The sequence below is a fragment of the Phocoena sinus genome, chromosome 3 (assembly GCF_008692025.1).
Source record: "Phocoena sinus isolate mPhoSin1 chromosome 3, mPhoSin1.pri, whole genome shotgun sequence".
NCBI classification, from domain to species: domain Eukaryota; kingdom Metazoa; phylum Chordata; class Mammalia; order Artiodactyla; family Phocoenidae; genus Phocoena; species Phocoena sinus.
Window position 1 is genome coordinate 1,854,862 of NC_045765.1, and position 136,108 is coordinate 1,990,969.

Here is a 136,108-nt window from a genome sequence, read left to right on the forward strand (position 1 = left end):
GATTTCCATGGTCCCAGCAGCCAAAAACGGGGGAGGAGAATTAAACTGGAGGGGGGCGGCGGAATGACAACGGTTTAGGGCTTGTCCTGCCCCAGTCCTCCTTCAGCCCCACTTGCAGTGTCACCGCCTCCGGGAAACCCAAGCCACGTTCCCCTGTTGTCCTTTCTCACTGCATCCTCACCCTCTCCAACCTGAGCCTTAACTTTGTTTCAAATCAAAGGCTTCCACCAGCTGTGCAAGAACATGGACTGAATCTGTTTTGCTCACTGCTGTGCCTGTAGGCACCTACTCTTGACGTTCAAAAAAAATCTGCCCACAGGTGCTCAACTCCCAGGGGAGCAGGAGGCATGGTGGCCTCTCCTCCAGATGTATTTGAGCCTTAAACCCGAGATCCAGCCTTGTCCCTGTAAAAGGCAGCGGGGCTTGTGCAAAGGAAAGAATGCAGAAAGGCCACGGGACTGGGGTTGTGCCAGCCAAAGGCTCTGTGACTATGAGTAGGTCACTAACCCCCTCGGGTCCTCTGCATCTTCGTTTGTAAGTTGTAACTAACGATAGCCCCCTCGGGTACATCATGAGAATCCATGAATTAGTGAATAAAGACCTGCCAGCATAGGACCTTCTGCCTCAAATGGACATATTTCTCTCTAACCACTTGGGATCTTTGAAAAAGCAAACAGCCTTTCATGCTCCCTCTTTTTTAACCCACTTCAAAGGTGCGCCACATGTTCCTGCTTCGTTTTGGCTTTGATCATGGGGACACCATTTGGGGAAGCTGGGGTAGGAAAGAGCCCATTTGGGGCTCTCGATAAAATAATAAGAACATTGCAAAGAGGATGAGCTAGTGTCCACATTGCCCCCTCCCCCCACCCCTACCCATCTACCAGGGAAAGTCGAACAACATCCCAGCCTCCCAATAAATCCCAAACAGCTGTAGATTTCGGGGAAGAGACAAGCAGGAAGCACCCCTTTCTGTTCCTTTACCCTTGTAAGAGGCAGGTGCATGGAGAGACCCCAGGACAGAATCAGGGCTGCGTCCTGGTGTCCAGCACCAGCCCACAGACACAAGCGGGTGCCCCGGTTAGCTTTTGTTGAATTGAATGGAATTAGCCCTCCCTGCAGCCAGGCCTCTGCTCTAGTGGGGCAGGAACTTGGACACATACATTTCCATTTTCGAGCTGTGGAAACTGAGGATTACAGAGGCCAAGTGACGTGCCCAGTGTCTCCCAGCTTCAAACCTCCAATGCTGCTGCCTTCCACCAGTGGGTAGAGGGTGGGCCCAGCACCACCCCCCCTCAATCCCAGTGGCTGCAGGCGAGGCCTGGCGCCATAAGCTCACCAGTGATTGGGACAAATCAGATTTCTCTCTTTGGTCATTGTGAGCTGTGGAGGGAAAACTGAGGCCAGAAGACACATAAAGGGCAGTGAGGGGCAGCCAGGAAGAAACCAAGGCCTTGAGGATGCAGAAGCTCCTTGGAGCAAACTGTTCACCCCAGGGGCCTCCCCATCCTCTGAGAACAGCCCCCAGCAACCAGGTCTGTACCATGTGACTTCCCAGCCATCTCTGATTGGCCCAGCATGAGCCAATCAGATCCTCCTCTAGGACTGCTCAGCAGATGGAGGCCAAGGTACATGACTTGTGTGAGATGTGACCCAGATGGTGGCCTTCTGCCATTGTGTGGTTTCTCTGGCATCCACCAGCCCCCATTGTTGAGACACAGTGTAGGGTGACCAAGCACCCCAATATACCCGGGTCTCCTGGGACCCGGACCTTTCATTGCTAAAATCCCGAAAATCCCACCAAACCAGGAAGGCTTAGTCACCCGAGCATCCGGTATATAATGTCCTACCTGTCCCCAAGGAGCCCCCATGAGGAGCTCCTTTGCCCCACTACCGGGGGCCAAGGCCTGGGCAAGGTAGAGAGTTGGATAGCATCCACCCAAATTCACATCCACCTGGAACCTCAGAATGTGACCCTTCTTGGAAATAGGGTGTTTGCTGATGTAATTAGTTAAGATGAGGTCATGCTGAATTAGGGTGGCCCTAAATCCAATGCCTTGCGTCCTTATAAGAAGAGGGACACATAGAGAAAACAGCCACATGAAAACGGAGGCAGAGACTGGAGGGATATGTCCACAAACCAAGGATACCTGGAGCCCCCAGAAGCTGGAAGAGGCAGGAAGGACCCTCAGAGGATAAATAGCTGATTTGAGCCACCCAGTTTGTGGTACTTTGTTACGGCCACCCCAGGAAACGCATACAGATGTGCACCCGGATTTAGCCACTGTTAGGAATTGTGGTTCCCAAAAGGTATGTTGAAGTCCTGAGCCCTGGGACCTGGGATGCAGTCTTATTTGGAAATTGGGTCTTTGCAGTCGTGATCAAGTTAAGATGAGATCGCACTGGATTAGGGCGGCCCTGATGCAATGGCTGGTGTCCTTGTAAGAAGAGGGACATTTGGACACAGACACACAGGGAGAGGCCACATAACCACAGAGGCAGAGATTGGAGTGATGTGTCTACAAGCCAAGGAATGACAAGGATTTCTGGACCCACTAGAAGCCGGGAAAGACATGGAAAAGATTCTCCCTGGTGGCTTCAGAAGAAACCAGCCCAGCTGACACCCTGATTTCAGACTTCCAGCCTCTAGAAACAGGAGGGAATATATTTCTGCTCTTTTCTTTTTTCTTTTTTTAGGCCGCGCCACATGACTTGCAGGATCTTAGTTCCCCAACCAGGGATCAAACCCAGGCCCCCAGCAGTGGAAGCGCAGAGTCCTAACCACTGGACTGCCAGGGAATCCCCAAATGTCTGCTCTTTAAAAAAAAAAATTATTTATGTGGTTGCACTGGGTCTTAGTTGTGGCAGCACATGGGCTCCTTACTTGCAGCACACTGGCTCAGTTGCTACACGGCATGTGGGATCTTCGCGGACCAGGGATCAAACCCATGTCCCCTGCATTGGCAGGCAGATTCTTTATCCACTGTGCCACCAGGGAAGCCCAAGATCTGCTCTTTTAAACCACAGTGTTTGTGTTAATTTGTTACAGCAGCCCCTAAAACAGCCACTGAACAGTCCTGTTCAGGATTTGGAGCCTGGAGCCAGCTCCCACCAGCTCACTCCAGGGGCGAGGCCGTCGTCCTACCCTCTCACCATGCAGGATGCTTTAAAAGATGATGTTCTATTAGCATCTCTTGGTCCTCACAGCCACCTTCACTCCTGGTCTGGGGTCTGATTCAGGGTCTCCAGCCTCTCACCAATTCCTTGGGTATCTGCTAAGTTCCTATAAATCAATTTACTCTGAAAAATCAATTCCAATGAATTCCTGGGCCGTCTCGAGACAGCCGGAGTTGGTTTCTGATGCTTGAGGCGAGATGCCCGGCTTACCCGATGGGTGAACAGAAGCCATGAGGCAGTGGGGAGACATTCTGGGTTGTGGGTGAAGGACGTGGTTGGTGACGGCTGGGGTCACAGGAGCAGAGATGAAGACTGGCCAGGCAACAGGACAACTCATCTGTGTGTGTGTCTGGGGATGGCTGTAACAAAGCACCCAGACTGGGTGGCTTCAACAACAGAGATTTATTCTCTCCTGGTTCTGGAGACTGGAAGTCCAAGGTTGAGGTGTCCCTCTGAAGGGGAGAGGGGAGGCCCTTCTCTGAGCTTCTGGTGGTTCCTTGGCTGTGGCAGCATCACTTCAACCACCTCCGGTGTTCTCTCTGCCTATGTGTCTTGTCTGTGTCCAAACTCCCCCTTGGATAAGGACACCAGCCATACTGCGTTTGGACCACCCCATTCCACTATAGTCTCATTTTAACTAATCCCACATGCAATGACCCTATTTCCAAATATGCTCCCAGTGAGGTCCTAGGGTTTAGGACTTAAACATACAAACTTGGGTGGGGGCTGACAAGGAGAAACAATTCAACTCATAACAAGACACAAACACATTCCCCACAAACACACACACACACGCACGTCCGCACACACAGACGCAGGCACACAGACCAGCGCACTCCACCTGAGGGCAGAGTCAAGGCCCCCCGGCCCCCAGCCCAGGTGTGTGAGCTGGAGGATGAACGCCCCCAGCGCACCCCCTGTGGGCAGACAACCTGAGGCAGGGTCCTCGAGGGACTGAGCCCTCCTGACTGCCCACGGCTGTGACCTGCTCATTTATGCCTTCCGCCTCCAGGGTAAACCTTTCACCCTCAATCTGTGTCTCGGGTCCAAATCATCCTGCTGCAAAGGAGCCCACGGGAGAATCCAGCTCCTCTTCTCTGAAGCCACAAGTCAGAGATTCGAAAAATGAAAGCAATGTTACCCATCCTTTTATTTTTATTTTTATTTTTGGAAAATGTGGTTTTTAAAAACGTTAAAATGCAGGCATAGAAAACAAACTTATGGTTACCAAAGGGGGAAGGGGGGGTAAATTAGGAATTTGGGATTAACATATACACACTACAGTATATAAAATAAACAACAAGGGGGCTTCCCTGGTGGTGCAGTGGTTGAGAGTCTGCCTGCCAATGCAGGGGACACGGGTTCGAGCACTGGTCTGGGAAGATCCCACATGCTGCAGAGCGACTAAGCCCGTGTGCCACAACTACTGAGCCTGCGCGTCTGGAGCCTGTGCTCCGCAACAAGAGAGGCCACAATAGTGAGAAGCCCACGCACCACAATGAAGAGTGGCCCCCGCTTGCCGCAACTAGAGAAAGCCCTCGCACAGAAACGAAGACCCAACACAGCCAAAAATAAATAAATTAATTAATAAAAAAAAAAAAAACAACAAGGACCTACTGTATAGCACAGGGAACTATATTCAATAGCTTTTAATAACCTATAATGGAACACACCACCGTAAAGCAATTCTACTCCAATAAAGATGTTAAAAAAAAAAACCTATAATGGAAAAGAATCTGAAAAAGAATAGATATATATGTATGTATACCTGAATCACTCTGCTGTACACCTGAAACTAACATAACATTGTAAATCAACTATACTTCAAAAAAAAAAGTTCAAATGTAATGAGTTTATTTTTTAAATGACATTAACAAATGTTTCAAAATTTTCTGTCTTCAATCCTAATATAGTAAATAACAGTACTGAGCTGGGAGAGGCAGGAAGGGTCCCCCCAAAGGTCTCAGAGGGAGCAGGGCCCTGTGACACCTCAGCCTTGCGCTCAGGCCTCCAGAATGTGGGCGTCAGTTCCTGCCCGCGTTAAGCCACCCAGTCTGTGGTCGTCTGTTACATGGACCTTTCCACCTGCCCCCTGGCCCCTGGGTCTTTGTTGATGAAAGACAGCATCTAAACCCAGATTCCCCGCCCCCCAACTGATGAGTTTCTTTGAGAGCAGGTTCGGAGTAAACTCTACGAATAGCAAAGTTAAATCGCTTCCAGTTACCTTTTTTTTTGGCCACTCTGTGCAGCATGTGGGATCTGGTTCCCTGACCAGGGATCAAACCTGGGCCCCCTGCATCGGGAGCGTGGAGTCTCAACCACTGGACGCCCAGGCAAGTCCCCTTCTAAAAACTTTCTGTTTTTTTTTGTTTCATGTTCTTACTCCTGGAAGTGACTTCCATCAGCATCGATGCCTTGGGATGAAACTGAGGGTAACTGATTCCTCAATCAGATTAAAAAAACAAACAAAAAACCTTCATCATGTTTTCTAGTTCAGTTGCTGCTCTTGACTTCCACTGAGAACAGATTTGCCAGGTCAAATCTTGCAGCTAAAGCAGGGATCTCACCCGGGTGGTCCTGCCCCCAGGGGACATGGGGCCATGTCTGGGGACGTCTGTGGTCATCACGACTGGGGGGCTACTGGCATCAAGGGGGTGGGGCCAGCAAGGCTGCTCCACACCCCGCAGCACCCCAGACGGTCCTCAGAAGATGCTCCAACCCCAGTGCTCACAGTGCCCAGGGGACCCCGAGCTGGAGGACAGCTGGTGAGAAGCTGTCAGCTATCAACTACTCACAATTTGCAGGACCTGCCTGGTCCGCCGGCCTCCTGTCACCAGAGGTGACCTGTCGCTGCTCCTGACCAAGGTCAGCCCCTCCCCTCGGATCCCACTGATGATGCCCTCAGCCCAGCCTCCCCTGCAGGAAGGCTCCCACGGGCATCTGCAGGTGCCGTGCCCCCACCCTCACCTGCACCCCTTCCCCCGTGAATGATGTTCTCGTCCATCCCAGGGACCCATCCCCAAAGCCAAGCCCCTCGGTGCAGCCTCGGTTCTCTTTCCCTGGATGGGCTGAGCGGTGGCCCGGAACTTGTGACCTTACTTGGAAACAGGGTCTTTTCAGATGTATTAAAGGTAAGGATCCAGCTGAGATCATGCCGGATGTGGGGTGGGCCCCAAATCCAAGGATGGTTTCCTCGTAAGAGACAGAAGAGAAGGCTGTGAGGACAGAGGCAGAGCCTGGAGCGCCCTGAGGGTTGGAGAAGCAGGAAGGACCCTCCCCTGGAGTCTGGAGGGAGTGCAGTCCGGCCACACCTGGATCCAGAACCGGGAGGGATAAATCCTTCGTTTAGGTCCCAGGTCAGTGGTCCCGTCACGGCCACCCCAGCAGACGGTCCCCTTCTCGACCTGGCCTTGGTCCCCTCACCTCCACCCTGTCCTGTGTCCCCGTCACCTCTGAGCCAAGGACGCAGATGCCCTTCCCCAGACCCACGTCCCCCACACCGACAGGTGAGCCCTACACCGCCCGCGACCCAGCACCGCAGACAGCGCGGCTCACACACGTGTATCCCCTCAGCTCGGCAGGGCAGAGCCCGAGATCCGGGGTCCCAGGCTGGCTCCTGCCCAGGGACCACCTGCCTTCCTCCGCCCCCACTCTCCCCTGGCTTCCGGGGTTCCCCAGAAGCTCAGAGCGGCCTCACCCCATCTCTGCCTCTGCCTTCACATGGCCCCTCCCCGTGTGTGTCCAAACGGCCCCCTCTTAAGGACACCAGTCCTACTGCGTTAGGACCACCTGCTTCTGTGTGACCTCCCCTTAACTATTCCCGCAAAGACCCCGTTCCCACACAGGTCCCACTCTGAGGTGCTGGGTCAGGACTTCACGTGAACTTGGGGGGACGCAAGGAAACCCACGCCACTTGCTCTGGTTTCCGTCTGCCTCCTCTCTGCTGACTTCGTTTCCTTCCCCGGGTGTCCGTGAGGTAACAGACCCGCCGCCGCTCTCCTGTGTCCACTCCACCACCAGGGCTCCCCGTGAGCCGGGCTGGGGCCTCTGCAGACCCACACCGCTCCTATCTCAGCCACTTCAGCCCTCGTGTCTCCTTCACGGCAAGTGGCGCTGGTGTCTCACTTCCTGCAAATTTTCTTTTTCAGATGAAAGCGGTTGAGCATGAAGAAAATGTGACAGAAAGCAAGAACACGAAGGGACATGGCTTGCGGGTGAGGTTCCGCGGTGGGTGGGGCAGGGTAGCGGGCAGGGGCGGCCGGCAGCGTGGACGGCACTCTGCCCAGTGCACAGCCTGGTCCTGGTTTATCCCACCTGAGGCCGTGGGCGCTGGGATCCAGGGGAGGAAGGCCCCGGAGGTGATACCACATGGCGCCAAAAACAGCCCCCACGGAGGCTCCTCTGATGCAGAAAGGATGTCTTTATTTCCTGGATATTCTCACGTAACAAAAACCACAACGCACACAGCGAGGAACGGGGTGGGGGTGGGTGCTGTGGGCGATCCCGGGCTGGCTGACGCCTGCTCATCGCCCGTCACTGGTGGCGCCCCGCTCACGCGAGACTCGGCCCCACGGGGAGAGCGGCGCACGCCTCCGTCACGGGAGGTGGCCTTGAGGACGCCATCTCAGGGGCCCATTAGGGTCCCAGACCCAGGCGCTTTCTCGCAGCCACCTTCGGGCACCGCGGGGTGGTCAGCACGAGTAGCCAAGCAAGCAGGCAGAGGCGTGGGGGGCGGCCCAGCTGGTGCGACAGGAAGGGCGTCCTGCCCCGAGGGCTGGGCGGCTAGGAGCCGAGGGGCAGCGTCCGGGGCGCCCGGGAGCCTGGACGGGGGCCCATCCACTCACACAGGTGCAGGCTGCTTGTCTGGGAAGGAGCTGGAAGGACCGGAGGGCAGAGCGAAGGGGCGGGTTCAGATTCCTAATAAGGCACAGACTTGTCACTCTCCTCTGTCCCCTCAGGGACTCCAACTCCTGGTCCCGCGGCCCCGGGAGGGCTGCGTGGACGGCAGCCCACGAGCCTCGGGCCCAGCACTCGGCCTGGCGCGTGCGCTCTGCGGAGATGCGTCTGGTTTCCCGTCCGCTTCCATCGGGGACAGACCGGCGGCTCCCCTTCCCCGCAGAGCGAGTTGGTCCCAGGTGTCAGATCTGACGAGGTCCTGCCTGAGGGTCCCAGCTCTAAGACCCCTCCGGGGGAGATGAGAGCGTCTCGGAATGAGCGTGGCCACGGGCAGGGGGACTGGAGGTAAGCTGCCAATGGACAGATGGACAGCCAGCCAGACGGGGTGAAGCTCAGATCATGGCACTGAGGCGGCAAGTCCACAAGAGGGCAAACGCATGGAGGATCCGGCTACCGTCAAGCCCCTCCGTCTCCCACCAGGGACCGGAACCTGGTGCTGGGAAGGCCTCCCTCTTTCCCTCTTACTGGAAGCTGGGCCGAGATGGAGGCCGGATGGAGGCCGGGAAGGGTGGACACAAGGCCGGGGCCCTTCTCCGCGTCAGCATCTCTGGAAAGGGGGCAGCCGCCCCACCTCTGACCTGCAAGGCCCGGGTCAGCCCCCCAAGACCCCGAGGGGAGAGGGTGTGGCTGCAGCACAGTGGACATCACGGGGACTAAACGCATTCAGGACCACAGGGGGTGGCCTTCTGCTGGACAGTGGCGGCCGGACAGCTTCTGGGCAGAGCTCGCAGGGAGCCCTGCTCTCAGGAGTGAGGTGAACGCGGGGGAGGGTTCCCGAGAGCCCCCGGGTCTGCCGTCCCGGCTGGTGGTGGGGCCTCACCAAACCCAGGGCAGTGGGAGTGGATGGCGAGGGGCAGGTGGGCCGGTGGAGGGCGGGCAGCGGTGCCGCCGGACTCCCCCTAAGGCCACTGGCTGCCGCTGGCCGGGTAGCTGGGCACGGTGGGGTACTCAGGCAGGCTGTTCCCCGAGAAGTTGTTGTACTGGGCCTCCCGGGACGGTGGATTCCGCCAGGCGCCTGTGCTCCACTCTGTCTGCGCCTTCTGGAAGCTCCCGCCAGCCCCGCGGTAGATGCTGTGCACCTGCGGGGGGTGGAAGAAAGGACGGTGGAGAGACCCACTTGGGTTCGAGGCGGGGCTTTTCTTAAACAGATGACAAACTGCAGGAACTTTAGGAAAAGCGCAGAAGCTGAGACGGGGTGGGGGTGGGGGGCTCTGAAGGGCACGCCTGCGCTGTGACCACTGCCTGCCCGTCCGAGGGTCTCTGCCGCCCCAGCAGAAAGGGGCTCGTCCAGGACAGGTCTGCAGCCTGGCGACCACCCAGTGACTCAACCCCCGGGGCACATCAGGCCCTGGGCCCCCGTGTTGCCAAGCGCATCTCTGCAATGACTTCCTCAGCAGAGACCTCTGGGGACGGACCACTGCCTCCTCCCCACCATGCAGGAAGGCTGGGCCCCTCGGACACGGGGCTGGGCTATTTCTGGAAGTCCCAGCAAATCCACTAACTGAGAAGATGGCATTTGTTTTAACTTGAGGCTACTGAGCAGTGAAGCTGACGCTTTTGTCCTTTATCTTTCTCCTGTGCAATGGCCTCCCGGCGAACCCCCAAACCGGGGCAGTGCTGGGGACCCCGATGGGGCAGCTCTGCTCTGGAGGACTCGCTCAGCTCGGAACCCCTCCCGTCTGCTGCTGAGACGTTCCTGGTGGAACCGCAGCTGTCCCTGCACGGCCTTCGTCCCAGCATCTCCCCAAGCTTCCCGGGGTCTGCTTTCTGCTGGTTCCTCCTGCCCCCTTCGGGTCATCCATAGAGCCAGGGGACTTCAGGGGCAAACACGGAGGAGCAGGCACCCCTCTGTCCTTCCAGATGACCCAGGGCTCCGGAACAGTGCAGGCCTCAAAACCTGACAAAACAGTTGAGATCCCACGGCACAGAGGCTGGAAGGGACTCAAAACCCAGCTTTCAGGGACTTCCCCAGCGGTCCAGTGCTCAGGACTCTGCATTTTCACTGCCGAGGGTGCAGGTTCGATCCCCGGTCAGGGAGCTAAGATCCCACAAGCCCCACAGCATGGGGAAAAAAAAAAAGAAAAAAAAAAGTTGTGGGTAGGGCTGGCTTCCCTGAGCAGCGGAACTGGGCGCACAGGAGGGGCACGGCCGAGAGGGTCACCACCGGGAAGGCCAGGTGGATACACCATCAGCCTCATCACCCATCAGTTTCCACGTGGCCCCAGGACAACCCTCGTGCAGCCGTTCCCACTGGAAGCCTCCAAACGCCTGGAGTGGGGCTGTCCAAGGAGAGCCCGTGATGGTGGAGCTGGTCGGCGCCAGACCCTCACAGCCTGAGCGCTCGGGAGGAGGTGGGTGCAATGGACGCAAGGAATTTTTAGTTTTAGTTAACTTTACTCAATTTGGATTTAACCGTAAACAGCGATTAGTGGCCGGCGGTGGCTGAACTGGCAGTGTGGACCACCCTCTGGGACACGCGTGCTAGGGGCTCTGGCAGGCAGTGGTCACCATCGGCCACAGGGCACTGTCTCCCCAAGTCCCTCCTCCCTGGAAGGCCATGTGGGCAGGACGGCAGGGCCCTGGCCTGAGCAGTCGAGGGTCCGGACCACAGAGGGTGTGCCCTGCTGACAGGGCTCACTTCACTTCCCAATGCTCAGTCTCCTGCTCCCAAAACAGGGTAAGACGAGCCCCCGGGGCTGGGAGGTCAGGACACAGGATGCGAGAGAGGAAGTGGGATGTCTCGGGACTCAGAGGAGTTACCTTCATGATCGTGATGGCCATCATGGCGGCCGACATGGAGAACATGATGGCCGGAAGCAGCATGACCACGGCGGCCCCAACACTGGTCTGGAAGAACCCAATCGCGGCCAGCCAACCACTGCAAGGGGCGAGAGAGCGTGTGGGAGCCGGCATGACCGTCAGACAAGGGCCCACCATCCCTCATATGTAAAGAGCTCCAATAAATCAACAAGAAAAAGGTAAATGACCGGCAGAGAAAATGGGCAATTCACAAGGAGCAACAATCTTAGGAAGCGATGCTCGAACCCACCAACAAAGATGTGCAAGATAGAAAAAGTCTCGTTCTCACACCATCGTCCCGCCAAACATCGTGAGGGAATGGAGAAACAAACACTACTTTGTCAGTGTGGGGTGCACCCTTCCTGGAGGGCAATGGGGTGTGACCTACAACAAGACTTAAGTGCTCATTCCTTTTTCTTTTTTTTTTCGCGGTACGCGGGCCTCTCACTGTTGTGGCCTCTCCCGTCGTGGAGCACAGGCTCCGGACGCACAGGCTCAGCGGCCATGGCTCACGGGCCCAGCCGCCCGGCAGCATGTGGGATCTTCCCAGACCGGGGCACGAACCTGTGTCCCCTGCATCGGCAGGCGGACTCTCAACCACTGCGCCACCAGGGAAGCCCCAGCGCTCATTCCTTTTCCCCCAGCTATTTCACTTGTAAAAATTTATGCCACGGCCATTGTTTGTAAGAAGGAAAAGCTGAGGGTAACCTGTAAACGCCCACTGGCTGGGAATGACTGGAACATCAGTTTGCTAAGGAGACAGCAAAACAAGAGAAAAGCTGGTGGTCTCTGGGTACGTCCCTAGTCCACATGCGGAAGAACACCCATCTGGTCTCTGGGAGGGAGAGGCAGGAAATAGGGTGTTTTTGACAATGTTTCTTCTTAGCAAGTAATGACACCGCACTGTTCAAGATTCAGGAAATTAAAAAAAAAAAAACACAATAGACAGTCTCTCTCCTGCCGACCCCCTCCCCAGCCCACAGGGAACTGGTGTAGCTCATCTACTATGTATCCATCCTGAGAGAGTTTATAAGATGTATGCAACCCGCTGCAGGCACACACGAACAGGCCTCGCCCCTCTGTGAAACCAGGAGAGACGTCCTTGTGTACAAACAAGGACAGCAGAACACGCTGCTTTGCACTTTGAGGGGTATGAGCACAGCCGGGCGGCTGCGGGACTCAGGTAGGTAGACAGGCAGATGGGGCTGGGCCAGTGGGGGGCTGGATGCTGTCCTGTGGGCTCCCGGGAGGGGAGGAAGGGCTGGCTCTGCTGGGGGAGGGGCCCCTCTGGGGACCAATGATCTCGCATCGGATCTGGGGCCATGGATCCTGGCCACTTGGGAGGGTGGGGCTGTAGGATGCGGACCTGCTCCATGGCCCAGACTCCCAGAGGGACCAGCAGCCGGAGCTTCCAGAGAGCAGTATCACCAACAGCCCAGGGTGACCCACTCAGGACAGTGGGTGATAAACCGGCCTCGACCAGCTACGGACAGATGTGCAGAGCCTGCTGTACCCACCAGGTGGGTCAGCCAAGGCAAGCGGCAGTGGGGGGAGGGCAGGGAGGATGACAGGCCTGGAGACAAGGCGGCAGGGACACGAGGGTGCCAGGCCAGGTGCCCCCCCAAGGCCACTCGGCCAGGAGCTCGAGGGGATAGAGCCAGGGATATGGGGACAGAAGGTGCAAAAGGACAGCACAGGGGTGCAGCCTGCAAAGGCTATGGGAGGGCCTGGCAGCTCCTCAGACAGCTAAACGGTTACTGTGTTGCCCAGCAATTCCACAACCAGGTGGAAGAGGAATGAGAACACACATTCACACGGATACCTGTAGAAACCGCACAGCAGAACGGCTAGCAATAACAGACAGGCACACACAACCCGAACGTCCACCATGTGTCCGTGAATGGACACACATACCGTGTCCCTCCACACACGGGAGCATCACTCAGCCACGAAAAGGGGTGAAGCCCCGACACTCGCTACCACGTGGACGGACCCTGAGAACACGACGCTCAGTGAGAGAAGCAAGACACAGAAGGACACACAGAGTGTGATTCCACTGATGGGAAACGTTCAGTATAGGCAAGTCCACAGACACAGAGAGGGGATGCGTGGTTGTCAGGGGCTGGGGAGGGGGTGTGGGTGACTGATGATGGGGACGGGCTTCTTTTTGGGGTGACGGAATGTTCTGGAATTGGATAGAGGTGATGAACCTCTATCCTTGTAAATACACTGAAAACCACTGAATCATGCGCTTAAGAGGTTGCTTTTCTGGCTGTGAAGGCACCTAGATAAAGCCCCTACCATGGAGACTACAGACCGTCGAGCTCCCAGATCAGAGAGGCGTTCACACTTCACCTGGAGTCTGATGTGAACCAACCGCAAAGGCCAAACGTTAACAACCCACAGGGATCCCAGAGGGGAAAGACCTGTCACGGAAACACTGCGGAAACCTGTGACACCTGCAGGTGGGGAAGAGCACTGCACCCGCCATGTGTGGTCGAGGCAAGGACGTCAGATGTGGGCGGGGAGTTGGCTGAGTGGTGGGCGGCGGGCTCTGCCCCGGGTCCGTGAATCTCTAAGGAGCCCCACATGAGGTCACGAGAGAGCAGGAAGGACACGTCTGAGCACCTGAGGTGCTGGGGTCACTGTTGGTTTCCTGGCGCAAAGCAGCATCGCGGCCTTTTACGTATAAGACCTCTCAGAGGTTTTAAAAGTCCGCCTCCTGCACGGACTCACAGAGAAGCGTCTGGGGTGAGCAGGGAGGGACAGACCTGCGGGCCCGGGACTGGCTGGGAGCCGGTGCCCCCGGAAGGCATCCCCGAGGCTCCACACGCTGACCCCCGAGTGGTCCCCTCGCTCCCTGGAGGTGACCTGCGGGACTGTGGCCACCTGGGCAGGAGGGTGAGACCCCGGGAACAGGGAGACCCCAGCCAGCCAGAAGGAGACCCCAGGAATGGGCAGACCCCGGGAGGGGAGGCTCAGCAGCGGGGCAGACCCCAGGCGGGGGAAGCCCAGGCTGGCCCGTCAGGGTGAATGCAGACAGGCAGAGCTGCAGCTCCTCGGCCCCAGCCCCAGCACTGAGCCCTGAGGCGGCCCCCGGGCCAGGCGCCATCTACTCCCCCACATCTGTGGAGCCCGGGGGTCCCCGTACGGGACCAGAGCCAGGACAGCTGCCCACACCAGCAGGAAGGGGAGGGCCTTGGGTACCAGGTACGGAGCCTAACCCTGACCCTAACCCTTGCCCCCATCCATGCCTGTCCCCCTGTCTGCAGACTAGGAAGTCAGGAGACCCCTTCAAGGGGAGCAAATGAGCCAGCCCTTGGGAGGTGCCCAAGCCTCCCTGCACACCCAGGAGCACTGTCACCGTCACTGTCACCGTTGTTATTACTACCCCCCTCCCCCTCCCCACGACTTCCCAGACAAGGGCAACGTCTCGGGGCAGCCCCTGCGCGAGGTGAGGTCACCAGCTGGGGAGGCCCCCACAGGAGGTGGGAAGGTCGGCTCCAATGTTCCCTTTCTGCAGGCTGGGCCCCAAGGAAGGTGTGCGCCCTGCCCGTCCGCGCAGAAACCACGGCGATGGGGGGCCAGGCAGAAGGCGGCTGGGTGCCAGCATGAGGCCACGTCTGGAACCAGACCTCGGGGGCTCCCCGTCCCAACACCGCCTATGCAAACGTGGAGTCCACCCGGGCACCTACTCTCCCGCTGGATCTGGGGTCTCGGCCATGCCTGGGGGTCGCCAGTGAATCCCTGCACTTGGGGTGGTCCTGAGGACCCCACACCCGCATCTGGGAAGGCATCGGCGGAGAGGAGGCCCAGCATTCAGGGTCTGCTCACCATGCGGGGAGGGAGCAATGTCAGGAACCCGGAGAGACGCACCCTGGAGATGACCCTGGGTGACAGGCTCCATCCTGGGGAGGGGTGAAGGCCCGGCAGCAAATGGACACCGAGAGGCCGTGCAACCTCAGCGGGGCCTCAAGAAAAAGAGCGCGCGCAGCTCACCACTGCCAAGGGCACATGGCGGCCATCCCCGCGGACACGGCAGAGTGACGGGGACGGACACCTAGAAGGCAATGGCAACAGGCGCCCCCCACCCAGGAGCCAGAAGATCCACCAGAGGGCGTGACCCAGAAGACTCCCCGCCGCTCACACGGGCAAGGTCCCGACACGCCGAGATATTCTACCAAGAGATGCGGGGACACGCCAGGCGGCACATGAGGCAGGAAGAGCAACCGCCCAGCGCCACCTCTGGGCACTGCCTGCCGCAGACGGACCCACTGCCCCGACACTGCCACGTCCTTCCCCAGGGGCCCGCAGATGTGGCACCTTAGGTGGCAAAAGGGACTTTCCAGGTGGGATTAAGTTAAAGCCCCTGAGACAGGGATGACCCTGGATTCCCCGGGGGGCCTAGCATCATCCTAGGGTCCCTATAAGAGGGAGGCGGGAGGGTCAGAGGCAGAGAGAGACGGGAGATGCTGCGCTGCTGGCTGTGAGGATGCAGGAGGGGCCGGGAGCCAGGGAGGCGGCGCCTCTAGAAGCTGGAAAAGGCGGGAACAGATGCTGCCCTGGAGCGTCCGGAAGGACCAGCCCTGCCCACTCACAGGTTAAAGTGAGTTCTGACCTCCAGAATGTGACATAAGTTTCTTTCATTTCAAGTCACTAAATCTGGAGTAATTTGTTACAGTAGCCACAGAAACCTCGTATGATACCCCAAAAGCAAACAAATGGAAAACGGCTCACGCCCTAGATGGTAGGCCTAGGCACAGGTGGCCGCTCAGGGCAGGCCCTCGAGCTGCTCTCCCACCCCCCAGACACACCATGGACCACGCTTCCCAGATCCTCCTGGGGCCGGGTGACCACGCATGAGGCGGCAGAAGGTGGGCGGATCTGCCGCACCCGGCCCCCGGAGCCGGCAGCTCCCTGGAGGGTTGACGAGAGCAAGGAGCAAACGTCAGCCCTGTGTCAGCTGTCGGAGTTTTGGGGTACTCGTCACAGAGCTCAGCCTGCACTAACAGTACGAGCAAGTGACTCGTGGTCCCAGAGCTGACCCCGCTCGTTGCGGGCTCTCGGGGGCCCTGCTCACCATGCGCCCCATCCCGAGAAGCCAATAGCCTGGATGACGGTCAGGACGAACTGAGCTCCGAAGATGAAGAAAAACGCCATGAAATTGAAGGAGCTGTCAGATCTGGAGGAAAGGAAAACAGCCATTACTGAGGCCGAGAAGGAAGAGGCAGAGGCTGCAGGAGTGGGACGGCCCCTCCCCTGCAGTTCCCGTCAGGAGGGGCCCAGCACTGCCCTTCCCAGAGGACGTCACCCAGACACACTCCTCCTGGGAAGTTTAAGAGCCTCCTGCGTCCTAAGGACATGCCCGCACCCGCGTGGCCCAAGGGAGATTCATCGTGGATTTGAGGTGCTCTGCATGCTGGACCCATGCCTGCTGCCCCGGACAAGGGAGGCTGCACGGGGCTCACCCAGGCCGCTTCCGGCTCATGAAAGGAGGGCAGGCGCCGGGGAACCCAAAGCAGAGGAAGGGCGGGGGAGGCAGGGATGCTCGCGTAGCTCAGGGCTGCTCCCAGGCAGTCCCCGAAGCCCTCGGGGGTCCCCGTTCCTGCGCATGGTCACACCAGCCAGCCTGGGGCCTCAAGCAACAGGCCCCTTTTGCTTCAGCACATGTGAGCAGGTTTCTGATTCTTGCCCCCAAGAGGGCACCAGGGGCCCTGTATGACTCCCACTGAGTCTTGGATTCAGGGACCTTCCAGGGGCAAACATGGCACACACCTGAGTAGCAGGGGGCTGGCTGGGGTTGAACTCACAGAGCAAGATTCACAGCACCCAAAAGGTGGCAACAACTCAAACGCCCATCAACGGATGATGGATAAACAGCTGTGGGGGGACTTCCCTGGTGGCGCAGTGGTTAAGAATCCGCCTGCCAATGCAGGGGACGCGGGTTTGAGCCCCGATCCAGGAAGATCCCACATGCCGCGGAGCAGCTAAGCCCACGCGCCACAACTACTGAGCCTGTGCTCTGGAGCCTCTGAGCCACAACTACTGAGCCCTTGTGCGGCAACTACTGAAGCCCGTGCGCCTAGAGCCCGTGCTCGGCAACAAGAGAAGCCACCGCAATAAGAAGCCCGCGCACCGCAACGAAGAGTAGCCCCTGCTCTCTGTAACTAAGGAAAGCCTGAGCACAGCAACGAAGACCCAACACAGCCAAAAAAAAACCCCACGATATTATTAAACAAAACAAAACAAAACAAAACCTGCTGTCCCTCCACACACGGGGGCACCACTCAGCCACGAAAAGGGGTGAAGCCCCGACACTCACTACAGCGTGGATGGACCCTGAGAACACGATGCTCAGTGAGAGAAGCCAGACACAGAAGAACATGCAGTGTGTGATTCCACAGACAGGAAACGTCTAGAACAGGCAGATCCACAGACACAGAGAGCAGGTTCATGGTTGTCGGGGGCTAGGGAGCGGAATGGGGGGATGCTAATGGGCACGAGGTTTCTCTTTGGGGTTTTAGACAGTGGTGGTTGTGCAACCTTGTGAAGATACTAGAAACACTGAACGGTTAAGCAGGTGAGCTGGATAATATGTAAAAATATTATCTCAATAAAATTATTAGAAGTGAACAAAACAGGCAGCAGCTGGTTTTGGCCCGTGGGCCGTTGCCTGCAGACCCGATATAAAGTGCCATCCAAACTGGACAAGAGGAGGGGGCGGAGCTCACGCCTGGGCCCGGCGGCAGATGCAGACCAGGATGCAGCCCACGCAGGGCTGGGCACGGAGGGGAGCGCACGCGGTGAGGTAGCCTGTTCCCCTCAGTTTGGGGCTGTCAGCACCAGACACTCCCCGAGGGCCCCTGGAGGGTGCAGGCCGCCCGCCCCACTCACCGGAAGGCCTTGTATGCGGGCCGGAACCAGCACACGTAGCCGCAGGGGGAGAAGAGCAGCAGCCAGACCAGGGCCAGACCGAAGTTGGCTCCCGAGCCGCCGGCGATCCACCAGGCCAGGCAGGCGATGAGGTTGACGCCCAGGGTGGCGCAGTAGACTGTGGGGAGGGGCGAAGTGGGAGAGAGGAGCTGAGCCGGGACACCCCCCCACCCCTGGACGGCAGCTCCCATGACTGCAGGGACCCCGAGGCCAGAGAAGGGTCCAGAGGGCCCAGCCCCGCCACCTGCTCCATCCACACCGGACAGGAGCTCAGCAGAAAGGAGCTTTAGCACCAAACCCTCAGGCTCTCACCACCCGGGTGCAGGGCGGCCTCCTAGCCTGCCCCTGTCCCAGGCTTGGGTCCCTGGGTGGTGCAGGTGGCCCCCCATTCCTGCCCTGTCCACTCACACAGCCACAGGCGGTAGATCCTCTTCACCAGGACCTGGTGCTCGATAGGGATCTCATCAGAGAAGTTCTGGTAGAAGCAGGGCTTCAGGGGGATGAACTTGGGCAGCGGGGGGAAGTTGTTCTCCTTTTCTGCAGGGACACAGGGGCCAGAACAAAACCCACACTGCAATCAGCTTGTAGCGGCCCCAAAGATGCGCCCATCTGGTCCCAGGACCTGTGGACATGTCACCTCACGGGGCAGAGGGGACTTTGCAGGTGGGACTAAGTTAAGGCCCCTGGGATGGGGAGGACCCTGGATTCCCCGAGGGGCCCAGCGTCATCACAGGGTCCTTGTAAGAGGGAGGCGGGAGGAGCAGATGCAGAGAGAGATGGGAGATGCTGCACTGCTGGCTGTGAGGATGCAGGAGGGGCTGCGAGCCAGGGATGCGGCACCTCTAGAAGCTGGAAAAGGCGGGAACCACTGCTCCCCTGGAGCCTCCGGCAGGACCAGCCCTGCCCACACCTGGATTCAGCCCCGTGAGACCCCAGTCGGGCTCCTGACCTCAGGACTGTCAGAGAACAAATTTTATTTTAAATCACTGAGTTTGTGGTGATTTCTCAGAAGTCACAGGAACACACACAGACTCCATGACAGGGCCCACGTGCCATTCACACCTTTGACTCCAGGGAAGGTTCTGGCACTCGGGACATATGAACTTCCCGGGGCGGCTGTAACAAAATGACCACAGACTGGGGGGCTTAACACAAGAGAGATTTATCCATCTCCATTCTGGACACCAGATGACTGAGATCCAGGTGTGACAGGGCCACGCTCGCTCCACACGCTCCAGGGGAGGGTCCTTCCTGCCCTTTCCAGCTTCTGGGGGCTCCAGGCGTCCTGCGCTTGTGGACCCGTCCCTCCAGTGTCCGCCCCCATCTTCCCTGGCTTCTGTGTGTCTGTGCCCACATTGCCTCCTTCTTAGGACGTCTGCCATGAGACATCAGGGCCACCCTATTCCATTGGGACCTCAAATTAAGTTACATCTGCAATAGGGTCCTTCCTGTTCCAGGGTCCCGGGGTCCAGACTTCATGGTTTTCAACACGAAACTTTTCTGGTCTCGCGTGTCCCCTGGCACAGGGGCCGTGCTCATCTCTGTATGGCTCCATTTTAGCGCACGCGCTGCCATGGCAGGCACTGCACGGGCCTCAATAGGGACGTGATCCTGCCCGCAGCACAGCGTCCAGCGCCCGAGCGCTTCCCAGAGAGATGGAGAAGCCGGAACCCTCGCTGTGCGACGCGGCCAGGACTCACCTGACATTTCCGCTGTGAAGACAGGGCAGGGGCAGAAGCCTGCAGCCACCTGGAGGGGAGACAGTCACAGTCAGGGGGTCCCCATGTCTGCTGGGTGACCCCAACGCTAGCTGCAGACCCAGAGGGCTACCGCGGGCACCGTCCTAACCACCAAACTGTCCACAGGGGTATCTGGGCTCTTGGCCCAAAGGCTGGCCCAGACCTGAACATGCGATCCCAGTCACCACCTCACCTCAGAGCCCCCCAGGCAGCCTGGCACTTATGCAAGGGGAGGCATCAGGCCAGAGGATCCCGGCAACCCACCCCCACTGCCCTCCTGCCTCATCTCCCCCACCCCCCGAACTTCCCCTTTATCCACGGATGGCTCTGAGCACCTCCTGTGGCCACAAAGAATCTCTGAATCACCGATAAATGGGTCCATGCTCATTGCTGTGTGACCTCAGGCAAACCACACAACCTCTCTGGTCTGCGGTTTTGCCCTTGTGAGTCTTGCAAGGCCAAGGACCCCACTGCAATCCAAGTAAAACGCCAGGGGACAGACCCGGCACCCAGCGGCCCTGCCCAGAAGGAGCCCAGGAGCCCATGTCACAGAGCAGCCCCTCACAGGAGACACCACCGAGGCGTGTAACTGAGCTGAATTCACCTGTTCCACGAGGGCCCTGTGGGCAGATGGTGCCATCTTCAGGAAACGGGCCAGGCAATGTGGCCATGCCTAGTGCCCACCTGGCCGTCACGGTACAGCTGGCCCTGCACTGCCCCCTGTGCCTGGCACCAGAGTGGGTGGGGGAGCCCTGCCTGGAGGTGGTCCAGGTGGGAAGGATCCAGTGACCGAGAGTTCCCTGGGTCCACCCCCCGGCCCCCTGCTCAGTGAGGGCCCCACCGGGACCCTCAGCCCGGCCTGGCCCTGCCCTCCTGCCTGCAGGCCCCACTGTCTGCCCACTGCTCCAGCTCTGGCCGAGCCCCCCTGCCCTGTCCCCACGGGCTGGGAGCATCCCTGGGCTGGGGGCTGGAGCGGGGGCTCAGGGCAGGGATGTCTCAGGGCCCTGTGGCACTGTGTGGTCAGTCAACGTGTATCTGCTGGATGGACAAACAGGCTGCTCCAAGCCCCTCGCACACGGGTCCTAGTGCTAACCCGCCTTGGAAGAGCCCAAGGGCCCCTCTGGGGACCCCGTGGGCACCTGCGAAGGACGGGAAATTGATGTGGTCAGCTGAGTCCAGGCTGGCCGGGCTCCTCCCCAGAGTCCAGCCACAGCCTTCCAGACTCCAGGGGCCCCGCTCTGCCCACACGTGGCTCAGAAGCTCACCATCCGCGCCCCCTCCAGTACAAGCCCAGGTGTCGGCGGAAGCAGCCACCCCGATCCAGGGACCCTCGCTCCTCTGTCAACAGACGACGACCTGGTTTTTTTTTCTCTTGGCCGCACCGCTTGATACGTGGGATCTTATCGAACCTGTGCCCCCTGCACTGGAAGCACAGAGCCCTAACTACTGGACCGCCAGGGAAGTCCCAGACACCGACCTGGTTTTCAGTTGTTTATTTTCACACGTCAGATTTGTTTCCTGACACCTGAGAAAAGGAGACACAATCCTGGTGGCCCCAGAGGCCCAGGTCTGAAGCTGCCCGGCTACTCGGCCTGGCTGAAGCCCTGCTACGCCCAAGCCCGGAGAAGAGCTCACCCAGACAGGCATGCACCCCACGCGCCGGCAGCAACAGCGCGAGTGTCCCCAAGCCGAGACGGGCCGGCAGCCCCTGGCAACATGAGGGAGGCTGAGGAAGGTCCGGGCCGGGCCGGGCCTATGCGTCGGGGTCCAGCCGGCGGCACTGGGCCTCCAGCACGCCACAGAAGGCCTGGAAGCGGTGGTTGAGGTCCGGCTGGGCATGGAGGCGGAAGCGGGTGCCCAGCGCGCCGTCAGGCGAGGGCGCCCCGTAGAAGACGCGCCGCACGCGGGAGTGGACCAGGGCCATGGCGCACATGGCGCAGGGCTCGCGGGTGACGTACAGGTCGTAGCCGGTGCACACGTAGGGCAGGCCATCGGCGTCCTCATCCAGCTTGTGCACGGAGCCCACGCGGACGCCTGGGGGGGCGGCGGCTGGGGCAAAGGAGCAGGCGGGGTGGGGTGCAAGGTCATAGGCGCCGCGGCCCTGGCCCCGGGCCACCAGGTCGATGCACACCATGGTGGCGTGCAGCAGGGGTCCGGCCGCGCTGCTGCAGTCGTGGCCTGTGGCCAGCACGCGGCCCGAGGCCGGCTCCACCACCACTGCCCCCACGGCCCGCAGGCCCCGCGAGGCCGCCTGCTGCGCGGCCCACACGGCCCGCTCCATGTGGCCCTGCATCGCCACCCGCTCCTGCGCCGAGAAGAGCTGCCCGGCCAGGGCTCGGGTAACCTGCCGGTCCTCGTGGAAGGTGGTGGGCCAGTGGGCGCGCGCCTCCTCAAACTGGCCCCTGGTCAGGGGCGGCCGCGCGGGCACAGGCACCAGGAAGGGCTGGCCCAGGCCACGGGGGTCCACGGCCGGCGGCGGGAGGAGCTCGGCCAGCGATCGCATGCCCGCGGCCGGACCTGCCAGGCACAGCAGCATCTCCAGCGCGTGTGGGCAGCCGGGGCGGGGGCTGGGTCGCACCCTCTTCAGGTGAGGCTGTGCGGGCAGCGGGTGGACGGCTGACACCTCCTTGAGGAGGCGTGAGGTCTGGCGCTTGTCCAGGACCGGCGCGGCATAGGCCAGCACCAGCTCCACAGCGCCGGACTGCTGCTCAGACAGGATCGGGAGGGCCTGCCACGCCGGCTCTCGCTCGGGGCTCCCGGCCTTCGCGTCTCTGTGTGGCTCCACGTCGCCCGGGGTGGGGTCCATCCTCGGCAGGGCTCCGACTGCGGGGACAGACACCGGAGCAGGGCATCATCCTGAGCTGCGGGAAGCCTGCTGGGCCGGACGAAGGGTCGGTCCCAGGAGCGTGCCGAATCTGGAGGCTCGTCCAACCGAGCGAGACGCATCAGCGGTCGTGCTCTCACTCACGGCCTACTAACGCTTGCTTTGCACAGAGTTTAAACCGCCCTCGTTACGGTGTCTCTTTCCCCCTTTTGCTTTGAGATGTCTCACGTTGGGAGAATGCACACCGGACCTCAGAGACTTAATACAAAAGAAAGAACATAAACTGTCTCAGTTTTTTCTGTGTTCCACGGATACCGAGGACCGTCTGCACTACACCGTTTTACATAAGGGTCTTGAGCATCCTCGGATTTTGTTATCCTTGGGGGTCCTGGAACCAGTTCCCCATGGATACCGGGGAGCGACCGTGTTGCCTACGTGCTGAAGTGGGAATACCCTGCCTGTCTCAGGTTAAAGAAACGTATTACTAACGTTAAGTTCACCTGTTTCTTCATACTTTTCAAAAACATGGCTTCTAAACGCTTCATCTCACATACATACCCCGCATTATACTCCTACTGGTCAGGGCTGCCTTGGATGACGTTAGAGATGCACTACAGATGACCTTCGCGGGACCCCAGAGGATCTCGGTGCCATGCCCGCTGCGCCCTGCACCCCGGCGGCGTCTCGGAGTGGGCCAGCCCCTTCCGCCTCTCCCCTCGGACGAGGCTTTTGCTCCTGTGATGCGCCCCAGCTCACAGGCCCCCCAGAGGACACGGTAGGTCCTCGCCCACCACCGCCTGTCCGAAGCTCACGATACGAGCTCGGCAAACGCACAGGACCAGGGGTGCAGGTGGCAGCTCTGAGAAGCAGCCAGCATGGACGGGCCCCTCGGGCGCCCATGACGCCCGTGCCAGGCGGGGCCCTCAGGAGGGTCCGGGGCACTGGCTCTGAATCTGCTCCCGGCACACACCGTGCCCAGGATGCCAGGGCCTGCACAGCCTGCCCCAGGCCACAAAAGCTCCCATTGTCTCCCGGGCAAGATAAAATTGTCTCCTGGGCAAGACAGACACAGTCCCGTTTGTATCTCCAAGAATGCAAGCTCTGTCTGATCAAAATAAAACAAATGACAAATACAGGGGGCTGCCATTGGGACACTGCTGGCCGGGCTGCTGGCTCCCAGGGAGCATGCCGAAATACAGCAGGCCACCATCCGCTCCTAGGTGTGTCCAGGAGAACTGGAACACACATCCACGCAGGCACCCGCACACGCATGTCTGCAGCGGCAGGATTCCAGCAGCAAAAGGTGGACACAACCCAGATGTCCACAGAAAGATGGACAGATAAACACAACGTGGTCCCTCCACACACAGGGGTATCACTCAGTCATGAAGAGGGGTGAAGTCCCGACACTCGCTACAACGTGGACGGACCCTGAGAACACGATGCTCAGTGAGAGAAGCCAGACACAGAAGGACACACAGGGTGTGATTCCACTGATGAGAAACGTCCAGAACAGGCCGATCCACAGACACAGAGAGTGGATTCGTGGCTGTCAGGGGCTGGTGGAGGGGATGGGGAATGACTGCTGATGGGGACAGAGTTCCTGTTGGGGGGATGGAATGTTCTGTAATTAGACGTGATGATCACACGACATAGTGAATACACTCAAACATACACTTTAAGTGGGTGAACCACACAGTGTGTGAATCATATCTCAGGAAAGCTGCTGCTCCTTGCGGGTGGTGGGGGACATGTGGTGGCCAGGGCAGCCGGCCCCAAACGAGGCCCAGCACCTTGTGACCACTGCTGGCGCTGGAACCACTGCACGTCCTCACACTACCGTGAACAGGCTCCCCGACTCCTTCCCATGACCCAGGACAGAGACTGTGGGGCTGTTCCCTTTCTAGAGGCCAAGGAACTTGCCTGGGGCCAAGTGGCTGGGAGGACAGAGCCAGGACCTGACGCTGAGGCCAGGTGGCCAGCAGCTCCCCGACTCTGCCTTCTGAGCCCCGGACCATGGGGGTCCTGAGCCCCTTCTACAAATGAGAAACAGGGTCCGCAGAGGGTGACCCACCCAGCGACTTGCTTCATCGTCCGCGGGGACCTAAACGCGCGCGCTCGGAGGCTGACCTGGTCCTCTTTTTGTCCTTGAAGCCCCGCATCCACCCCCAGCTCTGGGCACCCCACTGCGCGCCACCCTCCCTGCTGTGTTCTTTGCTGCTCCCGCCAAGCTCAGGCCCTTCCCTGGGTGCATCCACCTCCCTCTGCCTACAGTGAGGGCACCTCATAAAGGTGCCTGTGCTCCAATGGGGGGGGCAGCCCCTTTCACAACTGTTTACATTTACGGTTGTAGCCTCTGCGGTGGGCACCGGCTGCCAGGCTCAGGGAGGGATCAACTGCGTGGGGCAGGCCCTGGAGGGTCTGCAGAACCAGGGAGTCAGGACACCTAACAGCCAGTCCCCTCACTGGGTGCCCTGGAACTCCTGGGCTGTGGGTCTGGGGTCCGAGGAGGCAACGGGGCTTATTCAGCAAGCTGAGTCAGGCTCTGAAGGTGACACCCAACCAGAGGAAGGGGCCTTATCTCACCCCTGGGTGTGTCCCAGCCCTGCCCGAAGCCCTCACCCAGCCCACGTTTTCCTGGCTGAGACCTGGTATTACCTGTCCTAACCCCACCCTCAGCTTCCCCCTCTGTGAAATGGGATCCATGGCCACCGCCATGCATGGCTGCCTGGGGCAGAAAGTGACAAAATCCACAGGCGGCTCTGGGGCCCAGTGCCCTGCAACGGGCAGACTCCAGGAGGGCTCCTCAGAGGCGATGACCCAGAGCTGGGCCTGGAGGGAGGGTGGGGAGCCCTGGGCAGAAGGAACAGCCAGGGCTGGAGTCTCCAACACTCACACAGTCCGGGTGGGCGCTGGTTTCAAATACGGTTTCCAGGACTCGGCCCCATAGAAGGGGGAGGGCCCCAAAATCTGCATTTCTGACAAGCTCCCCAACAAAGTGTGGTCCGCAGATAACATGCAGGACGCTTCGCTAAATTCGAATTCCAGATGATCAGATAAATTTTTAGCATAATTGTTGTGTCCCATGCAATCACTGGGACATACGTATTCTAAAATATGTATGTGTGTGTGTTGTTTACACTAAATTCCAATTTAAGGGGGCAACCTGCGTGTTTATTTGCAAAACCTGGCCACCCTATAAGTGGGCCTTCGTGCATGAAAATTCGAGAACCTCGTGCATGTGGGGTGTGGGAGAGACCCGAGGTCACAATTTTAAAAGGTCTTGAAAACTCACACTTTCCTTAAGTATCAGGAAAGATTATCAAACTTCAGGACGTACAGAAAGATTGGGGCATTTCCCCCAAAGTGGGCGAGAAGCTGCTAAGTGGACAGTCCAGTGGACAGCCCGGAGGTAGAGGGCTGGCCGCGATGACCCCTGGGCAAGGCACGCCGGAAACAGCTGGGGCACAGGGTCTCCACCACGGACGGCAGGGGCGCGCGCACGCGCAGAAGGGCGATGGCGCGGAGAGCGGGGTCCCGCGGCCCGGCAGCCCCACGCGCACGCGCACGCGCACACGCACACGCGCCGCTCCCCTCGCCCGCCCGAGCCCGGCCCAGTTTGCTCCCTAGCTCCCCGCGCGGCCGGCGTCCACCGCAGCCGCGACCCCCGCCCCAGCTCCCGCTCGCCCTCCGCGGGAGTCTGGGACGCAAGAGCCCGAGACCCCGGGGCCGTGCGCTTACCTGACGAGACGAGCGGAAGCGCTGCGCTTCGCCAAGTCTTAGCAGCCGGCCCGCCTGCCCCGCCTCTTCACCGCCTGGCGCCGCGGGGCACGACGGGAGCGTAGTTCCAGGGGCGGAGTCAGCGTGAGGCGGAGGCGGAGCCTGAACTACAATCCCCACAAGCGCGCGCGCTCCGCCACGCTCCGCCCCTTTCTTGAGCGCTGCTCCCGTGACCGGCAGGAGAGAGGGGCGAGCTCTGAGTTGAGGGTTCGAGACCCATCAGGGCGGCGGGAAAAGTCCGACCCTGAGGGCCCTTTGGGAAATCAGCAGAGTGAAGAGACTGAGGCGGAGAGGCACACGCCACCCGTCGCAGTCACTCCCCGAGTCCAGTTTGCTGCTGCCACGTGGCACCGGAGAGCCTGTTCCCAGAGACCAGGATGCGGTCTGGTTCCAGTTCTGCTCTGGGGCCCCAGCCGACTCCGGCCTCACTTTCCCATCTCTACAGTAAGCGAAAGGGACCTCTTGACTCTCCCAGGCGAAACATGCTAATTTTTTAAACATGCTAATGAGCAAATCCAGTTATTCATTCTGGTTAAAGAGGTTAAACCCAGAGGGTCTCAACCAGGGGCAATTTGTCCCCCCACTCCCAGGGGACACTGGGCGATCTCTGGGGACATTTGTGGTTGTTACGCCTGGGGTTCCTTCTGGCATCAAAACCTGGGATGCTGCCAAACACCCCACAATGCATAGGACGCCCCCAAAGCAGCCTCCCAAATTGTCCACAGTGCGGGGGGGGGGGGGGGGGCGGGGGTTGGAAGACCGTGGTTTAACCCCACTGCTAAGCAAGGAGAAAGATTTAGGTCTAGAAGGACCCTGAAGGGGGAAAATTTTCAATCTTTCCATTTTCTCCCTGCTCCACTCCTGCGAGAACCAAGGTATCCCCTGCCAAGATCTGTTCAATGTCTACCCTTGGAAGGCAGTGGGTGGAGGGTAGAACCCACCTCCTAGAGTCCCCCCCGCAGCCCAGCTCCTCAGCCTTGCAGGACCCTGAGAGTCCAACCCCCTGTGTTTCTCCTCTTAATTTGCAAAGCATCTCTTGGTGTCCCAATCTATTCCTATGTGAAACAGCACTCCGGGAAACCATCCTGCTGGAAGCTAATCACTCTTTTCTTTTCTAAATACTCTGATTAATGTATGCTTTAGTTTAACTTTTTTTTTTTTTTTAGAGACGTCTTTCCATCCCTGCATGTCCCACTCAAGCTAGCCAAGCTAGCCAAGAGTCCCTGTTTTGCTGATTTTTTTTTTTTTTTGGCCCTGCCACACAGCTTGTGGGATCTTGTTCCCCAACCAGGGATTGAACCTGGGCCCTTGGCAGTAGTGAAAGCATGGAGTCCTAACCACTGAACCGCCGGGGAATTCCCTGCTGATTTTTTTAAATGCTCTTTAACTGGTATGTTATTAAAAGCAATGCCTAGATTATTTGCATCTAAAAAATGAATCTCTTCAATGTATCTTTCTGCTTATCTTTAATTTCTCAAAATGCAAAAACACAGGTACGGATGTAAAATGGTGCAGCTGCTGTGCAAAACATTGTGGTGGTTCTTCAAAAACTTAAACAAAAAATTACCCAAAAATCCAGCAATTCCACTTCTGGGTATATACAGAAGAGAGTGGAAAGCAGGGACTTGAATGGATACTTGTACACCCACGTTCATAGCAGCATTATTCACAATAGACAAAGGGTGGAAACAACTCAAATATCTGTCATCAGATGAATGGATGAACACAGTGTGGTCCATCCATACAGTGGAATATTACTCAGCCACGAAAAGGAAGGAGATTCTGACACCTGCTATGACATGGATGAACCTTGAGGACGAGACGCTCAGTGAGAGAAGCCAGACACAGAAGGACAAATACTGTCTGATTCTGCTCACAGGGCGTCCCTGGAGGAGTCACAGCCACAGAGACAGGAAGTAGATGGTGGGGTCAGGGGCTGGGGGAGAGGATGGGGAGTGCCTGCTAATGGGCATGGAGTTTCCTTTGGGGTGATGAATATGTTCCACAGTTAGACAGGACTGATGGTTATACAACATCGTGGATGTACTCTCTATCCCACCAAATTGTACTGTCGAAACAGTTAATTTTGTGTTGTGTGAAATTCTCCTGAAAACAAGAAAGACATAAAAGAGAGAAAAGAAATGATCCCTGTCTCTCTGCCTCTTGTTTGCATACTGCCTTCATTTCCTTACCGGCCAGGGACAGACAGGATTTCGGCAATCCTCTGGCTGCAACCTGACAGCTGCTGGCTGGCCTCCAACCCACCTGTCTACCAGTGGGTTCCCCTTGTCCAGGGACCCTGCTGTCAGGCTGTCCATGCAGACAAATGTCCACCTACAACATGCATCCTCTGTGTCAACACAAAGAACTCCACTTTGGGGAGAAAAACCAACAAAGGCCCACTGAATCTTTCTAATGGAAGTCACGCACCAAGTCTGTGCATCCACAGGGTAGCGCTAAGGCGGGGAGGGAGAGGCAGTGTGGCGGGTGGGCAGAACAGGGCGCACACACATAACAGCTTGGTCCAGGGGTGTCTCTTTCACTCGGGTACTGCCTGGTCATCGGCATGGATACAGCAGAGGGGGTGAGAGAGGGGGTGAGACTGGAGTCAGGGTATTGACTCCCAGGTGCACACCCCAGAGAATTAAAAACAGGGACTCAAATACTTGTACATGAGTGCTCCTAGCAGCTCTACTCGCAATAGCCCAGACCTGGAAGCAACCCAAGTGTCCATCAATGGACGCGAGTGGATAACCAGAACAGGGGCCTTCCATACACTAGCGTATTATTCGACATTGGTCCTGGATCAGGAAGATGGGGGAGCTGCCTGTGCTTATGTTTCCAGGACTGGGATGAGGTGGCAATGGAAATGGGTTGGCATCTCCTTACTGGAAACCCCATCAAAGCCGGGCAATTGTAAGTGGTGTCTGTGTTCTATTCTCTTAGGATCCAGCATACCCTTCTGGACATGGCACGCCAATGTTTGTGGGGGACTGTCCTTCTCACATGCTCATGTGGCTCTACAGATCCATTATCAACTTAGCCCCGTCAATCAGAGAATTTCCATCCACAGAGCTTGGTTCGGGGAATGAACATGTAACTCAAGTGGGACCAATGAGAGTCATCCCAGGCACTTTGTCTGAAATATAAGCAGTGTTGCTCATGGTGCCATACAGTGGAAGCCTGGAGCTTCCATGAGTCATTTTTTGCCACCCAACAACTCTGAGATCTGGAGGGCGTGACCATGTCGCACATAGACTCTGACCCTAGATACTAGCCACTCTGCTGTTCCTCGTTTGTGCATTCACCCCCACCTATCAGCTGGACTTAAGCCTTCTGGGAGCATCATTGTGGTTGTTTTGCATTTGTATGTCTGGACCATGAGCCTCAGTTAAAAAAAAAAAAAAATGGGGGCTTCCCTGGTGGCGCAGTGGTTGAGAGTCCGTCTGCCGATGCAGGGGACACGGGTTCGTGCCCCGGTCCGGGAAGATCCCACGTGCCGCGGAGCCGCTGGGCCCGTGAGCCATGGCCGCTGAGCCTGCGCGTCCGGAGCCTGTGCTCCGCAACGGGAGAGACCACAACAGTGAGAGGCCCGCGTACCGCAAAAAAAAAAAAAAAAAAAAAAAAAAAAATGTAATGAGAATGAAGACAAAACAGAAGAGGGTTGATCTTAGAAAGAAAGAGAAGTTGAGGAGTCCATGCCTTCACAACATTGTTTAAGCACCTTTTTTTTTTTTTTTTACCTGTGCCACACAGCATGTGGGATCTTAGTTCCCAGAGCAGGGATCAAACACGTGCCCCCTGCATTGTAAGCATGGAGTCTTAACCTCTTGACTACCAGGAAAGTCCCTGTGTAGGCACCTAGATCCAGCCATACCTGAAGCAGGTAGCCCTTAGCCCTTCCTGTGTATCTTGTTTTGGTTTTTTGGTTTAAGCTAATTTGAGTCATGACTTCAGTCTTTTGTAAACCGAGAGTTTCGACTGATAGTGTCCCTTTTGTTTTTTGGGTTTTTTAAATTTTGCATTTATTTATTTATATGTTTTGGCTGAGTCAGGTCTTAGTTGCAGCACTCATGCGGGCTTTCTAGTTGTGGCGTGCTGGCTCAGTAGTTGTGGCATGTGGGCTTAGTTGCCCTGCGGCATGTGGGATCTTAGTTCCCCGACCAGGGATCGAACCGGCGTCCCCTGCATTGCAAGACAGATTCTCAACCAGTGGACCACCACAGATGTCCCATGTCCCTTTTGTTTTGATGTGATTCATCATCCAGCACCTCTCACAAGTAACGTGATCCTCAAAACTCACGGTGGTAGGTTAGTGTCTGCCACCAAAATGTGGCAAAACCATGGAATCGGTTCCCCAATTGGAAGCTCAACAGCAGCAGAAAGCACCCTGGAGTCAGTCAGAAGCCTGTGTCAGCTGCAGAGGTAAGACTTCCACCTCTGCAGGGCAGTCCGTCAACAAATGAGTCCAGGGGGAAGAGAGGCTTCCCCCCAAGCCGCCCCTATCTCCATGCGGCTGGGGCCAAAGTCAACATTTCTTCAGCCAAGTTGTGTGGCTTGTGTTTATCTGGCTTTTCATCCTGTTGACTTTCTGAGGTTGCTATGGGCAGCTGTATAGGCCCCAGGTGTTTCCCGCCTCTCTGGGGATCCTCCTGGAAATGGGTTGCAGGGGGCTTCCTTCAACTGCCCAAGAAAGGCAGATTAAAGGCTGTGAGAGCCTCACAAGGAGGGGAAGGTTGCCATCTCCTGTTTCCCGGAGGTTACAGGACACTTTCAATAAATGAATCCCTGCCTACCTACCCAGACTCTAACACACACACACACACACACACACACACACACACACACCTCATCTGGCCATTCCCCCAGGCCGGAAAACATTAGTTTCCAAGAGCAAATTCAAGTGTTGTAAAATTCTAAAACACAACCTCTTTTCTCACAGCCCTTTAACACTTAGTTTACACACAATTAAAACCTACAGCGTTCTCTGCGTTCCCAGGTCTCAGATGCTGAAAGTAATGATAATAATTAATAGAGGTTAGAGACTTCCCTGGTGGCGGAGTGGTTAAGAATCTGCCTGCCAATGCAGGGGACATGGGTTCGATCCCTGGTCTGGGAAGATCCCACATGCCGCGGGGCAACAAAGCCCGTGCGCCACAACTACTGAGCCTGCATGCCACAACTACTGAAGGCCGCATGCCACAACTACTGAGCCCATGTGCTGCAACTACTGAAGCCTGTGCTCCTGGAGGCTGTGCTCTGCAACAAGAGAAGCCACCGCAATGAGAAGCCCGTGCACCGCAACGAAGAGTAGCCCCCACCTGCCACAACTACAGAAAGCCTGTGTGCAGCAACAAAGACCCAATGCAGCCAAAAACTAAATAACATTTTTTTTAAAAATAGTGGTTAATATTGAGACTTCCCTGGCGGTCCAGCGGTTAGGGCTCCATGCTTCTGCTGCAGGGGGCTTGGGTTTGATCCCTGGTGGAGGAACCAAGATTCTGCAAACTGTGTGATGCAGAAAAAAAAAAGTGGCTAATATTTACTAAATGCTTATTTGGAAACAGACACCATTCTCAACACTTTATATCATCTCATTTAGTCTTTTCAACAACTCTGTAAGACAGCAGTGTAACCTGTTTTAAAGATGAGGAAACAGAGATGCAATCTCCTAACCACCCAGCTATCTTTCATTGAATCTGTGTCCTTTTGATTATTTTATATTTATGCTTACATTTATGTGTGCACCTCCCCAACTAACATCCCAAGGTCTGCCTAGCTGTCCACTGTGGTTCTAGCTTAGCCAAAAACAGGGGCTGGCACAGCTAGGAAGACCACAAATCTTCGTCTCTGAGTTTTGCGGCCGCGGAATGACCCACCCCTCGCCACGTGGGAGTGGGGTGTCAGAGAGGAACCCTCATCTCTAGTACTCCCTATTCTTTCCCGGCCAGCTCTTTATTGTATTGTCTTTCCAGCATTTATATTAGCTGGTGATATTTACCTAGAATGTCTGCTCCAGGATGACTGGACATGTTGTCTACGGAGGTATCCCCATTGTTCAGAGTGAGAGCGCTATTCGTGCGAAGGGACCACGTTATTATTGTTATTATGCTGACGAGTCAGTCGCTCACGCATCCCGCCCCGCCCCCACCCCCCACCCCCACCCCCACCCCCGCCGCATCCCTGCGCCCCTTCCCCGACCTCCAGGATCAAGCGGGCACTGTCGCCACCTAGCGACGAAAGGCACCATGGTCCGAATCCCTGGCTTCAGGCCAGATCTGGAGATGCAGTCATTTGAGCACTTCCCCCCCAAACATCTACCCCCCTCCCCCGCCACCCCGGTCCCCCCACCCCGCCTCTGGCTCCTCCCGGTCAGAAGGAGGCAGCACCTGGCTCCAGTGGCTCTCAGTCTGGCAGGGGCGGCGTTACAGAAGTGGGTCTCCGAGAGGGATTCCCCACCACCAGCAACACCTGCATCACCTGAGGTCCTTTAGAAATGCAGCTCCTTGGGCCCCACCTCAAACCTGCGGAATCAGAGGCTTGGAGCGAGGCCAGGCCTTCTGTGCTTCAGCGGGGTCCCCGGGGAATACCCCTCCAGCCCTGAGCAGCAGTCTTCAATCACGTTTGCTCCCCAACATTTTCCACAATTGGGGAGTCCTCCAGGCATCGTGCAGGTGGGGACCAGGGATGCTGCTCAACACCCTACAGTGCCTAGAAGGGCCCCAACTCAGAGAACGATTTGGCTCCAAGTATCAGCAGTGCCGAGGTTAAAAAGCCTCACACTAAAAAAAAAAAAAAAAAAAAAAAAAAAAGCCTCACACTATTTGGGGGGAAAAATGGAATCTGACTCAATTGAGTCCCTGCTCACACTACGCACCAGGACAAATCCCCGATGGTCAGACAGGGTAAACCAGGGTGACCCTCAGTGTCTGTGTCTCCTCCTCTCCCTCCCACTCAGGTGTGTATTTAAATGTGTGCAGCATTCCAGGACCTCGGAGGTCAGATGGTCATGGAGTACATTGTCCTGGGGGGGGGGTCCATGAAATCCCCTAATCCAGTGAATCTCACCTATGGTAATCCTGCCAACCCCCCAGGGGACACTGGGAGATGTCTGGGGACATTTGTTACTGTCATGACCGGGGGACGGGGGTCCTGACATCCAGTCGGTGGGGGGCCAAGGATGCTCTCCACACCCCGAAGAGCCCAGGATGCCCCCCCGCAAGAATCATCCACCCAGTCTACTGTCTAGACTGAAATTCTTGCCCCAGAGCCAAGCAGATACGCTAATCATAGTGGGGGACCTTGGGCAAGGGTCTTGGGGCTCCGAGCCTCCAAGCCCCAACTTTTGTAAGTTGGGAATGATGACAAGACCTATCCGCCTAAGGATGTTGCAAAGACAGCGACGAGCATGGACAAGGAAAGACCCAGTCCCTGGGTCTGGGAGGAATCTATGGGGCGGCAGACCCCTCCCCTTTAAAACGGAGGCCCGTATGGGACTTGAGGAAATGGGGGCCCTTCTGCAGAAGCCACTGTGCCACTGTGCCAGGGACTGGGGGAGCCCCTTGTCCTTCCGCCTTCTGCTCTATCCTGCAGGTACAAACACCTGGCCGCGTCTCTTCCGCGAGAAATGCGGAGACATACTAGCTGCCCGTCCCGCCTCCGCCTGGAAAGGCTGCTTTCTATTGGTCTCGAGCAGCAGTGGCGAGGACCGATTGGCCTAGAGGCGGGCCGTGGCGAGTGATGGACAGACCTGGGGGCGGGGCCTCGGGGCCCTGAGAGCTTTCAGCGCGCATAAGGCCGGTCCTGGCCGCTGGAATGGGGGGCGAGGAGGGGGCGGACAGAGCGCCCCAGACCCCGCGGAATTGCCCAGGGGCCGATTCGTAGGGGTGGAACCGCAGCCGCCGGGAGATTGCCTGTCTTGCTCCCACCCTCTCTTTTCCTTTCTCAGATAAGGAAACTGAGTGTTTATTCAAAATTTTATTTCCTCCACCATGGCTTTTTTGCATTAATCTTTTTTTTAATTAAAAAAATTTTTTAAATTGAAGTATTTGATTTACAATGTTGTGTTAATTTCTGGTATACAGCAAAGTGATTCAGTTATACATATATATACATATCCTTTTTCATATTTGTTTCCATTATGATTTATTACAGGATATTGAATATAGTTCCTTGTGCTATACAGTAGGACCTTGTTGTTTACTTATTTTATATAAAGTAGTTTGTAACTACTAATCCCAAACTCCTACTCCCCCACCCCCTTTTCCCCTTTGGTAACCATAAGTTTGTTTTCTGCATTAATTATGATTTTTAAAATATATTGCAATACAATGGTATTTACCTCTATGACTGAGTTTTTCTGGCGTGACCCAAACCCACCTCTGCAGAGAAGGATCCAGGCAAGTGACCCCAGGGGATCTGCTGCTGCTTCTTGGGCCTCCAGCTGCTGGGGTCAAATCATCACTCCCAGATCTGACCTTTGGGGGGCAGAGGGAGGGGCCCTGGCTCCTTTGGCCTTACTTTTTTTTTTTTTTTTCTTTTTGCGGTACGCGGGCCTCTTCCTGCTGTGGCCTCTCCCGTTGCGGAGCACAGGCTCCGGACGCGCAGGCTCAGCGGCCATGGCTTACGGGCCTAGCCGCTCCGCGGCATGTGGGATCTTCCCGGACCGGGGCACGAACCTGTGTCCCCTGCATCGGCAGGCGGACTCTCCACCACTGCGCCACCAGGGAAGCCCCGGCCTTACATTTTAAAATTGATTAATTAATTAGGTACAATGACTAAGTTTTGTAACATGTGTATTGAGACATAATTTTCATGCCTTACAATTCACTCATTTAAATTGTACAATTCAGTGGTTTTCACAAGGTTGTGCAACCAGCACCAGGATCTATTTTAGAGATTTTCATCACCCCAAAAGGAACCCTGCCCCCCTCATTAGCAGTCACTCCCCACTCCCTTCCCCAGCCCCTGGCAACCACTAATCCACTTTCTGTCTCCGTGGATTTGCCTGTTCTGGAATGTTATATAAATGGATCAGACAGCATTTGTCCTTTGGTAACTGGCTTCTTTCTCTGAGCATCATGTTCTCAAGTTTCATCCACATTCTAGTGAAAGTGCTTCATTACTTTTTACTGCTGAGTAATAGTGTGTGGACAGACCACACTAGTTTATTCACTCGTCAAGTTATGGACATTTGGGTTGTGTCCACTTCTTGGGGGTTATGAATCATGCTGCTGTGGGAAACCAGGAAGATTCCCTGGGATTTGAGTTTGGGGAAAACAGGGGCAGGTGGAGGAGATGAAGCCAGGGAGCCAGAGAGCCCGGCTACTCTGAAAAACCATTTGGCATTTTGGACAAAATCTAAACTCATGGGTATTCCGTGACCCAGCAAATAAGCTCCTGAAGGCGTAGGTATCTGTTAGGGACTAAATTTTGTCTGCCTAGATGCATACATTGAAGCCCTAATTGCCTGGACCTCAGAATGTGGCTGTATTTGCAGACAGGGTCTTTACAGAGTTAATTAGGGTAAAATGGGTCTAGACCCTAATCCCATCTGACCGGTGCCCTTGTAAGAAGAGGAGATTAGGACACAGGATTGAACAGAGGGATGACATGGGGAGAAGATGGCTGTCAAGGAGAGAGAACTCAGAGGGAACCAGCCCTGCCCACACATCAATCTTTGGAGCTTCCAGAACTGGGAGAGAATCAATGTCTGTTGTTTAAGCCCCCAGACTGTGGTACTGTGTTATGGCGGCCCAGGCAAACGAATACAGTGCCCAATAAAATATGAGTGCGGGCTTCCCTCGTGGCTCAGTGGTTAAGAATCCGCCTGCCAATGCAAGGGACATGAGTTCGAGCCCTGGTTGGGGAAGATCCCACATGCCGCGGGGCAACTAAGCCCGCGCGCCACAACTACTGATCCTGCACTCTAGAGCCCACGAGCCACAACTACAGAAGCCCGCACACCTAGAGCCCGTGCTCCACAGCAAGACAAGCCACTGCAATGAGAAACCCGTGCACTGCAACGAAGAGTAGCCCCCGCTCACTGCAACTAAAGAAAGCCCGGGCACAGCAGCGAGAACCCAACTCAGCCAAAAGTAAAAAAAATATATATATATATACACACAACCAGGAAAAGACTCATAGTAGCTGTGTTCATAATAGCCCCAAAGTGGAAACCACCCAAGTGTCCATTTGCAAGAGATGGGTCATGAAATGGTGGTGCGTAATAAACAATGATAAACCATAGTGAAAAAGAATATATATTTAAGAGAAAAGAACGTAAGTACTTCCCTGGCAGTCCAGTGGTTAAGACTCCATGCTTCCACTGAAGGGGGCACAGGTTTGATCCCTGGTCAGGGAACTAAAATCCCACATGCTACACAGTGTGGCCGGAAAAAAAAAAAAAGTATATATATGTATAACTGAATCACTTTGCTGTACAGCAGTAAGTAACACAATATTGTAAATCAAGTATACTTCAAAAAAAAAAGAGAAATCATAATTCTTAGGTCAGTGCATCAGAAGAACAAGAATGCTTCTGAATTCTTGAAATCTGTATTTTGACTTAGGATCATGCAGTGCATTGTGAAAGACTTCATTTAGACTATTTGTGAATTTAATATATGTCAATTAATAAAATTGAACGGTTTTTTAAAATAAATTCATTTATTTATGTATTTATTTATTTTTGGCTGGGTGTGGGCTTTCTCTAGTTGCGGCGAGAAGGGGCTACTCTTCATTGCAGTGCAGGGGCTTCTCATTGCGGTGGCTTCTCTTGTTGTGGAGCATGGGCTCTAGGTGCGCGAGCTTCTGTAGTTGTGGCACTCGGGCTCAGTAGTTCTGGCACGTGGGCTCTAGAGTGCAGGCTCAGCAGTTGTGGTGCACGGGCTTAGCTGATCCGCGGCATGTGGGATCTTCCCAGACCAGGGCTCAAACCCGTGTCCCCTGCATTGGCGGGTGATTCTTTTTTTTTTTTTTTTTTATGCGTTACGCGGGCCTCTCACTGCTGTGGCCTCTCCCGTTGCGGAGCACAGGCTCCGGACGCGCAGGCTCAGCGGCCATGGCTCACGGGCCCAGCCGCTCCGCGGCATGTGGGATCCTCCCAGACCGGGGCACGAACCCGTGTCCCCTGCATCGGCAGGCGGACTCCCAACCACTGCGCCACCAGGGAAGCCCTGGCGGGTGATTCTTAACCACTGTGCCACCAGGGAAGTCCCTTGTGTGCAGGATTTTTTTTTAATTTATTTATTTTTGGCTGCTTTGGGTCTTTGTTGCTGTGCGGGGGCTTTCTCTAGTTGCGGCGAGCAGGGGCTACTCTTCGTTGCGGTGCACGGGCTTCTCATTGCGGTGGTTTCTCTTGTTGCGGAGCACGGGCTCTAGGTGCATGGGCTTCAGTAGTTGTGGCTCGCGGGCTCAGTAGTTGTGGCGCACGGGCTTAGTTCCTCTGCTGCATGTGGGATCTTCCCGGACCAGGGCTCGAACCCACGTCCCGTGCATTGGCAGGCAGATTCTTAACCACTGCACCACCGAGGAAGTCCCCCTTGTGTGCAGTTTCTAAAGACAATTTCTCAGAGCAGTTTTAGGTTCCCAGAAAAATTGATCAGAAGGTACAGAGATTTCCCACTTCCCCTCCCCCCCACACACATAGCCTCGCCCACTATCAACATCCCCCACCAGATGGGACGTTTGTGACAAGGATGAACCTACACTGACACGTCATTATCAGCCATTGTCTGCAGTTGACACTCGGTTTCACTGTTCCTGGTGAACGTTCTACGGGTTTGGACAAATGCATAATGAGAGGCATCTATCATTATGGCATCACACAGAGTATTTTCACTTCCCTGAAACCCCTCCGTGCTCCACCTGTCATCCCCCCCATGCCCCGACCCGTGGCCACCGTGGATCTTTTTACCGTCGTGACATTTGCCTGTATGTGTGTAATTTCATTAAGTCGTGCAACATTACGCTCTGTAAGATACATCTCTTTTTTTTTTTCTTTTTTGTCCTCACCATGGTGGCTTGCAGAATCTTAGTGCCCCAACCAGCGATTGAACCCGCGCCCTCTGCAGTGGAAGCTTCGAGTCCTAACCACTGGACCGCCAGGGAATTCCCAATATATCTTCATTTTTTAAACTTGATTTCTGGGTGTGTCGGTGCAGGGCTTTCCGGATGAGGTGGTCCTTTGAATTGGTGGACCCTGTAAAGCAGATGGCCCTCGCCTAAGTGGGCATCAACCAGTCCATTGTGGACATGAATGAAAAGCAAGGCAAAAAAGGGAGAATCTGTCCCTTCTGCCTGACAGCTGGCAGGACCATCCATCACCTCCTGCCTTTGGCCTTACAGCACCAGGTCTCCTGGGTGTCCAGCTTGTAGACGGTAGATCCAGATAGAGGGACTTCTCAGCCTCCACAATACTGATTATACATCTCTTTCTGGGTAGCAATATATCTATATCTATATATTAATAAATTTTCTTTCTTTATTTTTTTGTCCATGCGACATGTGGGATCTTAGTTTCCTGACCAGGGATCGAACCCACCCCCTGCATTGGAAGCGCAGAGTCTTAACCACTGGACTGCCAGGGAAGTCTCCACAATATATCTATATTTGTATCCTTATATATTCTGTTGGTTCTGCTTCTCTTGAGGACCCTCATCCAAGCTCTTAGGGTGGTCCTCCGGCACCTCTTTGCTTTGAAACCCAACTCCTGAGGCTGGGCTGGTAGGGCCATGGTGCAAGGTCTGGCTGAGTCCAGGGAAGGAGCAGGGCTGGGTTCCGGGGAGGGGGCTTCCTCAGAAAAGTCCCATCCAAGCCCCTCTCCCCGTCCCCACCCACAATCAGCTGGGTGAGAAATGCTATTTTCAGACCCTCCTCCCCCCACTTCCTTCCGTGCCCTGTCAGAAGCCCACTTCCTGACTGGGTCTCATCCTCTCCCCTCAGGGTGGGGCAAAGACAAACTTGCATATTGTGGCGTTTCTCCACTGACTTCAGGGTCCCAGACCCCGACCTCGAGTCCTTTCCCCGAACCAAGACTGGCCACATAATGTACAGACCCCAGTGCAGAATGAAAATGAAGATGCCCTTGCTCAAATACTATGAGGAATTTCAAGACACAATCCACAGAGCCGTAAATCATGGGTGCAGCTCTTCTGAGCGTGAGGTCCTGGGTGACTCCATGGGTCTCAGCCCAGAACCCTAGCACTGCCCCCAACCACCTGCAGCCCTCCCTCCACCTCCTGGTTTCATAAAGTTTTATTTATTTTATTGTGTTAAAATACACATAGTATAAATTTTCCATCTTAACCATTTTTAAGCACACAGCTCAGTGGCATTAAGCACATTCACATTGTCGGGCAACCGTCCCCGCCATCATCTCCAGAACTTTCTCATCTTCCCAAACTGAAACTCTGTCCCCAAGAAACACTGACTCCCCGGCCCCTCCCCCAGCCCCTGGCCCCCACCATCTACTTCCTGTCTCTGTGGATGTGACTTCTCTTGGGACCTCACATGACTGGACTCAGACAATATTTGTCCTTCTGTGTCTGGTTTCTCTCACTGAGCATCATGTCCTCAAGGTTCATTCATATGGTAGCAGGTGTCAGAATCTCCTTCCTTTATAAGGCTGAATAACGTTCAGCTGTGTGGATGGACCGCGTTTTGTTCATCCATCGATCCACGCATGTTGCTTCTACCTTTGGCTGCTGAGAACCATGCTGCTGTGAACATTCCTGTACAGGTATCTGTTTGAGTACCTGTTTTCAGTTCTTTTGGGTCTGTACCCAGAAGCACAAACATTAATTTAAAAAAATTAATCAATTACTTAATTTTTGGCTACGTTGGGTCTTCATTGTTGCACGCGGGTTTTTTTCTTTCTTTCTTTCTTTTTTTTTTTGCGGTACGCGGGCCTACTCACTGCTGTGGCCTCTCCCGTTGCAGAGCACAGGCTCCGGAAGCGCAGGCTCAGTGACCATTGCTCACGGGCCCAGCCGGTCCGCAGCATGGGGGATCCTCCCGGACCGGGGCACGAACCCGCGTCCCCTGCATCGGCAGGCAGACTCTCAACCACTGCGCCACCAGGGAAGCCTCGCGGGCTTTCTTCAGTTGCGGGGAGTGGGTGCTACCCTTCGTTACGGTGCACAGGCTTCTCACTGCGGTGGCTTCTTTTGCTGCAGAGCACAGGCTCTACGCGCGCGGGCTTCAGTAGTTGTGTCTCGTGGGCTCTAGAGCGCAGGCTCAGTAGCTGTGACGCACCGGCTTAGTTGCTCCATGGCATGTGGGATCTTCCCAGAACAGGGCTTGAACCCGTGTCGCCTGCATTGGCAGGTGGATTCTTAGCCACTGAGCCACCAGGGAAGTCCCACAAACATTAATTTTTAATAGCCAGCCTTCCCTTAGGCATCTAGTTTTATCTCAGCTTCTGGCTGATCCTAACAGTGAAACACTCCCTTTGCCTGGCAAAACCAACGAAAACTCAGAAGACACATCAAAGAGTGAAGAAGAGAGAAAAAAAAAAATCTCCTGTAACCTCATGCCCCAGCGTCCCCCTCGTTCCCACTGTGGCGTGTGTTTGGGGGCGGGGGTGTCGGCTACAGTTGCGCTGGTTGCGCTGTTTGCTGGATGTGGCCCGTGAATCTTCTCATTAGAATCCTCTGCTTCCAGGAATCTTCCCCTCAAGTCCCGCCCACAAGTGGTAAATGCCCCAAGTGTTGTTTTTGTCCCGCCCACAGCGGAAACAACCTAAGTGTCCAGCAAGAGCGGACTGTGTACACAAACAGTGGGCCAGCCCTAGGAGTTGCATGAGAGGATCGCAAGTGCAGTGTTGCTGAAAGCTACTATATGTGTCAAAAAATAATAATAATAATGGGGATTGTGTCTTTACACCTGCTCACAGGTGAACACAGATGCCTGGGTTTCTCAGCACTGAATCGGTTGCAACTGAGAATATTGGCCGCCTTAAGATGGGGTCATTTGTTTCCTGCGCAACAGGATTGGGGGAGAGAAGTTTTCTGCACAGCCTTTTAAACCCTTTGAATTTTTAACCATGTAAATATATTTCCCATAAAAACATAAATCAAAGTAAAACTTTTTTTAAAAAAATTGTTTATTTTTGACTGTGTTGGGTCTTCGTTGCTGCGCGCGGGCTTTCTCTACTTGTGGCAAGCGGGGGCTACTCTTCGTTATGGTGCGTGGGCTTTTCATTGCGGTGGCTTCTCTTGTTGCAGAGCATGGGCTCTAGGCGCGCGGGCTTCAGTAGTTGCAGCATGTGGGCTCAGTAGTTATGGCTCATGGGCTCTAGAGCACAGGCTCAGGAGTTGTGGCACTCGGGCTTAGTTGCTCTGCGGCATGTGCGATCTTCCGGGACCAGGGCTCAAACCTGTGTCCCCTGCATTGGCAGGCGGATTCTTAACCACTGCACCACTAAGGAAGTCCCCACAAACTGTTTTTTTTTTTAAAAAGACCGACAGCCTAGTATAGGTCCGCATACCTCAGGGCTGCAGTTTTTTTCATCAAAGGTTGACCATAATCTTTTTACTTAATTTCTTCTCTTCACTTTGAGGATGTTTTTCTGTTTTCTTTTATATTTTATTTTATTTTTTTATTGGAGTATAGTTGCTTTACAATGTTGTGTTAGTTTCTGCTGCACAGAAAAGTGAATCAGTCATACGTGTACACACATCCCCTCTTCTTTAGATTTCCTTCCCATTTAGGTCACCACAGAGCACTGAGTAGAGTTCCCTGTGCCAGCAGTCCCCAAACTTTTTGGCACCAGAGACTGGTTTCACCAAAGAAATTTTTTCCACGGACCGGGGGCAGGGGGCGGGGGCTGGGGGTGAGGGGGTGGGGGTGATGATTCAGGCGGTAATGCGAGCGATGGGGAGAGGCAGATGAAGCTTCCCTCGCTTGCCCACCGCTAACTTCGTGCTGTGCAGCTGGTTCCTAACAGGTCAGGGATGGGTACCTGTCCGCGGCCTTAGGGTTGGGGACCCCTGCCCTGTGCTATAAAGTAGGTTCTCATTAGTTACCTATTTTATACATTGTAGTGTATATATGTCAATCCCAACCTCCCAGTTCGTCCCACCCCCGCTTCCCTTCTTGGTAACCATAAGTTTGTTCTCTACATTTGTGACTCTATTTCTGCTTTGCCAATAAGTTCATCTGTACCATTTTTCTAGATTCCACATATAAGCGATATTATATGACATTTGTTTTTCTCTTTCTGACTTACTTCACTCTCTGTGACAATCTCTAGGTCCATCCACGTCTCAGCAAATGGCATTATTTTGTTCTTTTTTATGGCCGAGTAATATTCCATTGCATATAGGTACCACATCTTCTTTATGCATTCCTCTATTGATGGACACTTTTCACTATTGTAAATAATGCAGGGATGGACATCTATGGATAGAACTTGCTATCTTCATCAGATTATTTACTTTGATTCCTACAAGGAGAATTCCTTCTTTCCTCTCTCCCTCCTTCAAACATTCATTGAGCACTGACTGAATGCTAAGCCCCAAGCTAGGCACCAGAGATGCAACAGGAAACCAAAAGGATACCAACGCTGATGCCTTTACTCTTGGAGCTCAGGGGCTAGACCGGTGCTTCTAGAACTTTCTGGGTGATGGACTTGTTCTCCATCTGTGCCATCCAAACTGGGAGCCCCCAGCGCTAGGTTGCTCTTGAACACTTGAAAATGAGCCCGTAGCAACTGGAGAAGTGAAATTTAATTTACTTCTAATCAAGTAATTTCAATTTATTACTTTTTTTTTTTTTTCCAGTACGCAGGCTTCTCACTGCTGTGGCCTCTCCCGTTGCGGAGCACAGGTTCCGGATGCGCAGGCTCAACGGCCATGGCTCACGGGCCCAGCCACTCTGCGGCATGTGGGATCTTCCCGGACTGGGGTATGAACCCGCGTCCCCCGCATCAGCAGGCGGACTCTCAACTACTGCGCCACCGGGGAAACCCAAGTCATTTCAATTTAAATAGTGGCTTGGGGCTGACGGCCTCCATATTGAATAGTGCGGGGCTGGAACTTATGGCTCCAGGTGGGATTGATCTCGGAGAGAGACAGAAGTGAGCGGGGGCTTGAAGTGTGATCTTAGTTCCCCACCCAGGAATTGGACCTGGGTAGCCTGGATGAAAACCAAGAATCCTAGCCGCTAGTCCACCAAGGACTAGAGGCTAGAAGCAAGGTTCCCCTGGCTCTTGCCCCCATTGAAAAATGCATTTCTCAAGGAGGCAAAAACTGTAAAAAACAGGTACAAAGTCTGTTGTTAGAGACACAGCACAACAAGCGGGAGAGCACACGGAAAAACAATTTGTTTAGTTAAGACAGAAGCAAGGCAGAGATGCACCCCTGGACAGAAAGATATGGGCGTCCCCACTAAAGAGGAGGAGCGCAGTAAAGGGGCGGTTAAGTCATTCATATAGGGCAGTTCTTCCGGGTCTTTGTTTACCTTTGGCCAATTATCTGGCTTATTTTTCCACACCTGAACTGCCCTAGGACCTTCCGCAGCACGCGTGCGCAACTTTTTTCCAAGATGGATTCCAGCCCAGAGGCCTATGGGGGTCCTTGGCATCACCTATTATGGGGTGACGCCCCCTTCTTTTTGTCCCCAAAGGAAGGTTTCTGCGCATGTGCGGTGTCTCCCTTGCCCCAAGGATGGGAAATATGTGACCTCTTGATCTTTTCCTCAAACAGGATTGCTTTTAAGACCATTGATTCCCGTGGTCACGTTATTTTGCCAATGGGTTGAGTGTCTCGGGAGAGAAGGAAAAGCACAGCATCCCGCCAGCCTGAGGTCTGTGCCGGTAGCACCGAAAAGCTCATGGAGCCTCCCTCCACCCTCCCGAAAGCCTTCCTCTGGGCTGGGAACTACCTTCCTCCTGTGCATCCATTGATTCATCAGACAGCATGGGAGACAGCTGGGGACCTGGTGGGTAAGAGCCTGGGTGTCTGCCCCGGGGGGCTCATGGAATGGGGGGGCTCATGGAATGGGGGGAAGACAGATGACAAGCAAACAACTCAATAAAATTATGTCAAGTTCTATGATGGAAATGAATAGGGTGTGGTAGGGATTTTGACTGGGGGTGGTCAGGGAGGGCTTTCTGAGGAGGTTATATTTGAGCAGGTGCTTGAAGAGGAGGAGAAGCCGGCCATGTGTCTATCTGGGGGCACTCCAGGCAGTAGACACTACTTGTGCAAAGGCCCTGAGGTAGGAACAAACTTGGCAAGGATGGTTTGGCTGGGACAGAGAGAGCAGGGGCAAAAGAGGTGGGGAAGGGACTTCTCTGGTGGCCCAGTGGTTAAGACTCCACATTTCCAATGCAGGAGGCATGGGTTCGATTCCTGGTTGGGGAACTAGGACCCCACACACCTCGTGGTGCAACCAAAAAAAAAAAAAGAGATGGGGAAAATGGGCCAGCAGCTGCATGGCAACACCAAGCAGGGGCTTTGGGGAGGGAAGGAGAGAGGGGTGACTGACCTTCTGAGACCTTGGCGCATTCACAGCAGCGCCTTCATCCTTTCAGAGTGTTCTCTGGTTGATGGGGGAACTCCGTGGGAGCGGGTCAGGCCACATTTGGGTGGGGACTAAGCCTATCCCCACATCCTGGCCACCCCCTTCAGAAGTGTTCCTCTTGGGGCATTTCAGTCCTGGTTGAGCTGGGCTTTCTGGAGGCGCCACTGCTCTGGCCCTTTCTAGCCCAGGGGAAGACGGCCTGGAGGGGAAGATGGGCAGGGGAAGGAAGCTGCGGACAGGCCTCTTCCTGTTCTGGCACAAGGAAACTGGAAGGAGCCTGGCCCAGGTGTGACCTTTGGACCTCAGGAGAACAGCTGATGCCAGGAGCCCTGAGGGGGGCAGCCAAGGCAGGAGGACTCCGGGGCACCCCTCAACAGCCCCCTGGCACATGGCTGTGGAAGGTGGCAGCTGATCCCGGGGCTGGGGGCCAGAGGAAACCGGCTGGAAACTACCTCTGGACAGTGTCCTCTCCTGAGCCTAAGCCTCTCCGGGAATGGGGCCCTGGGGGAGGGCTGGCCAGGGAGGCTTATCTCTGCAAATGAAGCTGAAGGTTAGGCTTCCCTAGGGAGGAGAGGGGCCTGGGGTTGCCTGCAGCTGGTGGGGCGGATTTTGAGCTGGAGTAGGCTGGCCGGCCCAGGGAAAGGAACACGCAAAGGGCGGAGGCCTGGGATGACGAGGCTGTCCCACTAACTCATCTCCCTGACTCAGGCTGGGCCCTGTTGGCCTCTGCAGCCTTCCTGCCCCTGTCCCTGTCACTCCTCAGGAAGGCCTGCCCTGAATACCCTCTAAGAGATTCCCTGGTCACCTTCAGCCACACCGCCACTTTGCTTTCAACTGACATCCTTTTTCATCTCCCCTACCTTCAGCTCGGTAACCATCCGCCTCCCTGCCCGCGGGGTGAGCTGAGTGGGAGGGGCTCGCGATCCATAATATTTTACTATATTATTTATTTATTTGGCTGCCCCGCGCGGCATGCAGGATCTTAGTTCCCTGACCAGGCATGGAACCCGTGCCCGCTGCAGTGGAAGTGCAGAGTCTTACCCACTGGACCTACTGGACCCCCAGGGAAGTCCCCGATCCATAATATTTTAATTGCACTAGTAAAAAAGCCAAAACCAAGGCAAAAGAACCCATGATGAACAAAATAAAGGCAGGATCACTTGCCTTACCCCAGTCAGGGGCCTCGTTCCAACAAAACTTTGTGGGGTTTTTAGTAGTGCATTAAAATATATTTTTTTATGTTGACTACTGAGTTTTTTGGCACGCTGTAAGCTTATTTTCTAGGAGAGTGCCTCACTTGCCTCACCCGAGTCCTGGCGCTGGAATGAGTGAAGGATCGAATGAATGAATGGTTTTGAGTCTCCACTGCCTGAAACCTAAGGGGAACCCAAAGCCCGGGCCCGCCCACCCACTCTTGCCCCGCCCACCACGACGTGGTCCCGCCCCTCCAGGGAGCCAGCTCCACCCCCAAACCCTGCCCAGCGCCCAGCGCCCGGCGCCCGGCGCCCGGCGCCTGGCCCCCGGCCCCTCCGGCCCTCGCGCACACCTGCGCGTCACTTCCGGGGAGGCGGTGGGAGTGAGGTTCACTTCCGCCAGCGGGGGAGCGGCGGCGGTGGCGGCGCAGGAGACCGGGCCGGGGCCCCGGGGGATCGACGGACGCACGGGCGGGCGGCCGGGAGCCATGGAGCGCGGCCCCGGGGCCGGGGGGCGCGGGCCGCGGCGGTGAGTGTCCTGCAGGGGCTGGCGTGGCTGCGCGGAGCGGTCTCAGTGCTTCTCGCGGCCGTCTGGAGAGCCGGGCCGGGCCGCGAGGCCGGGGCAGTCCGGCCGGACGCCCCCGAGACCCCGCACTCCCGGGGCGGCCGAGGTCGCAGCCGGAGGACCCCAGGATCAGGGCCAGACACCGCGGGACGGCGTCTCAGACGCCGGCATAGCCCCGTCCGCAGTCCATTCAGCCCTCCGACTTGGGGTGTGTTCCCACCTTTCCGGGTACGCGGCCCCGCCTTCGGGGAATGCGCTGTCCGAGCCGCATACTCTATCCCCGTCCCCGAACCAGTGCCCCAGCCTGACCCCCGGACCCGCCGAAGCAGCCGGAGCCCTGCTTCCTAAACGTCTCCAAGACACCTCTGCCCTTTCGCGGGCGTCCTCTGGCGGGCTGGGACACCTGGACAGGCTTCCCAGCCTTTGCTCCAGTCCCATCTCCAGGCTACAGCTAGGGCATATCCACAGCTTCTAACCCACGGGCTCCATTCCCAGCCCGGGACTCCTCCAGGGCTCCTCCTTTTCCCCCAGGATGAAGTCCAAACTGCAGCAGGGCTTACAGGCGCGGCCCGACCCAGCTCTGGCTCTCTCCAGGATCCCTCTGCTCTCCTCTTCCTCCCAGTGTCCCTCTAGCCTGGGACCCGCAGTTCCTGGAACCCGCTGTCACTTCTGGGTTTTGCCTGTTTTCTCCCCTCCCGGCACCCGGCACTTTGCCTGTGCCTTTCAGGCTGACTGGCTGAATGAGGTGCGGTCATAGTCGTCCGTATTTAGGTCGTCCTGGAGTATTGTAATTGCCTGGTTCCATGTTGGTCCTCATGACACTGCCAGCCTGCACCGGGCCCGGCAGCGGGGTGTCCGATTATGTGCTTGTGGGTGAAATCGCTGGGCTCTTGGTGCCAGGGATGCCTGCCCAGTGAGTGAGGCATCTGGATGTGCTCTGTCCAGTCCGAGGCCAGGCTCTCAGGTCACATTCAGTGACATCCATAAAAGACAGCGGGAGGTCTCAGGTCTGCGTGGCTTGAGAAGAGACCTTCCCCCCTCCCTGTCAGATGTCAGACCTGGCAGACTGTAGCATCCCCCTTTCCCTTTTGCCCCTGGTACTTTGTCCATTCGTTCAGTCAGTGTTTACTGAGCAAGAACAGGTAGTAGTCTTGCCCTCATGGAGTTTCTCTTTGGTTTGAGGGGTATGGTTGAACATGCAACTACAAGCTGCAGAGACAGATCTGAGCCATGAGAGTGTGCGGGGGGGGCCGACCCTGTTTGGAAGGGTGCGGGAAGGGAGATGTGAAGGGTGGGTGGGACAAGGGTCACGGGCTCTCTGGTGAGATTAGGGGAACTGCTGGGGCTTCGGCTCTGAGTCAGGAGAAGGCAGTGGGGCTCATCAGGGGAGAGTGAGGTACAAGATGCGTGAGGCTGGAGAGGTCGGCCCCACGCCTGGTGCCAACCTGGCAGATCGTGGTGAAGGCTTTGATCTCTATCCTGAAAATAGTGGGGCTACTGGGGCACCCCAAAAGGGAGGTAGAATGATCAGATTTGTGTTGTGAAAAGATCTTTTGGCAACTGGGGTGAGAATGGCCCAGAGTGGGTGATGGTGGCCCAGCCGGGGGTGGGGGTGGGGACCGGCGAGGAAGGAGACTGTGCATGCCCCAGGCAGAGTCAGCAGGCCCTGTGACGGGCGGATCTGAGGGTGCAGGGAGGTGTCAAGGATGGCACCCCGGTTTCTGGCTTGGTCAGTGGGACCTTGTCCACCTTAGTATACCTGTTCATTCTCGGGTCACCAGAGGCCTCCTACCTGCCCACCAGCTCTCAGCCAGACCTTTCTCTCAAAACAAGCCTTCCCTGTGCCACCCAAACTCCAGACCCGCCAAGTCACCAAAAGCACCAGGGCAGTGTCATCTGTTGGGGCCTGGGCCTCTTTGAGAATGTGTTTGAGCAACATCGGTTTGGTTGACACTCTGGAGGGGGAGGGAGGGTGTCCTGGGCACTGTGGGGTGTTGAGCAGCACCCCTGGCCCCGCCCACTCAGTGCCATTAGTAACCCCCTCGCCCCCAAGTCATGACAGCCAAAGATGTCTCCAGACCTTGGCAAGTGTCCCCGGGGGGCAAACTTGCCTTCGTCTGAGGACAGTGTGATGGACTTGTAAAGCGAGCATCCCACCTGGGAGTCTGGGGACTCCTGGAGGTGGTCCGTGTCCCCGCCTTGGCTTTAGCCACCCTCTCCCACACCCCTCCGTGTGCCCCCATCCGAGTGACTGCAATGCGGCTCTCTGCAGCCCCCGGTCTCAGATCACAGGTCTGGAGGGAGCAGGTGTATTTCTGGGCCTCAGACTGCGCCGGCCTGCTGTGCATCCGCGTGTCCCTGGCCCAGTGGTTTACAAATGCTGTGGCCCCGAAACAGAACGGGCTCAGGTGCTCTGCTGCTGACACTTGAGTTGTGAGCGTGTGTCCCTCCCTCACTCCAGGCTGTAGGGAAAATGTAGTAAGTGAGTACTCCGTGTTTTCAAACCTCTGTATTTTCTTCCAGTCTCCCTGTTGGCAGCTCCATGGACGATTGTAGTTGCTTTAGCAATTTCGCTGTAGTCTGTTCAAGGCCACGTTTCACAGGACATTCTGCGTTTCTTCTCTGAGCGTGGCCCATTCCGCCACTTTCTCCTCATCTTATTCACTGTCTCTGTGACCTGAGTGGTGTCTGATTGATAGATGAGGAAACTGAGGCCCAGGGAGGCTGAGCGACTTGCCCAAGGCCACAGACACCTAAGCTGACAGAGCTGGGGAAGGAACCCCAGGCTCCCATGACCCTGCCCTGCCTCCCCCCTGCAGCAGGCTGACCCCTGGGCCTGGCCCCAAGCAGTGGAGAGAGCCATTGTCTCAGCCCAGTAGGCCTTCCCAGCCTCGAGATGTATCCTGCTTTTGTTTCCAGAGCCTTTGTTTGTTGTATTTCCTCTGCCTGGGCTCCTGTCTCCGGACTTCGCAGGCCCTGGGAGCTGGGAGCGTGCTCCTGGGTCCCTGTGGTCAGCAGTCGGTCCTCGCCTGGCTGAGCTGTGGCACCTGGGGGTGGCAGATGGGGATGGGCCCCAGGGCAGAGTCTGGGCCAGCCGTGTGGACAGAGGCATGGGGCGGGGGTGGGCTGGGGTGACGTTTCCCAGGGCCTGGAGCAGGAGCTGTGCGCAGGAGAGCTGGGTGGGCCAGGGCTCTGATCTCCCCGCACAGCCTGCAGGCCGAGGCTGGGTTGATGAATGGGCTTAAACGGCAAGAGTTGGTGTCTGCCAGCGGAGGAAGGGTGGTGGCAGGCGGGGTCCTGGTCAGGTTTAGGTCCCACCAAGGTCACTTGGGAGCCCCGGGGGAACTCCACATCTTGCTGTCCCCCTGCAGGGTTTCCCTCTGTGCGACATGGACACACGAGGCTGCGAGGCTCCCAAGGGCTCAGCTTGGACCACGATGGGGCTGGGCTGCAGCCTCCTAACGGGGCTCTCGTCTGGGGCGGTGGCCGGGGGTCGCCCTGCCCCCTGCCCGTGTCTCCGAGCACCCCCATCCCTCCCCTGCCGGGCGAGGCCCGCCCCGGGGCCCGGCGCCCGCCATGAACGGCCTGTCGGTGACTGAGCTCTGCTGCCTCTTCTGCTGCCCGCCCTGCCCCGGCCGCATCGCCGCCAAGCTCGCCTTCCTGCCTCCAGAGCCCACCTACTCGCTGGTGCCTGAGCCTGAGCCCGGGCCTGGTGGGGCCGGGGCCGCCCCTTCGGGGACCCTGCGGGCCTCGGCCGGCACCCCCAGGCGCTGGAAGCTCCACCTGATGGATCGCGCCGACTTCCAGTACAGCCAGCGTGAGCTGGACACCATCGAGGTCTTCCTGACCAAGAGCAGCCGGGGCAACCGCATCTCCTGCATGTATGTGCGCTGTGTGCCCGGCGCCAGGTGAGCCACATGGACTCGACCCCCCGGGGTAGAGGGACCGGGTGGGGGGTGGGAGCCCAGGATGTGCTCCATCCTCAGGGCTCTCGTTTCGGCCACTGGTGGCCCCTGGAGGGCCAGAGACTGGCGAAAGCCCATCTGGAGGTGCGGGTGCCCCGGGGATTCTTCTTGCCAGAGGGGCAGCAGATGAGATCTGCCCATGGCCACCGAGGAACTGCCGGGGGCCCTTCCACTTGCAGCCCTCTGGGGGCCCTCTCGGCACCCTGTCTTGTGGACAAGAACCCTGAGGCTCGGGGGTGGCTCTGAGTGGCTGCGTCACGTCACCTGCTCGATGTGGAGCCGTATGCTTCCGGGTCTCGGTGTTCACCTGCCCAGGGCTGGTCTCCTGGGCCCTGGGTGCCTGGTGAGGCCTGGCACCCGCTTTGGGCCGGTGGCCCCTGAGGCCTGGCTGGGGGCTTGGGCCAGGTCTGACTGCCGGAGCCCTACAGTGGTGCAGAGGGGGACCTTCCAGCTGCTTCCGCCTCAGAGCAGGCTGGGTCCAAAGGGCAAGCTTTTACCTTTCAGCTGGGCTGGGCTAGGGCCACAGCGGGGCTGGAGGAAGAAGGCTCTGCAAGGCTGTCAGCCGGGATCCAGCCTGGTCACCTGCCCTCGGCATGACTGCCTGGCAGGGCCGCCATGGGGCACAGGGCAGAGGTGGCGGCCCGGGTCATTCCCTGGAGGAGCGGGAAGAGCTGCACCGCGGTGAACGGGGCTTGGCTCTCTTCGCCTGTGGTCGGAGGGCCGCGTCTCATCCTCCAGGATGGTTCCGAGCAGTAGGCAGACGTGCCTCCCATCCTCGGGCCGTCAGAGTCCCTCCAACAGGAACAATTCCAAGGGAGAGGTGGCTGCTGCTCAGGGCGTCAATGTGATGGTCACTGCGGCTTCCTGGGCTCACGCTGGGGGTCCACCTGTGCCAAGAAGGTGACCGGTGGGCCCAGTGGCCCCCTTTGATGAGCGGAAGCCCGAGGCTCCACTGTGTGTCATGGCCTAAGTCACGCCAGGCAGAGCCAGGCACTGTTCCCCTCGGCAGGGCTCCTGCCCCCTCCGCCCTTCGCCGTCTGACCTGTGCTTCCCCACTGCCAACCCCAAGGTACACGGTCCTCTTCTCGCACGGCAACGCAGTGGACCTGGGCCAGATGAGCAGCTTCTACATCGGGCTGGGCACGCGCCTCAACTGCAACATCTTCTCCTACGACTACTCGGGCTACGGCGTGAGCTCGGGCAAGCCCTCCGAGAAGAACCTCTACGCCGACATCGATGCTGCCTGGCAGGCCCTGCGCACCAGGTGAGCTCACGCGGCGGGGAGGGGCTGGCGGACGTGTCTCCTCACAGGTGGCTGGACCTGGTGAGACCAGGTGGGAGGAAGCCCAGGTGGGTAGCCCCGCGGGAGAGGGAGCTGGTCTGCGGCCACACTGGGCCACAGGAAGAGGCCCGACCCCTGTTCCCCCTGCAGGGTGACAGGCATGCTTGGTGTGCAGGGGGAGGGCGGTCCTCCAGCCTCCCTGGGGGGGGGGCCCTCCTGGGAGCCGCTGGCCTGGGACTGTCCCCATGGGAATGGAGGTTCCGCCTGGAGGGAGTGGGCAGGCAGAGGACGAGGCCCCTCCTGAGCCCAAGAGGTGGCGTGTGAGGGCGGTGTGAAAGGACTCTGGGAGCCCCGAGGCTGAGGGAGCACTTGGGGCGCGGGGAGGGGCCGGGCCTCTGCATCAGGGTTCTGGTCGTGGAGCTTGGCCTCATCCTGAGGAGGGTCTCCTCTGGGCCTGGAAGGTTCTGTCGGGCAGCTTCGTACCCAGCACAGTCCTGGTGGCTGGAGGGAGGTCAGCTCCTGGAGGCTGGGTCCTCCGCAGGCATTGTGCCCAGCACACAGCTGCTTGCTTGACTCAGACAGGGCCCCCGCTGTCTGGTCTACACCTCCGTCCCCAGACCCCACTGCCCCGGTCATCCAGGTCCTGGCAGCCCCCTTCCACCCCGTGCTCGCTCACTGAAGCACAATAGCTCAGTCTCTGTGCAGAGATGGCCCGGCGCCCTGTGCTGCTCTAGAGGGAGACCCACCCAACCCCACCCTCCCGAAGGTGGTGCCCTCTGCCTGCCCAGGGCCACCCCATCTTGGCCCTGCCTGGCCGATTGGCGCAACCAGCTCCTTCAGGGACCACAGCCAGCCTGCCATGGGGAGGCGGGGCCCTGGTTGCTGGAGTGATGCACCAGGCAGTCCCTGATGCAGGCCCTGGGAGCATGGTCCCCTGGCACCACCCTGGCACTGGGGACCCGTGCTGGGTGGCGTGGTGCAGGTGTGTGTCCACACTCGGCTGCCGCAGCCTGTCCCCACTGGCTGGGGGTCGCTGGCAGAATCATATCCCGCCGAAGGGTCAGGGGTCTGAGCTCTGTCATCCATCCATCTGTCCTGCTGCCAGCCTTGACCTCCAGAGACCTGGTCCCTCAGACCCAACAGCTGAGAATCAGCAGGAGGGTGGGAGGCTGGGGCCCAAGTGGTGGCCTGGGGTGGGGCAGGCCTGGAAAGAAGAGCTGTGTCATCCGGCACCTGTCATGTTTGTCCAGGTGGAGACAGCCAGGTGGCAGCTGGGGGTCCCTGCCTGGAGCTGGGTGATAGGACGAGCCTGGTGCTCAGCACAGCAGTACTCATGGTGAACCAGGGAGCAGGTCGGGGAGGAGCTTGCAGGGTGGTAGGCACAAGGCCAGATGGCATCCCCGAGGCCTGGGGGTTGGGGCCAGAGGACAGGGACGGGGGCGGATGGCGCCTGGGTGCCCAGGTGGGTTGCCCAGGTGAGACGAAGACCTTCCCTGGCCACTTGGAGAAGGGGCACCCTCTTTGAGATCAGGATGTGGGTGTGGGGAGGAAGGCCATGGAGGCCCCCTGCAGTGGGAGGGTGGTGAGTGGGTCCTTGTGGGGTCAGGAGAGGACTGTGCTGGGATGGCGCTGGGAGAGGCCCGTGTGGAGGGGGTGTGTGGGTGGGGGGTCAGGACCTGGCCACTGTGTAGGAAAGGTGCCCAGGGAGGGAGGTGATGGCCACCCACCTCCTCCCCTCAGGAGCCGCTATGCCTGCTCACCCATGTTGTACTAAGCAGCTGAGGGGCCGCAAACTGGCTGAGATGAGAGAGGACGAGGCTGCCTCCATTCCCCGAGGCCAAGGGGGTGGGTGAGGGTGAAGGGTGCTGGGAGGAAGACACACCCCCTTGCCGTGCGACCTGGAAAGGCTGTCGAATTCCGAACAGCAAGGACAGGAGGCCCCCAAGCAGGTTCTGCATGTGGCCCTGGTCGAGTGTGTGTAGGGGTGGGGGTGGCCTGGTGACCAGGAGGAGCAGGAGAGGCCCCAGGGATCTGCCCCGAGGAACCACACAGCGCAGGTACAGCCCGCACAGGTGCACTGCCCAGATGTGACCAAGTAGATGCTGTCGAAACTGAGGGTAGAGCTGGGGGCTTGGGGCTGCGGGCAGCCAGCTCCCCTCACACCTGTGGGTCCTGCCTCCCCTGCTGAGCGGACCGCCTCGGGGCTGGGAAGCAGGGGAGGGTGCCTGGGTGCCACCCTATTGCCGGGAGCCTAAGCGGAGAACAACGGGGGACTGCACTAGGAGGGCAGGCAGTGGGAGGGGTGTGCGTGTTGCGTCGCGGCTGATCTGCCCCCACCGCCGCCAGGTACGGCATCAGCCCAGACAGCATCGTCCTGTACGGGCAGAGCATCGGCACGGTGCCCACCGTGGACCTGGCCTCGCGCTACGAGTGCGCCGCGGTGGTGCTGCACTCCCCGCTCACCTCGGGCATGCGCGTCGCCTTCCCCGACACCAAGAAGACCTACTGCTTTGACGCGTTCCCCAAGTGAGCGTGGACGGGGGCGGGGCCGCGGGCGGGGGTGGGGACCCAGGGGGCGGGGCCGCGGCGGGGTTGGGGAGTGGAGGCCTAATGTGCCCCGACCCGCAGCATCGAGAAGGTGTCCAAGATCACGTCGCCGGTGCTTATCATCCACGGCACGGAGGACGAAGTGATCGACTTCTCGCACGGGCTGGCGCTCTACGAGCGCTGTCCCAAGGCCGTGGAGCCTCTGTGGGTGGAGGGCGCCGGGCACAACGACATCGAGCTCTACAGCCAGTACCTGGAGCGCCTGCGCCGCTTCATCTCCCAGGAGCTGCCCAGCCAGCGCGCCTAGCCTAGCAGCAGGCCCGAGCCGCGCCGGGACCTCAGCAATAAGGCGGCGCCCGGCCCCGGCCCCGGCCCCGGGGGCTGCATGTGAACCCCCGGGCGCCCCACGTCCTCTAAGCAGCTGGCCGGTAGGGGTCGGGACCTGACCCGGCCCCTGGGCCGTGGACAATGTACAGGCGACGGAGCTATGCTCTCCTTTCCTTTTGGAAGCAAAACGAAGGAAAAACGTGAGAACAGAAATTAAAGATTTAAAATTTTAAGGTTCCTCTCCCTTTCTTGGCTCATGCGTGCTCTTCCTGGGGCTCAGCAAGCACGAAGAGGGGGCCGGGCTTTGTCCCCAACCCCCCAAGGAAAGTTCACAACTGCGGATGTCAGGTCACTCCCTACAGAAGAGGGGTCCAGTTCGAGTCCTTGGGGCTGCAGCTTGCCTGGGTGGTGACGGAGGGGCAGCAGCATTCGAACCCAGGACGCTGCGTGCTCGGCGCGCCTGGGGAGGGTGGTGGGCTTCCTGTCTCCGAGACAACCCTGGGGGTGGAAGTGGCCGCCGCCGATTTAGGCTGGGCCTGCTCCGGGCCCCCAGAGAGGCAGACAACCCTTCCGTGCCCGTGTGGTAGACATCGCAGGGCTGCTCTTCCCATCCCACCCCACCCGTCCTCGGCTCCCGCTGCCCAGAGAGCTAAAAGAGTCTTGCAAACGGGGACGCTTGGGTCCAGTGGAGGGCAGTGGCAGGTCCGAGGCCGCGTGGGGCCTCCCCAGGAATGAGGTCACCATGAGCACCCCGCAACACGCCTTCGGACCTTGGTCTGAGCTGTATCCTCCGCCCGGGGTGCCCTTGAAGACAGGGTCGGTCCGCGTCACCCTGGACCCTGGCCAGACGCCTGGCTCATCAACGGCCTCCGGAGTACCCCCTGCGACCTCCAAGGGCGGCACTCTAGAGTGGGTAAGGCCTCAGAGGCCTGTCATCCACCTCGAGGTCGGGCGGCGTCTCGGCGTGTGTGGCGACACTAGGCAGTGGCGAGGCCGGGAGCCGGCGATGCTTCCGCCTCGGCCCCTCGGGGTCCGCGGCCCCTTTAAGAGCGGGCGGTGCTTCGGCCTGGGGGCGGGGAAGACGGCAAGGGGCGCGGCCGGGCGAAAGCGGAAGTGGGGTGGCGCGCGCACGGCGGAGGCGGTGGGTGGCGGAGCGCGAGGAGACCGCGGCCTGCGCGGTAAGTGGCAGCGGCTCGGGCTCCGGCTGGCCGGCCCTGCCCTTGCCGCCGTCCCGGTCGTGGGGGCGCGCCCAGCGGGCCGGCCGACGGCGGCGGGTGTGTGTCAGCGCTCTCTGTGGCTCACAGCTGGCCCTCGGGCCTGGGACGCTGGAAGAGCCGGGAGTGGCCCCGGGCACGCCGTCCCTGACCCAGGACGGTGCCCGGCCTTGACCCTCCCGAGCCCCACGGGCCCTCCCGCTGGGAGGCTAGGCTCGTGTTTGATAATCCAGGACGTCTGGGAGCAAAACTGAACGTGGGGTGCGTTCTCTCGGGAGCAGAGAGCATCGGATCCTTTCCGCCGCGGGGCCTTTGCACGGACGGGTCCTCGTGACCGACGTGCCGCCACTACGGCCCGGCCTTCGCCGATCCCCCTCAGCACGTCCGGCTCCTCAGCCTCCCGCTGCAGTATTTCTTCCCCGAAGCCGCCCCCCAGCCCTGTGCTCCCACTGACCCCACTGTTGCCCGTGTCACAAGAGCCCGCCGTTTTTTCACCCCATCAGAATGTAAGTTCCCTGAGTGCCGGGGCTCCGCAGTGCAGCAAGTCCAAAGCGACGGGTCACGATTGAACAAAAATGTTTTCAGACACACAGTAATTCAGAGTATAGAAGAGTGTTGGGTGAAAACTCAGTGTTCTTCCCACCCCTGACCTCAAGTGCTCCCCTCCACTGGGGCAGAGAGGAAGCAGTTTCTTAACGTGTCAACAAAGAAAATGCATGTGTACCTAATGAGTTTATACAAAAGTGTGATCCTCTTACTCAGCGTGCCTTGGAGAGTGTTGAGTTTCCCCTACATAGATAGATTGGATCCAGTCCTCCTGGTGGCCACGCCACAGTTTATTAGCACTATAATTTATTCATCCTGTTTCTTGTTGGTTGAGATGTAGGTTTTTTCCAGTCTTCTGTAGCAGGCAATGCTAGATCCAGTATCCTCGTACAAATATCTTTCTACCCAAATACGAGTACTTCTGGAGGCTGAATTCCTTAATACAGAAGGACTAGATCCAAGGGCTTTCCATAGAACTCTAAATGGGTATGTGAGCCCTTAAAATAGTATTTCATTGTAGCTTCATTTGTGTTTCCTAGAAGTATAATCAAACATCTCAGTGCTTCTATCAGATTTGTTTTTATGTTGATCATTTCTACCACTAATATAATCATTTTGAAACTGGAAGTCTATTATAAACATGTATATACTTAAAAAGCCATTTGTATTTCACATTCTTTGTCCATTGAGTTCTTGATGTTACTATTGGGTTCTCGGGTTGGGTTCTGTTGGGTTCTTGGTGTTACTGTTTTATAGGAATACTTTACAGATAAAGAAAATTAGCCCACTGTCTTAAAAAAGATATATATTTTTTCCAACTTGTCATTGGTGTTTGACTTGGATTGTGTGTGGGTTTCTTTGGGTTTTTTTTTTCGTTTGTTAATTTTATTTATTTAGTTTTGCCAGGCACTTAAAATCGTTATCAGTCATTACCTTATCAATATGGCTTCTGCATTTTGTATAGTGCTCAGAGATATCTTCCCTACTCCACGATTGTAAAACGTTTGATGTTTTCTTATGTAAATATAATGGTTTGTTTTTTAAATATGTATTTAAATTTTTGGTCTAACTCTAGAAAGGACTTCTGAGAAGGAGTAAGGTAGGAACCCAAACTGCTTTTTCCCAAATCGTTCGACCCCAAAGCCATTTCCCGATAAAGCCATTCTTTCCCCGACTGAAGCACCGCCTTTACCGCACGCACGAGGGGCTCTCCATGTCCGGGGCTCTGTTTCTAGACCTTATCACCCCAGTCATCCTGAACCCTGCTGACTTCTTTACTGTCTGGAGGCCCCAACTCCCCTTGTGAAAATAAAGAAAAGTTCTGTCATAATAAATAACTGATGGCTTGAACATGTTCCCTGTAATGCTAGTTCTGACAGATAGGATTCTGAAAACTTAAGCCTTTGGGGCCTCCCCCCTGGCCCCCATGTACAGTCACAGTGCGAGGTGCTGACCTTGCTTGAGGTCAGCACAGTGCTTTACTCGCCGGTGCCTGCCCATTGCAAGGAAGGGATAAGCTAAGGCCAGGGGCTCCTCAGGCTGGCCTGGCCGGCGGGCTCTGCCCTTCTGCGGGGGACTCGCCTCTCCCACGGGGCGTGCCTCTGAGGGGCTCAGCCTCTGAACCGCAGGGGCTGTGATGGGGGAGTGGTACCTTCCGGGATGCACCCCCCCCTTCCTTTCCACTTGGTACGGCCCATGAGCCAGGCCGCCTGGGACAAGGGCCAACTTTCGGTTCTCCATTTTGTGAATTTCCCAGGACACACGTGTTCACACCGGGCAGCGTTCTTGCGCTGCTCAGCAGGCGCCCCCCGGCTCCCCAGAGCCTCGCGTCCTCCGCTCGACACCTGGCCTGGCGCACCTCACCTGACACCTGGCCCCTGGGTCCCGGAACCAGGGTCCAGGCTCTCTGTTCCGCGGCCTAGGCACGCCTGGCACCCAGAGACCCCGGGGGACACAGCCCGCCCAGGGGGTGGGGCTGCTTCAGCCAGGCACAGGCCCCTCCCCGAGGGTGGGGTCCGGGTTGTGCGCATGCCCCTCGCCCTCAGGAGCCCCGACTGGACTTCCTGCGGGGCCCAGCCCTCGAGGGCCCTCCGTCCATCCTCCCTTCCTTGCTCTGGCGACCCTGCTTCACTGCCCACCCATCAGGCTGAACTGGTGGGACCCACCCCTCTGGTTCTGCCGTCTTCGTGTTAACTGGGGGGCCCCAGGGGTCCCAGAAGAGGGTGGGGAGTTCAGTGTCCTCCCTGATGCGTAGTGACTAAGGTTATGTGAGGAGCTGTGGTCCCCCCAGGGCCCAGATCTGAGATGGGGCCTCGCGGTGGGTGCCACCCCTCAGGGCCCCCAGCACCCCGACCCAGGGCCTGGGCGCTCCCCCAGGGCAGGCACTTGTCTGTATGCTTCACGGTCAGGGTGCAGGGCCAACGTGTTAATTGTGCGATTCCGTCAGGTGGGAGTGCCAGCCCAGCATCAACGTCCCCCTTAAGTTTCAAAGCTCCTGCCGTGTGCAGTGGATCTTCACGACGACAACCCTGGGCTACTGGGGTCACCATCCCCACTGTCCCAACTTCAGGGGAGATGGCTCTGGCCAAGCGCCCAGAGAAGAAGGCCTGGGACCCTGAAAGGACTCAGGCCTGGGCTCTCTGGTGCTCAAGTGGTCTTGGGACACAGGTGTGCCCCTGCTGGACAGTGAGCTCTGTGCAGCCAGACCCCAGGGCCAGGGGGCACAGGTCAGAGCCCCGTGTGTGTCCACAGCACGTCCAGGGGAGGTGGAAGGGATGGGCCTGGCTGTGGTCTCGGTCATCGCTGGGAGGAGCCGAGCCAGGTGCTCTCTGAAGCCCAGCAGAGCGCCGCGCAACCCACGTTACAGGAGAGGGCCTTGAAGAGGGCTTGTCGTCTCCCCCAGCAGGGCACGAGGAGACCAGGCCCACGGGTGGCCCCCACTGCAGCTGGCCATCTGAAACTTTCCTCCGGAAGCCCCTGCTTTCCAGGGGTTGGTCCCAGGCCAGCAAGGAATGGAGGATGAGCAGGGGCCCTGGGGAGGGAATTCACGGGGCTCAGGCCATACCCGCCCCCTCCAGCTCCTAGAGAAGGGACGGGTTGCGGGGGTGGGCGGGTGGGCTGGGTCTCTCCCCAGCAGCTGGGAGCAGGGACCTGGCACCTCCTGTGGGGGAAGATAGCCACATGCCTACTGCCCGGCTAGGCCTGGGCTGGGGCCTTCTGCACCTCCTACGTGTGACCAACCCCTAGGACCACGGTGAGTAATCTGACACAAGTTAGAAATAAACAGGGATGGGGGCTTCCCTGGTGGTCCAGTGGTTAAGACTCTGCGCTCCCAATGCAGGGGGCACGGGTTCGATCCCTGGTCGGGGAACTAAGGTCCTGCACAGTGCACGGCTTTAAAAAAGAAAAAATATAAAAAAAAAAAAAAAGAAAAAATATTTTTTGTGTACCTTTGCAGGAGTGGAATTGCTGGGTCACAAGGTACCACACTTACGGCTGTGACAGCTCTGTACACAGCTGTGAAAATGTAGAACTCCTGGTGCCTCCGATGTGGGCTGCTAGCATCCACTCCTCGTGTTTAATTTCAAATGTTCACCTCGGACTAGTTTGGGGTTTACAGAAAAGCTGCCATGTCTAGCCTTCCCCCAGCGCCCCTCGTGGGAGGGTCTTGTGAAAACCAAGGACTAACTTGTGTACCTGCCCATTCGCACGCTCCAGACCTTTTTCCCCCGTCTTCGCAGTTTTCCCACTAACGTCCTGTTCTGTTCCAGGGTCCGACCCGGCAGCCCACATGGCCTTCAGTCATCATGTCTCCTTACCCTCTTAAAACCTGTGACGCTCCTGCAGTCTTTCCTGGTTTTTCATGACCTTGACAGTTTGGGGACCAGTCGGGAATTTCTGTAAAATGTCCCCTAATCTGGGCCTTTCTGAGGTTTTCTCGTGATCAGACCAGGGCTATGGGTATAGGGAAGAACACCCAGAAGTGAGGTGCCCTTCTCATCATATACCACTGGGGACTGCTGACAGCCTGAAGACGACCTTGACCTCCTGGCTAAGGTGGGGTCCCCAGGTTTCCCCACAAGCAGGTTACTGTCCTCAGCCCAGCCCACACCAAAGCGGGGGAGTTATTTAGAAGATAACTTTTCAGGGACTTTCCCGGCAGTCCAGTGGTTAGGACTCTGTGCTTTCACTGCCAGGGGCCCAGGTTTGATCCCTGCTGGGGGAACCAAGATCCTGCAAGCCGCATGGCATGTCCAAAACGAAAAGAAAAACAAAAACTTTTCATACAGAAAAGTATGAAAGGAAAGGGCCCATGGCCCATAATTGCACTGCCTAGATATCTACTGACATTTAAAGAAAATAAAAGTAATAAATCCACATGGATTTAAAAAAAGGTTGAACTATACAGAAAGTACTATTAAGACAAAAAGTTAAGGGTTCACTGTCTTTAAAAAAAAAAAAGCTATGGTCCTTCCAGAATGTCTATACATACAGACACACAGACGTACACGCAGGTACACGAGCCTAGATTCCCACTCTGACCTGTCGGGGCCCCAGGGCGTCCATGTTTCTAATGAGCTCCACTTTATAATGCCTTCCCCTCACTGGCAGCTGGGAGGCTCACCCTCTGAGCCCCCTTCCCTTCCACACCTCCCTGTGTCTGCTTCTGCCCAGCTTGGCTCCATGGGCCTTGTGGTCTGGCGAGAGCCCCCCTGAACTCCTTGGTGCCAGAAGGGAAGGCTAGAGATGGGCCCCCATCTACAGGTGAGGAAACTGAGGTCTGGAGAAAGAAGGGACTGACCTCTGTGTGGGTGCCCCGGCCAGGACAGAAGCTCAGGCCCCTAAACCCTCTGCTGCCTCCTAGCTCTTCCACGTGGGCCAGCCACTTCAGGCCACTTCTGAGACCTCTCCCAGCCTTGATGTCTTCATCTATGAAATGGGGTGACAACTCCTGAAGGGCTATAGTGAGGATAGGGTGACAAAACATAAGGCAGAGGTGGGCATGGGGGCAGGGGGGGTCATCAGGGGTCACCCAGGCATCCCTCAGTGTCTGGGGTGTGAACAGAAACACTGTGGGTGGAGTGTGGTCCCCCGCCTGGGGTCTCCTGCCTGCACAAGTGGTCTGTGGAAGAAAGCCACAGGTCCAAGACCCTGATTATCCGTGGGAGCGAGTGCACACCTGGGGTTCTGAGAAAATGGTCTGTCTGGGGCCGTGAGATCTGCCAGGCACAGCCGGGACGGCAGTCCTAAGCCCTGCTTTGCCACGGTCCAACCCTCGCTTGCCTGTGGAAAGAAGGGCCCCGTTCAGTTATTGCCCCAGTTTCCCGTGGCTGCCCCCTTGAACTGCAGGCCCCAGGTGGAGCCATCTCTGGGATGCTACCCCCACTTCTTCCACTTGTCAGGCCTGTGTCCATCCGGTGTGCCCCTGTCTTGAGTCCCAGCTGCCTTGCCCTAGACTCTGAGCCCCTGGAGGGCAAAGCCACTGGGGAGATCTTGCTCGGGTCCTATAAACATCAGTGGAAGGAACGAACAAAGGGTCCCGGCATCTTTCTTGTCCTGCTTCTTCCCCACATGCTGGGGTGAGCTGGGGCCTATGGGGGCAGCCTGCAAAGCACTTCCTGCCTTGTCTGGACTTGGGAGAGGCCAGGCACAGGGACTTGGGGAAGACCTGAGAGTGGCTGTGCTGAGATGGTGGAGAGTGGGGGCCTGCCCAGGTGGGCCACCCTCCTAGACTTTCAAAGGCACAGGAGGCCTCGGCCAGAAGGAATGCTGACAGCCGGCGCCCACCAAGTGCCCACCTGGAGTGGGAGTGGGCTCATCTGTTAAAGGAAGAAGCGGCATCTCCTCTCTGAAGCCTGAAGTCATTGCTCCAGTGTCCCTCTCCTCTCCCTCCCTCTGTCCACCCTTGTGCAAGGGCGGGCCCCCAGAGGAGGCTGGCACAAGCTGGCACCACCAAGGATGGTCGGGCCTAGACCAGGGGGACGCATGGGGTGGAGCCAGGCCTTGTCTGCTAGCGCGTGGAGGGGGTTATGTGTTGCAGGTGGCTAGGGTGAGTATTCAGTCCCGGGATGGGGTCTGGGCTAGAGCCCCCGGCCTCTGTCCACACCCAGCTCAGGGCGGGTCACCGAGAAAACAAGAACCCGTTCAGGAAGGTCCCCTGGAGGCCGCTCCTGCCACTGCATGGTCCCCGTGGCCTGCCTAGAAAGGGGCGGGGGCGTGATCGCAATGGAGGGGACCACCCCATCGCCCCACTTCCCCGCGCCCGCTGCTTCAGAACTGCGGGTTGGGCAGACCCCGGGCATCTGCGTTCCTGGCGTCATCGACATTAGACAACTTGGCCAGGACGTCCTCGGGGTCTTGCCGAGGCCCCACTTGCCCCGTCTGCGCCCCAAAGATCCCTGACTGGCGCCGGTAGCGATGTTCCCGACCCCCTTGTCCTGGCGGGGCCGACCCACTCTTCCAACCCAAAGCACCCCGCGCCCCACCCTTTGTGACCCCAGCTCTCCTCACTCCCCAATGGGTCAAAAAAAGAGGAACGAGCGCACGTTAGCTCGACGCTACCAGGCGGGGAGTCCTCCCCTCCCCTACCTAGCTGCGGGTCTCCGGGAGCGGCGAGGGGGACACCCCCCATGAAAGCAAGCGGGCGAGAGTAGGCAGGGGGCGCGCGGTCGAGCAGGGCCACAAACTGGGGAGAAGAGGGGGAAGGGTCGCGCACGTGGCCGGGGGGCGGGGCTAGCCACTTCCGCACCCCCACCGGGCCACGTGGGGAACGGACCCCTCCCCCATCTTGACCTGGGGCGCGCCCGGGCCAGGGTGGAAGCGTCCGAGGAAGGGGCGGGCCCCCGCCGGCCGCGCGCCCCAGCGTGGGGTGGGCGAGCCCGCGGGGAGGCGGGGCGCGCGCCGAGCAGGGAGGGGCGCGCCCTAGGGGGCGTAGCCCTCCGAGGAGGGAGGGGCGTGCCGGGACGGGGCGGGGCGCGCCCCGGAGGCGTGACCGTAGCGGGGACCGGGCGGAGCTTCCTGGTGTGAGGAGAAGGTGCTCGGGGAAGCGGACCAGGGGTGGCCGCAGGGGGAGAGGAGGGCCAGAGGGGGCTGGCTCCCCGGCCTGGCGCCCCGCGTGGGGAAGGAGCGCTCGGAGAAGGAGGGAAGGCGTACTCCGTTGCCAGAGTAGGCGCGCCAGGGGGCGGCTCCTTCGGCCTGGCCCCGCCCTCGGCGGCCGCGCGCAGCGGGCAGGGTGGTGGAGGGCACGCCAGGCGGGGGGCGTGGCCGTGCGCCCCGAGGGGGCGTCCTCCGGGCGGGGCGGGCCGCGGCCGCCCCCGCGGGCTCCGGTGCGTCAGGGCGCGTCAGGCGGGGCGGGGCAGGCCGAGCGCGGGCGGCGGCGGCGGCGGCGCGCGCCGGCCTCCTCCTCCTCCTCCTCCTCCTCCTCCGCCTCCCGCACTCGATCAGCCGCCGCCGGCCGGACGGGCGCCGCTCCCGCCGCCTCCGCTCCGCCCGCTCGGCCGCGCCGCCCGCCCCTGCCTGGCATGTCGGCAGCCGTGGCGTGCGTGGATTACTTCGCCGCCGACGTGCTCATGGCCATCTCCTCAGGCGCCGTGGTGCACCGCGGGCGACCGGGCCCCGAGGGCGCGGGCCCGGCCGCTGGCCTGGATGTGCGCGCGCCGCGCCGCGAGGCCGCCCCGCCCGGGCCCCCGGGGCCGCCGCCGCCGGCCCCCGCCGTCCCGGGCCCAGGCCCGGGCGCCGCCGCCGCCGCCGCACCCCACCTGCTGGCCGCCAGCATCCTGGCCGACCTGCGCGGCGGGCCCGGCGCCGCTCCGGGGGGCGCCTCGCCCGCCTCCTCTTCTTCGGCCGCCTCGTCCCCGTCCTCCGGCCGCGCCCCCGGCGCCGCGCCCGCCGCCGCCAAGAGCCACCGCTGTCCCTTCCCGGGCTGCGCCAAGGCGTACTACAAGTCCTCCCACCTCAAGTCGCACCTGCGGACGCACACAGGTGAGTCTGGCCGCGCGCCCGGCCCGCGCGAGGGCGGCCTCCCGCGCTCCCCCCACCCCCCCGCCGGGACCCCGAAACTGCGTGGCGCGTCGGGGGCGGGGAGGGGGGCGCGCCCGGGCCGCCGCCGCGCCGGCCGGGAGGGCGGGGCCTTGGTGGGTGGGGCGCGCGCGGGGGGCGTGGCGGCCACGCGGTCGGGCGGCGAGCGGATGGCGGGCGCCGAGGCAGCGGCAGCGGCTCGCGGGGCGCGCGTCGCGGCGGGGTCCGCGGGCGGGATCGGGGCTCCCGGGCAGTCTCCTTCGCTCTCGGCCTCGTTTCTCTTTTATTTTCCGTTGGTTTCGGATCTAGTTGGTGGGCATCGTGGTCGAAGCGTCCAATTCTGAGGTTCTCGTTCTCTCTCCTGCCTTGGTTTCCTTCTCTGTAGAAAGGCAGGAGGAACCGCGCGCTGCCTCCGAGGTGGCCGCGAGGATTCACCCCAGAGAGCGGCGGAGCGCCTGGTGCAGAGCCAGGTTGGGGGGTGCCCGACACGTTTTCTTTTCCTTTATATGTATTTTAATAACGCGGAAGGCAGGGCTGGGAGTGCGGGTTAGGGCTTGAGTCTGGGGAGGAGGGGGACCCCTGAGGGTGTCACGTCCTCAGTGCGTTTCGCAGCTTCCTGGGTCCCCCCCACGCCCCCGCCTGCAGCGGGAGCCGGGAAGGCTTGGGGGCGGGGGTGGGTTCCTCGCGACACTGTCACGTCTCACAGCGCAGCCGGGGGTGAGGAAGGGACGCTAGGGAGCCGGAGGTAGGGGGGCTCTGGCCACCCTTTCACTCTGTCACCCCCTCCTTTTCCTCCTGTGGGTCCCCTCAGTCCTCCCCACGGAGTCCCACCCTCAACCCTGAGGATCTTCTCTTGGGCTGGGGGTCTGGGGATGGTGGGCCTTGGTCACCAGCCTGAGTTTGAACATTGGAGGTGTTCCTTCTGTTGGAAAGGGCAGGGGAGCTGGGTGGGCGTGCACTTGGACTTGGTGGTTCTGTCCGTTTCTAGCACATTACGTACCCCCTCCGGGCTGCCTTCTCCTGAGGGCCGTTATGGGGGTCACGTCGGGCAGTAGGGTGCATCACCTTGGCTCAGTGGACACGCTCCCACTGTAGGAACACGTGGAGCGGGTGCATGGAGGCGGGGTTGGACCTAGCGTTGTGGCAGAGACACGGACGGTGTGACCCCTGCGAGTGGCTCAGACCCCCTAGTGCTCTAGTTTGGTTTGTTTTTTTCCACATTCTGTTTGAGTCTCTGGGTCTGGTGAAGGGGGTGGCCACCCCCCTTCCCACTGTGGCTCTGTAGGGACACTTCCCCAGGGTATTCTGGGATCCTTGAGAACCTCCGTGGGCCCCCAGGCAGTACTGGCCGCCCCCCTAAGCCTTTGGGGGAGAAAGGACTCCTTGTCGAGGGCCTGGATGTCAGTATTGCCATTCTGGTTTTAAAGAGAAAGCGAGGCCCAGGGGACTGAGTTGGGGTGTCCCAGTGATGGGTGGGGAAGGGCAGGGTGCCATGCTCCCATGCCTTGCCCCCTGGATAATAATGGTGCTGGGCCCTGGGGTGGGGGGTGCTGCTCCTGAGAGTGAAAGTCGTGTACCTAGGCACCTTTGGTGCCGGTTCTGGAGGGTTTGGGGCATCTTCGTGCTCAGTGATTGCTAATTCAGCATCTGTCTAGTGCTCAGGACCACCAGACCCTACCCAGGGTTTGTGTCAAGGCCTTTGGGTTTTTCCAGCCCCCAGGGGAGGGGGCAGCTGTTTTTATGCCTGTTTTGGGGTGGGGAAGCCATGCTTGTCTGGACCTCTTGTTGCCCACTGCTGGGGGCAGGCCTGGGGAGTGATCTGATGAGGAGCTTTAATTAGATGATGGCTGTCTGCTGCGCCGTTGTCCCCCGAGGGCCTTTGGGAGGGAGTCCCGTTCCACTCGCCTGTGCCTGATGGCGGCTCTCCTCTCTGTAGAGTAAAGAGAGCTCCCATCCTGGCCTGGCCCCATTTTACAGATGAGCAAGCAGGCCCAGCAGGAGCCCGGCGAGTTGAGTGTGGTGTCTCATCATCCCTGCTCCATTTGGCACAGAGGTTTGGGGTGGGGAGACCAGGAGGGGCGATGGGGTCTTTCACAGGGCCACCCAGCTGTGGGGGAGCGGGGATGGCTGTCCTCCGGTCCCCTGTGTCTGGCCCGCAGCCCCTGGCCCAGAAGGAGCTCTCCTGCCTCCAGTGTGGGGCACGGAAGGACTGGGAAGCTGCAGGAGATGTTGACGCGGTTGCCGTGGATACCGAGAGGGAGAGGGAGGGAGGTGGGGCGGGGGCGGAGAGGCTGGCAATCTACTCCTCTCTCTCCCAACCTCCCTCGTCTTCGGACTGCTCCCCTGCCCCAGTGCCCCCAGTGTCCAGCACCTTCTGGTGGGCTCAGGCCCCCTCCCCGCAAGGAGCTGAGATCTGGAAGTGGGGCTGTTAGTCTAGGGTCTCCCCTTCGGCCCTGCTGACTTCGGGGCCGGCTCATTGTCTGTGTGGGGCGTCCTGGCTACTGTAGGGTGTTGAGCAGCCTCCCTGGCCCCCACCTGGGGCACCCCCCGTTGTGACAGTGACATATGTTCTCAGACATCATCCAGTGTCCCCTGGGCGTTGCTGCAATACTTCCAGCTGAGACCCCCGTAAAACCCTGTCTGCTTGAGCCAGAGCAAGAGTAGCTGAGCCTTTACAGTGTGTGAGAGGCACTGTGGGGACAACCCAGTCCCCGTCCCCCGGGACTCCTGGAACACTGGGGGGACAGTGACAGCAGCGGTGATGGAGGAAAAGGCTTCCTGTAGGAAGAGGCCTCTGAGCGACACCGTGGGGTCAGATGTAGCAGGGAAGGGTGTGTCCCAGGAGAGGGGCCGGCACCCTGGCTGCAGGGGGTGGGGGCAGGGAACCCGGGGCGTGAATTTGGAGGGCTGCGGCTGTGGTGGGTGGGAGGTGGGGAGGGGGCAGAGTAGGTAAGTGTGCCCTTTAATCCCAAGGGCAGGTGGGGGGGGGGGGCGGGCAGGCCCGGCTTTGCAGAGGAAAATCCGTTTATGGGGAAGGGATTAGGATCCGGCAGAGGGATGGAGGAGGGGGGCCGCTGTGTTGGAGGGAGAGCAGTGGGCCACCGCACGAATTGGGTGGGAGGGACAAGGCCCAGGACTTGGGGGACAAGAGGCGGCTAGGGCAACCCCTGTTTGCCGAGCGGCCTAAGGGTGGTGGTGGTGGTGGTATTCTTTGCTGAACAGGCCCCCAGGAGGAGAGGCAGACAGGGAAACTGAGGCCCAGAGGGGAAGTAGCCACCACACCCCCCAGGGCTGTCTGAGTCAGCAGAGCCCACCTCCACGCCTCGCAGAGCTGTGAGCGCCCCTAGCGTGCCAGGTGGGGCGCAGGAGACTGGTGGCTTATCTGGGGGGCCAGTGCCAGGGCGCGGGGTGGGGTGCGAGTGCCCAGGACTGCCCGCCCCCCAGCCCCCTCCTCCCGCAGCAGGGTGCAGCGAGCAGCTGGGACTGCTCACGGTGCCGGTGCCCCAGCTGGGGGGCGGGGGAGGGTGCCCCCAACCTTGCAAGGGGCGATAACCACCCCCCACCCAGGCTCCCTGATAAAGCTGGCCCAGATGGCCCGGGAGTTGGCACACGATACCAGCCTGAGGAGCTGGCCTCCCGGGGAGGGAGGGGGGCCACCCTCACCCAGTCCCATTTCCAGAACAGCGGGGCTCCGGAACACACATGCTCTGTGGGGCCTGAACACACAGGCACTGAGTGGGCCGTCACCCCCGATGCTGAAGATGCCAGCCCGGGTGGGGAAGCAAAGCGAGGGCAGCCTGGGTTCCCCAGGAGGGAGGAGAGGTGTGGGGTGGCAGGTGGCCCGCTTTTTATGTAAACGGGGGTAGTGGTGGCTCCTACCTGGGGGGTGAGGAGGTAAACCAGATGACGCACCAGCAAGCTAGCTGGTTAGCTGCTGCTGGAGCTGTAGCAACCTGAGTGCCATTCTCGGGGCTTGTAGACGTTTTCCACGCATGTGTTAAGCACCCACGGTGTGCCAGGCCTGTGCTGTCAGCTTTATGGTCAGGTGGGGGGCACATATCATTCCCAGGAGAGACTGAGCATAAGCATAAGAAAGCCGAGAACGGGGACAGTTGGGGGGGGTACCCCAGCGGGATAAGGAGCGTCTGCTCTGAAGGGTGACGTTAGCACAGAAAAGGGACGGAGTGATGGGGGAGAGGTTCCAGGCGGTGCGTGAGGAGCAGCCACCGGGGCTGCAGAGAAGCGAGGCCACAGTAGAGACTTCAGCTTCGACTCTGAGCCAGGGAGCAGAGCACAGGCTGGGCGGCCCAGGCACCCGCCGATGGGCTGCCGCCTCACTCCTGGCCTGAGCTTGGGGCTGGAGCCACGAAGAGCCGGGGGCGGGGGGACGGTGGGGGGGGTGGTTGGACATATTTTGAAAGGGGCTCTGATGGGATTTGCTGCCAGGTACCACGTGGGGAGGTTAGGGCCTGCAAGACCCCTGCCTACGGTTTTTGGTGGCAACCGCAGAGCAATTGAAATGGAAAACCTACAGGAGGGGCGGGGACAGGGAGAGAGATGGGGGTGGCTAACGTCTAGGGAGTATTTAAGATCGCAGAGCACATGAACTTCGCACGGGTTGGTCTTTGTTAAAGCCATCAGGATGGCCAGCCGCACGGGGACCCTGTGCTCTGACCCCCGGACCTCACCATCAATTTTCAATCCTTTTGGCTGTATGTCCGTACTGTCCTTCGCGGCCTGCTCAGGCCTATCTCCTTTGGGAAGCCCCCTGCCCCCGCACCTGCTGCAGTCCCAGCCTTCTCCAGCTCTCCTGGGATGCTACCTTACCTGGGCCCCTCCCCCGGTGCAGTCCACCTGGTAGGTGGGCATTTGCGCAACGGTTGGCTGTGGGCCACACACCCTCTTCTTAGGTTAGTGATGACCTCAGGAGGTCACAGTGAAGGTCAGCTGTCAGACCCTTGGCCCCCAGCCCCAGCCCGGGGAGGTGGGGCACTGTCCCCCGCGAAGGCCGAGCACACTGAGCCAGGACCTCCTTTCCGGCCGTCCTGAGCTCACCCCTAGTCCCAGCCCAAGTCAGAGGGTCAAGTCCACCGCAGCCCCGCCCACTGCATCCCCCTCCGGCACCCAGGTGGACTCAGCAGACAGGCAGCTGCACCCGGCATGCCGGCTCTGAGCCTCTGAATGTTACCGCCCTTCCCGGCCAGAGGACTGAGAGGGTGGCAGGCCCTGGCATCCTGCAGGCATCCGCCCGACGTTGTGGGGAGGGAAGCCTGCGAGCCCCAGGCCGCGCCACCCACGTGTGCACGTGCGCTGCGCTACCCAGCAACCCGGCGTGGGGCGGGGTTGGCAGGCGGCCAGCCGGCGAGGCGACCCCCGGCCCCGGCGGGAGCGGGACCACGTGAGCGGGGCCGGCTGGGGCTGCGGATGTCCCTGCCGCCGCCGAGCTACGTGCGGCAGCTGTGTTCCCGGCGGCTGCAGGCGTCCGGCCCCTGCGGGCACTGGCACCGCTCTTGCAACCTGCTGGTGGCAAAGTAGAGCTGCGGGACGGAGAGAGGGGAGGGCAGGGCGGGAGGCGGGCCCCGCTGCCCTAAATGGGGAAGTGAGCCAACTGTGGGGCGCACCCGTGGCGGGCTGGCCCCCCTCTCCCCCCCTTCTCCCCAGCCTGCGTCCTGCAAGATGGCGACAGGGCCGCATGCCCCTCGGAGGGGCGTCGCTCCCCCAGGCCCCCGTTTGCTTGGAAGCCAGCAGCCCCGCCCGCAGACTTAGGCCCTCGGGACCTGTCGGTTCCAAGTGGGGTGGGGTGGGGTGTACCTTCTGGGGCTGTTTTGAGCCCCGTGATTCTATGGAGGATGTCCCCGCCGGGGCCCCTCCCCAACGGCTGCGGACTCTGCCTGCTGGATTGTTGCAGGGGAAGCATGGGGTGTGTGTGGGGGGGGCAGGCCCAGGGATTTGGGGCCACCTGTGGTCTTGGACAGTTGCTCTCCCCCCAGCACCATGACTGTGGCCTGTGACCCCTGGGGGAGGTGGCACCAGCGCGTCTGGGTCCCCAGCCTCCAGGGGCGTGCCCTCCCCCAGCCGTGAGTATAACCGACAGGTATCCCACAAGAAACTTTCTGGGGGAGGCTGCTGGGCTTTGACCCCCCCCCCCCCCCCCCCCGCTTTTCTGCCTCGCTGGTGGTGTCCGAGTGCGACCAGGAGGAAGGGGTGGGGGAGGGGAGGTTTTAGTCCCGATCTCTCCTGGGCAGGCCCTCTGAAGTCCACTGGTGCCCCTCAGTGGTTCGCGATCCCTTCCCCCTCCCAGCCCTCTCCCCAGGGCGGGCCTTGAGCTTCCAGAGCAGAGATGTCACTGGGTCACCCTGAGAATGCAGGTTCCCTCCACCCCACGGCTGCGGGTCTGTCCCATGGCCCCCACCTCCGGCTCCTGGTCAGCTGTGCACGCCCCCACTAGGGTGCTGCTTTTCAGGTGCTTCTCTGATCCTCGGCTGAGGACACCCTTCAGTCTGTCTCCCTCAGCACCTCCCCCACCGGTGGGCGTGTTTCCTGAGGCAGGGTCAGCCTGGGTCACCGCAGTCCCCAGTGCTCCGTGTGGGCCTCCCAGTGTGTAACCTACCCTGACCCCACTGTGGCTCCCCCTCCTGCCCCCCAGCTGGCCTCCCCCTCTTCCTCTGCTGGGTTCCGTCCAGTGCCACGAGGGGCGACCCTGCCCACGTGTCCACACTCTATCCACCCCCAACACACCCTGCAAACCCCCTGAGCATTGGGCAACACAACGCTTGGGGATTCCAGGGTCCCAGGTACCCGCCGCTGGGTCCAGAAGGGTGCAAACTCTTGGGTGCTTCACGGCCCCCGGGCCTGGGGCGTGGCGGGGGTCCCCCTGGGTCGGCTGGGGACACGCTGACAACACAGACGATGTGTTGATGAGGGGGTTGGGCGACCCCCCCGGGTTGATGAGGGGGGTCGGGCGACCCTGTTCCGGGGCGGAGACCCCCCCAAGGGTTAGGCGGGTGGGGACTGGCAGGCGGGGAAGGCCGTGGCCCGCAGGGGGCAGGATGGGCGAGGCCGGCCTGGCGGTGGGAGGGGTCTGCGGAGGAAGTTGCCGGTGGCGGCCCGCCCCTCCCCTCGCCTTTGCTCCGCTGGGGCGGGCGAGTCCTGGGCTGCCTCGGGTTCCGCCCCTCCCCCCCCCCCCTGCGCACACCCAGGGGCTGTCCCCGTCTCGCCTTGCGTCTCGCCTTGCGTCCCTCCGCACCCTGCGAGTGCGGCCCCGGGGTTGGCCGGGGTTGGGGGTCCCTTCACATGTCCCTCTGCTCTTAGAGGGGCCACGAGCGTCAGCAGTGGCGTAAGGCTGCCTCCTGAGGCTGCCCAGACAGTGCCCCCCACGGGGTGGTCATTTCCAAAAGGAAGGGGCTTGACTGGGATCGCGAGCACCTGGGAGCCCCCGAATGCCCCCACAGGAAGGGCAGAAGGGAGTTTCGCGGGAGTGGGGACGGCAGGACCCGTTTGCATAAGAAGCCTCTCCGAAAACTCGACGTGCGTTCGGAGCGGACACGTGTGTGCCAAGTACACATGACACCGAGGTGGCGCCTTCCTGGGGGTGGGGGCGCGCGGGCGCGCGGTCCTGGGAGAACGCGGTCTCTGTAGATTCTCTTTTCGACCCATGGCAGCTGCTCCCAGTCTGATTACCATTAGTCGTAGGAAATAGAGGGGAGAGTATTCACAGGGTTCGCGAAATGAGTTGGGGCCGTTTTCTTTAAACATCTACACGTTTTAAATTCACGTCCAGAATTCAGCCTCTAGAACGAGGTGGGGAGGGATGAGGCAGATGACGAGGACCCTTGGGGATCTGATGGGACTTCCTCCCCCGACATTGACCGCTGTCTGTCTGTCCTCCGCGCAGGTGAGCGCCCCTTCGCTTGCGACTGGCCGGGCTGCGACAAGAAGTTCGCGCGCTCCGACGAGCTGGCCCGCCACCATCGGACGCACACGGGCGAGAAGCGCTTCCCCTGCCCGCTCTGCTCCAAGCGCTTCACCCGCAGCGACCACCTGACCAAGCACGCACGCCGCCACCCCGGCTTCCGCCCGGAACTGCTCCGGCGTCCGGGCGCCCGCAGCACCTCGCCCAGCGACTCGCTGCCCTGCAGCCTGGCGGGCAGCCCTGCGCCCAGCCCGGTACCCAGCCCGGCTCCCGCCGGCCTGTAGAGCCCCAGTCCAGCCGCCCTGAGCGCGCCCCCGCTGGGCCTGGGCATGGAGTACCAGCAACACGCCTGCTGTCCCGGCCCGGGGCGGGGAACGGACTGACCGCCAGCCCGGCCCCTTCCAGTGTCCCCCTGAGGGCCCCCCAAGATGCCCTTGCCCCCTCGAGAAAACAAGGAGGGGTCTGAGACTGGACCGGGGTCATCCGGGCCTTGGAGTTTGCTCTCGGGAGGGGTAGTGGCCCCGTGTCTGTATATAGCCATGATCGTTAACTCTCTTCCCAGCTGTTAAACAGGGACCCCAGGTGGGTGGCCAGGAGGCGTCCCCCTTCCCCCTTCGCCACCTCCCTGCTTTGAGGGACGTGTGGGCCTTGGGGGGAGGTGGCCCAGGAAAGGCACCCCCTAACCGGTGTTCACACTTGGTCCCCAGGCCCCTCTGTCCAGGTTGGGATGAAGTATGCAAAGAGCCATAGGTGAACCAGGGGTTACCGCGGGCTGCCTCGTGTCCCCCCATCCCCCGCCCCGGGAGCCCCTCACCCCACCGAAAGCCATTGGAGACGTTCAGGGAAACGGGGGTGTGGCCCGGCCGCCCCCATTCGGGTACTCAATCTCAGGTGTCCACAGGTTCTACCCCACTGCTCACGGGAGGGGCCCCTCAGCTCCCCAGCCTCGAGGGCTGGGTGGGTGGGGACAGGGGAGGTCGTAGGGTTTCCATAGGGGTACTGGTTTTGCTTCTGAGACTTGGGGTAGGGAGGGAGAGAAAGGGGGGTTCTTCCAAAGAGCAATTTGACTCACGGTGGGGGCGGGGTGCGGGGCGCGAATATCACCGGATGGGAGTTACTGCAGGCTTATTTATTTTCCTCTGTCTGCTGGCTTGGGGGGCTGCCCTGTCCCTCTGGGTGGGTGTGCGAATGTGTCAGTGAGAGAGACTGGGGGGAAGCTGGCCCCCAGTTTGGATGGCTGGCTCCCCTCTCCTGAAGGGGAAGAGTCCCCGACTTTGGCCTTGTGCAGCATCACGTGACAATCAATCCCTCCTGTTTGGGACCAGGCCAGCCTTTGGGCGAAATGCACCCCTTCCCCGCCCTGCGGATGGGGGTGAGGAGGCCCCGGGCCCTTGCTCCATCCTGCCCCGGGCATGGCCACTGGACCAGCGGTTGAGGTCCCACCCACGCGGGCGGGCGGGCGGGAAGTGGGAGGGCTGACCCCCGAACCCCCTGGGATAGCTCGATTTTTTTGGACCGGGTAGAATATTTTTTCAGGCGCCAATCTCTTCCTTGATCTGGGCCCTGGTGGGTGGTCTGTTGTCCTCAGGCTTTGTGGGTGTGGGGGGGGGAGGGCCTGCGTGGTCTGAACTTAAGATGAGGAAGGACAGATGTCACGTCCCCTCCTGGTGTCTTCCCACCGTGGCTGCGGTTGGATTTCATTTTGGACAGAGGGACTGAAGACCCCGGCCCTGGAATGGGAAGGGACCCAGGCTCCCTGTCCCATACCCTGAAAAGGCCTATCCCGCCTTTGGCTGCACGAGGTCTGTGGCACCCCTCTGTGTTCCAGAACCTTCCTGCCTCCCAGTTGGCGGCTGGGGCGTTTGGATGGCACTAGCGTGGACCGGAACGGCCCTGGCAGGATCCAGGGACAGGTGCCTGGGGTCCTGGGGCGGGCGGTGGGTCTGCGGAGGATCTTCCCGCGGTGGTGAGATGCCTTAGTCCAGGGGGCAGAGGGCGGGCCCGGGCCTTGTTTCCCTTTGTGTCTGTCTGGACGCCACCCTCATTGTCCCAGCCCTGGCCGGTGCATGTCCGCGGGGGTTGGACTGTGGTCTGAGGAACCAGGGAGCTGAGAACTTGTCCCTCTCTGCCCCCCCACCCGTGTCCAGGAGTCTGGAGGGACCGATGGTCATTGGGGTCTGGCTCCAGCCATTTTAGCTGTGGCCTCTCGAGGTGTGGGGAGGTAGGGTCCCAAGGGATTTGTGCTTTCGGGTGACCCCCCCCCTTGCCCTGCCTGGCCTCATCCTGGTATTTAATTAATTAAACATGTCTTTTTTAAACCCGATTTCCAGAGCCTTGTGGTTTTTCCCATCGCTGGTCCGAGACGGTGGGCCCTCTGAGTCCCTCTGTCCCCCTCGCCAATGGGGTCCCCAGCCTCCTCTTGGGGAAACTGAGGCAGTGGGCTAGTGAATTCGGGGACCCGGTGGCGGTCTTGGCAACGCCCCTCCAGCCCTAAGGTGCGGGGAGGGGGCTGCCCTCTGCGGCGCGTGGCGCGTGCTGCAGTCCAGCGGCACCCATGCCTCGCGCAGCTGCGCCCCCAGCCCGCCTTCCGGCTCCGTTACCCGGCAACCGAGGCGCGGTGACACGGCGCCCGGGGGCGTCCGCTGCCCGCCCCCTTCCGGAACCGGGGGCGGGGGGAGCCCGCGCTTCTCTAGACTCTAAAGGACTCGCGGGCTTGACAGGGCTCCTCCCCAGAGGTTCCCCTCGACCCCTGCCCGGCTCCTGTGCCCATCGTCTGGCCGCTCCTGTATCGTGTATGCCTGCTGTATGCCGGCTCCCAATTGAGAGGGCGAGGGGCCTCGGGAGCGTTGAGAAACTGGTGAGGGCTCTGAACCCCTTCTTAGGAAAAGTGTATCCCAGGTTCCAGCGGTCTCCAGAGCCCGGATGGCGTGTGGGGGACTGTGGTGGGGGGAGCGCGGACCCTCCCCACGGGTTTCCCCGCTTCCCGCCCCCGGGAAGGCGGCAGACCTGCCATCTGGTGGCCTGCCCTGGTACTGCACCACCGGCTCCGGCCCACCCCTCCCCAGGGTCCTGTGCTTGGGGCCGCCAAGGTCGCCCCAACCTGGGCACGGGGCCCTCGCCTTTACTCGAGGGTGGCCTCCCTCTGTCACTCCTCTTGCTCCCTTTCTCCTGGAATCTGGCCCGAAAGCCCGCAAATCTCGCTCCCTGGCCCCCTGGCCCCCTCCAGCTCTGGCAGGCTTCTCTGCTCCTTTGTGGCAGGGTTCCTGGAATGCTGGGTCCACGCGGGCAGCCCCCCCTTTAGTCTCTCTTGGTCGCACTCCCACGTGCCCCGGAAACAGCTCGAAGATGCTCCCTTTGCCTCCTGGACGCTTCATTGGCAGGTGGCCTCAGGACCCCTGGCCCTCCTCCCCAGGTGTGCTGAGGACACCCCCTGGTCCATGCCAGCTGGGCCTCACCCTCAACTCCAGGCCCGGAATATTCTTACCCCTGCCCCCAGTCTGCCTTGGTCGGCTTCCCTTCATCACTGCAGCTTCATCTTTCCAGGTGTACAGGCCAAAATCTTTGGGGTCACCCCTGACTCCCCTCTTTGTCTTACCACCCACATCCAGTCCACCCGGAAATCTCCCTAGAGCTCTACCTTCAAAACATATCCAGAATCCACCCACTTCTCCCCCCTCCTCGGCCTCCACCTGGTCCCACCTCATCATGGCCCACCTGGACCAGCATGGCCTCCCCTGTGGTCCTTGACTCCCACCCTCGCTCCTGACAGTCTGTCCACCCTGTAGTGGCCACAGGGCGCCAGTGAGCACCTGTACCAGGTCCAGTCCCTCCTCTGCCCATAGGCCTGCAAGGCTCCCACCTCCCTGTGGGTAAAAGCCCATGCTCTCCCCGTGGCCCACAGGGATCTGCACGACCTGCCCCGTCCCCTCCCTGCCCTCCCCTCCTCCCTCTCTGCCCCTTGCTCACTCTGCTCCAGACACACGGACCTTCTAGCTGTTCCTCCAACATGCTAGGCCCGGCCCTGCCCCAGGGTCTTTGCATGCGCTATGCCCTCTTCCTGGAAAGCCCCTCCCCCAGATGCCTGCTTAACTTCCTCATTCGCTTCCTTAGAACTGCTCAAATCCCACCTTTCCCATAGGACTATGTGAACCACCCCTTGTCCCAGCCCCCTACCCTGTTCTGCTTCCCTGTCATAGTACTTTTTACCTTGTATCAAGATATTTACTGATTTCCTGTTGTCTGTCTGCATCTATAGTGCTACAGCCACCAGGGTGGGGATCTTTGCTTTGTTCAGGAGCCCACCCTCCTGTTGGCAATGAAGGAGAGGCCTTGAGAGACCCCTGGGGTGAGGGGTCTCAAGCCCATATGTCTGCAGGGCCAGGTGGCTGAGGTAGGGAGAGAGGTGGGTTGGGAGAGCCGGGAGGTGACCTGCACAAACTACCGCCTGCTCACAGGAGGATCCTTGGTAATTGCCAGCTGGTGGACAGGCTGGGAATTGTAGTTGTATGTGACATCTCCCTACATTTAAAAAATGGGCAACAGGGCTTCCCTGGTGGCACAGTGGTTGAGAGTCCGCCTGCCGATGCAGGGGACGCGGGTTCGTGCCCCGGTCCGGGAAGATCCCACATGCCGCGGAGCGGCTGGGCCCGTGAGCCATGGCCGCTGAACCTGCGCATCCGGAGCCTGTGCTCTGCAACGGGAGAGGCCACAACAGTGAGAGGCCCGTGTACCGCAAAAAAAAAAAAAAAAAAAGGGCAACAGGCAAATTTACATCATTTGAAAAACTAGTACTGAAACAAAACTGGTACTCAGATACACACATGTTCACAACAGCACAATTCACAAAAGGCAAAAACAATCCGAATGTCCATCATCTGATGAATGCATAAAATACGATTTAGGGCAGGGCCTTGGTATATAATAGGTGCTCAATATTTGATGGACAAATGAGTGAATTGGAACAGGTCTCCTCTGGTAGACCTGGGGATTAGACTGCTGACAAGAGTCCAGGTAGGAGAAATGAAGCGCTTATTGCCAGTCAACCAGGGAGGAGTTGAGTTTCAGAGCCTGAACTGGGTAACTCAGGTGAGGGTTCCCAGGTGCAGGTGAGATGCGCCCGCAGGACTCGAATCGACCCGCAGAGGGCGCTTTCGGGAGACAAGCTAATAGAACGCAAATTGAATGCAAATGAGCCGCAGCCGGGCCTTGTGGGGCGTTTTTTTTTTTATCAGGCGCGCCTTGGACAGCCCAGGTGCCGCAGGGGCCTGGGGCTGAAGATGGTGCTTCTGCCGCCACAGAGGCCCGGGCGGCAACGGGGGCAAGACACCCGGAAGCCGCAGGCAGGGCAGCCTGCGCCCCCCCATCACTCCCTCCGCAGCCGCCTGTCCCAGGCCAGGGGTCCGTGACCCACCTCGGTCCCGCGGGAGCAGGCGTTTCTGATCAGGCGCACTTCGGGCAGCCGCTCCCGGGGTCCCTTGCGGCGGCGTCCCGGGGGCCTCTGGGGACCTCGGAGCAAGATGGCGGCGGCGGCGGGGTCCGTGAGCCGCGGGCGGCGGCGACCGCGGCGCCAGTGAGGGGGCCCGGGGGCCCGGGCGGCTCCGGGCCGGGGCCCCGCCGCGGGACGGACCATGCTACGCTCCACCGGCTTCTTCCGGACCATCGACTGCCCCTATTGGGCCGGGGCGCCTGGGGGACCCTGCCGGCGGCCCTACTGCCACTTCCGGCACCGCGGGGCCCGGGGTCCGGGCGCACCTGGCGAAGGCGGAGCGGCGCCCCCCGCAGCAGGTAATGTCTACGCGCCCGTCCCGGACTCCGTTCCCTGGCGCGGGCCGGGACCCCAGCGCCCGGGTTTCCATGGTTTCCTGTTCCCCGCTCAGCCCTCTCCCTGCATGGTCGCGGGCTTCGTCCCCCCAAGCCGGGACCACCCACCCCGGGGCCCAGTGCCAGTCGCGGGACCTCTGTAAGCCACCGTTTCCATGAGTGTAAAACGTAAACAATGGGAGGACTTGATCTCCTAGAGGTGTCGCGAGGGTGGAGCGCGCGGGGATCGGGAAATGAGCGCGGCCGACACTGGTCTGCAGGCCCGGGACTCCTGCCCGGGGAACCGTTCCCGCCGCCTCCCTGGCCCGGGGTGTTGGTTGCAGCCGTTGTTTATTTCCGCGCTTCCTCCCCCGCCGCGCCTCTGCTCGTGGCCGCCCCTGTTTACTACAGCGGAGTCGAGAGGGTCTTGTTTAGCGGCCGCCGACTGTGTGTCGAGCCTGGTGTGTCATGCCAGGGTTAGGGAGTGAGTCAAACCCGGTTGACTGTGTGTTGTGTGTGTTTTGGGGTCGGGGACCGCTTTCCGAGAGAACGCTCAGAGACTGCGCATCCCATCAGCGTGGTGATTATCAATGTCATGGCAGAGTTCGGTGAGAGCTGTCAGGGGGCAGGCAGTGCTTCTCGTAGGAAGTGTGGGCCTTGAGCCGAGACGTGAAGAACGGGGGCAAAAAGAGGGACATCACAAGGAAAGGCCCGCCGGGAGGATCGAGTGTGGTGTCATTCTTTCCGAGGGGAATTCAGGCTCCCGCTGTGGCCCCTGTCCTCCGGGACTGGCTCCCCCTTTCCATCAGGGCCCAGATTTCCCCCATAAGGCACTGGTCCTTGTCTCAGAGTCTTCTTACTTGAAGAGAGGGGCGTCATTGCTAGGAGAAACTATAGGGCTGTTTTCCCAGTTTGCCATAAAACAAAAAAAAGGTAGAATTTTTTCAAATTTCCACTGTAAATTTGCTCAGACCACTGGCCCCTGTAGCCCAGTGTTTGCTACAAGGTCGGGCTCCACACCTGCGCTGGGCTCTGGCTTGCGTCTCAGGAACCTTCCCTCGAGGAGGGAAGACAGCCGTGCACACAGGTGCCTGAGCTTCAGGTCTGGGAGAAGGGAAGGGGGTGAGTGGGAGGCCTCTCGGTGGTCACCCTGTCACAGGGCAGTTTCTCACTCCATCTGTTGAGTTATTGGCGCGGTGTGTGGCGTTCTGTAAAGAGCCCCTGGCGTCTGGGTTCCTCACCGTCGGGACAGAACAGGCAGGCCGGCTCCCTGAGACCCCGGGACTGACTCTTCTGCAGGCCCACAGGTGGCCTTCCAGCCGTCTGCGCTCTGGGGCGCTGACTTCTCTTCCCGTGCATTCCTCTCGTGCCAAGTCAGTCTCTCGCTTGCTTCCTGCACCACAAATGGCCATTTTCCCAAAGGATCGTTTTTGAGAATCCATCCGGTGATGTAGCCCTGTCTGCTTCACTTTCCCGCAGGAAAAAGTGCAGCTGCCTACTTCTGACCCCAGTGTGTCTGCATTTTCCTTTTGCAGGTGAGAATAAGCAGCCCTCTTTCCATCACGGCGGGCGGGGCCTGGGGGGCGTGCTCTGGTTACTTTCTGGTCGAGGGCTGCCTTGCCCTGCAGAGAGGCAGGGGCAGATCCCAGCCTGGCCTCTTTCTCGCTGCGGGGCCTCTCTGACACTCTCTTTCCTCCTCTGTGGCGTGCTCGTGGGCCAGGGGGAGTGTGTGCCTAGACCTCCCCCACCCCTTCAGCTCCCCTTGCACCAGATTTTGACAAACCCACTTTCCATCGGGCTTGGAGAGACTGCAAAAATCCAGGCTTTGGGGGTCCACTTTTGACCAGATAGGCACGGCCCAAGCACAGGTGCTTTGGCAAGGGTGGGCTGTGCAAGGATGCTGAGGTGCTGGGTGATGGCCACCTGCAGGCAGGATGTAGGGGTCCCTGTGTAGCCCAGCACCTCTGGCCTTGGGTTGATGGCCTCCTGAGGGCTGGGTGGGCATCCCGTTCTTCCCGGCCCTCAAATCTGCCCTCCTGTGCTCCAGGGTCCCCACCTTGGCACTCAGCTGGGGGATGCCCAGTTACCGCCACGCACCCTCAGGCGTGCTCTTTAACCAGTGGTAGGGACGATTGTCCCTATTTTATGGACAAGGAGACAGGCCCAGAGAGGGGAAGCCACACACCTGTGTACACATGGCTGGTAAGTGGGGGACATGGGGTTGAGCTGGACTGTCAGGCCCTTGCCCCTCACCACCGACGGCTGATTCCTGCTGCCTGGCACATGTGGGACCTGGGCACCTGGGTGCCCATTACACGTGGGCTCAGTGCTGTGCCCTGAGGCTGGGAGGTAACAGTGAGATCTGGGAAAGACGGTATAGCAGGGCCTGAGCACTGAAACCTTCCAAGGATGGGCCGGAAGGAGGCTGGAAGGCGGGGGTGGCCCCAGTTGGGTGGCAGTGGCAGCTCCCTGGGCAACCCCCTCCCCGGGGTCTCAGATTTAGGCCTCGGCAGCGGCCCCTTGTGGTCTGGAATCCTGAGAGCAAGCCCTGCTTCTCCAGGGAAGGTCGCAGCCAGGAGTCAGGCAGGGAAGGGAGGGTGCAGCCAGAGAAACGAGTGCTTCCAGCAGAGGGTGGGTTTTGTTTGATTTTCTCCGCGAGCTGACTTGGAACAGGAGGGGGCAGCAGCCCCTGCAGTATCACTGCCCCGGGCCGCTGGCCACGCTGCCCCTTAGCTGCCTCCCCCGTGGGCTGGGTGCCAGCAGCTTTCCCACTGCCCTGATGACAGTGCTTTCCTCGGTTTGACACTTTCTCTTCCAGAGTGAACTGCCGTGTGCACTTCCCTCCCTCCCCTTCCTGGGAGAGAACTGATACTGAGAAAACCTCAGCAGAGAGCAGAATCACCTTTGTGTTTGGAGGCCCAGCCAGGGTACTTGAGGACCTGGGAGGGATTTTCCTAGCTGGTTGTCAGGTGTGGTCTTTGGTCAGGCCAGCCAGGGCCTCTCACTTCATGGGGGGTCGGGGGGAGCTATGAAGAATAGCAGAAACTGGGGACATGGGGGGTTATCCTCTGGGCCAGTCCTGGGCACTTTGGGGTGTGGAGCAGCCTCCCTGGCCACAGCCCCTTGATGCCAGCAGCCCCCCAGTCACAACATGCACAGATGTCAGATGTCCCCAGACGTGGCCCAGTGTCCCCTGGGGGGGCGGGATCACCCTGGGTGAGACTCCCTGGTCATAGACTGCTTCTTGCTGAGGCCACTTTTTTTAATTTAAAGTCTCCTCCCTGCCCCTCCCAGGGAACTGTGTGCCCAGGTGCAGCTCCAGCCCCAGGGAGCCCAGGCCACCAGGTTCAGAGAATAGAAGCTGTGGCCTTCCAGAGGAGGGGCCTTCTCTGCCATCCCGTGGGTGGTTCTCTTGTTCTATTGTTCTTGACTTTTTTGTAAAGAGGGAGTAGAGGAGAGGTGCTGTTGGATTTTCAGAGCAGAGTTCCTCTCTTACACCAGGATGAGAAGAATCTAGGTTGTGTTTGTGGTTCAGCCCCACCCAGATGCAGCCCTTGTCTTCGGGGGCAGTGTCCCAGCCAGCGGCAGCCTGGACACGTTGTCTCTCCATTCAGAGCACTTTTTTTTCTGGACTCGGAGAACGTTCATTTTAAAACCACTGGAGAATGCCGCAAAGTCAAAGGAAAGATGTTTCGTATGTTGTCGCAAGTCCTGCATCTGCCGGCTTGTTGTGCGTCCTCCCAGCCTCAGAAACAAAAGGCTCTGTGTCTCTTTCCTGTACTCGTGACCCTGCCTCACTGGTGAAGTTGCATTCTTTTGTGGAGGCTCCAGAGACTCCAGTGAGGTGAGAGGCCGTCCCCAGGCCTGCGGCCCCTCTTCAAGCACTTGGGGAACTTTAAAAACCTGCCTTCTTGCCCAGATCCAGGCTTGGGACACTTGAATAAGGGTACATCTGCCCTTAAAGCTGTTTTTGGTATTTTAGGTTTCTTTGCTTCGTGTCAGTAAAGCAGTGTCTCTCACCGTGGACAGTCCTGATCCCCTGGGGGACACAGGGCGATACAGGGACATCTGAGGTTGTCATGACTTGGGGGTGATCCTGGCAACAAGGGGGCGAGGGCCAGGGATGCCGCTCAGTGCCCGCCGGTGCCCAGGATGGCCCCCTTCCCCGACACACACAGAGTTTTCCAGCCCCAAACGTCAGTGGTGCCAGATGACATGGAGCAGCCTGATCAGTATCCCAGCACCTGGCCCCTTTCGTATTTGAGAATAGGACAGGAGGGCTGGCCACGCCTGCAGGGAGCCAAGAACCCCTAGAATCGTCGCTGCCCCAGCTCCTCCAGCTCTGGAGGTGAGGCAGGGCGGCCCAGGCGCCCAGGTTGGGGTGGACAGGGACAGCACCCCGCTGGGAGAGCTCAGAGGACCACGTGGGTGCCCGAGTGTACCCCCCACCCCCAGAGCATCCTCCAGAGAAGAGGTGCAGGTGCCACGGCTGGCTTTCAGCCCTGCAGGTGGAGTAGGGCCTCAGATGAAGACCTTTTGGCTCCACCTTCCATTGTGCGAAGAGCCTGGCGTCAGTTACCTCTTCCGCAAAACAGGGTCACGACGCAGACCCTCTACACACAGTGCGCCTCTCTCGTCTCAGCTGTGCTGCGCAATGCTCCTGCTTTGCCGTCCTCCTCCCCTCCCATTCTGCCCTCAGAATCCCCCGCACAGGATCATTTCCAGTGACGAGCGAGTGCTGGGTGCATAGGAATTTGGTTTATTATTATTTAAGCTGTCCAAGTGCGGAAAGTAGACTTTTGCTGGTCTGACCTGACTCAAAGCAAAACCTGGAACGCTAAAGAGGAAAAGCGCGGAAGGAGGATCACGGGAGCTGGGAGGTGGTCAGGGCAGATCCGGCAAGAGCCCCACAGGGTTGTCTCCTGGTCCCTTGTCCTCCTGCGGTAGCCAGTCTGCCCTTTGAAGAAGCAGGCACATGTGCCAGCGGTTTTAGGGCATTGGGTCCATGGCTTCTTCTGAGCACTGAGGCTTTCTGTAAAGGACCATGTGGAGCACCCTGCCCCCGAGGGCTGCGCGGGTGGCAGGCAGTGTTGAAAGCCCAGGAACGTTGCTGGGGGAACTGCCCTCCTGCCTGCTGCTGTAGTTGCTGGGGGCAGCAGGACGGGTAGCTGATGGACCTGGGTGCTCTGGGGGCTGGGACTTGGCCGTCTCACAAGCTGTGGCCTCAGCCTGGGCATGCATGCAGGCACGGCACAGCTTCTGTGTCGTCCGTAAAATCAGGAGCTGGCTCTGGGGCCCTTCAAGGGCTCTTCTGGGTCTGTCTGAATTCAGTACTTATCTGGGGACCAGGCTGTAGGGACTCTGCAAGGGAAGGAGGGGTGTCCAGCAGCACAGATAACGGCCCAGAGTCCGGGGGAGCGAGCCGTTGGCACCTGAGGTTGCAGGGAGTTAGGCGAGTGTCCCCAAGCAAGCAGTTACCGAGCTGGGCTTTGAAGGATGAATAGAAGTTTGCCTAGTGGCTGGAAGTGGAATGTCCTCCATTCTTTCACCGCCTTTGAGGCCTCTGCCACTTGGGTAGCTTCCTGGGGCAGGGCTGGTCTGGTTGCTCTTCTTTGACTCATTCTTGTGTCCTGTTTACCTCTCGTGTGGCGGGACGATGTCTGTCTTCTCCTGGCCCCCCTGCCCACCCCCTTGTGTTGTGACCGTCCCCTGGGTTGGAGGAGTCCCCACTGATGTCTAATCAGAGCACAAGTGGGCGGGGGGTGGGGGTGGGACGACTGTGTGCTTCTTGTCTTTGGAGGTGCAGCGGGGAGGAGGGGTGGGGTGATGGGGAGTCTTTTGGGACCCGGAAAGGATCGCGGGGCGCTGGGTCTTCTGGTCTGGGGGCGGGGAGCCAGCGTTTGGGGTTAGGCAGATCCCTCACCCGCTGCCCTAGACCCAGCCTCCTCTTTCCTCTGTGAGGGGGGCTGATGCGAGCAGGGCGAACGTAGAGATTAAAGGGGAAGGCCTTGGAGCCGGCTGGGTGGGGGTCACGTGCCTCCCAGTGGGGTCTTCACGCTAGTGTGTCTGCTCATTTTCTCTTGTCATTAATTTTACGTGCAGCTAGAGCTTGTGGGCGGGGCGTCTGCGCAGTTATGGAAGGGTGCGGAGTGTTTTCTGGAATGGAAGGGTGTGGTGGGAGCAGAGAGGAGCAGGGGGAAGGCTTGGAGGGGTTGGAGGTGGCCACCACCCCGTGTTGTCCTTCGACCCGCCGTGGGCTGTGCGTGATCTGTTCCCTGAGCTCTGTGGCCCCGAGTGTTTGCTTTTCCCGGCGTGGAGGTGGGGCAGCTGGCCTGGGCCCCGCTGTGCCGGATGCCTGCTCAGAGCCTGTGATCAGAGCCGGTCGGGACTGGGTCACTGGGAGAGTGTCCAGCAGCACCAGAGCCGGGAGTGGGAGCTGGAGCACACAGAACTGGGCACAGGGACGGCTGAAGAAGGCTCGGCCCCATGAGCTGGCCGGGAGCCTTCCCAAGGGGCATCCTTCAAGCGGTGGCCCACCTGGGCAGGCCCTTGGCCTTGTGGGTGTCCCTCTAGTGGCAGTAGCCGACCCCTTCCTTGCCCTGGGCCGGAGGCAGGAGCTTCTGAGAGTGTAACCCCAGCAGCCAGGCCTTCAAGGTGCTTTTCCAGTAATCCCGAGGTTCGCCCCCTTTCCGAAAAACAGCCCAATTAATCTTGTTTACCAAAGACATGCTTCCCTGGTGCAAGCCCCGAAGGAACTCCCATTGGCTCCCAGCCAGGTTAACTCCCCAGTAATGGGGAGGCGCTTCTGAGGTGCTCCCACGGCCATTCCTGACCTCTCGAGGGTCACCTGTCGAGTCGCTTGTAAAACATTTTCTCGGGGAGCTTCTCCAGTTCCTACCGGTCCCTGAGGCGGGGTAGGGCGGGGGCGCTAGGTAGCATCATAGATATCTTCTCCATTTGCCCGCCTCCCCCCACGAGCCTCCAGTAGCCTTGGCAGGGGCTTGGGGCTGCAGTTCCAGCGACCAAGCTCTGGGCCCCATGCACTAGCTTCTGAGCTACAGGGGGCTGCTGCCGAGCCCCTGGCAGCTGTGTCCTTGACGCGTCTAGACCTGTCTGGAGCTCCTCGGGCTGGTGATTTGGCCTTATGGTACCTTGGGGACACTGAGGCCCTGGAGGGGAGGGTGTTGGCCTAGACCGCCTCACGCCCACCTCGGGCTGTTTCTTTTGCTTTTTGGTGTAGCCTGAAGGGGTGTGAGGAGGCTGCCTCCCCTGGGACTGAAAACACCCCACGCTGACAGAGCTCCTGGAAGCTCAGATCTAAGGGGTTGGGGGCTGGGTCCCAGGGCACCTCCTTCCTCTCCTTGCTTCCAAAGCACAGACTTGTTTGTGGGTGGATCCCTTTCAAAATGCAAAGTGCAGGGGTTTGAACTCTGCCCTTACTTGGGAAGGGCTAGAGGCACTCCTGGGTGATTTGCATGTTGTCTGTGGCCCTTTGTGACCTGTTCCAGAGCAGGTCAGGGGTGGGGAAGGACCCCCATCCATTTGATCCTCACCCTGCCCTGCCCACCTCTCCTGGGGGAGGGCATTCCCACCAGCTGGGCCCTTGCTCCCGTCCCCCACCTAGGGGAGCCGGCTGGGGTGGGAGCCATCTTGGCCTCAGGAGGGAGGTTGGGAGTGAGGTGGGTTGGGCTGGAGGCCCCCTGAGACCGGCAAGACCCGACCCATCCCTCACTTGAGATGCCCTGTAAGTGCCCCCTGGCTTGTGTCCTGGGCCCTCCACTCCGAGGGGACGGCGTGCGGGGGCGCTGGCTCTTCTGTTCATCCGGGCGGGTGGTGGGCTAGGGGTGGGTCTGCTTTAGTGCCTTCAGACCCGTTGAGGGTTAGGGTGGGCTGGGAAGAGGGCCCTGGATCTCGCTGTTGGGGTTTCTAGCCTTTCCTCTCTGTGGTGCCTTCACCTTGAACCTTGTGGGGGGGCAGAGGGCCCAGTGGCTGTGTGTCCTGACCTGTCCCCCACTCCGCCCTTCACCCTGGCATCCTCAGCTGGGAGGTGGGGGCATGAAGTGACTGCTCCCCGGCACCCCAGTCCCGCTGCCTCCTGCGGCCTCTGCAGCTTGGTTTTACCTCCCCATCTATAACCTGCAGCCTGGGTGTGTCCTCGGTGTTCTGAAGCACAGATGTATGCACGCGCGTATCTTTTCTCCTTTCTAAGCATTGTTTGAAAAATAGGTTCCAAGGTACAAGCCAGACAACAGGCCTGCAGTGGGCCCCGCCCCACCTTGGGCCCCCAGGCGGCCCAGGCCCAGCCACTGGCCCCGGCAGTGCCGGGTTCTCTGGTGCTTCATCAGTGATGCGTGCGTTTCCCGGGGCTTCTGCAGCAAGACCCCACTCACTGGTGCCTTAAAACAACACAGGATTTTTCCTCTGGTGGTTCTGGAGCTCAGAGGTCCAAAGTGGGTCTCCCTGGGCTACAGTCCAGGTGTGGACATGGCTTATCCCATCTGGAGGTTCTGGGAGAATTGGCTGTTACTTTGCTAACCAGAAAGCACCAAATCGATCCACTTTTTTGTCAGAGGTTTTACAGATTATGTCTGGCAGACGCTCTAACAATGAACCGTCTTTACGTTCTGGAATATTTGAACACGTTATCCTCTCTCAGAACGTTGGGCTTTATTTGCTTACATCTTACTGAGAATTTCCGCACCTCTGTCCTGAATCTCCCGTGAGCTTCGTGTCAACGTGGGTGGTATTGGGGTTGGACTGGTCTTGTGGAATTACACCCTGGAACCAGGTAGCCCGCCAGCCGCTCCGCCACCCCTGTTCAGATTGATACAAACCTAAGTGTGTCCTGTGCCCGCCTTGCCGTCCACCCCACTTTGTGCTTCCCCAGCATTGCCCATTGCCGGAACGTCTTTCACGCTGTGGCGCTGTTCCCTGGACATCGTCGTGCCTCGCTTCCCCCGTGAGATGTGCTGTGCTGTCCTTCGTCCACCCCACCCGCTGCCCCTTCCCAGTGGACGCTCCAGGGCTTCTGTGTCCTCACTGGTACACACGCAGCCGGTGGAGTTCTCTGTGGGCGAGAGCACGTGTGGGGGACAGAGCTCTAAAGGCGCTGTCGCCAGGCAGGGCCGTGTGCATCCGCCTGTCCACCCACTGCTGTGGGTGGGCTGTGTCGGCCCCGCCTCCCGCTCCCTCTCGCACCCCTGTTGCCCCCCAGTCAGGCGTCTGTGCGCCCTGCGCTTTCTGCCCCGGCTGGGTGTCCGGCCTCCCCGGCTGCAGGGAGCAGCGTGGTGTGTCTTCAGTGTGGGCTGGGCCCTGGGGGGAAGCCACCCTCTCGCCCAGCTCCCCAGGCCTCACCATCCCCTGTCCCAGGCAGTGAAGTCCCCGGGATCTTGTGGCCTCCTCTGGGGCCTGGGCTCTGTGCCCTCACCCCACCTGGCAGCCTCTTCGGGGCAGGACCTGCAGGGAGGGGCCCTTTGGAAACCCTGACTTGCTGCTGGAGCCTTGGTGGGGGTCGGCCGGAGGTCCGGCCCCCGGTAGGTTCTGGAGGCTGGTACTCTGCTCTTCCTTGCTGACACCTGGGGTCGAGGCCCGGGACGAGGCAGTGACCGGTCACTGGCTCGTCTGCCTGCTGCTATAGCCGCCTGCTCATTGCTGTTTTCTCCCTCTCCGTTTCAGGGCTCGGTTATGACCCGTACAACCCCGAGCTGCCCAAGCCCCCTGCCCAGAGGGAGAATGGCGCCCTGGGCAGAGGTGCCGAGCCCCGCTCAGACATCCTGGAGCTGGAGCTGGTCAACCAGGCCATCGAGGCCGTGCGCTCTGAGGTGGAGCTGGAGCAGAGGCGCTACCGGGAGCTCCTGGAGACGGCCCGGGAGCATGGCTCGGCCGAGGCCCCCGCCCTGGCGCCCCACGGCCCCACTGCCGGCCTGGATGGGGACACCTTCCCTCTATCCTTCGAATACAACCCCGGCGGCCGTGGCCTGTTAAGCCCCGATGCCAGCTACCAGCCCACGCCTCTGGCCAGCCCCACCGAGCCTGGCACCAAGTACTCGCTGGCCTCTCTGGACCGGGGTCAGGGCCATGGTGGAGGGGCTGGTGGCACCCTGGAGTACGTCCCCAAGGCCGTGGGCCAGCCCCGGCGGTATGGCCGCCCCATCTCCAGCAGCAAGTACGTGGTGGACAACTCCAAGCCATCTACAGACCTGGAATACGACCCCCTGTCCAACTTCTCCGCCCGCCTGCTCAGCAGGGCCAGCACCAAGGACGACAGGGCCCCCAAGCGGCCCCGGGGCTCCCGCGGCAGTGAGCCCTACACACCTGCACCCAAGAAGCCCTGTGACCCCTTCGGCGGCTGCGACGCCAGGTTCTCAGACTCTGACGATGATACCGCTGCTGCTCCGGGTGATAGGCTCGCCACCGCCAGCCCCCCGAGAGCCCGAGCGGGCCCTGAGAGCAAGGCCCTGGGGAAGCCGGGCTCTAGGGAGGGCCCAGAGCCTGAGGAGGGCAGCCTTCGGGAGACCAAGGAGATGGCCGTGCAATACGACGTGGGGGACCTCGGTCAGCCTGCCAAGGGCCCAGGCGGGCTGCCTCCTGCCAAGCCCAGTTCCCCGGGCAGGGCCTCGCAGGAGCGCAGCAGCCCCAAGGAGGGGAGACCCAAGAAGAAGAAAAGCGGGGGGCCGCCGGCCGCCGGCCACAAGGATGGTGTCGGGAAGACAGGCAGGGGTCAGGATGGAGAGCATGGGAGGCCAGCCGAGAAGCCCTGTGTGGACAGGAGGGGCCCGCGGGCCGGCAGCCCCCGGCACAGGGCAGAGCGGCCCCAAGGGACCAAGAAGAAGCCATCTTCAGCCACTCCGGTGGCCAGCTCAGGGAAAGGCCGGCCCGAGGGGCCGGGACCGCGGCCCAGCCCCGCACAAGGGGCTGCCCACCAGCTGCCAGACAGGACGGGCAGGAAGACCCCGTCAGGGAAGCTGGCACAGCGGAAGGCCCACTCGCTGGATGAGGGTGCTCCCCGGGGTGCCCCCAAGCTGCCGAGGCGGGCCCTGAGCCATGCCGAGCTCTTCGGGGATGAGAGCGAGGACGAGGACCCGGGGCCCGAGGCGCCCACCCCGCGGCCGCCTGCCCTCCCCAGCCTCAGCTCCAGCTCCGATTCCGACTCGGACTCCAGCCTGGGCCTCTGTGGCGCGCAGGGGCCGCCCAAACGCCTCAAGGCCTCCCCACCCCCCTCGGCCAGCCGGTCCTCCCCTCCCCGCCCCTCCTCCTCCTCCTCCTCCTCGGGGGCGGGCTCCGACGTGGACTACTCGGCCCTGGAGAAGGAGGTCGACTTTGACTCCGACCCCATGGAGGAGTGCCTGCGCATTTTCAACGAGTCCACCGCTGTCAAGACGGAGGACAAGGGCCGCCTGGCCCGGCAGGTGAGGGCGGGCTGGGCTCGGGCAGCCGGGCTCCTTCCTGGCTTCCCCCGTGACTGGAGTCCCAGCGCCTGGTGGAGACGGCTCGCTCAGCGTCGGCCTCTCAACTCGTTCAGAATTCAGGACCCCTCGCTGGCTGCCTGCTGCCCCCCTGCACCCCGTCCAGAAAGAGGACGCTGGCTTATGGCCCACCCGGCGGGGTTCCCGCGGCAGCCTCCTGAGAGCATCCTGGCCAAGGGGTATCAGGCACCACCATCCCGCCTTCCCCAGCCCTCTCTCCCCACTGAAGCATTGCTTCTCCCATGCCTCTCTTGCCTCTCCCCTCCTCCCTCCTTCCCCGGCTTCCTCCCCCCCACAACCCGTCCCTGACCCCCCCAAACTCAGCCAGCCTCCACCTTTCTGGTCTCCTGCTGCAGTGTCCCCACCTCGCCACCAGAGGGAGCTTGCTCTAAACAAAGCAGGCTGAGCCAGTCAGTCCCTCCAGAGAACCTGCGGCTTCTGAGGGATCCCAGGGTGGGACCCTGGCCCCACCCCTTACTCCCTCCCTTAGTGCCCCACCCTGTTCTTGGCCCTTTTCTTTTCTGATTTCTTCCCCTTCATTCCCACGATTCTGAGCTCCCTGTGCTGGCTGGGTGGGAGGAGAGCAAGAGGCAGGCGTGAGCGTGGGCTGGGCCAAGTCTGCAGAACTCACCATCCGCAGGGCCTGGGAGGAGGGCCCGGGGTTCAGGCAGCAACTGGGGGCCTTGGCTCCGGGGCGCCAAGTCTGTTTGCTCACCTGGGAGGTGGGGCAGATGCCCCAAATTGCATCTCTAGACGCGGCAGCCCTCCCTCAGCACGGTACTGTCTTCCACCTGCTCCTCGGGCCTGGGAGTCAGATCCTCCACGTGCTGCGGGCCAGGGTGAGAAGAGCCGCAGCATCGGTGTGTGTGGGCGGGGGGCCTCGCTGAGGGCCGGATGTGTGTCTCAGCCCCCCAAGGAGGAGAAGACCGAGGAACAGGGGCACTCGGGGCTGACCATTCTGTTTCCTGGGCAGAAGAGGAGGATCTCTCACCTCTCCAAGCAAGGCAAGGAGGTAAGGGAGGGCCTGCTTCTGGGTCCTGGGTGGAGGCTGGCAGGGGGGAGATGGGCCGCGCTCTCCCTTGCCCATGGGTGCCCCTGGCAGCCGTGGATCCAGCACTGCCTGTGTCCTGCAGAAAAATGCCAGGGACCCACGTCCAGTCATCAAGTTGCACTTAGTGCGCAGAGTGGGGCACAGAGCAGGGACAGCGAGATGAGGGGCAGCCCTCCAGCAGGGTCGCACTGCCCCATCCCAGTCCCAGTTCAGAGGTACGCTGTGTGATCTTGGGCAAGTGGTGTGACCTCTCTGAGCCTAGGTTTCCTCCATTGTGGTCCAGAGACAGGATCAATTGTCAGTCACTATGGGGCTGCTCAGTTAGTTAGCACAGGGAAGGCTGGAGCAGAAGACAGGGCTCCTGGCTGAAGAACTGCAGGTGATCCAATCACCAGACCCCTGCCCCACCCGGATGGGGATTTTGGAAGTACAGTTCAGAGAAGATTGGATCGAGCAGAATCTAATCTAGGTGCTGGGGGTTCCCACCCACTCTGTGTCTATATAAGGGCTATATAAGGGCACAGTCTGGGCACTTGGAAGCCAGGACAGCAGGGCTGGGAAGGGACCTGGGACAGTGAAGCACCATGGTGAATTTGAGAGCCGAAGCACCAAGCTGGTTCCCTCCCGGGTATCTGCAAACTTGGGGGGAAGCTAGTTGGTTTCTTCCAGGGTATCAGCAAACTCAGAAGACCAGCTGGTTCCCTCCGGGGCCCCTGCACACTCAGGAGGGGGAGAGCTGGTTCCCTCCAGGACCCCTGCACACTCAGGAGGAGGAGAGCTGGTTCCCTCCGGGGCCCTTGCACACTCAGGAAGAGGCTTCTGAGGTGGCCTGCTCCATCCCAGCCCTGGAGCACCTGCCGCCCGCCCCACAGTACTACCCCTCTCCTGACACCCCGCGAGGCCTGCTCTGGGTACCTCTGATGTGCAGTCTGGACTTGAAATTTGTCACCCAGGTGGAGCCCACAAGCAGAGGCCCAGCGCCTCCTACCCGTCCCCCGACTGCCCAGGAGGTGTGCTACCGCCGGGCCCAGCAGGCACAGAGGGAGTCAGCCAGCCGGCTCCAGGCTGCCCAGTCGCTGGCCGAGAAGCAGTCCTCCATGCACATCTCAGCCCCCGGAGAGAAGAGGAGGATTGCCCACGTCCCCAACCCCCTCCTGGCTGCAGGTGGGTCCCAGGGTTGTGGTCTCGGGAGTGCTTCTTGTCCAGCAGGAGGACCCCAAGGCCGGGCTACTTTTATGCCAGTAGTGGTGGCCTTGAGCAGGGCCTGGCTGCGTCTCGGTGATTATATGTCAAACGGGGATAAAAGTCTCCCAGCTGTGTGGGAGGCTGAGGCAGGCCTGTTGTGGCGCCCGGCGGCTCTGGGCGTCTGTGGGCTTTGGTGGTAGCAGTGGGGCGGGCCGTAGGGAGTCTGAGGGGTGTCTTCCTCCCTTCCCTGTCTGTCCACCAGCCCCAGAGGTCTGCCTGTGACTCCGCTCTGCCCCTGCTGCCTGCTCTGTGGGGGGCTCCCACCCAGGTGTGGCTTGCACCTGGTAAGGTGTCAATGGGGGGGGGTGGTCCTGGAGGCCTTCACCCTTGAGTCAAGCCAGCTGATCTGGGTGGGAGTTGGGGGCTGGTTTTCCTCCCCCTCCTACCCTGAGGGCCCCTTCCCCCGACTTGGGCTTGTCTGAAAGCTGGGTTGCCCTTCAGCAGTCCAATGCGTGAGGTGCTCAGTGGTGTGTCTGGGGCTGAGGACGTGGGACAGGTGCCAGGGCTCTGCAGCCACCTGGAGGCTCGTTCAGATGCAGTCATTTGCCCCCTTGGGCCAGGGGGACCCCTACCGTCTGAACAGCTGTCTGGGGTGTCCTTTCTGCTAGTTCCAAGACCCCTTTGAGGAGTCAGCCCCGAGGAGACGGCTCCACACGCTGGTCCTGCGGATACAGGCTTCCGCAGGCCTCCTTGGTTTCCCTGGGTGCTAGAGCCTCCTTTAGGAGAAGCTGGCCAGATCCCCATCCTTCCCCCTGCCCCAGGATGCTGGAGGGAGCACTTACAGCCAGGCGGCTTGTCAGCCAGGGGCTCTATCTCCGGCATGGGTTTTAGCAGCTGTTTGGCCCTGGGGATGTGAACAGAGATCGACCTGAGCTGTGGACCTGAGACACACACTCTCAAAAGCCTGCACCTGCTCTCAGGTTGTCTGGTCATCACCGATGGCTTGGGACAGTCCTGCCACCGTTGTCACTGCACGCGCTTGGGTTGGGTGGCGGCTCTCCTGAGCCCCAGGGGGACTCACCTGTCATCCGATGCCTCATGCTCCAGATGACCGTAAAAGCGTTCCTTCCTCCGTCACTGAAAAGTGTGCGTTCTTAGAGCCGAGGCCGGTCGGGAGCTGGCCTCCTTTGTGGCCCAAGAGGCTGGGCCTGGTGTGGGCCCTGCCGCTCTGTATCTGTGCCTCGGTCTCCTTGCTGCTTCTGTCCTTCCTCAGGGCTGAGCCCTCCCGCCACCCCACCCACCCTCCGGGCCCTTGGAAACAGCCCTGCTGGTGGTCACAGGAGACTGTCTGGTTTGTGACCTCATCAAAGAGAGAGACAGAACAGAGGTCGCTGGGGGCAGGCTGGCCGGTCACAGTGAGCAGGCCCTCTGCCCAGGAGCCAGGGCCTTTCGTCCCTCACACTTGAGCGCCTCGGGGTCGGGGCCGCAGCATGTGGCAGAGGCTCCCCACACCCCCCCGCCACTTGCAGGGCCACCCCAGTGGCGACCTTGCCTGAGCCGGCCTCCGAAGCCCCGTTTTCGTCGCGTCCCCTCTCGATGGACTTGCCTGAAAGCTGATAGAGCCTAATGGCGTTCCGCAGCCCACAGGCCAGACCCCGGCCCTTCCACCTGTGCCCCGAGATGCACGTCCTGCTGGTGCTGAACGGCCGCAGCTGCCTGGTGCTCTGCAGCTCAGTGATGGGCGTGCTCTCCTCCCGTACTCACGTCCCCCGTCCCCCTCCAGCCCCTACAGGTGCCAAGAGGACCCTCTCGGCCAGCAGCAGCCAGCCCCCCAATGGCCCCAAGCCGGGCAGCCAGCCCCTGAAGACGCGTACGTTGTCGGGCATGGCGTCCAAGACTACCGCCACCGTGGCCCCCAAGCGTGTGGCGCACAGTCCATCCTTACAGGTGAGCCCTCTGCTTAGCTTGCCTCTCCCTGCTCCCCTGTTGTTTCCATTTAACCCGTAGCCTTACTCCTTCGAGCAGTTTCAGTTTGCAGACCCTGAGCGGGGTGCAGACGGGAGCGTGCCACACTCTGCTGGTCTCTGTTCCCCTAGAGTTTAAAGAAGCCCGTTATCCCAAAAGAGTTCGGGGGCAAAGTCCCCACTGTCATCCGCCAGCGCTATCTCAACCTGTTCATTGAAGAGTGCCTCAAGTTTTGCTCTTCTAACCAGGAAGCCATAGAGAAGGTGCGTGGGGCGGGGCTGGTGGGAGGCGGGGCTGGGCTGGGCTGAGCCGAGTGTCCTCCTGCAGGCGCTCAACGAGGAGAAGGTGGCCTACGACCGGAGCCCCAGCAAGAACATCTACCTGAACGTGGCCGTGAACACCCTCAAGAAGCTGCGCGGCCTGGGCCCTGGCACTGGGCCTGGTCTTAACAGTAAGTCGCCTCCGGAGGACCGGGGCCCAGCCCTCCCCGGGCCACCGGCAGGTTGTCAGACAAAGGCTCTGCGCGCCGGCCACCCGGTTGCCAGGCTCCTGTCAGGATGGCGCTGGGCCCATGCCCTCAGAACAGCCTCCTCTTGCTGTTAACCGCCCTCCTCAGCGAGCCGAGGGCCGCCACTAATGGGGGCCTCTTCAAAGCACAAAGCAGGGCGGCATTTCCTGAGCCCTCTCGAAGGATGCATTATCGCCCGTCTGCTCCGCCTGCTCTCCGGTTCGGCCCGCTTCCCTGGCAGGCAGCTGCGCACAGCGCCCGAGGTGGCCATCAGAGCCTGTGTAGAGTCCTTTCCCTTCTCCAAGGGGTGAAGACCCCCCAGGGGGTCCAGGGGTGGTGGAGGGGCTGCCGGGCAGCCTGCTGTTCCCCAAAGAGTGCACATCACAGGAGGTCAGGCCGTCCCCTTCTGGAGGAGGGTGGAGGAGCACTTGTGAGGGCTGAGGTCTGAACCTCGTTTACCCTCCCCTCACCTTCCAGAACCCAGCGGCCGGAGGGTGGTGTCCCATGAAGTGGTGCTGGGGGGCAAGTTGGCTGCCAAGACTAGCTTTTCGCTCAGCCGTCCCAGCAGCCCCCGCGTGGAGGATCTGAAAGGTGAGCCTGGCTCCTCTGGGTGCGGCCCCTGGAGGCTCTCCCACCCTCCCCGGCCACTGGGTCCAGCCCCATCCCGGCTGGGGGCTGACCCCCTCTCCCCTGTCCCCAGGGGCCGCCCTGTACAGCCGCCTCAAGGAGTACCTGCTCACCGAGGCCCAGCTCAAGGAGAACGGCTACCCCTTCCCGCACCCCGAGAAGCCAGGGGGCGCCATCATCTTCACGGCCGAGGAGAAGAAGCCCAAGGACTGTGAGTACCTCCTGCGCCACTGCCCTTGGGGCGGAGGGGGCCATCTGGGGACAGGGAACGCCCGGCCCAGGCTGGCCTGACGCATCGCCCTTCCTCCTGCCCCGTCCCCACTCGCAGCCGCCTGCAGGGTCTGCTGCCGCTGCGGCGCCGAGTACGTCGTGTCCTCCTCCGGCCGCTGCGTGCGCGACGAGGAGTGCTGCTACCACTGGGGGCGGCTCCGCCGGAACCGAGGTGAGACCCCGCTGGGCCGCTGGGCTGCGCTGGCGCCAGCTCTGACCATTTGTAACTTTTTTCCGTCGGTTGTTCTTCATGGGAAAAGTAACACAAAGGTCTTCCTGTGACAGTGTTCCTGGGTAGATAAAAGGAAGGCCTCCCACCTCATGAGGCCTCCACGCGTCCTTTCCACGACTGTCCCCGTGGAACTACGTGGGCGGTTCTGCCTCAGTGGGAACAAAGCGTTCGTCCTGTCCTGCAACTGCTTGTTTCATTTTGTCGCCGACGTGGCCAAATTCCCTCTCCTGGGAACACACGGGGTGGAGCTGCCGGCTGGCCGCCCGCAGACCCGTCTCTGGGTGGGCAGGCCTCCCTGGGGGCCGCGCCAGGCGTGTCCTCACTACCAAATGCGAAGGGCTTGCGCTAAGCCTGGGCAGGGCGGCGGGTCTGCGAGCTGTCCTGGCCCCTCACTGCCTGGTCGGGCCTGGCGCCCCTCCAGGGAAGGGCACTGGGAAGCCCCTGCCCCGCGCAGGCAAACCAGCTGACATTTGTAGTTCCCTGCGGGAGGCTTGGGCCCAGGGCATCAAGGAGGTCTGCTGACCGCGTCTCCCTTGCAGTGGCAGGGGGCTGGGAGACTCAGTACACATGCTGCTCAGCCGCCATTGGCTCCGCCGGCTGTCAGGTCGCCAAGGTAGGTGTCCTGGGCCCTTCCTCGTCCTGGGAAGCCCCTCCCCCATTCTGGCCAGAGTCCTGACCTCTGAGCTGCCCTTTTCCCATCCTTGATCTACCTGCCTGGTCTGGGGGCTTTGGGAAGAGGTGGACAGTCTGTGAAAGCCACCAGCACAGCACAGCCCCCTGAGCCCGGCCTTGCCCTTCCGAGCCTGCCGCCCTGACCTTCCTTCCCTCCTACCCTCAGCAACACGTGCAGGACGGTCGGAAGGAAAACCTCGAAGGGTTTGTGAAGACCTTTGAGAAAGAATTTTCAGGAGATGCACACCCAGGAGTCTACGCCCTCGACTGTGAAATGGTGAGGTGGCCCGGCTGCCCAGCGGGGCTGACCCGGTCTCTCTTCCCAGAGCCTCGGGCCAGCGCAGGTGCCGGGATAAGAGCATGAACGGCAGCCGGGCCCACCTGCCCGCTGAGCACCTGTCACAGCCTTGCCTGCGCCCGAGGGCCTGGCACACAAGGTCCACCTTGGCTCTCGGAGGCTGTGTGGGCCTCATGAGCACAGCTCTGGTTTTGGGAGGGTGCCTGGGCTCACGCCCCCTCTGACCCGCAGAGAAGACCTGGAAGGCCTCTGGCCTGGTTTCCGTATCTGAGAGTGGGAGCTGAGCCTCCGCCGCAGGGTTCAGGGACAGGGGTGGCCTAGGCGGGAGCGCTGGTGTGCGGGGCCGGGGAGGGCCACCGGGCGCTCCGTCTGAGGCCTGTCCTCTGGCCCCGCAGTCTTACACCACGTATGGCCTGGAGCTGACGCGTGTCACGGTGGTGGACACAGAGCTCCAGGTTGTGTACGACACCTTCGTCAGGCCAGACAATGAGATCGTCGACTATAACACTAGGTGTGCCCCTCCCACCCTGACCCCCGATCCCTTGACCAAGGAGCTGGGAGCCCTGGCAGGACCCCCATTCCCCACCACGGCCCAGCCTTCCTGCCCGCAGCCCAGCCCCGGGTTGGGGTCCCTGTGCCCTCCCCAGCTCCCTAAGGCCTCCATCCTCCCGCCCCAGGTTTTCAGGGGTGACTGAGGCCGACCTCACGGACACGAGCATCTCGCTGCGGGACGTCCAGGCCGTCTTGCTGAGCATGTTCAGTTCAGACACCATCCTCATCGGCCACAGCCTGGAGAGCGACCTGCTGGCCTTGAAGGTACCCGCCTGCCTCGTCTTCGGCTCCCTGAGGGTCCTCAGAGGGTGGGTGGGGCCGTCTGGGGCCCGCTGCCCTCAGACCAGGGCAGGAGCTGTAGGGTCGGGGACCAGGCACTCGGCGTCCCCCTCCCCCCTTTGCCACCCCAGCCCTCCTGTGGTCCCTGACCGCCCACCCGCCCGCCCGCAGGTCATCCATAGCACCGTGGTGGACACGTCCGTGTTATTCCCGCATCGCCTGGGCCTCCCCTACAAGCGCTCCCTGCGGAATCTCATGGCCGACTACCTCAGACAGATCATCCAGGACAATGGTGAGTGCCGGGCCGCGGGGGCCATGGGGGCCGTGGGCTCCCTGCCCTGACGCATTTGTCTGCCCTGCAGTGGACGGGCACAGCTCCAGTGAGGACGCCAGCGCCTGCATGCACCTGGTGATCTGGAAGATCCGCGAAGACGCCAAGACCAAGCGGTGACCGCCGCCTGCCCGCCCGCCCACCCGCCCACCCGCCCGCCCGCCTCTCCTGCCGCCCCGGCCCGTTCTCTACCCCAGGCCTCTTCCAAAACAGTGCAATAAATCTTGAGATCTAACCCTGTCCACGTCGCCAAGACACAGAAAACCGAGAGAATGGGACAAGCCGGAGGCCACGAGAGCCCAGCGCCGAGACTGACCCCGGAGCCCCGAGCCCCCGCCGCACCCCGTCGCCCGTCCCTGCCTCTCTGCCCCAGACCTCTGTCCTCTGGAGACTGCTGCTGACTCGACGGGCGAGGCCAGGGCCCTCCCGCCCGGCACCTCCAGCGGGCCCTGCTCGTGCCCCAGGCAGCGAGACCACCTGCCCCTGCTCCTCGTGGGTGGGGGGCGGCTGGGCAGGCTTGTCGAGGGTTTGTTTGTGACAGGAGTTGTCTTTTTATTTTGTATTGTTATTTTTATTATTTGTAATTTAAACCTGATAACTTGCACAGTTGTCTTCCCCACCTGGAGGAGCAAGGCCCTGGTGCTGCCTTCCCTCCCGGGGGACGGGGGTAGAGCTGGGAGTGGAGCACCGGCACCCCAACAGCCGCCAGGACCTGGGAGTTCTGGGAACCAAGCCAGCCCCTCCGTCAGCCCCCAGGGCCTTGCCTTCTGGACGCCCCAGGGCCCATCAGCCTCTGGACACTTGTCTTCCCGCCAGAGCCCCGCCCTCCTCGGGGGGCTGTCTGTAAAGGCCCGCAGTGCCCCAGTTCCTGCATCCCCTCTCCCCCACCCCCAGGCAGGGGCAGAATAAACGTTTGTATGGATTTTAGAGCTCATGGTGTCTGGAGGTGTTCTTGGTGCCAGGTGTGGCTCTACACACACAGTGGAGGTCACCGTCACCCGTAACGGGGGGAATCAGGAATGGGACCTTGCTGTCCTTTACAAAAACCAGCCCAGTGCTCGGGTTGCCCCCAGGACCAGTGTCCAGAGCAGACCAGGGCCCCATGCTTCCAGCCCCTCGGGGTTCCGTGACAGTGGGGCCAGCGGCCAGGCCCTGGGACTGCAGTTGCCTTGCCCACTCATGAGGTGGGGCCTGCATACGGGGCTGGGAGTGGGGAGACCCCGGCCACCGCTGCATGTTCCCTGTCTGAGCAGCTAACTTGGGAAGGGAAGGGCAGCCACTGGGTAAAGCAAAAAGTGAAGCCCAAAGAGCCTCATGGGTCGGGGAGATGCTGGGGGGCCCCAGGTCCCTGTGCAGGAGCACGAAGATGCTGGAAGGAGGGCTGCCTGGAGGAGGCCCCCTTGCCTCTCCACTTCCACAGAAGTTCCTCTGGCTTTTGCTAAAGGCCAAGAGGGCAGGCCCCCATCTGAGGACACAGCAGCCAGGGCTGCAGAGTTCCCAGGGGGCGTCGACTGAAAAATACAAGACCTGAAAGCTGTGAGTTATGTTTTATTCCAGGAACTTACTGAGGACTGTAGCCCAAGACATTGCCTCTCATATAGCTCTGAGGAACTGTTCCTCGGAGTTTTTGCTGAAGAAAACCCCATAGAGTCAAACATCAAAAGGTTCCTGCTAATCACAAAAAGCTGACATCTCTAGTTAATGATTGCAGTGCTTTTCTGTATATGGGAAGATGCTAGATGCTGTCTGGGCTCACTGAAATCATTCCTTTGATATGCACTTCAGCTATCCAGGGCCAGTATCTGGTTCTTCTCCATCCTGAATCCCCTCACGGTGCACCACTGTGGGGAAGGGGGGTGGCTCTGCAGTGGCAGAAGGCTTGATGGTGAGCAACATTCTCTGTCCACAGGGGCCCTGAGGGGAGGGTTCTTGGTGAAGTCAGGCCTCTGCCACCATCGTGTCCCTCCGGGGCTGTTCTTGTGACCAGTTGACTTTCCCCCACCCTCTGTGAACAAGGAGTGTTATTCTAAAGAAAGGATGCAGGCAGCATCTCAGGAGCCCCGTTTCTGTGTGGTCTGTCCCCCTCCCCAGAGCATGAGTGCCCCAGGGAGGCCTTGGGCAGTTGGGGGAGGAGCTCCCGGGTGTGTGTGGGGGGGGTGCAAGCTTTCAGCTTGCCAAAACTGCTGCCTCTTGGAGGCCAAAGAGCCTTTGCAAACTCGCTGCTTGGGAAACTCCTCTCCCTTCTGTCACCGTCCCAGGGGGGAGAACCGATCCCGACCCCCTCCTCACAGGCGCCCACCGGGTGAGGTGTCTCCTAAAGGCTGTTAGAGCAATTTGTCCAAGACCCTCCCCGCAGTGTCTTTCTCTGTAACCGCTGGGTAGGGCTGGATGAACGTTTCTCCAGTGAATGAAGGAAAGGAGAGGTTTACCTGGCATCCCCCAGAGGCCACTGGGTGTGCAGGTCTTCCTAAGAAATGGGAGTCGGAGGCTGCTGCTCTGATGGGGGCAGTCAGCTCCTGGGTGCTGTCACCAACCCCATCATTCATTCCTTCACCCAACATCAGCTCAGAGGGGATGCCCGTGCCCCAGGCAGGGCACAGTCAGACAGGCACCCTTGGTCTTTTGGGTGGCGGCTGGGCCAGAGGGAGAGAGCAACCCCGAGGCTGGGGAGAAAGGGTGGTGGAGGTGTCCAGTACCTTCCTACTTTCTGCGCTTCAGAGGGTTCCTAAAAGAATATGAAAAACAGAGCTTAATCACCTCCCCTGAACCCCCAAGTTTGACTCTCCTAGTAGCACCTCCCACACACCCTCCCCGCCCTGGCTCAAGTCCCCCATCTCTGGCCTGGACGCTGCCCCAGCCTCATCGCTGTCTCCCACCCCTGTCACCACCTCCAGGAAGGCCCCCGGAGTCCCGGCCGCGTGCTGGGTAGACACACACCGGGTTAGAACCCTGTGGGCTTCTTCCTGGCGGGATGATCTCTGGTTCTAACAGCCTCCCCCAGCCCGAAGCCCAACACTGTACCTGCGCGTACGACATGCTCGCTGAACTGGAACGCGCACACAGCTCAGACTCACGCCCCGCATACCCGCGATTACCTCTCCGTCCTTTCTCCGCCCCTAGCCTCTACCCCGCACACACACCCGGCCCCGCCCAGCTTCAGCCGGGTCCAGCCCACCCCCGCCAGCGACTGGCCCCTTAATTCCTAGGCCCAGATTAAGACTCCATCCCGCCCCACCTCCTCGAGGTCACGCTCGGTCCCGCCTTAGGCCCCGCCCCTTTTGGCCCTGTTAGGCAAGGCCTAGCTCGGCCCCGCCTCTGTCCCGCCCCGCCTTCTGTCTTGGCCCCACGCCTGGGGTCCCGCCCCGCCCCCTCTACCCCGGCCCCACCTTCCACCCTGGCCCCGCCCTCGGCCCCCTGCATTCTGCCCGGCCCCGCCCCTAGGCCCCAACCTTCCGCCCCGCCCCAGCCCGCCCCGCGCCCGCGCCGCCCGTTTCAGGCCCGTTTCAGGCCCGTTGGCACCGGGCTAACAGCTCCACCACGTCAGTCACCCTGGACGCCTGCGGACCGCCCCAGGAAGCCCGGCCCCGCCCGCCCCGGCCCGCGCAGGTGAGCGGCGGCGCTCCCGCAGCTGTGCGTCCCCGGGCGCCCGCGCACCCTCTCTGGACTCCGCCGGGCCTGAGGGCGGGAGGACGCAGCCGCGGCGGCGGGGGCGCCCCCTAGAGGTTCGCGTGGGCCAAGGTCCGGACGGGCGCCGGAGCGCCCTGTGTCGTGTGGGCCCGTATATCCAGGTGCATTTCCCAGGGGACTGGGCGTCGAACCCTGAGCCGCTTCGCTGCGGGAATGCTCAGGGCTTCCCGGGGGGGTAGTGGGCGTTCCGGTGAGCTGAGAATGCGAGGGAGGAGGGCGTGTCCCTGCCCCCTGATACGCTTTGATTGGATTCTGGCCCACAGCATTCGTCTAACTCCGGCCGGGTTTCCCCCGGCTCTGGCTCCGGTGGGGCCAGAGCTCATCCCGGCTGTGGCCCACGGGATGAGCCTCACTTTTCCTCATCTGGTGAATGGGCACTGCCCTTGCTCGGGCCCCCAGGAGCATCAGATCTGGCCCTGAGCCAGGCCCTTCCCCCCACCGGGGGCCCCCGGGACCAGTGACCCAGACGCCAGCAGTCCCTGCCCTGGGAGGTTCCAATTTCATCAGGCAGCCCAGACAGGGGAAGAAGCAAAAGGAGAGGGTGATCAGAAATGGGATGGGGGATCCCGCAGGCAGAGGGGAAGCCCAGAGGAGGCGCCAGAACAAGGCTGGGCAGTAGGAGAAGTAGGGGCTGAGAGCCAAAGGGTGAGAAAGCTCCGGCCATGCGAGCAGGAATGGTGCTCCCGGCAGAGGGAACAGCGGGGCCAGGGCGTGGGGAGTAGGGAGCTGCTGAGTGCTGGAGGTGGGAGTCATTTGGGGAGCTGCCAAGGGCACGGAAGGACTAGGAGTGACCATGAACTAGCTGGTGGGAAGGCTCCGGGCTCTGTGGAGGGCTGGCGGTCCCTGCCCCAACACCACATTCAGACCTCTCAGCCCCTTGGTCCTCAAACACACTTCGAGACATGATGGAGAGCCCTGGGGCCCCATTTAGTCTGTCAACAAACATTGAGCACCTGACCAGGCTGGGCGTCGTGTGCCGTGTGGGGATTGGGGCTGGAGGGGCAGCAGGGGGGCCCGGGAGGATGTGGGTGCGATCGGCCCCGGAGAGGTGATGGGGGATGACCATGGGGGGCCATGGGGGGCCATAGGGGTGGGGAGCAGCGGCCAGGTGACCGACTGGCTGTAATGGGGAAGGACTCACAACTGGTGACTGGACCTCCAGAGCCTGGGGAGGGGACAGCAGATGGACGTGGGAGGTGACATTTCAAAGAAGGTGGAGTGGTGGGCACCGTCCGGCTGCCAGTGTGACCTCAGACCCCTCTCCTCGACAGCCCCACCAGCACGGGCAGCCTCGCGTACCGAGAAGACCTTGAGGAGGAGAAGAACTCGGGTGCATGTTTGGCCAAGCGCGGGCGCAGGGCTGGGGGTAGAGTGAGGGGGTGCCAGGGGGACCCTGACAAGGGGCGTTAGAGTGCAATGACTGAAGTGGGGAGACAGGAGGCCAAGCACGCGGTTCTCAGTGGGTTACAAAGAGTTCAAAATCCTATCACTGAAAGGTGGACTCAGGATTTGTGAGCCTGTGAGCCCAGAACTGTCTGGGCGGGGAGTGGAGCCTTGGACACCTCGGCGCCCGTCCCTGGGCCTCAGTTTACCCCTCTGTAGAAGGAATGTGCGTGAGTGGGTCTCCCAGGGCCTAGGGATTGGCTCAAGGGGAGCCGGATGCTCAGATCCACCTGGGCTCCCTGAGTGCCCACTGTTGTGCAGGGGCCGCGTGGGCCCTCTCATCTGTTTACCGGCTGGATCCCTGGGGGGCCCCTTAGCCCTCCTCCGGGGTGTCATTAGCCCGTGTTTGTCCTCTCAGGCCTCAGAGTTCACCTGGGAGGTGCAAGCCAACAGCCGGTCCTACCACAACCAGTTCAAGGAGAAGGTCTACCTGTGCTGGCAGAGGAAGAAGTACAAGGTGGGCAGGCCCAACCCCCGCGGGCCTTCGGGACCTGCCACCCAAGCTCTGCATGCTGGGTCAGTCCACTTAGTCCTGAGGACTGTAGCACCGCCCTCGCCGAGTCGTGGGGTCCGGTGCTGGCGCTTCGCGTGTCTCCTCCACCCTAAATAAGTTACTAGGCAACCTTCACGGTACAGCGTGTCCATTGGGCTCTACCTGAAACCCCCGGCCTGCATCTCACGTGGGGAGTCCTGGGGTCACAGCTCGGCTCACTGGGTCCGCACCCGCGCTGGTCATGGCCGGAGGGAAGGGGGAGGCGGATGGGGCTGGGTGGGAACCCGGGCCCTCCTGGGCGGCGCCCCCATGCCGGCTGCCAGCTCTCGTCCCAGGGGAACGTCATCCACACGGCCAAGTACAATGTCTTCTCCTTCCTGCCCTTGAACCTGTACGAGCAGTTCCACCGCATGTCCAGCCTCTACTTCCTTATCATCATCCTCTAGGTGGGGCGGGTGGGGCAGCCCCAGGGGTCAGTGCCGTGCCCACTCCACTCCTTCTACCTGCTCGAGCCACCTCCTCCAGGAAGCCCTCCCTTCCCACTTTCCCACGTGGCTCTGTAGACCCAGGGTGGTCCTACCCCGTGTTTATCTGTGTGGCTGGTGAGTCAGTGTCCGGCCCCTCTCACACTGGGAGCACCCTCATGGCTGGGTCCCCACTGCCCAGCCAGGGCCTGGCACACAGGAGGCGCTCAATATATGTTGGATGCTGAGGGTGCATGGGTGGCCCCTCCAGGTCTAAGGCGGCCTCCTGACCCCTTTGGCCCCAGCAGGCTGAGCTGATCCCAGAGGGCCAGGAGGAAGGATTAGGTTCTTGGGACCCGCCGGGTCACTTCCTGGCATCAGGCCGGTCATGGGTGGAGATGGGTGAGGGATGGGCAGTTTCCAGAGCACCCCAGCCGCACCCGGTTTCTCGTTCTGTTCTGAGTGAAATGAGACACTCTGCTTTTATCCGTTGATCCGATAAACTTGTATTGAACACCTACTGTATGCAGGTCCTATTCTGGGTACTGGGGACCCAGCAGTGGCCCTAACACCTGTCTTCAGGTGGCCCAGGGAGTGCGGGAGGTGACTGTCATTAAACCACATGGTGGTTCCGCAACGTGGAGCTCCTGCAGGCCATGCGGGCCAACCAGGACCGGAGGGTGCGCGAGTTCTGGCACGTGCTGGCTATCTGCCACACGGTGATGGTGCAGGAGAAGAACAGTGAGCCTGCCCCCAGGCTGCCTCTGCCCTGGGCTCCTGACTCTCCCGCCCAACTCCCGGGGCCCTCTCAGCCGGCTTAGAGGGTGCGCAGGCCCCTGACCCGAGCCCCAACCTCTTCTGCAGAGGGTGTCCGGGCCTGTCATCGCACGGGGAGGAGGAGGTCATGGAGATTGGGAGCCAAGCTTAGAGGTGGTGCCGGCGCAAGAGACCGTCATCCCGCAAATACCTGACGGGCACCTCCTGTGTCCGTTTCCTCCCTGTGCTAAGGCCGCACAGATGGGTGGGTGGTGGGTCCCTGACGGAGGGCAGGCTCTCAGCCCGCTCCCCCTCCTCCACCCCACCCCCCTCCCGGCCCAGACCAGCTGTCGTACCAGGCAGCTTCCCCAGACGAGGAGGCGCTAGTCATGGCGGCCCGGAATTTTGGCTACGTGTTCCTGGTGCACACACAGGACAGCGTCACTGTGATGGATCTGGGAGAGGAGTGGGTGTACCAGGCCATGATGGACTTCAACAGCGTGTGCAAGCGGATATCGGTGCTGGGTGAGCCCCTGTGGCTCCAGGTGGGGTGGGGGCAGGTGGGGAGGGGAGCGTGTGTGGGCAGCCAGGCCTCTTCCTCCACAGTCCGCAACCCCGAGGGCTCCATCTACCTCTACACCAAAAGGGCTGACATGATCATCTATGAGCGCCTGCAGAAGAAAGGCCTGATGGAGTGGACCACGGAAGAGGCCTTGGCCGTGAGTCCCTGTGGGAAGGGAGGGTGGAGGGGCAGGTTCAAGGGCACAGGGACAGGAGGAGAAGGGCAGGAGAGGAGAGTGTGCAGAGAAATGGCCTCAGGTACCCAGGGCGGCCATGTACAGTTGATCAGGTTGTGCACTGTTCTGCCCAGCACACACACACACACACACACACACACACACACACACACACACACACACACAGAGGCTGGAGAGGGAGCCAAACTCCAAGCTGCACCTGCCCAAAGGGAATACCTTTTTCTCAGTCACGCAAGGACACCCTGTGGTTGGGCTTTTGTTCTGGTTGCTACCCCCCTATCCCAGCCAGGCCTAGTTTCCAGGACATGCTTAGCCCTCTCTGCCCCAAAACTTTTGTCTCCATGGGTGAAGCCCAAACGCCTTGGCCCAACTTTCCAGGCTGTCTTTCTGTGTTCTGCTGTCCTGTCTATCCTGGTCCCTCCTTGACCTCGAGGGGTTCCCCAGAACCCCAATTTCTGGCTTGCAGTTTCCTCCATGCTCAGGTGTTGCCTCAGGACCTTTGCACACGCTACTCCCTCTGCTAGGAATGCCTTCCTCCACTCTGGCGCTCAGTCACCGTCCTTTGGTCCTCAAGGTTCAGCCATAGGTCCCCACCTCCAGGGAGCTGTTCCCGCCCCGACCCTGACATGGGGCTGTCCTGCCGTGCTGGCCCAGCCCTGACCCGGCAGGTCCCCAGCCTCACCCAGCACAGGGGCCAGTGGGGCTGTTTGGGGAAAGAAATATCCCGTGTCCCTCCACACGGGGGCCTCCCAGACTGCCCTGTTCTACCTCTGCCGGGAAGCGGGTGGGCGGTGGGGAACAGGCAGCTGGTCTGTGACCCACAACTGAGGAAGTGCAGTCAGAACCATGACCCAGAGCCCAGGAGCTCGGCAAGACGGCTTGGCTTAACCGCCTATGGAGTGGATGGGGAAACTGAGGCACGAGAGGAGCACAGGCCTGTCTGGAGCTCCTGACCTGTCCAAGCTCAGCCGCTCAAGCCCACCTCCAGTCAGGAACAGAAGCAAGACCCCGGGCAATAGGCGAAAAGCCTGGGGGAGGGTTGGGGCATAGGAGGGAAGGAAGGAGCCACGATGGGCCCCCCTGGGGCGAGCGAGCTCTGGGTCTTCCCTGGGGTCTGGAGACAAGGTCCCCAGGATCCTTACAGTTCCACCCAGAGGCCTCAGCTCCTTGAAAAATGAGGCAGAGGGAGGGGTCTGGGGCTGGGGGAGCCCTGACAGCGGAGGGTTCTGGCAGGGCTGCACCGAGCATCTTGCGGAATAGTTAGAATTTGCCTGTGAGGTCTGGGGGCAAAACAGAGCTGGGCATCAGGGTGGGGGCGAGGGGCGGGCTGAGACATAGCGGGTGTGGAGCAGGGCGGCACGTGGTCCCAGCTCCCCCTGCCCGGGAAGACAGACTGTGGGTGGCGGGTAGGTTGGGTGACCCCAGGCAGAGGGAGAGGGCTGGAGGGGTGCCCGGGTGAGGGGGCAGGGGTTGGCGGGGGTGCCAGCACCGACTACCCGCCCGGGGCCCAGTCCTTCGCCGAGCAGACCCTGCAGACACTGTGCATGGCCTGCAAGGAGGTGGACGAAGACATGTACGAAGAGTGGCGCCAGCGGCACCAGGAAGCCAGCATCCTGCTGCAGAACCGTGCCCATGCCCTGCACCCGCTGTACGAGGAGATGGAGCAGAACCTCCAGGTGGGTGGAGCTCAGGGGGAGGGGCGCCCGTACCCCAGCTCCAGCCCCTCAGCGCCACCGGGGAGCTGGCTCCCTGCTCAGGCCGTCCCCACACCCACCCCCAGCTGCTGGGAGCCACAGCCATCGAGGACAGGCTCCAGGATGGTGTCCTCGACACCATCAAGTGTCTCAAGCAGGGGAACATCAAAGTGTGGGTTCCCACAGGGGACAAGCAAGGTGGGTCCCAGGGCGGCCACCCCCAACGTGGGGAGAAGGGAGGCTCTGGGAGAGCTCACCCCTGCCTGGGCACCACCGTCGGCCCATCCCTCTTTTTTTTTTTAAGATTTATGTTTGATGTGGACCATTCTTAAAGTCTTTATTGAACTTGTTACAATATTGCTTCTGTTTTATATGTTGGTTTTTTGGCCACAAGGCATGTGGGATCTTAGCTCCCAGACCGGGGATCGAACCTGAACTCCCTGCATTGGAAGGCGAAGTCTTAACCACTGGACTGCCAGGGAAGTCCTGGCCTATCCCTCTTGTCTGAGTTCAGCATTGCCCTCCACCTTGTCCCTGGGAAGGGAGGACTGGGAACAATGGACTGGGGTCCCCTGGGCGCCTCCCTCGGGTGGGCCGGTGCCACGCTCAGCGTCTCCTTGGGGTTTGGCCCCCTGGCAGCGCCATGCAGTGGGGCCCTCATTACCCCTGCCTCATAGATGACCCAGCGGGGCTCAGAGAGCGTGGGCACCTGCCGCGGTTGCTCAGCCACCCAGGAGCCAAGCTGGCATGGAACCTCAGGTCATGTGGCCGTGGAGCCATGACTCCACTCCACTGAGGCTTCTCCGGGGCCCCACTGGGCATGGGTGCCTGCAGGGCTGCATTAGAACTTCTGCGGGCAGGAGGCACGTACACACAAAATATTTAGAATGACGTTTAACAGCTGTGCTGGAGTAAAGACAAATATCCAGGCTGCAGTTTTTTTTTTTTTTTTTTTTTTTTTTTTTTTTTTTTTTTTTTGCGGTACGCGGGCCTCTCACCGTTGCGGCCTCTCCCATTGCGGAGCACAGGCTCCAAACGCGCAGGCTCAGTGGCCGTGGCTCACGGGCCCAGCCGCTCCGCGGCACGCGGGACCCTCCCGGACCGGGGCACGAACCCGTGTCCCCTGCATCGGCGGGCGGACTCCCAACCGCTGCGCCACCAGGGAAGCCCCAGGCTGCAGTTTTATATTCATTTTTTTCCCTCTTCTTTATTTTTTTTAAACAAATTAATTCATTTTTGTGGGTTCCTGGAAGTGCCTTGGGGCCCTAAGCACGATATGTCTAACGATCCCTTGGCCCTGGCCTCAGACCCACCTCGCACCGGCAGCCCAGATCCAGCCAGGCGAGTGGAATGGAGCCCCCTCTGCTCAGAGCTGCAGCCAAAGTCTCAGGGCTGACTCTCATTGGCTGGCCTGGTCACATGCCCTCCTCCAAACCAATTGCTGTGGCCAGGGGGAGGGGCATGCTGCTGTGATGGGCAGAGTGGGCATGGCCGCCAGGCAGGGGGCCGTGGAGGGGCTGAGCTGGGCTGGTTTGCAGAGACAGCAGTGAACATCGGCTTTGCCTGCCAGCTGCTCTCGGAAAACATCATTCTGGAGGAGAAGGAGATTGTGTAAGACGTGGGGGTTGGGTGGTTGGGTGCATGAGCCTGTGTTGGGGGGGTCAGGGTTGGGGCAGGGCACCACCCATGGCCCAGGCATGGCTCTGGGGTCTGCAGAATGCCCTCAGCCTCTGCCTGGTGGGGCTCCCAGAGGGGGAAACCAAGGCACAGCTGGGGAGTGGGTGCACGGAAGCCTGTGCAGCTGGTGTGGCTGAGCCCCTGCTGGACCCCTGCAGGCGGATCCTGGAGGTCTACTGGGAGAGCAACAATAGCCTGCAGGGTGGCAAGAAGGGCCTCCTGAACAAACAGCTCCCCCTGTAGGTCAAAATGGCCTTGGTCATTAACGGGGAGTTCCTGGTCAGTGTCAGCTCAGGGTGGGCAGCGGGGCCCTGGTACCTGGGAGGGGGCTGGGGACGGCCTCCACCAAAAGGCCCCCAGATGTGGTGTTGGACCAGCCAAGGCGAAGGGCCTGAAGCGTCACACCGAGAGATGGTTCTCAGCAGGGCGAGAGCAAGGGAAGCACGCAGTCAGGTCCAGCCGGGAGGAGGACCCAGTCAGGGCGTTCCTGGAGGGCAGCGGTGCAGCTGAGTGACGCGCCCCTTGTCCCCCGCGGGCCAGGACCAGCTGCTGCTGTCCCTGCGCACGGAGCCCCGGGCCCTGGTCCAGAACGTGAGCTTGGAAGAGGACGAGCCCTGGCAGGAGCCCAGAGAGGAGAGGGCGGACTTCCTGCAGGCCAGACGCCTGTCCCTGGTGTGGCGGGTCGTGGGTGGTGGGCAGCAGCGCGCAGGGAGGCCGGCGGCCGGCAGCAGGCGGGGGTGCTAACTGAGGGGCCCGGGGCCGACAGGCTGCGTGTGCCCCTGCAGCTGCGGACATCGGCATGGGGCTGGCGGGTCAGGAGAGCATGCAGGCGGTGCAGAACAGCGACTATGTGCTGGCCCAGTTGTGCTTCCTGCGGCGGCTGCTGCTGGTGCATGGCCGTTGGTCCTACACGCGCGTCTGCGAGTTCCTGCGCTACTTTATCTACAAGACGCTGGCCAGCATCATGGTCCAGATCTGGTTCGCTTTCTACAGCGGCTTCACTGCCCAGGTGCGCTGGAGGGAACTCCCCTCTTGGGGCAGGGGGGCCGGGGTGGGGGGTTGGGCTCTGGGATTGCCGTGTCCTTCCCGTAGCCTCCAGGAAGGCAGCAGGCAGGCTCACACTCGGGTCATCACGGGGCAGAGTTGCCTGAAGTCACAGAGCAGCACAGACCTGTATTTGGCTGCATTCATAGAGGTGGAGATTCCAGATGAAGGGAAGGGATGGTTCCACGCCCAGCTCAGTGCCAAGCATTTTCAGGGATATTTGGCAAATTTGAGCTTTGGAGCAAGGGCAGGACAGGTGCTCCAAATATACATCCTTCAAGGGGAGACAATGAGAGCTTGAACTTGAGAGAAGATAAGACTATGGGGGCTGGTTCCCTAACTTCAAGACTCTTGACAGTATCATGGTGAATACTAGCTGTGCTCTCCAGAGCGTTAGAGGAGTTGTAGGGCAGTGATGTCCCCTGTGTGTAAGGAAATAGTCTGAAGATAGACTACAGTGAGAGGGAATGAGCTCCCCATCACTAATGCCAAGGTATTTGAGAGAGAGCTTTACAGCAGCAACCTTCATAAATATATATATATGTGTATATATATATATATATATATATATATATATATATATATATATATATTTTTTTTTTTTTTTTTGTGGTACGCGGGCCTCTCCCTGCTGTGGCGTCTCCCGTTGCGGAGCACAGGCTCCGGACGCGCAGGCTCAGCGGCCACGGCTCACGGGCCCAGCTGCTCCATGGTGAAAGCAGGCACCTTTGTCTTGTTCCTGATCTTAGAGGGGACAGTGTCCAGTCTTTCTGTATTTGTTAATTGGAATTCTTCCATGGGAAGAACTGTTCCTTCTCTCTTATTTATTTATTCAATTATTTATTTCTATCAGTGTGGACTCATGGGTGTTTATTTTATTCTATGCTTTGTTGCTCAAGTTGTCCCCGATTTGCCCCTTTGCCACGTGCCTGCTCTTCTCTGAGTACATCCTCACTTCCTGGTGCTACAAGAGGTTCCAGGCCCATTTTGTCTTTTCCGTGCCCCAAGCCTGGAATGAGCCATTCCCATATGGAGCCCTGGTTCTCTTCACCAGAGAATGGTAGTTAGACACCAAGATCCAAGTGCTTAGTGTGGTCATTTTGCTACTGGGATGCCATTATCCTCTCGGTAGACAGAGCTAGGAAATGCACACATATTAACCCATGTTTAGATGCAAATCTATATCTCTATCGACACCTATCCATCTATCTATTTTTGTGTATGTGAGTTCACACTGATACCTCTGCTTCCTGACCCACAGAACAAGGCTCAGCTTAGCCTTTTCCGTTTACTGCTTTGTGACTCTTATCTCCGATGGTGAGAAACTTGATTCTGGTAAAAAAAGTTTGATCGTTACTTATTTGCTCAATCCCACAATGCACATAAAGTGGTTTTTGGAACTGAAACTGATATTCTTTTAACTAGTCTGGATTCATGCATTCGGGAAGGGAGCTGGGCTATTTGTCTCTGAGGTCTCTTCCAACTCTCCTACCCATCAGTGATTTCCTAAATCGAAAATGATCTAAAATCACACTCTCTAGCCGTTTTCCCTCCTGTAGCTTCTTATTGAAGTCATCCACTTAGAACAGGCTCAAAGGTGCTGCTTTAAAAGAATTAGACCAGGGCTTCCCTGGTGGCGCAGTGGTTGAGAGTCCGCCTGCCGATGCAGGGGACACGGTTCGTGTCCCGGTCTGGGAAGATCCCATGTGCCGCGGAGCGGCTGGGCCCGTGAGCCATGGCCGCTGAGCCTGCGCGTCTGGAGCCTGTGCTCTGCAACGGGAGAGGCCACAACAGTGAGAGGCCCGCGTACCGAAAAAAAAAAAAAAAAAAAGGACAAATACTGTCTGATCCCACTCACAGGGTGTCCCTGGGGGAGTCAAATCCATAGAGACAGGAAGTAGATGGTGGCGGCCAGGGGCTGGGGGAGGGGGTGGGGAGTCAGTGTTTCTTGGGGACAGAGTTTCAGTTTGGGAAGATGAGAAAGTTCTGGAGATGATGGTGGGGATGGTTGCATGACAGTGTGAATGTACTTAATGCCACTGAGCTCTGCACTTAAAAATGGTTGAAATGGTACATTTTATGTTATGTGTATTTTACCACAGTGAAAAAAGGTGGGGGAGAGGACTCACTGGCTCATAGAATCAGAATCTAGAAGGATGGGTCGCAGCTGGGCTGGGCCCCGGAATTGACTGGAATGGTGGACTAGGACATGGCCACAAACCTGCCACCTTCACCCACACAGGCTGGACATTGGGCTGCCCCAGACTCTGATTGGCTGATCCAAAGTCAGGTCCTAGGGAAGGAATCTGATTGGCTGGCCCAAAGTCACGTCCCATTGGACTTCCCTGGGGGTCCAGTGGTTAGAACTCTGCACTTCCATGGCAAGGGGCACAGGTTCGATCCCTAGTTGGGGAACTAGGATCCCACATGCTGCACGGTGTGGCCAAAGAAAAAGAGAAAAAAGTCAGGTCCCATGGAGGACTCCAGTTGGGTCAACTTGGGTAGGAAAGAGCCTGGCCAATCCATGGTGGCAAAGGGCTCTGATTGGCCCCCACTGGAGGGGCAGGTGACCCGAAAGCAGTCAACATGGCTTAGGAGCCTGATGACTCCTGCTTTCCCCTTTGCTCTGTAGAAGGAGGAGGAGATCATCACCGTGGAGCCCATACCCCATGTCCTCCGGGAGGCACGGACCCGGCACTCCAGCTATGCCTTCTCCCACCGGGAGGGCTATGCGGACCTCATCACACAGGGCACAGTTCTCCGTAGGTCGCCAGGGGTCAACAGCGACATGCTGGTTGACCACACGAGGCCACCTGATGAACTGCCCTCAAGCATGGAGGAGTCCTCCTGGTACCCCAGGAAGATGTCGTTCCTGGGGAGGAAGAGGCGCCAGCACCAGGGGAGGTGTCCTCTGAGGATGTTCAGCCTGCGTCTGAGGTGAGCTCATCCTTGCCTGTGGATGGGCAGTCCTCTCCTTATCAGGAGAGCCAGCACTCTCTCACCAAAAACCGGCTCTCCGGGTCTCTCCAGGAGAAGTTGCCGAAGAGGCAGGAGAGGTCACTGTCACGTGAACCGTGGCCATATACTCCCCAGAGTCTGCCACCAACCAAGGAGACACCACTATCAGCGGAGGAGAGCCAGATGACTTCTTCTGAGAGCCAGATGCTGCCTTCAAGCCAGCTGTCTTTGAAGAGCCAGTCAGCACACTTGCAGGAGAAGACATTCCTCTGGAAGATCCGGAAACTGTCCTGGAAGAACTGGCCATACACCTGGCAAAAGGAGTCCGGGCCCCCCCAAGGAGGGGACGGTGCCAGTTTCCAACTCGAACCTCACTGCTCTGATGGAAACTCCACCACCAACTGCGAGAGGATCATCCACCGGCAAGCAGCCGATGGAGGTGGAGCCCTCACCTGTGGAGAAGCAGCCGTCGCCCATGGAGTGGCTGCCAGGGCCCAGCGAGGGTCAAACTCCACCTGATCTGGCAGGGCTGCCGCCCTCACCTGAGGAACAGCAGTGACTGCCCAGGCTTAGTAAGTGTCACCCAGCATCGTGAGGCCTTCCCCCAAAGACGGGGGCTCCACCTGCTCTTCTTTCTCTAATAAACCATGGTCTGTCTGACCCCAGGTCTCCTTGAGGCTCTCTCTTCCTATACTTCTTTCTGTGATGTCCCATGAAATAGTTCGTTTCTGGTTTTAAAAATCAAAACACTGACCTCTAGTGGCCTGATGGGGGATTTGCAGGGAAAGCTGGGTTTCTTCGGGTTTCTTTACCCTGGGGTAATGTGGATAAAAGCTTTATTGCTCTCAGAAGGGAGAAAGGTGCTGAGCAGACTCTGCTTACCAGCCCTGGCTTCCTGCCTGCAGCCTGCTGGCCTATCTCAGGGCAGCTTATAAGGTCCAGTCCTGACACCATCCAGCCTTTTCCTCCACTGGGCTGCCCTGGTTTCTTCTCAAACAAACCACCTTACGCTTCAGGCTCCAGAAGGCAGTGGTCAGTGACACCTCAGAAGCAGAGCCCAGCAAGATCCGAGGCTCAGGTGGCCCAAAGGCCCTGTGGAGTGTGGAGCCCTGTGGGGGCAGGGGCTCAGGGAGGGCTGAGTTCAAAGCAGAGAGGGGTGGGCTGGGAGAGGCCCGCTTCCACTTTCCCTCGTCCCCTTCCTCCTTCATGGAGGGTGAGCCCCATGCCTCCCACTCCTGCACCAGCCCCTCCCCCCCACCATTCAGCAAAGGCACAAGCCCAGGTGAGTGACTAGAAAATAATTTATTGGAGGGAAACAAAACAACAAATCCAGCACAGCAATGGTTCACAACGATGATGATATATTTTTTTAAACTTTTAAGCCTGCCGCCTGAGGGTAGGGTGGAGGGGGCCTCTGTTCCCTCTAGCCCTGGGGGTTCGGGGGAGGACTTTGGATGACCCAAATCGTGTGTCCCCTGAAAGCAGCCCTTGTGTCCAGTTGTGATTACACACTCAGGGCCACGTGGCCTCCTGGCCGCCCTCACCCCTGGTGGAGACAATCCTCCCAAAGACCAGCCCTTGGGGGGCCTGCCAGGGATACAGGAGGAGACCAGGGAGCTGATGGGCTGGTGTGGCTGAAACTGCTTTGGGCCAAGAATGTGAGTGTCCCCAGTTCCAGCCGGTGCAGGGGCCCCGGAACACGCCCCACCCTACCCCGCGCCCTCATTGCAGGTGGGTTGAACCTGCGCCCCCAGGCCCAGCCCTCCAAACTTGGGCCTTCTGTCCTTTGGGGTGTGAGAGACCCCCTTTGGCAACCCAAACCCACCTTACCTGGGGCCTGTCCTGGAAAGTGGGCTCTCCCCTGGTGGGAGCATGGGCCCCGTGGCAGAAGAGTCACAGTCCGGGAGACTGTCCCAGAGCCCCCTTTCATGATTTTTTGGGGGCCCCTTTGTTCTCTGGGTACCAGTGGGGGCTGGGAGGGAGGGCTCCACAGGTGTGCACCCCCTACCTCCCAGGCCAGACAGAAAGGTGAAGGCCAGGCCTGAGGGGGCTGGGGCGTGTGGGTGGAGCCCGGGCAGGTGCCCGCCTTGGGGGGGGTTGTCTCAGGAGGGCCCTTCAGATCTGAGGAAGTAGGGGTACACCCCGCCCCCCACCAACTTAGGCGACAAGACTCGAATTGGCTGATTGTCTCCTCTGAACAAGACACTTGGGAATTCATGCTAACGTGAGACCGACCGACTGGGTGGGGGGCCCGAGGTGGCAGTGACGCCCACTGGTGCCCCAGGACCAGGAGCCGGAGGGACTCTGGTGTCAGAAGCTGGAGGCCCCGCCACCGGCCGCCTTCCTTCTGCACCTGAGGCCCGTCCACCCACCGCCGGCTAGACACAGATCCTTGGAAAGGGGGGAAAGTAACACAGAGCAGCGCCGAGGAGCACCGAACAGCACCGACTGGGGCATGAAACACAAGATGCGACACGGAATCCCAGGGCTCCCGCCCCGCGGCCCCGCCCCACCCCCACCCTTCCACCCAGTACATTATCTTCAAGAAAAAGTACATTAGTCATGCATAAAATCAAATTCCATTGCGTCTTTTTTTTTCATTTTTCTTCCTTTTTTTTTCTTAAATTACATTTGAACACAGAACACATAGAATAATAAATACTCTTATAAGACATGACTTCAAAAAACAAGAAACAGAACACGCCAGAGAACAGAAAGTATCCAACGCTCTCTCTCTCCTCTCTTTCCTAAAGGACTCATTGAAATAAGAAATCTGTAAACGCCGCAGGTCCTTCCTCGTGCGCTCCCAGACTCACTCTCACTCTCTCTCTCTCTCTCTCTCTCTCTCTCTCTCTCTCTCTCTCTCTCTCTCTCTCTCGCTCATGCTCCCCCGGCCCTTTGCCTCTGACCACCCAGCTTCCCCTGCCCTGACATTCAACGCGTCTCCCACGGAGCTCACCAAAAGAAATGACATACCATCGTCTGCAAAATTATAATTTAACGGTATAAAGCTTCAAGTCACGTATTCCAAAAACTAGCTAAGGATTTTTTTTTAAATCACATAAACTATACATTAAATATCTTGAGGTATTTCAGAGAAAATTGTCAAAGGCTCGAAGGAGCTGTGCTGGAGGTGTCATTCCCTGTGTGGAGAATGGTCTTTGGTATGTGACAACCAGCTGGGTGTTGGGGCAAGCGGGGCTGGGCGGGGGGGCGTCAGAAGGGAGATGGTGTGTGTGCACGTGTATGCGTGCGTGTGTGCATATGTAATAGGAGGGTGTTTGAAAGGGACGCAGGAGTCAGGGACGCTTCTGTGACCCGTGTCACTGGGGCTTGAGGGGTCCCGTCACCAGAAAGGTCCCATGTCCACTCCTAAGTGTCCAACATGGGACAAACCCAGGAGGCCCTGGCCTCTGACGCTTGGGCCTTGAATGCAGGACCAGCAAGTGACTTAACCAGCAGAGAATCCCCATCCCCCAAAAGCAGGTGCTCTCTCAAGTGGGGCCCACGTGTCCGTGGCAGGCTGAGGGAGGGGCCGTGTCCACCCAGACTCAGCTCCCAGCCCCCGGTGTTGTGGGACCAGTGTGTGCACAGGAGTGTATACGTGTGTCTGGGGGGAGGGGTTGTTGCTGAGCGGGAACGGGAACCCTTAGGATTCTGCCCCAACACCCAAAGGTTCTAGAAGCATCACTCAGATCCGGTTGCTTGAAAAGCGGGGAGAATAGCGAGTCGATAAGGACAAGAGAGCATCTCACACACGTCTTTGGTTCAAGAAAAAGGCACTCATCGACCTCACCACCCTCTCCCTCCCTCCCACTCTCTCTCTCTCTGTCTCTCTCTCTCAGTCTCTCTCTCTGCTCTCTCTGGTGGTGGACAGGTGGTACCTGGGGGGCAGGGCCCAAAGCAGACCCTCGCCCACACCTGGTCCCCAGGCGAGGGAATCCTAGCATCCAGCACAAGTCCTTGGGGGAAATCTTTGGTATCAGGCGTGATTTTTCCAATCACAGACATGAACATTTGAGTGAGGTAGCCTTTACCTGGGGAGGAGGAGGGGCATTTCATTGGAAATGTCTCTTGCATTCTCAAAGGGGAGGGGTGTGGCCACCTCTCTGGGAGGCGGTGGTCAGGGGGTGGGAGGCGGTTTGGTGGGGAGAGGTTCCTTCTAGCCTCCAGCTCTTGAGCCCTGGGCGGGGGAGCAGGCTCTTGGGATCCAGCTGCCGGCCAGTCCTGGAGGTCACCTAGAGAGGGTGAGCAGGGGAAGCTGGGGGGAGGGGGGCGTGCTCATCTTCATTTCTGACCCCTCCTTCCCCTTTGTCATTTTTTGTTTTTCTTTTGGCAAAAATCAGAGCAAGCAGATTCCACCTTGTTCATCATCTTCTTTCTCTCTTTGGAGAAAAAGCAGCAGCAGTACCAGTTCACCCCTGCGCCCCTGCAGGCCCAGCGCCGCACCCCCGAGCGCTGGGAGGTGGGGGAAGTTCCGGGGGGTCCGGAGCAGAGGGCGACGCCGCGACCCCAGCGAGCAGAGCCTCAGGTGTGCCCTGCTCTTCCGGGGCCCGTTTCTCCGTGGAATCTGGGTGTTTTCTTCTGTTTCCTGGGGTCTGTCTCTCCCCGCGCGTCATTCATCAAGGTGCCTAGCGGTAAAGTGAACTGGCAGAGGGATGTGGGGAGGGAGGCGTCTGGAATTACCCGCTTGTTTGAGCTGCCGTCCCCTCCGGTCTGGGACAGGGTGGGGAAGGGTGATCGCCGGTGGGTGCTGGGCGGTCGCCGCTGCAGGGCACCCCCCCGCCAGACGTTAAGGCAGGCAATTCTTGGCACAAGGAATCCCGGCTGCCGGGAGGGGCGGCTGGGTCTTGGCTGCGGAGGCAGTTCTGCCGGCGGACCCGGGGTGGTCTTGGTGGGGTGGGGGCAGTGTGAGGCTCCAGCTCGACGTGGGCTTTGGCGACTTTGGAGGGGTTGAGTTCTCGGGGAAGGGTCCGTGGCGGGGGCTTGGGGGGGTACCGTTGGAGAGGAAGCCTCCCTGCCTCCTTCCGTGGGGTCGGGGGGCCGGCGAAGGAGGGGTTATTCTTTAAATTCCTTTTTTAAATACCCGGTTTGTTTCTAGTATGTGCTTCTTGACCCGCTTTCGGGACGACACGTGAGCCCTGGTTTTCCTCGAAGCCCCCTGGGCGTCCTGCCTTGAAAGGGAGCCCGGGAGCCCCTTTCTGTTACCCCCTCCCCTCTGGCGGGGGGGTGGAGGGCTTCCTTTGGCCTGAAGGAGATTGGGACGGAGGGAGGAGGGGGGCCCTTTTTGTGCACTTGGGCTGGGGGTGTGCTGCGTCCCTTCCCGGGGTGTGGGAACCCGGACGGCAGCCCCTCCAGGCGCCCCCTGGCGCGGGTCTCCGGGCCGGCAGGGTTGGGGCTGGGGGACGTGGGAGGGCAGCGCCCGGGCCGTGGAGGCTGGGAGGGCGCGGTGGGGCAGGGGGGAGGGGAGGGCGCGGGGGGGGGGGGAGGGGCGCCTCAGGCCTTGGAGAAGGTGGCCGCGGCGCCGACGGGGCCCCCGGGGGCCGCGCCTGGCTCCTCGGCCCAGCGGTTCATGCAGCGGCGCCGCGCGTTCATGAAGAAATTGCTGACGGTGTTGAGCTCCAGGCCGAGCTGCTGCGAGATGGTGACCTGCATCTCCTTCGACGGCCTCTTGTTCTCCTTAAAGATGGCGATCAGCGTGCGCCGCTGCAGGTCGGTGAACACCAGGCGCTGCTTCTTGGGCTGCAGCGCGCGCTCCTTCTGCTGCTCCTGCTCCTTCCGCTTGCAGGCTGCGGGCGAGCGGGCGGGCGAGCGGGACGCAGCGCCACCGTGCGGCCGCACGGAAGAAGACAGGCCACGCGTCCCGGAGCGGAGAGACACGAGGAAACACAGAAATACGCGGGAAACGCGAGACATGGAGGGAGAGACGACCCGGGGACAGGGCCAAAAGAGGCAGGGAGACACAGAAAGAGGCCAGGAGGCAGCGAGTAGAGACCGCCAGTAATGGAAGGAAGGGGGGGTGCAGACAGTCGTGGGCAGGAGACAGAGACAGAGGAGGCAGATGTGGAGGTGGGGAGAAACAGAAGGGGACACAGTGTGAGCACACCTCCACAGGCACGGGTCGCCACCCCTCCCATCCCTCTTCTGCATGCTTGGCCCCCTCCCCAGCCTCATATCCCCAAACCCCTCCCCACCCCCCCAAGAATCCTGACCTCAAGAGCACCACTGGTGTTGGTGGCTTTCTGCCCTCCCTTCTGCAGCCCACACCTGGGGGGTGCTGGGGGAAATGACATGGAAACTCTACATGTGAGTTATTTGGCTCAGTGTAGACCTGGGTGAAAGAAGTGGTTAATTCATAGGTCCTTGGAGATGTGTCACAAACCCCAGTAACCTCCCCCTGGAATGATGGGGCAAGAGGGTTCTCAGAAGTGGGGTGACAGCCCATGCTTCCTTCCCTGGTGTCCTCTGGCGCCTGGCCAGCTCAGGGACCCTGAACCAGGCTCACATGGGCGTCCACTGCCTGATTCTGATATCTGAGCCCCCACTCTGGCCTGCCCCCACCAGCAGACTGAGACTAAGGTTTGGCTCCCCTCAAGTCCCCAGAGGAACTTCTGGAGCTGGGAGGATCTAAGGGGGGTTGAGAGACCAACCCTCCCTCTCCCAGGGCCACCTGCACAGAGGACCGGGAAGGCTGCAGGAGGCTGCCCTGTGGTCGGTGGATGCTTGCAAAGGGGAAATGGCAACATCTCAGGGTGGTGGAGCTGGGCTGGAGCCTGTGGTCCTCCTCCTCCCTGCCCCAGCTCCAAAGTGGACCCCTCCCCTCAATGCCATGGGGGCCAGTGGGTGGAAAAGGTGAGCTTCACCAGCCAGAGCAGGCTACTTCCCCCCGGGGGCTGCTGACATCAGCACAAACTCTATCAGAGTCTCAAATCCTCATCCACGTAGCAGTCAGGGGCAGTGGGTGGTGGACACCTGCCCTATCCTGCCTCCCCGCCAACCGCTTGCCCCAGCGACTCTGTCACCCCCATAGTGGCCGGCGGCACAGGCTGTACTAGCAGATCCCTGCTGCCAGGCCTAGTGGCCTGCTGGGACCACAAGCCAAGCTGGATTTTTTTGGTTCCAGGACAGTCTGAACCTAATGACATGCCAGACCAATGTCCACACACGTCAGCAAAAATAAATGAATGTCCCCTGCACTGTGGCTCGTTTCTCGGGGACGACAGGTTCCCCTGTGTGAACTGACGCACCAAGTCCCTCCCTGGCCCCCTCTGACCTGGAACACACACGGGGCTTCTGATTGGCTGTTTCAGGTTTCATGATTAAAGAAGAGTGATGATCAGAGGTTACTGGACATTTCAGAAAAGCCTCTAATGAAGGAGAGAGAGAAAAAGTGAGAAAAATGGCAGGAGGATTGGGGGATGATGCTCTCAGAAGAAACAGACAGGTCAGGCACTGTTAGAAGTCAGATTCTTGGAGAGGTAAGAGAAAAATACTGTATCCATGAAACAGGACCATGAAAGGGGAAGACAGTGCTCTTAGAATTTAAGTATATAATAGCTGGAATAAAGTCAATGTAAGAATTGGAACATAGGGAATTCCTGGTGGTCCAGTGGTTAGGACTCAGTGCTTTCGCTGCCAAGGGCCCGGGTTCAATCCCTGGTCCGGGAACTAAGATCCTGCAGGCCATGTGACTGGGCCAAAAAATTAAAAAAAAAAAAGAATTGGAACATAAAGCAAATATCTCTGGAAATACAGGTGGACACGGAGATGGAAAATGAGGGAAAGGTGATAACAAAGTTAGAGGATGAATGTGCAGGTTTGTCATCTGAGCAAGAGGCCATCCAAAGCTAGAGAAAGGGAAGCTGAATGAAAAAAAATACACTCCCTGAGGTTCATCCTTGTGAAGTGTCAGGGACCCAGGATGAAAAAGAAGATAAAATGTCCCAGAGAGGAAAGCCACATGCCATTTGGAGACCTAAGAATCAGAGTGGCTTTGGGCTTCTTGAAAACTGGGAGCCAGTGGAACAATGCCTTCAAAATTCTGAGGGAAAACTGTATTCAGCTAGAATTGTGTGACCGGCCAAACATAAGCATGAAGGTGGACTAAAGATATAGTCAGACATTCAAGGTCTCCAGAAGTTGAATTCTGTATACCCTTTTCTCAGAAAGCTACTAGAGGGTGTGTTCCATCAAAATGAGGAAGTAAATCAAAAAAGGAAGGTGCGGGAATCAGGAAATGTGATTCAACCTAGAGGAAAGGGAAAAGCGGTCCCCCAAATGAAGACGGGAGAGCCTGAAAGACAGCAGGACAAAGGCACCAAGGGCACGGAGGGCAGTCCCATTCAGGTCAGAGCAGAAGAACCAAGGGAAATGGAAATGTCCTAACATGCGTTGGTTTCGAACTTTGATGGAGGATGCGGGAAGAGTTTGTGATTGGCAACAATTAACTCCTGGAAAAACAAACAGCCGTGCAAGAAAGGAAAAGCAATCCTGGTACTGTATGAGGCAAAACCTAGGAGATGAACAGTGTACCGGGCAGCCTTTTGTATACAAAACAGGGGAGTGAGAACATTTGTTCGTATTTTATCTGCTTAAAGAAATGTTCGAAGGAAGCACAAGCAACTGCCTTGACCTCCCATCTCCTTGGAACCTGGCAAGCCTGTGAGGCTCACGAGAGGAGGCCACGTCCCCCACTCTTTCAAGGGAAAGCTGGGTCTCAGGCAGCAAGGCCAGGGAAGAGTCAAAACTCAGCCAGGCCTTTACGTTCCAAAAGAGGCCTTTCTTGCCCGCCTGTTGCGATCGTCAATTCATTCATTCATTCTCTCAGCAATTTTCTCATGAGTTCACTATGCATTTACACTAGGGACAGATATACAAATGCTCCTTTGTATCAATGCTCTAGCTTGCAAGAGCTTTGCATGTGCAGGGCCTTATAATTCCATAGGGCAGGAAGTTTCCTTCTTACTTACTCAGAGAAGGTAAGCCCCTCGCCCAAGTTCGCCCAGCAAGTCCTGGCAGGGGCAAGACAGCAGCCAGAGTTGACTGGCAGAGGGGAGGGAGGTAAGATGGGGGTCGCCTCTTTGCCCCCGGCCTCCCCCTTCTCCAACCCAGAGCCTAATGGGGGCGCCAGAGGCAGAGGCTGGGGGAGGGGCCGGGCGAAGCAGAGCGGTGAAAAAACTTCGCGTTTTGTCGATCGCAGCAAAAAGAGGCTCCGCTCGCCCCCCTTCCCAGCGTTCAATCTAATTACAGCTCCTCACAGCCTGGATCGATCCGGGCTCCAGTCGGAGCTGTTTACCTCGAGCAGCTTTTGTCACTGCTTCCCTCCCCCACAGACCCCGGCGGTGCCGGCCTGGAGGCCCCCTGCCCCTGGCGGGGGTGTGAGTGCCAGCCCGGGAGGTGCCCCAAAGCCCCCCAGCAGCGGGTCCTATCGCTGCCCTGCCCCTCATCAGTATCCCTCCCAGCACCCAGCATCACCCGGGCCAGCCCTAAAAACCACTGCACCCCTGGAGGCAGCCCCAGAAGGAGGAGAGGCCTGGGTATGGGCCCCTTTCACAGAAGTGAAAACCAAGGCTGCCAGAGGATCGGCCAGGGAGCAGGGCTGGGGAAGAGGAGCCCGGGGAGCAGCCTGGGATGTACTCATGGCACCAGCCAGCAGCCTCACACTGCGGTACCACTGCTGCGGCCACCTCTTCCACGATGATCTCCAGTGGGGACCGCCACTGTGGTGTACCTGCATCGCCTCCTCCACCTGCATCACTTCTCCCTCCATCACCTCCTCCACCACCCCCACCTCCTCCACCTCCCTCACCTCGTCTCCACCATCATCGGTGTCCATCTACCACCATCCCTTCCAGCATCTGCATCAGTTCCACCACCAGCCCCTCCTCCTCCACCATTACCACCACCTGTACCACCACCACCTCTCTCCGCAGCCGAACTCCATCATCAACACCACCTCTGCTCTCATCACCTCCTCCACTTGCACCTCCACCACCATCACCTCTATTTTATCACCTCCACCACCGTCTCCTCCAAAATCCTCACCGACACCATCAAACCCCATCCTAGAGTCCACCTTGTATGTGCCCAGCACAGGAGGACTCAGCCCAGGTTCCCCCACCAGGACCACCCAGCCTGTGGTGGGGAGACAGGGAGTGGCCTCAGACACAGGCCCTCACCACCAACCACGGCTGCCATGACAGCCAGCAGAGGAGGAGCCAGCAGGGCTGGCCTGTGGGATTGGTGTGGTGGGGTGGCCTTCATACATGCTCTGGGACCCTGGGTGGGTCAGTTCCCTTGCAGGGCCTGCCTCAGTCTCCTCAGTTGCAAAATGGGACGTTCTGCCTCCTTCAAACATTTTTCAGGGCACATCAGCTGCCCAAGCCCTCCCCATCGCACTCGGCCCCTGGCCCCCCACTGCCTCTCTGTTCTCACCTCCTCCTGCTGCCCCTCACTCAGCTCGCTCCTCCATGGCCACCCTGGTCACATCCCCCGGGCACAGTCCAACCTCAGGGCCTTTGCACTGGCTGCCACCTCTGCCTTCATCGCCCTTTTTTATTTATAAATATTTATTTATTTATTTGGCTGTGACAGCTCTTAGTTGTGGCACGTGGGATCTAGTTCCCTGACCAGGGATCGAACCTGGACCCCATGCATTGCAAGCACAGAGTCTTAGCCACTGCACCACCAGGGAAGTCACTGCCTGCGTTGCTCTTCCCACGTTTCTTCATTGTTCCCTTGCCTCCTTCCATTCTTCGCTCAAATCTCTTCTCTGTGAGGCCCACCCTGACCCCCCCCCCCAATTTAATACTGCAACTCTCTCCCTCCTCTGCTTTTTTCTTTCATTTTTCCACACCATTCTCCCACTCTATCCAGGGGTGCCACAGAGTGAGGGTTTTGCACCCAACTTTCTCTCCTGTCCACCCTCCATGACTCCAGGGACTGAGAATCTGATACTTGGAGCTGCTGATTCCAAGATACTCTGATCTTCAAGATGGCGGGGAAGGTGATGGAGATAGAAATGATTCAGGTGGAGGAGGGGATGCAGGTACACCACGGTGGCGGGTACACCCCATCCTGTTTCCCTCATTGCTATCAGTCTTTTTGGAGTCCAGGGATGAGGAGGGTCTGGGGCTGGCTCCTGGGGGGGTCCCAGAAGCCCTGGAGGAGATCAAAGGAGATACAGAAGAGACCTTATTCCCAAATCAGCTGCCTCACAGGGAGCCCAGCAGGCGCTAACGGCAGGCTTTTCCGCTGGTCTGGCCCACGGTTCCGGTTCTGGCAGTGACTGACAGGGGAGCTGACCCCGCCCCAGCGCTGGCTGGGACTCCAGGTAGGAGGGTGGGCCCTGTTGGTCCACGTTTCAGGTGGCGGCAACAGGAGGTGAGTTGGCGGGACTCTCAAGTTCCCTTTCATTTCAGACCTTCGGAGACTTGCTCCCATGGCACCTCTGTCCCTCCTGCCTTTCTACAAAGTTGCTCGCGTCCAGGGGCCCAAGAGGGCAGTCAGACCCGTCCCCACCGTGGATTACTGCGTGGTGACGGCCTCTGAGTCTCAGGTTCCTCAAGTGGAAAATTGTCTTAATCATGATCTCTGCCTTGTCAGGCTCTGAGAAAGGGTTTAGCCAGAAAAGTCTTGAATACGATGGTGGGGCTGGGATGAGGCTCCCAGCTCCCATATGGGGGTCCCGGGGAGGAGCTAGGCTCTGGGCCCCACTTGCAGGGCAGCCGTGAAGTTTCTCCCCCTCTCAGGGCAGGCCTCAAGCCTCAGCACCTTCCCTAGAATCTTCCTGGAGGGGGGAGGGATGGAGAAAATGAGGTCTGGAGTAGGGAGTTGGGCTGCCTCAGCCAAAGAACTCCTAGACATCCCTCAAGGCCCAGCCCCAGTTGCCCTTGCCCCAGGAAACTCTTCCCCTCACCCTCAGCAGAGCCCCAATTCTCTCCCCTAGGAGCCTTCTGGTGCCCAGCACAGAGTGGATCCATGGGAGGCTACCAGCTGGCTGTGTTGTCCAATGCCTGACACCCCTGTGTGGGTGGTAGGGGACTCAGCCCAGACTGGAAGACCCTGCGCAGGGAGACCCAGCTGGTCACTGCCCTGGAGGGTCCGGTAAAGCAGGGGGACCCCAGGGAGGGCCCTCAGCAGGGAGCACCCTGTCTCCAGTCAGCCAGGGAGAAGCTGGGGCTGTGCAGCAGGAGGGGGAGGGGGGTGTCCCTGGATTCAGTCGCCCCTCAGTGGATGGAAAGGATCAGGTCCGCAGTGGAGGGAGCTAGGGTTGCACCTGTTCACCCCCATCATCACCTTTCAAACACCCATCTCTTCCCCCGCTCCGTCTCCCCCTCCCCTCTGGCATCCTGCACCTTCCTCCTCTCCTCCTCCAGAGGCCCACTGTGGTCTGGGTGGGTGACATGGGGGGCTGAGTGCCCCTGCTGTGCCTGTCCTGGGCCATCCCTGGCCCCAGCCGGCTGAGCACGCGGGAGTCTGCCTGTCCCCCATCAGTTGGGTGTGCCCGCGTGGGGCTGCACGGGGCCTGGCCGGGTGGAAGGCGGTGTGTGCAGTGTGGCTTTGCTGTATTGGGAGGGGTAGCCACGCAGAGCAGACCGTACGCGTGTGAGGAACGGGGAAAACTGGGAGGGTAGCCAGAGCCTTCGGTGCGACAGGCAGACAGGTGGGCAGCGGGTGGGGACCTGGGGGGCAGTGGGGGCAGAGGCTCAGAGGATGTGGCAGGTCAGTGGGCAGCGGGGGAAGACCCGGAGGCCAGCAGGCCTCAGCGTGACGTTGGCTTGCAGCTGGCCTCGGGGGTTGGGGACACAGTGTGGATGTCAGACAAAGGATGCAGTGTGAAGAGTCGAGGGCTGAACGTGACTTGCTGGGTGTGACAGCCAGTGTGCGCGGTGCTAAGCCTACAGGATGTAGGACGGGCCATCGAGACCCCCGGGGTGGCTCCTGTCTGTCTTCTGGCCTTGAGCCTGCCAACTGCCCCACTGCCCTGCCCTTCCCCATCAGCGGGGACGCTGGGCCTGGGCTCCGGCGGCCGAGTGGCCCTGAGCCCACAGTCTGTGGACACGGTTTTCCTGGTTTATAAAGCGGGCCCAGCGACCCCTGGTCCTGATGTCCCCGTCTGTCCGTGGGGTTGGGCGTCCCAAGCAAAGCTGGCTCCAAATGTGGGCCAGGGCGGACCCTGCAGCTGCTCACTCCTCCCCCTCCCCCCTCCACTCACACAGTTATCAGCACCTCCTGTGTGCACTGTGTGCAAGGCCCCACGGAGCCTCGATGTGGTGTGAAAACACCGTCACCCGAATCATCGCACAGATACAGGGAAACCGATGACTGGCTGTTCCCAGACGGGGCCGCCAGCTGCCCCCGCTGTGCAGCTCGGGATGGAGGTGGGCACGGTTGGGCTATCTGGGGGGGGAAGACATGAGCCCGGCTAGGGCGGAACAGATCTGGAAGAAGCCAGGTGGCATCAGGAGGGTGGCTCCCCCCACTGTGAAAGCCTGGGTCTGACAGGGGAGGACAGCAGCCAGACGGTGGCCCCAGAAGTGCTCATCCCTCTGTGTCACCCTCTGTGCAGTGTCAAAGCCACCACGGAGCCACTCCTGCCTGGCCCCAGGGCCCCAGCCCTGTGTGCCTGTACCACCCCCTTCGCAGGATCTGTCTACCTGGGCACGGGGTGGTGGTGTGGGAGCGGGAGCCAGAGCCACTGTCCCGTTCCCTCCCCTCCGGCCACCTCCTGCGCTCAGCTCAGCTTCTCGGGGCAGACAATTCAATACGGAGCCAGGTCCCCGGCTGGGATGATGACCGGTTTCCTTGGCGACACGTCCCACCCCGGCCACCAGCTGCTCAGCCCCAGATGTGGGCCACATTGATGCCACCACCCTAGTGGCTTGTCCCCACTGGGCTGAGCTGCCCTGAGCATCCCCCGCTGGCCTCCCCTGGCCAGGGACAGTGAGTGACTTGCCCAAGGTCACACAGTGAGTCACTCGGAGGGGAGCCTGGAGCATATACATGCCTCGGACCTGCTTTATCCACACCCTGCACTCCTCAGGGCACCGGGAAGAGGCTCCCATGGGTGGGGGGGAGGGGAGTCATCTCCAGGGAGACGATGCTGAGCCAGGCCCCTGCCCTCAGATGTGGACCCCCTGGAAGCCTCAGTAGCCCCTCCTCTGTCTCCGATGCCTCTCCACTCTCTGCCCCTCCACCGCTCCCCTGCCCGCCAGGTCCACACCTCCCCCTCCCCCAGCCTCTGAACGCACCTTGGCTGTCACCCAGCCTCCCTCCCCACCCCACTGCTTCCCCTGATGGGATTTTAATGGCCGCATTTTCAAATTAGTTCTGAGCCTTTCAAAGACTTATCAGGGAAATGAGCGTTTCCACTGGGTTCTGGGCTGCCCCTCCCGGGTGGGGGGGGGGCTCCATCTGGTGGTTGCAACGCCTGGGGATGGGGGGACGGGGGTGTCCAGGGGCAGCTCTCACGCCTTGAGACCCGCCCCCCCATTCAGGCACTGGGGGCAAACCTCATCAGCGGGTGCACACAGAGCTTTTATTTTTAAAAAAATTGTTAAGAGTCACAGCGGCAGACAGCTGGAAATGGATTTGAAAAAGATGACAGGAAAGGAACCTTTGGTGATAAGAAAAAGCATAGAGAAGCCAAAGCAGAAAAGGCCGGGGGGTGGGGGGGGCGGGGAGGACCCAGCATTTCAGTGACTGGGAAACTAAGCCACAGATAAACTCACAGGCAAAACTGTCGTGCTCACTGCAGCCCTGGGGGCGACGACAAACCACCTGGAACTGTCCTAAATGTCCATTGGGCAGGGACGTGGTTGAAGACAGAAGGAAAGGGCCAAAGGGAATACTATGTAGCAGGCAAAAATGCCGTCGAGGCTCTCTCTTTCCTGATGTGGATGTGCCGGCTGTCGGTGAAGCAAAAGCACAGCAGAGCCGGTGTTTTTTAAAAAGAGTAAAAGGAAAAGGAAAATACCTGCATTATGGCTGCCGGATTAAGTGTAACCTCTCTTTAGGAGGAGCGATACGAACTGCGGTTTACAGAAAGGGGACCTGCTCCACTTAAATTTGGAACTTGGCGAATGTGTCCGCTGTGTGAAAAAAAAATAATACAGCATTTTTTAAAGAACAGGGTGGGTAGACAGGAGGGAGGTGGAGGAAGCAAGCAGGGACTTTGCCGTTGCTCCAACGCGCGCAGGAGGCTTTTCTTTACGTGCTTCGTTCTCAGCCGAGCTGGGGATTCTAGTCTCCATTTGGGGAAACGGAGGTGCACAGGGGAAGCGCCTTGTCCACAGTCCCGGGCCTGACCGCTGCCGCGCGCATCCCTCCCCAAGCGCCCCGGCCCCCGCGCTGTGCTGTCTGCATTCCAGGAGCTGTGACCCGACGTTCCGAGCGCACAGCCAAGCGCGTCAAGTCCGCCGCCGCCCTGGGTTGGGCCAGAGGGAGGCAAACCCAGAGGTGGCTCCCCACGGGTGGGATATGACTTCCCCCGGGGTAGGATGCGGGCACTTGTTGAGGGCGCGCCGGTGACCCTGAGGCTCGGAGGCCGCGGGTGTGCAGGGCAAGGGGCCGGGTCCTTACACTGGGCTGCGTGCGCCCATGTCCCTCCAGGCTGTGGAGGGCGGATGCACGCTAGATCCTTTTGGGTTTGTGAGATCCCACGTCCGCTGAAGACAGACGTGCGGAACGTGGCGGCCCCGGCTGCACTCCGCGGCTTTGCCGGCACTGCGGGGCGGCGTTGGCCTGGTGGTGGAAACTGAAGCACCGACATCTTCCCTAGTGGGCGCGGATGCGCTAGGGTGCGTAGAAAAGCATGAACCCTGCTGTTTCCGCACCAGGTCCCCCATCACCTACCTCCGTCACCGCGGGCGGACGTGACCCTCTCCCAACCCCAGCTCTAGGGAGCGGGGTCCGGACAGCAGCTGCCCGGAAGTGGATGGGTAGGAGAGGTGGCCCAGCGGCTCTGCTGGGGGCCCGTGAAAAATTCCCAGGCGCCAGCGAAGGTGTGGGGGGGGGGGGAGGGAAGTGGGTTCTTCCCTGCTCCCCCAGTACCGGGATGTGCCAGACCCCGACCGGAGGGCGGTGGGGGTCCCGGGCCGGAGTCTGCGCGCGCTTGCCCTAGTGTGGATGTGGGCGTCTACACTTGTGTCCCGTGAGGATCTACACTTATATCCCCCGTTCCTTTGCATCTCCGCTTGCGTTCCCCGCGTGCATCTACACTGTGTCGCTGGCACTGGCACGTCTACACTCCCGTCCCCTCTCTCCAGAGGCCCGCGCCGGTCATGGGCACCTCTCCTTGTCCGTTTCCATCTGCTGCCAATTTGTGGCTTTATGCGTGTGACTCTTTAGGTCTAAGCCCCCAGCCTACCCCACATCTGTCCATAGGGCAAGTCACCAGCAGCAGGAGAGTCCCCCCTTTTCCTAGCCCCACCACGTCCACACCTACTTGGCAGAGGGGAAACTGAGGCCGCAGGTGTCCCTGGACTGCCCAAGGTCAGGTGGGTCTCCCAGGCTGCCCCTGGCTCCCGGCCAGCCTCTTCCCTCCCCCACGAGCACAGCCTTCCTTATTGATCAAGGGCCATATTTAATTAAACACTTGATTCAAACCAGCCTGAGCTCCCCTGGTTCAGCTGATCTCGCTGCTACGTACAAAGACTCCAGCCGCAGGGGTCCAGCCTCCATCCTTACAGCAGCTCTGGCTTCCCACCTCCCAGCCTTTGTCCTTGGTGGTTCCACCTGCATTGACGCAGGACAGAAAGTTAGGGCCGTGGCAGGAAGTTTCCTCTACTTCTGGGCTCTTGGGAGCCACGAGGCACGGTACTAAGCAGAAGAATGATGAGCTCTGACTTACTGTAAGAAGCCCCCTCCAGCTTTGGAGTGAGGACATCAGGGGAGGGAGTGGAGCCTGGAGACCAGCAAGGAGGAGGCAGCGGCCAGAGGTGGGTTGCTCAGACTAGAGTGGTGATGGTTGATAGGGAGGGAGTTTAGGGAGAATGGCTGGGTCTTGGTTAGTCCTAGGATTTTCAGGTAAGGGGACTTCAGAATAAAGGAGCCAAAGCCCAGCTCCAGCCCCTCACCCGGGAGATTCCTCTGTGTGCTTCTCTGTGACACGGGAACGACCATCCTTGTCTCTCAGGCTGGAAGGTACTATCGGGACTGGGGTCCAAGGAGGGCTGGACCTCCAGTTCAGGGCCCAGGTTCCCCCTGAGGGCTGGCAGCCAGGAGGGGGCAGTTCACCAGGAAAAGCAGAAGTGGGTGGCTCTGAGTGCAGCAGCAGGACCCATTCCCAGGGTCTCTTGTGGTCCCTGGGGGGACTCATATGGGTCCGTGATCCTGTCCAACTCTGAGTCGGAAGGAAAAGCGCAGGCCTGCCCTCCCGGCCCAAGGGTCACCCAAACGGTTTGTAAAATGGACCTTGACATGACCTTGAGAGCCTCCCTCCTGTCCCTGGCCTCAGTCCACTGAGCTCCCCTCCCAGCCTTTGTCTCTGCTGGGCCACCTGCCCGGAATGTCCCCCCATCTCTGAGGGAGGTGGGAGCCTGAGCATCTCAAGCCCCATTTACTAAAGGCTCTGAGTCACCCTGAGTGTGCAGCACTGGCAAGCACTTTCCTTTCAGCCTTGGCTTGCTGGTCTGTAAAATGGACTCGACATCCAAACTGGCTTAAAAGGTCCCTCCTTTCTGGTAGGTGAACCGAGGGCGAGGGGGAGGGCTTCCGGGCATCTCAGCCCGCCCCCTCCTCATCTGACAACCTACCCCTCTCCTCTCCCTCCCCCTCTGCATGGAAATGGAAGCCAGAATCAGTGAACCTGGGCAGGTTGCTGGTGCTGCCCCACTTGGGTCTTGTGGTCTAGAAGGAGGGACTGGTTTGGGGGACCCAAGGCATCACGCACAGCCCCTCAGGGCCCTGGCACACACAGCCCCGGACAGTATCCCCCCACTCCCTGCTTCCCTGAGGAGGCCTGCAGTGTCCCCTCCAGGTCCCAGACCCCTTCTGGCTCCCCTTCCCACTCTCTGTGGGTCCCACAAAGCACAGGCTGCCAGGGGTGACCCAGGTCCTCCCTAAAGACAAGGAGATGTGGGTGTGAGTGGGTGCTTAAGCAATGTGACCTCGGGGTACAGGGTCTGTGAATACATCCTGAGGGGTTCTGGCAGGGGCGGGGGTGGGGTTGATAAGAAAAACCTCAACCAATACCTAGGAGGTGGTATCTGATTCTGTCCATTTCTCAGATGAGGAAACTGAGACTCAGAGCCTCACCCAAGATCCATCAGTGACTGAGCCCGGGTGAGGCCAGGTCTCCAAATTCTCTGCTGGGGTGGCTTTCTGGAGGGGTCTGCAAGAGGTGTGGACCCTTGTGGGTGGATCAAGGTCAGGTTTTACTGAAGGTACACTGGTCTTTGCAGGGGTGGGGGAATGGGGGGAGGGGAGAGGGGGTCGAGAGTGCTTGCGGGGGGGATGGATAGTGTCCCTCCAAGTGGGACTCTGGAATTGGACCTTGTGGGCTGAGTCTCTTCTTCTCTTCCCATTCAACACCTGTCCCGGATGGTGGCTGCAGAATGGGGGGAGGGGTGGGGGAAAAGCCTGTCCTAGCCTGGCGGGGGGGCAGCTGGTGTGCCTTTCCCCTTTCCATCACCATTCCTTCCAGACTCCAGGTCCCTGGCCACCACACTGCAAAGCCACCACCAACCCTGACATCTGCCCTCACCGTGCCCACCCCCTGTCACCTCCGGAAATGGCTCCCTCTCTGCCTCAGTTTCCCCCACGGCCGGTCTCCCGCAGCCTTCAGGGATTCTGGGTCTGGGGCTCATCGGCAGGCGAGAAGGAGGAGGAGAGGGCCCTTCTTTCAATCGCCACCATCTGCTATTTTATATATATTTTCCGATCAGTTACAAAAACTACTTTTCCTCCGGAGTTGCAATTTAAACAATATTTGAAGACGGCCGAAGTTATCGACCCGGCGACGGTGATGAATTAGAGACGGTAATTCGAATTCATCGACCGCCCCGCCCCCGCGGAGTCCGCCAGCCCCTCCCCCAGCCCCTCTCCCGTAATTACTGTTTGAGACAGAGTCGGGGAGGGCTCCGAAGAGGCGGCGGCTCCGAAGCTGTGGGAATCTGAGGATCCTGGGGTGGAGTAGGGCTAGACACCCCCCCACACCATGGCAGTGGGGTTGGGGGGATGCAGGATGGGCCATCCCCAGAATGTCAGACCCAGAGCCTGGCTCCCCCGATGCACACACATTGTACAGGGGGGTAAACTGAGTCACAAAGAACAGGCAGGCCTGGGGGCAACGGAGTGGGAGACCCTCAGGTCTACCTGGCCAGATTTCTTGGGTGCTTCAGAGAAACAAAGAAACTGCTCTTCCCTCCTCAGCCCCAGAGTCGGGAAGGAGAGAGGCGGGGGAGCTGGGAGGTGACAGGATCCAGACTAGTGGAACCCAGCAGACGGGCAGCCGCTGGGACCTCTCAACTCCCCTTTCCAGTCTCTCCTTTTCTGTCTCTTTGACTTTCTCTCTTCTTTTTTTTGCCACTCTCTGTCCTTCCTTACCTATCTCTCTTTCTCTCTGTCTCTGCGTGTGTCTTTCACCCTCCTGGTCCAGCGCAAGGACGGGACGACCTGACGGGAAGTCCGGAACAGCTCGGCCAAGAGGGGAGGCCGGAGGCGGGCCAGCGCGAGGGGGTGGGACTGGGGCGCGGAGCTGCAGGGTCCCGGTAAGGTGAGCGGCTTTCGCTGGGCCCGGGGTGCGGCGGGGAGGAGGGAGGGCGGCGGTGAGTACTCCCTGCCGGGGTTGGACTGTGCGGGTCTGGGCGCCGGGAGGTGCTTTGGGATGTCGCTTGCGGGTCGGCGCGTTGCGGAGGGATGTGCCCCGCCTCCGCCACCAACCGCTGCGATTTGCCGCCACTTAACCGCTTTTCATTCGCGCAGCGACCGGAACTAAAGGCCTCTCGGCCGGTCGGTGCCTAATTACCCCGGCCCGGCCACCTCTGACATCCTAAGGCCAGCCCCGCGCTGTGGACGCGCTAGAGGTGTGGCGGGGGGCCCAGGGCCGGGCGCGCGGACCAGGCGGACGGGGGTGGGGTGGGGTGGGTGGGTCACGCGTAGGCAGCGGCCTGGAGGAGCCGGGGACAGGCCGGGTGTCGCGGCTCAATGTCGCCTGGACCTGAGCATGTACCAGGTCCTGAGACGGCCACTATTCTGACTCCCACTTCAAAAGGGGAAACCGAGGCTCAGAGAGGTGAGGCGTCTGACTGCCGCCGCAGAAGCCAGGGAGGCCCGGCTGGGATGCAAACGCAGCCTCAGTTTCCCCTGCCCTCCCCGCACTTACACCGACTCTGGGAGCTGGTGCCCTGCTGGCTGGCACTGATCCCTCACAGCAGGCACCCGCCACAGGGACTTCTCACATGAGGCTTGTCATTCTAAGATGCCCTGGCCAATCGGGTGGCCCCGAAGTGTGCCACTTAAATACCACAAAGAGGTCCAGTTAGTTAAATGGCAGTGACGGGGGGAAAAAAACGGAAAGTGGTGTGTCCTTTGGGTACACACATGTCAGACACGATGTCCCCAAAATACATGCGCCGGGGAGGAGGCCGAAGGTGGCCAGTGTACAGTAAGTCAAACCTCACAAGTGACCCCATCCGCTGGGGGCTGCTTAGTACCTACGGCGTCAGGGCCATGCCCTTGGTCTGCTCCCTGATCACCTGCATCACACACGGCAGGCTGTGGCTGTGTGTTGGTGTGACTGAGTGTCCCCCGTGAGCACACCTGTGTCATTGCATGTGTCATGAGGAGTGGGTACTGCCCTTACACACGAGACCGTCCAGGTTCCTGATGCCATTTCTAACATTTCACGGCCACCTTTCCACGCACTTGGTTACCTGCCACATCAAAGGAGGATTTAGTCCCCAATGTGGAGAATCTAGGAAGCCTATCCGGGGCTCAGGCAGTCACCTTGTTCTGCAGAAGGGGCAACTGAGGCCCGTGTGTGGGTGCAAGTCCCCCAGGTTGTCCAGGACGCCTAGGGGGAGGGGAGCAACGAACACCGACCCCTCTCCATCCCCCAACGGCACCCCCTCTTCCCCAGCCCCCCTGCCCAGCCCTTCACAGCCAAGTCCCTCCCTGCCTCCCCGCTTACGGGGTGCCTGGTTTGAGCCCCAGCCCACTCCACCCAGCCCCACTCGCCCCTGTGCGCAGAGAAGCAATCGATCAGGCGCCCGGGGCCGCTATTGTCCCCGCTGCTGGGGCGGCTGCAGCCCTCCCCAGAGTGGCCAGGAAAAGACTCCCCCCCAACCCAAGCCAGGCCACCGTGGTGAGAGTGGGGGCTCTCCTGCACCCCACCACGCACACCCAGGAGAAGGGGTCCTGGCCGCCGGCTCTCTGGGGGCAGGTGTGGACCCAGCTGTTGTCAGCTGGGAGGGAGGAGGGAGCGAGGGGGGGATGAGCATCAGTGTGAGTGAGACACGGAGACAGAGGCAGAGAGAGGTAGAGAGGGAGCGGGACAGAGAGAAGGAGAAAGAATGAGACCAGGAGGAAAACGGAGACAGAGCAAAAAAAATAGATCCCAGTTCGCCCGACAGAGAGAGAAGTAGAAGCGAGAGAAACACAAAACGGAAAAGAGAGGCCAGTGGGGTGCGCGCACCCTAGCCAGGAGCAAACGCGTGGGGCGGGCGGCCGGCTGGGGTGTAAAGGCCTCCGCGCCGCGCGGGCCGAGAGTCCCCCGGGCTGCCCTCCCCCGCCCGTTCTCGGGTGACCTTTGCCAGCGGCCGGAGAGGGGGAGGGGGCTATCGATCGCAGAGGCCCAGCTACAAAGAAGCGCGCGCTGGGGCCGGGGGCTGAGCGCGGGCCCGGCCCTGGCTGCTAAGGTTCTGGCACCCGGTGCACGGTCCCGGCGCTCTGCCCCGGGGCTGGAGGCGCAGCGAGGGGTCGTTTGGGAGGAGGGGAGTGGCACCCCGAGCTGAAAGCGGCGGCGCGTCTTGGGCACCCACCCCCTAAAACACACACGCACACATCACACACACAATGAGCCACCCTGCTGGCAGCTTGGGGATCCTCCAGCAGTCTAAAAAGGGTCCAGGGACCCCCTCCCAGTTCCCGGAGGGGCTGGGCGGGAGTCTACGGGAGGGACGGCGGCACAATCCTTTTCCCCCTTTTGCTGACGGAACTGACGGGCAGGGGCGCAGATCGAGCTCTAGCCTCCTGCAAGGGGGTCCAGAGGGGGTGGCGGGGCGCAAGGCCGCCGACTGGGGAGGGAGCCGGGGCTCTCCGCTGCCGCACTGCTTGGTGCTGGGGAGCCCCGAGCCGGACCCCTAGGGTCGGGCGGTACGCGCCGCGCTCCTACCTGCGAGGCGCAGCGCCGACATGCGCTGGAACTCGGGCTCCTGCAGCCACTTCCACATCCTGCGGAAGGTCTCGCGGCCCGACTTGAGCTTGCTCCAGGGCTTGGGGTTGCGCAGCAGGTCGGAGAGCGTGCCCTGCGAGCGGCACAGGATGCGCTGCGCGAAGATGGCCTGCGGGATGCTGTAGCGCTTCAGCTCCGCCGTGATGCGCTGCGCCACCTCCTTGGTGTTGATCTCCTCGGCCGCCGCGCCCGCCCCGGGGCCGCCGCCTCCCGCGGCCGGGCCGCTGCCGCCGGAGTGAGGCCCGTGCGCTCCTGCCGCCGCCAGCCCGCCCAGCGGCGCCAGCAGCCCCCCGGTGCTCCCGGCGCCCGAACTGCTGCCGCCGCCGCCGCCGCCTCCGGGCAGCCCGCGGGCCAGCGCGTCCTCCGCGCGACCCAGCAGCGCGGCGTGAGGCTCGAAGGCGGCGGGCGGCAGCAGCTTGTCCCCCGCCAGGTGGCCCGGCGCGCCATAGGCTGCCAGCGGCGGCGGCGGCGGCGGCGGCGGGGGCTGAGGGGCGCCGTGCAGCGCGGGCGGCAGTGCGTTGGGCAGCGGCGAGAGAGGCGACCCCATGGCGGGCAGCTCCTTGCCGTAGGGCCCGTAGAGGTGGCCCACGGAGGCGAGCGCCGCGCGCTCGTCACGCATGAGGGTGAAGCTGCCGCTCACGCTGGCCGCCAGGCGCTGCGGCGGGGGCGGCGGGGGCGGCGCGGCCGCCGGGTGCGGGTGCGAGTGGGGGTGGCCGCCGTGCGCCCCGGCTACGGCCGCGGCCGCCGCATGCTGGTGGAACTTGTCAGCCACGGCCGCGAGCGGGGGCAGGTGCTGCAGGGGCGTGAGCGTTGTGTAGGTGCCGCCCAGGCCGGGGGCCTCGCAGGCCATGCCCATGGCCGGGTGCAGCGGGCCCGCCAGCTCCCCACGGAAGTCGGCGCCGCCGCCCGCGCCGCTCGAGCCGCCCGCGCCCCCGGCGCCCCCGGCGGCGCCGCCGCCGCCGCCGTCCAGCAGGCTCGCCATGCCGGCCACCAGGCCGGGGCGCCCGGGCGCCACCAGGCCGCGGTGCGGCGCCGCCGCCGAGCGCGCGTGGCTCGGGCTCAGCAGCTCTCCCGCCTGCGCATGGGCCACGCCGTGCAGGCCCCCCAGGCTCTCCAGGCTCAGCTCCATGCTCGGCCGCCCGCCCGCCGCGCGCGCTCCTTGGCGCCGGCCCGGCGCGCTCAAGGCCGACGCATGGCCCCCGCC

At 59.9% G+C, this 136,108-nt stretch overlaps 7 protein-coding genes and 1 long non-coding RNA gene across 11 annotated transcripts; 4 read left to right on the forward strand and 4 right to left on the reverse strand.

Moving 5' to 3' along the window:
* Positions 1-7,576: 7,576 nt before the first annotated feature.
* SCAMP4 (secretory carrier membrane protein 4) lies at positions 7,577-26,251 on the reverse strand. 2 transcript variants are annotated; one of them, XM_032627628.1, is made up of 7 exons: positions 26,167-26,247; positions 19,563-19,611; positions 18,271-18,399; positions 17,824-17,980; positions 16,010-16,111; positions 10,891-11,008; positions 7,577-9,209 (listed from the first exon to the last, which is right to left on the reverse strand). In XM_032627628.1, the coding sequence occupies exons 2-7, from the start codon at positions 19,567-19,569 to the stop codon at positions 9,030-9,032; spliced, it is 693 nt and encodes a 230-aa protein (XP_032483519.1). In that variant the 5' UTR covers positions 19,570-19,611; positions 26,167-26,247; the 3' UTR covers positions 7,577-9,029. The 2 variants fall into 2 exon arrangements, with proteins under 2 accessions (XP_032483519.1, XP_032483520.1); XM_032627629.1 differs by lacking the exon at positions 16,010-16,111 and having other exon boundaries at positions 26,167-26,251.
* ADAT3 (adenosine deaminase tRNA specific 3) lies at positions 20,274-26,244 on the reverse strand. The gene is made up of 2 exons (XM_032627626.1): positions 26,167-26,244; positions 20,274-22,683 (listed from the first exon to the last, which is right to left on the reverse strand). The coding sequence occupies exon 2, from the start codon at positions 22,405-22,407 to the stop codon at positions 21,355-21,357; it is 1,053 nt and encodes a 350-aa protein (XP_032483517.1). The 5' UTR covers positions 22,408-22,683; positions 26,167-26,244; the 3' UTR covers positions 20,274-21,354.
* A 20,082-nt stretch (positions 26,252-46,333) lies between the features above and the next one.
* On the forward strand, positions 46,334-54,845 carry ABHD17A (abhydrolase domain containing 17A, depalmitoylase). Its single transcript, XM_032628052.1, has 5 exons — positions 46,334-46,455; positions 49,863-50,399; positions 51,526-51,720; positions 54,085-54,264; positions 54,367-54,845. The coding sequence occupies exons 2-5, from the start codon at positions 50,068-50,070 to the stop codon at positions 54,590-54,592; spliced, it is 933 nt and encodes a 310-aa protein (XP_032483943.1). The 5' UTR covers positions 46,334-46,455; positions 49,863-50,067; the 3' UTR covers positions 54,593-54,845.
* An 8,892-nt stretch (positions 54,846-63,737) lies between these two features.
* KLF16 (Kruppel like factor 16) lies at positions 63,738-74,623 on the forward strand. The gene is made up of 2 exons (XM_032626460.1): positions 63,738-64,352; positions 72,283-74,623. The coding sequence occupies exons 1-2, from the start codon at positions 63,893-63,895 to the stop codon at positions 72,582-72,584; spliced, it is 762 nt and encodes a 253-aa protein (XP_032482351.1). The 5' UTR covers positions 63,738-63,892; the 3' UTR covers positions 72,585-74,623.
* A 3,161-nt stretch (positions 74,624-77,784) lies between these two features.
* REXO1 (RNA exonuclease 1 homolog) lies at positions 77,785-98,463 on the forward strand. 2 transcript variants are annotated; one of them, XM_032626458.1, is made up of 17 exons: positions 77,785-78,084; positions 87,775-89,507; positions 90,472-90,576; positions 91,569-91,779; positions 93,584-93,747; positions 93,897-94,028; positions 94,093-94,216; positions 94,751-94,864; positions 94,974-95,111; positions 95,229-95,342; positions 95,942-96,015; positions 96,241-96,351; positions 96,768-96,883; positions 97,050-97,188; positions 97,375-97,495; positions 97,566-97,650; positions 97,748-98,463. In XM_032626458.1, exons 1-17 carry the CDS (start codon positions 77,928-77,930, stop codon positions 97,767-97,769), a joined length of 3,660 nt encoding a protein of 1,219 aa, XP_032482349.1. In that variant the 5' UTR covers positions 77,785-77,927; the 3' UTR covers positions 97,770-98,463. The 2 variants fall into 2 exon arrangements, with proteins under 2 accessions (XP_032482349.1, XP_032482350.1); XM_032626459.1 differs by having other exon boundaries at positions 97,566-98,463.
* Positions 98,464-99,086: 623 nt separating this feature from the next.
* Positions 99,087-100,671, reverse strand: LOC116751847. 2 transcript variants are annotated; one of them, XR_004349352.1, is made up of 3 exons: positions 100,556-100,671; positions 99,964-100,259; positions 99,087-99,448 (listed from the first exon to the last, which is right to left on the reverse strand). It is a non-coding gene; the product is annotated as an uncharacterized LOC116751847 (long non-coding RNA). The 2 variants fall into 2 exon arrangements; XR_004349353.1 differs by having other exon boundaries at positions 99,087-99,539.
* Positions 100,672-102,123: 1,452 nt separating this feature from the next.
* On the forward strand, positions 102,124-113,114 carry ATP8B3 (ATPase phospholipid transporting 8B3). Its single transcript, XM_032625390.1, is given in 15 exon segments — positions 102,124-102,269; positions 102,493-102,551; positions 103,030-103,121; positions 103,493-103,600; positions 104,275-104,368; positions 104,714-104,902; positions 104,984-105,096; positions 106,647-106,811; positions 106,916-107,027; positions 108,368-108,440; positions 108,665-108,785; positions 109,047-109,197; positions 109,292-109,515; positions 112,183-112,450; positions 112,453-113,114. Coding segments are annotated over 15 exon segments (2,490 nt in total). The 3' UTR covers positions 113,028-113,114.
* Positions 113,115-118,004: 4,890 nt separating this feature from the next.
* On the reverse strand, positions 118,005-136,033 carry ONECUT3 (one cut homeobox 3). The gene is made up of 2 exons (XM_032628950.1): positions 134,845-136,033; positions 118,005-118,297 (listed from the first exon to the last, which is right to left on the reverse strand). The coding sequence occupies exons 1-2, from the start codon at positions 136,031-136,033 to the stop codon at positions 118,005-118,007; spliced, it is 1,482 nt and encodes a 493-aa protein (XP_032484841.1).
* Between the last annotated feature and the right edge of the window lie 75 nt (positions 136,034-136,108).

Coding starts and splice junctions, on each gene's coding strand:
- ONECUT3 (XM_032628950.1), bottom strand. CDS start 136,033: ATGGAGCTGAGCCTGGAGAGCCTGGGGGGCCTGCACGGCGTGGCCCAT. Junction 118,298..134,844: donor GTCGGCGCTGCGCCTCGCAG/GTAGGAGCGCGG, acceptor GCTCGCCCGCAG/CCTGCAAGCGGAAGGAGCAG.
- ABHD17A (XM_032628052.1), top strand. CDS start 50,068: ATGAACGGCCTGTCGGTGACTGAGCTCTGCTGCCTCTTCTGCTGCCCG. Junction 50,400..51,525: donor CGCTGTGTGCCCGGCGCCAG/GTGAGCCACATG, acceptor GCCAACCCCAAG/GTACACGGTCCTCTTCTCGC. Junction 51,721..54,084: donor TGGCAGGCCCTGCGCACCAG/GTGAGCTCACGC, acceptor CACCGCCGCCAG/GTACGGCATCAGCCCAGACA.
- KLF16 (XM_032626460.1), top strand. CDS start 63,893: ATGTCGGCAGCCGTGGCGTGCGTGGATTACTTCGCCGCCGACGTGCTC. Junction 64,353..72,282: donor GCACCTGCGGACGCACACAG/GTGAGTCTGGCC, acceptor TCCTCCGCGCAG/GTGAGCGCCCCTTCGCTTGC.
- SCAMP4 (XM_032627628.1), bottom strand. Junction 16,112..17,823: donor CCCGCATACAAGGCCTTCCG/GTGAGTGGGGCG, acceptor CCTTTCCTCCAG/ATCTGACAGCTCCTTCAATT. Junction 11,009..16,009: donor TTCTCGGGATGGGGCGCATG/GTGAGCAGGGCC, acceptor CGCCCCTTGCAG/TGGTTGGCTGGCCGCGATTG.
- ADAT3 (XM_032627626.1), bottom strand. CDS start 22,407: ATGGACCCCACCCCGGGCGACGTGGAGCCACACAGAGACGCGAAGGCC.
- REXO1 (XM_032626458.1), top strand. CDS start 77,928: ATGCTACGCTCCACCGGCTTCTTCCGGACCATCGACTGCCCCTATTGG. Junction 78,085..87,774: donor AGCGGCGCCCCCCGCAGCAG/GTAATGTCTACG, acceptor TCTCCGTTTCAG/GGCTCGGTTATGACCCGTAC. Junction 96,884..97,049: donor ATCGTCGACTATAACACTAG/GTGTGCCCCTCC, acceptor CTCCCGCCCCAG/GTTTTCAGGGGTGACTGAGG.